This window comes from Synchiropus splendidus, chromosome 8 (genome assembly GCF_027744825.2).
Source record: "Synchiropus splendidus isolate RoL2022-P1 chromosome 8, RoL_Sspl_1.0, whole genome shotgun sequence".
Lineage (NCBI taxonomy): Eukaryota > Metazoa > Chordata > Actinopteri > Syngnathiformes > Callionymidae > Synchiropus > Synchiropus splendidus.
In genome coordinates this window covers 23,495,489-23,633,105 of record NC_071341.1, presented here as the reverse complement: position 1 = coordinate 23,633,105, position 137,617 = coordinate 23,495,489, and the positions used below count along the sequence as shown (strand labels likewise).

The 137,617-nt window shown below is 46.0% G+C and overlaps 6 protein-coding genes across 15 annotated transcripts; 3 read left to right on the top strand and 3 right to left on the bottom strand.

Annotated features, from left to right (window-relative positions):
* Positions 1-11,499: 11,499 nt before the first annotated feature.
* On the bottom strand, positions 11,500-22,850 carry pde9ac (phosphodiesterase 9ac). 2 transcript variants are annotated; one of them, XM_053872616.1, is made up of 19 exons: positions 22,572-22,710; positions 21,341-21,411; positions 19,941-20,018; positions 19,787-19,830; positions 19,665-19,719; positions 19,193-19,263; positions 19,042-19,129; positions 18,884-18,965; positions 18,748-18,822; positions 18,288-18,374; positions 18,111-18,215; positions 17,948-18,030; positions 16,804-16,960; positions 16,557-16,670; positions 15,520-15,624; positions 15,323-15,451; positions 15,170-15,265; positions 14,388-14,474; positions 11,500-12,445 (listed from the first exon to the last, which is right to left on the bottom strand). In XM_053872616.1, exons 1-18 carry the CDS (start codon positions 22,638-22,640, stop codon positions 14,424-14,426), a joined length of 1,560 nt encoding a protein of 519 aa, XP_053728591.1. In that variant the 5' UTR covers positions 22,641-22,710; the 3' UTR covers positions 11,500-12,445; positions 14,388-14,423. The 2 variants fall into 2 exon arrangements, 1 of the variants encoding a protein (XP_053728591.1); XR_008415668.1 differs by having other exon boundaries at positions 12,378-12,445; positions 14,388-15,265; positions 22,572-22,850.
* A 5,485-nt stretch (positions 22,851-28,335) lies between these two features.
* hepacama (hepatic and glial cell adhesion molecule a) lies at positions 28,336-35,806 on the bottom strand. The gene is made up of 8 exons (XM_053872617.1): positions 35,492-35,806; positions 34,529-35,429; positions 32,348-32,695; positions 31,975-32,256; positions 30,478-30,568; positions 28,889-28,956; positions 28,750-28,820; positions 28,336-28,686 (listed from the first exon to the last, which is right to left on the bottom strand). Exons 2-8 carry the CDS (start codon positions 34,623-34,625, stop codon positions 28,342-28,344), a joined length of 1,302 nt encoding a protein of 433 aa, XP_053728592.1. The 5' UTR covers positions 34,626-35,429; positions 35,492-35,806; the 3' UTR covers positions 28,336-28,341.
* A 3,091-nt stretch (positions 35,807-38,897) lies between these two features.
* Positions 38,898-45,916, bottom strand: spa17 (sperm autoantigenic protein 17). Of its 2 annotated transcripts, XM_053873689.1 has the most exons (4): positions 45,355-45,916; positions 44,144-45,278; positions 40,734-40,889; positions 38,898-39,495 (listed from the first exon to the last, which is right to left on the bottom strand). In XM_053873689.1, the coding sequence occupies exons 1-4, from the start codon at positions 45,567-45,569 to the stop codon at positions 39,472-39,474; spliced, it is 1,530 nt and encodes a 509-aa protein (XP_053729664.1). In that variant the 5' UTR covers positions 45,570-45,916; the 3' UTR covers positions 38,898-39,471. The 2 variants fall into 2 exon arrangements, with proteins under 2 accessions (XP_053729664.1, XP_053729665.1); XM_053873690.1 differs by having other exon boundaries at positions 44,144-45,916.
* Positions 45,917-51,053: 5,137 nt separating this feature from the next.
* On the top strand, positions 51,054-53,852 carry LOC128763476 (multiple epidermal growth factor-like domains protein 10). Its single transcript, XM_053872260.1, has 8 exons — positions 51,054-51,075; positions 52,067-52,242; positions 52,308-52,413; positions 52,481-52,717; positions 52,785-52,886; positions 53,243-53,434; positions 53,668-53,778; positions 53,833-53,852. The coding sequence occupies exons 1-8, from the start codon at positions 51,054-51,056 to the stop codon at positions 53,850-53,852; spliced, it is 966 nt and encodes a 321-aa protein (XP_053728235.1).
* Positions 53,853-54,046: 194 nt separating this feature from the next.
* si:ch211-286b4.4 (zonadhesin) lies at positions 54,047-106,581 on the top strand. Of its 6 annotated transcripts, XM_053873846.1 has the most exons (94): positions 54,047-54,148; positions 54,219-54,355; positions 55,284-55,508; positions 55,682-55,823; positions 55,912-56,035; positions 56,254-56,445; positions 56,514-56,651; positions 57,738-57,920; positions 57,979-58,173; positions 58,284-58,432; positions 58,489-58,657; positions 58,729-58,863; positions 58,994-59,146; positions 60,019-60,220; positions 61,115-61,255; positions 61,309-61,494; positions 61,665-61,736; positions 61,803-61,929; positions 61,991-62,124; positions 63,018-63,209; positions 63,286-63,435; positions 64,481-64,660; positions 64,827-64,943; positions 66,079-66,228; positions 66,331-66,483; positions 66,765-66,980; positions 67,049-67,153; positions 67,284-67,428; positions 69,063-69,274; positions 69,335-69,553; positions 69,641-69,750; positions 70,550-70,703; positions 71,610-71,709; positions 71,815-71,978; positions 72,045-72,278; positions 72,380-72,564; positions 72,664-72,784; positions 74,292-74,442; positions 74,556-74,695; positions 74,805-74,951; positions 75,168-75,290; positions 75,568-75,723; positions 78,025-78,141; positions 78,217-78,378; positions 78,467-78,685; positions 78,981-79,142; positions 79,546-79,662; positions 80,581-80,796; positions 81,365-81,543; positions 81,670-81,772; positions 81,842-82,000; positions 82,569-82,731; positions 83,185-83,288; positions 83,354-83,533; positions 83,611-83,832; positions 84,024-84,203; positions 84,703-84,894; positions 86,187-86,336; positions 86,423-86,526; positions 87,232-87,434; positions 88,114-88,334; positions 88,422-88,568; positions 88,724-88,888; positions 90,233-90,384; positions 90,561-90,729; positions 92,528-92,636; positions 93,036-93,172; positions 93,252-93,377; positions 93,632-93,811; positions 94,220-94,444; positions 94,517-94,643; positions 94,754-94,953; positions 95,009-95,221; positions 95,998-96,143; positions 96,219-96,346; positions 96,463-96,607; positions 97,276-97,408; positions 97,500-97,631; positions 97,695-97,821; positions 97,891-98,102; positions 98,441-98,603; positions 98,665-98,765; positions 99,129-99,289; positions 99,386-99,482; positions 100,002-100,171; positions 100,245-100,287; positions 101,082-101,222; positions 101,284-101,610; positions 101,679-101,773; positions 101,845-101,951; positions 102,040-102,119; positions 103,725-103,753; positions 103,820-103,948; positions 104,880-106,581. In XM_053873846.1, exons 1-94 carry the CDS (start codon positions 54,048-54,050, stop codon positions 105,195-105,197), a joined length of 14,616 nt encoding a protein of 4,871 aa, XP_053729821.1. In that variant the 5' UTR covers position 54,047; the 3' UTR covers positions 105,198-106,581. The 6 variants fall into 6 exon arrangements, 5 of the variants coding, with proteins under 5 accessions (XP_053729821.1, XP_053729820.1, XP_053729819.1 ...); XM_053873845.1 differs by having other exon boundaries at positions 98,677-98,765; positions 103,725-103,948; XM_053873844.1 differs by having other exon boundaries at positions 103,725-103,948.
* A 1,802-nt stretch (positions 106,582-108,383) lies between these two features.
* scn3b (sodium channel, voltage-gated, type III, beta) lies at positions 108,384-117,900 on the top strand. Of its 3 annotated transcripts, XM_053873697.1 has the most exons (7): positions 108,384-108,598; positions 108,675-108,872; positions 110,667-110,842; positions 110,929-111,157; positions 113,786-113,924; positions 116,219-116,296; positions 116,475-117,896. In XM_053873697.1, exons 2-6 carry the CDS (start codon positions 108,824-108,826, stop codon positions 116,280-116,282), a joined length of 657 nt encoding a protein of 218 aa, XP_053729672.1. In that variant the 5' UTR covers positions 108,384-108,598; positions 108,675-108,823; the 3' UTR covers positions 116,283-116,296; positions 116,475-117,896. The 3 variants fall into 3 exon arrangements, 2 of the variants coding, with proteins under 2 accessions (XP_053729672.1, XP_053729673.1); XM_053873698.1 differs by lacking the exon at positions 116,219-116,296 and having other exon boundaries at positions 116,475-117,900; XR_008415721.1 differs by lacking the exons at positions 116,219-116,296; positions 116,475-117,896 and having other exon boundaries at positions 110,929-111,541.
* The last annotated feature ends 19,717 nt before the right edge of the window (positions 117,901-137,617 follow it).

Here is a 137,617-nt window from a genome sequence, read left to right as displayed (position 1 = left end):
GTCCTTGGGAGGAAAAACAAATAAATATTGTAACTATTTTAAAAGCACCAGGCAGCGATGTGGCACCTCTGAGTCTGGAAATTGTTCTGTGCATATATTTTTTATTTTCATTTTTTTATGAGGAAAAATGAGCTGACCTACGACTATTCAGTCTACATAGCCAGACTATTTCACTTTCTTTTTTCTTTTTTTATAAGGAATAACAAGCAAACCTATAATAATAACCTTTTCAATCGTATTTTTCAGGACTAAGTCATTATTTTCAGAGGAAAAACAAATAAATACTCTAACTATTTTAAAAGCACCAGGCTGCAAGGTGGCAACACTTTGTCTGGAAATTATTGTACGCATATATTTTGTATTGTCATTTTTTATGAGGAAAAACAAGTTGACCTACTACTATTCACTCTATATAGTCAGACTATTTCACTTTCTTTTATCTTTTTTTTTATAAGGAATAACAAGTAAACCTACAATAATGTCATCAACCTTTACAATCATATTTTTTTCAGAACTAAGTCATTATTTTGGGAGGAAAAAGAAATGAATATTGTAACTATTTTAAAAGCACCAGGCAGCGATGTGGCACCTCTGAGTCTGGCGATAGTTTGGCCACTAGAGGCAGTGCAGTTTCAGCCCCAGCTGTGGCTCCTTCTACTTCTACTTCATTGATTTCCCAAAGGCCGAATGCAATACTAGTATTACTTCAGTGAGGCATCTGCAGTTGTGCACCACATATTTGATGCTCCTCAGCCGTGACTTTATTGTTTCTCTCCAGCGTAATCTTGTTGGCAAACTACGTTATGACGACTGCTTCCATTCCAACAGAGGAATAAATCAGAGGGGTAATTGTTACCTGTGATGGCAACACACAGTCGCAGGAAACACTGGCTCCTGTGTTATTTCATTTTATGATGTCCTCCAGGTAGAGATTGGAGAGCACGAACCTGAGGGAGTGTGTCAGACTTGCCAAAACAGTCTTCACAAGCGTGAGTGTGTGTGGGTGGGCCTCGCCCCGGGCCGGTGACCCCCAAACTGGAGTGCAGCTCATCCACAGAGATGGTCAAGCAAACACCACATCTCGCTCTCTCTTGAGCTAACATTGTCAGCTGGGCCCCAGAAACCAAGACAGGGACTCGGAGCCACAAGTGGACACCATGCTTTGTGCAAATGTTGGCTGTCGCATGCTTCTCCACTATGAACAAAGAAGAGCTGCGTCAGTGTTTCTCCCATTTATTTGTTGCTTTAAAGTGAGGTCCAATAACGGCACAGAAATCCTGCTGACGTTTCAAAATGCACCTTTTGACTAAAGTTACCACAAATTTCCAGTCACAACTGCATCTTCCTCCAACCACGATCCTCCGTAATAAGATCCTCATAAGTTCCTGTTTTGCTCATAACTTTCATTATCACAGTGGGTCTAAGAAAGGCCATCTGATCTAATCTATGATGATGATGAACTCAGACGGACGGACGGACGGGCAGACGGACGGACGGACGGACAGACAGACAGACAGATAGATGATGGATGGATAGATAGATGGATGGATGGATAGATAGATAGATAGATAGATAGATAGATAGATAGATGGACAGACAGACAGACAGGTAGATAGACAGATAGATAGATATACAGACAGACAGACAGACAGACAGACAGATAGATGATGGATGGATAGATAGATGGATGGATGGATAGATAGATAGATAGATAGATAGATAGATAGATAGATAGATAGATAGATGGACAGACAGACAGACAGGTAGATAGACAGATAGATAGATATACAGACAGACAGACAGACAGACAGACAGATAGATGATGGATGGATAGATAGATGGATAGATAGATAGATAGATAGATAGATAGATGGACAGACAGACAGACAGATAGGTAGACAGATAGATAAACAACATCACAAACACATTCACTGAGCAGGTAGCTTCACTTGTCCTTCTTTGTAAAATGGAATCAAGAAGGAAGCAAATTGCCACATGCTGCATCACCTCAACCTTCAAGTGTAAATGTAACAACGACACACCACAAAAAGCAACGTTTTTCAGGTTAAATATTCATGAAGTAGAGATAAGTCCAGCAAGCACAGGTCCTCACAAGCATGCGGAGATCAGCTCTGTCAACACAAGCTGCTCGACAAGATTTAAAGCAGCCTATTCACTGAGTAAGTTGCGGTTACGCTCAGGGCCTGTAATTATTTCCCTTCCCCATTAACATGGCACCATATACTTATCTAAACTCCTCCATATATATATATATCACTTAATGTGGATCTGTGAAAGCAATGAAACATGGCTGGAGTCTTCCCTTCCAACAGGACTGTGCTTGTTGCACTTGCCTCCCACAGGCCAACACACCACAGTTCAAAGTGCAACAGCCCCGGGACCAAGAGTGGCGGCAGAGAGAGGAGAAGAAAAGCAAACGGTGACACAAGCACTGGTGCGCGGGAATGTGTTTATCATTAACCAGACACTGCGCCACCGCATGCTTGCAGGCTCATTGTTTACACACTTGCCCAGCCGATTAGCGGGTGATAGTGGATGAAACCACTGCGATGGGTGGGTAACAGCATCTGAAGCACGGAGCCCCACCTGTTGCACATGCAGCATGTCAGCTCGGGCTTCTACGAAGGAGGCGTCAGACCAGTGGAAGAACAGTGCTGTCGCGCTGATTCTGAAGAACAAGAGAGGCTCACAGCTACAGCCGTTATGGAGGAACCAAGGTGATGAGGCAAGCATGTGAGGGTGGTGAGACAGAGGCGACAGAGGCGTCGCGTCATGCCTGCTGAGGTGCTCTGCAGATGGATCTCATGGACGATGATGTTCGCTGATGATATAGTGATCTGGAGTGGGAGAAAGGAGGAGGACGTGGAGGAGAAGCAGCAGAGGAGGTGTGAGTTGGAGGGAGTAGGAATGAAATCCAGGCAAAGATAGACGGACGGACGGACGGACGGACGGACGGACAGACAGACAGACAGACGTTCTGCGGATGCAAGGGCTCATTTTAAGAGGACCGTATATTGCAGGACCGTCACTGCTTCCTTGAGACTCTCTGGCTGGAACAACACAGCTGCAGCGTCCTTGTGCGATGGTCTTATCTAAACACGGCAACTTGACTTCATCCTTCTGCTGTTTCCCAACTGGGCTGCTTTCATAACTGCTGCCTGGTGACCTTGGGTCCTGTGGTGTGGCACTGCTTTCTCTCCTTCACTTGGATGAGTAACTCACATCACCACCCGACTCTGGAGTGCTGCATTCATGAAACAAAACAAAGTACTTGTTCTGTTGCAACATTGTGATACGTCCACTGGTTACTGTCTTCAGCTTGACCCAACAATCTTCTGTCTTTGGAACTTCAATTCTTGTCAGAACGTTGAGGACGCCACAGTTCAATTCTAGCTATGACAATGAACAAGTGAGAACAGAGCTGGAAGTAATAGGTGGCAGTAAACAGCGTGCACTTCCCTGTAACGGCCTGCTGTGTGCCAGAAGTGATTTTAATACTCTGGAAACAGACTTGGCCTTCAGCACCTGATGCAGCTGGAGAGAAGAGCTTCAGCAATACACTTGGAGCTCGACAAGTCTGGAGACCAGGAGTGGTCTTTAGGGTGTCTTGTAGCTTTGTTTTATGAGCAACATCTGCATATATTTATGCACTTCAAGGATATACATCTCTGCTGTCAAACCCCTGAACAAAATTCCATGTCTTGAAGAAATAGAGGACGAAACAGATATTAATCTACTTTCAAATCTTTCGTCGTGAGACGACTCCAGATGATTTGCTGACATAGAATCTCTGCATGTCAAACTGCAAAACCTCAAACACTATTATCTCTGTGTGCAATGATATGAACAAGTAATGAACTTTTAACTTGACGCTAACTATGCGCTCCAAGAGCCCTGTGGGCCACAAACTATGACTTGGCGGCCCAGATCTGGACCCCAGGCCTTGAGTTTGACACGTGATAAATTTGGTAACACCCATTACAAAATAACAAGAATTCAAAATCACTTTCTGTGATATTCAAGGAAGTCACGGACGCGCGACAACAGTTGCGTTTTCACAGCCACGGAGGCCGACACTGTGGCCCAAAGAACCAAAAAGCTCCTTGTGCAAACAGCGTCTGTGTTTCATCAGTCGTGTCACTTAATAGTCGGGAGCGGGGATTTGAAGCCTTAAATTCCCAAAGCTTTCATCACAGGGATCAGAACTTGAGATAGAGGGAGAAAAATATTTGCATGGGAGAGAGTGAGGGAGGGAGGGGGGTGTTACTGGCATCACATGGGGCTGTTCAGTAAGTCCTCTAATACTCGCTGCTTAGCTATGATATTATCCCGTACAACCGCTTGCTTACACAAGTGGCTATTTCAAAAGTCTGAAATGAGCTCAACAAAAGCGGCTCCTCCTGGAAGGAGGCGGGAGGCTCCTGGTCAGTGGCGGCAGTTTCCCATGGAGGACGGTGGAGTCCGAACACATGGAAGCCAGCACGACAAGTTTGATCTTGTCAGTCCTTCAAGTTTGTCTCGGCTGATAAACTAGTTGGGCGAAAAGATTGGTTTCCTGAGAATGTGGCAGAAGCTGTTCCCAGATTTTCCCCTCCGTTTTCTTCCCTCTGATGATGAACAGCGGCGGCAGCAGCCAGTCGCTCGCTGTGGAGGGATCCACTTACACTGGTGGGACTGTGGGGCCGGAGCAACCGCTCTGGAGCGCAGGCTCACACGGAGGAGGAGGTCAGCACCTCATCATTACGTTCGGCTCAAGCCCTGCAGTTTGATTCCACGGAAATGAGTCGCAGTGCGGCGTCCAGATGTTGCCCTGTTATCACTTGTTCAAAGGAAATTGAGCAATAGTTGGGATCACCTCACCAGCCCGACCTTTCCATGGAAACTGCTGCGTTATGCACAATAACAAAGTGTGTCATGGGTCAGCTGACCGGTCCGCGCACGTTATGGTTTTTCAGGGCGTTCGAGTACTGAATTTTCGTTCAAAATCAGAAGCAAAAATGTCTTTTGTTTGAACACCGATTTGTTCGAATTCCGGGACGTTCGAAAACCGAGGTGCCACTGTATTTTAAATCTTTCATCTTGAGACGTCTTCAGATGATTTGCTGACATAGAATCTCTGCATGTCAAACTGCAAAACCTGAAACACTATTATCTCTGTGTACAATGATATGAACAAGTAATGAACTTTTAACTAGACGCTAACTATGCGCTCTAAGAGCTCTGTGGGCCACAAACTATGACTTGGCGGCCCAGATCTGGACCCCAGGCCTTGAGTTTGACACGTGATAAGTTTGGTAACGCCCATTACATAATAACAAGAATTCAAAATCACTTTCTGTGATATTCAAGGAAGTCACGGACGCGCGACACCAGTTGCGTTTTCACAGCCACGGAGGCCGACAAGCTGTTATCGCTTGTTCAAAGGAAATTGTGCAACAGTCGGGATCACCTCACCAGCCCGACCTTTCCATGGAAACAAGCCCCTCACAATCACTTTTGTTCTGCAACACTTTATCAGGGAAACTCCCACAAACCTAATGACAGAGGGGGAGCAGCAAAACAAGGGGCCTGGACTGGAGACGGGGAAAGGGCTCTTTGAGTGGTGAAAGTAAATAAACAGGTTGAGTATTAAAGCTGGCAGCGGGAAACTTCCCTGGCTCGCTCCCAACACCAGATGAAAGACGCTGAACATGGGAGCGCTCAACCTATCATTTATCTTCCTTCATAGATGCTGTGATCTCACGCATGAGGTGGAGCTGTCAAGCCTGGTTCTTGACAGGAAAAGGAATTTCCAAAGCCTTTGAGTCGCGGCTGGCAGAGCGAATGGCAGAACAGGAATGGTGCTTCTGCTTGACTTTGTATTGCAGAAATTCATTGACGTGGTGAACGTTCATTCGCCAAAGGTTGGTTTCAGAGTCACCAGGAAGAGTCTTAACTCAAGCTCGCATGGGGCCAAAGCTTTAAACTGGGGGGCTCAGACCTTGTGAACAATTCCACTGAATGTCAGTATGAGCCTCTTGGAGATCCATAGAACAGGCTCCATTAAAAAAGACGTCCCACACATGTGGTCTTCATATTTTATTTTCTGTCCTGCATCCGGTTGTTGACAGTCATCGCAATACTATTTGAGTGATTCTGTGGTTTTGCACTTTGCGCTTCCAAGGTAAAGCCTAAATGTCATTGGGAAATTTGGCACCCAGTGGTGGGCCGCACAAATGCATACCGAGGGCCGCCAGTGGCCCGCGGGCCGCAAGTTTGACACAGCTCCTTTAAACACAATCTGCACTGGGAGTAAAAGAAAACATCTGAACACAACAAATACGATTTTTCATACTCTGTTCAGAGTCAAAGCACTTTGAAATGTGGTAAATAACATTGCCTGCCTCAACAGATTTCCATCAATTTTCCTGTTTTTTGGAAGTGGACCACTGAAACGAACATTTTCTTGTAGCACAAAGTCAACCTGTCAGTGAGACAGTCTTCAGTGTGCTTTAACTTGTATGTTGTAACCAAGTCTTCTGAGCTTGGGCGGGCCACGTGAAGAGACTTGGCGGGCCAGATTTGGGCCTCAGACCTTGAGTTTGACACGAGTCGAGCATCTATGTCAGAGCTAGTTAGGATGGTTTAGATTTAAGAGCTGGTTATTAAATTCACTTCTGGCACAGAACAGGATTAAAGATGAACATAGCTTCAAGTGTTGCAGTGCATTATGGGACTTGTCCCTGGTGCGCGATAGGCGATTTAAAAGGGAAGGAACTGTCTTCTCTGCTCCGCTGCTCTGTAGGGACGCAGGAAATGTGGGAATGGCTTGAAGCAAATGGAAGATCCGGGCAGAAATCCAAGCGGCTCCTCTTTGATTTACAGTCATCCTGTATCAGGGACACAGTGGCGGGTCCCGGGCCAAACAGTCTCCACGGCCACCCTCCCCTTCTTCTGATGCAAGTCCTGAGAAAACAAACATCTGAGAGAAAACATCTGGACACGTCATCTTCCTCTTCTGTTGTCGGTTACGCTGAAAGGCAAATGCACCCGAGGAGAAGGTGAAGTTTCCAGGAGCAGCAGTGAGCCGTGTGATGCTGAGGTCCATCACCTGCAGGTTGGTGCAGAGCTGCAGCAAGGGGTTTATGACACATCCAGCTCGCCTATTCTCTGTGGCTCAAGATCAAACTCCAGAAGGTTAAACGTGGAGCCAGTGGAGAGGAAGGCTCTTGCTCTTTGCTCGTTCCTCATCTGCCGTGGTTTCACGCCACGGAGGTGAAGCTGCTCCACAGGGTCTGTACAGGGACACGTCATCATCTCATGCCACCCAGTCCGTAGAGCAAACTAGCTTGACTTCCCTGCTTCACAGCCTCCTCAGTAGTGATGGATAGATGAGGCTTCATGAAACAGTGTCCATATTTTTAGAGCTCAGTAGGTGGCGCTGTTGGTTTCAAAATGAGGAGGAGGAGGTTTCATTGAGATGGTGGTTGAAATCCAAAGGTCTTTGAGCAGAGAGTGCCACCTAGTGGGCGCAGAAAATGGGGACACTGTTTCATGAAGCCTCACCAGCCCATCACTACTCCTCAGCCTCTTGTTTGGACTTGGTTGGTTTCTGAGGTGGCCTCCTGCTGTGGTGAGCCAGGGCAGGATCTCGCTCTTAACATGTGAAAAAAGGGCCCATGGAGCATCAACACGTCCGTCCCTATAGTTGTGGCAGGTCAGCACACCCTCAGCAGACCATGACGCCGACACAGAACTATTCTAACAATGAAACTTTCTGAGGATTAAACACTGGTGTTTATTGCCAGCATGGCTTCAAGGCACGATTCAGAGAGGAGGCTATTAACTGCACTGCTCCTCATGTTCTGCCAGAACACAGTCAGGAGTTTGTCACGCTCCAAACAAAACGTGAGGCGTCCATGTCTCTCTCTCACTCAGCCGCTAAACATTTTCAGTCACCGACATTTTTCTTTTGCTCAAATCAATTTACCACATGTTGAAATAAAGATTCTGTCCGTCTGTCTATCTACCTATATATATATATATATATATATATATATATATATATATATATATATATATATATATATATATATATATATATATATATATACTGACGGACGGACGGACGGACAGACAGACAGATAATAGATATAGATATAGATAATTTTTTGTACAGGTTTGAACTTTGAATTGTATATTATATGGCATTTGCACACAGATTTAGTTTTTCTTTAGTTTGTCCTATGATATATTACATTGTTTTGCAAGAAAATCGGATTGAAAATGATGAATGCAGTTTTAGAGCTCATTCTTTGGTTTCAAAACATTTTCAAATGAAACATTTTCAGACCGATTTTTGATTAAAATGATTTTCTTTTTCAGATTAATGAGAAAGTTTTTGGGGTTTATTCATTATTAGTACTTTTTTATTCTCCTATTTTCCCTCAGTGAAACACAGCCGCTGCAGTGTGGTGCGGCGGTGCTTGCTAAACTACTTCCAACTGAAAATAGTCCCGCTGATCCAAAAGAGCATTGAGCCCTGACGCCCAGTCCCAGCCTGCATGAGGGGCTCAGGGAAGCCAACGTCACCGTGCCGGCATGGAGGAACGTGACACTGGAGGGAGGCGGGATGAGCAGCTCTTTGGAAACAAGATCCCTCAATATTTACACAAGTGGGTATTGATGCGGACAGTAGAGAGCGTTGACCTCAGGGTGACCTGCCTGCATGTGGTGGAACGGACTTCCAGGGTCGTGTCAGTGCAGGTACAAGGCTGCGCGTCGGGTGAAAGTGGATCGACCGGACTGGCAGTTTGGTCGTGTTGGCCACTGATGCTCTCTCTGAAAACACCACGGTGAAACCCGAGAGGCCACTTCAGCTCACAGTTGAGAAAATCTAAGATCCATTACAAAGTGCGGCGTGCGACTGACTGACAGGGCCTCCATCAGGGTGCTGCACAGGTGTCTTCGTGACCCGGGGGCGGCCTGTGTGAGGTCCCGTCTGCTCGTAAAGAAAGCGCAGATAGCAATTTATTGGATGGAATTATTTTTATAAAAAGACCACAAGCATTCGTGGAAATATTTTTATAAGAAGGCTGTGATTTTTACAGCCAGTCGTAAAGGTTGTCGCTGCCGTGAGGAACGACGACTTCACGTCATGTTGCTTCTTACTGACCTCCAAATGAAGTTCCACAACAAAGCAAGCAGGAACATCTGCCTTCATCGCACAAAACTGGCAAAAATGCTACTGACAAGATGGGAAATAGATGTTTCCTGGGCCAGCCAGATCGTGATGGCTCGATGAGGTATCGTGAAACAGTCCTGCAGGGTGGGTCCTAATTCTCAGAGGCCACTTGATGGCGCTCTTGGTTTAGAAATGATGTGAGGTTCCGTTGAATTGGTTGTTCAAGTCCAAACATTTTACCTCTGAAATGAGGACAGTGCTTCATGACACCTCATCGACGCATCACGCCCGTCCTCACTCTCAGACAATCTCAGAACACTATGGAGAACAGAGTGCCATCTCGTGGGCTCTGAAACAGAGGGCAGTGTGTCACGAAGCTTCATGAAAACATCAGCTTAGAAAAGCTGTGACACCTTCACTCAGCCAAGGCGGAACTCACTCCACTCATCTGATCCAGCGGGTCACACTTCCTGGAAACCTGAGAGAAAGAATGGACCAGTTGTGACAGCAGAATTCACAGGTCAACCTTCTCCGCTGACCTTTCCCCTGCAACCTTCTTTACGGCGGCGTAACTGTGCTCATAAATCTCCCTGGTGTCCTCAGTTCAGCTGTAACTCCTGTGAACGCGGGAGTCAGGGCGACGGCTCTGTCCTGATGATTCCGCCACTCACAAGCTCGGCTTTGTCTCCAGCCTGTTGGCTCCTATGGAACAGGTCCGACTGCTCAGCACCCAGCGTGAGTGAGTCATGACATACAACACCGCCGACCCAAAACGCAGCGGGGGAATTCCGCGTTTGTGACAGATTTAAAGAGTGTATCTGCTGGGATTAGCACATCTTCACAGACAGTTTGCTTCCACAGCAGTCGCCCCTCGGTGAGTCCCGCTTGAAGCACCGGCCCTGATGAAGCCATGAATCCGTCACCGGAGTCAGTCAACAAAAGCCAGGCTCAGCCTTAAACCGGCTCTATGGATGGATTTAAAGACCTTTCAACAGATGCAAACCTTGTTGTTTAAAGAGCAATGAACAGTGTGGAATTTTCCCAACTTTTAAGTGTGAACAAGAGATGAGGGCACATTGCACAGGCATCATTAAATGAGACTGTGGACCATAGTGATGGGTCCCGCAACATTGAGCTCACATCGCAGCGTCGGTGCGTGTACCGCTTTAAGACAATCACGTGACTGTGTCGACTCGGCAAAAACACGCTGAACTGGACCTTGACCTTGACAAACATGGCTCTGGCGGGGTTTGACCCTGCTCTCAAGGACTCCTGTGTCCTGGGACAGTTTGATCACCTCCTGATGCAACAGCACCACACGCTCTCGCTCTAGTCCGGTATCAAACTGGGCTGAAGGTTTTCTGACACGATGGTGGGGCGCTTTTGTTTAGGAAGCTCTGTTAAATCTCCCATGAGCTGCCAGCAGCAGTGACACCCAGCCTGCGGGGAACAGTCGGAATAAAGGCTTTGAAAGGATCAGTTCGAGTCTCGACAGATGGAGGCGACGGTTCTGGTTTCCTGGGTGAAAACTTGAGATGCAGCACTGGCAGTACGTAGTAATGGGAGGCAGCAAAGACAGAATCGACAGGTTCAAAGCCCTTTTTTCTGTGTGATCACAAGGGAATCCACATATGAGGTGCAATGTTTTGACTGGTTGGTTTGATGGTCTCACAGTCGGAGCAGTTCTTCACGCCACTGTCGTTCACACCGCCACACTAACCAGGTGAGACGAAGTGTTTGCTGCTTTCACACCATTTTTGTGTGAATGACGTGATAGAAACCTCTCAGATTCAGGTGTTTGTGGTGTGAGTGCTGTTGTCTGCCTCATGGAAGGACAGTGAGAAGAACAAGTCTCGACAACTAAGCGGAAGGAAACACTCGATAGTGACTTCAGAGACATTTACTGACAAAGGTTGTCATTTTATACGTCTCAAAATAGACCAACTCAGAGAAACAGAATCCAACCTCCAACCAGCCGTTGCCCCCCGACTTGTCTGATCTAGAGCCAAGTAAAGTCAACTAGACTTGACTCTATCGGTTCTTCCGAGGAGATACAGAGGCATTCGGAACCAAGAGACATGATCTCCAAGGGTCCGTCCTGGGGTCTCCTCCTACTTGGAAACTCTACCAGAGAGATGTCCCGGACACATACTGGGATCCGCCATTGTTCCTTCCTTCCTTCACTCGTGAAACCCTCCAGCAGGAAGGCTGGAGCCATCCAGGCTAAACATAGTTAAAGAACAGAGTTTTGGACTAGTGGAGGAAATCAGAGCACCTGGAGGAAACAGGCAAAAAAACCCAGTATTGAACTCAACAAATAAGTGGACAAACATTAGCGGATTTGTTTTTGTTTATTGCTTCGGAACATCAATTTACAATTTTGCGGCCAAAACCCACCTCATTTTGAAAGAATTTTTGAAAAACCTTTTGAGCTGATATTTTTGTGGTGACAAAAAAATAAAGTCATACTGGATGTTGGCTGCACAACAAACTGAAAACCATATAGACAACATCTTTGGTGAGTCACACAGTGCGTTACTCGTATTATCGCTACAAGTGTGTGCATGTGTGTGTGTGAGACCAACCATCAAGCTGGACGCAAAATAAACACAATAAAACACCGCAGACTGGCGGGAAGGAGAGCAGCCGGCGCTGAGGGGGGGGGGGGACGGAACTGGGAAACTATTTCTCTACACCATCGAGCCGAGGACACTTGAAGTAGACCAAAGAAACAGGGAGGGAAATTTCACTTCTGAGCGAACCTAGAGTTGAATAACAGATTTGTTCTTCCACCCAGTTCAAGTTTAACCCAAAGGAGCGAGACTCATCTGAAAATGTTTGGGAATTTTTCAAATATTTGTACTTCATGGATATTAACTCAGTTTCTCTGCCTGACTGTCCAAGTCCAGGGGAGTCAAAGCACAATTATTCCAGACAGTATCCACGTGAAGGCACCGTCCAGAACCTGCTTGGAAAACTTGAAATATGAAATACCCTAAACACCTTCAACAAACACCACAAAATGGACTCCATCTTGGATTCTCCTCCAAAGGCTTTCAGCTCTAGTCAATAAATAAAAGACATAAAGACAGAGTGATGTCAACTCCTCTCCTCTTTGGCTACATGCATTCTATCTCACTAAGTGGTGTCTCCATATCTACGTGGAGTTGGATGGAGCCTCACTGCGTCGTCTTCTGGACACCAAGCCTCCAGTCATGTTCTCTTAAAGTCTCTCCTGGTTTTGATCATAAAGGAAGACCCCTGTGATGGAACCAGATAGAGAATCAGAGCGATGGCAGTGGATGGACTTGAAGAGAGAGAGGAGGAAATCTAAAGGTACGTTCACACCAAAGGCAATGAGGCGACACCGAGGCACATCTGAAAGGTGTCCCTTTCCCTGCTCGCGCAAGTCGTATACTCAAAGCTTTAGAATATTCGGAGTCCGTCAGATCCAGTCGTGTCGGGAGTCGTGAATTCAGATCAGCGCCACGATCACTGTCACTTCAATTTCACTTCCTCTTGTTGAGCTATTTTCCCTTGCTTCTAAAATTGGGGCTCTGATGGGTGAATGCTCCACAATGTGTGCCTTTGACCCAACAAATCTCACTGGATATGCTTTGAAGTTACTGGCGACGGTCTCATGAGGCTTCGTGAAACAGTGCCCACATTTTCAGAGCCCACTACATGGTGGTCTCTGCCAAAAATCTTTGGGTTTGAACCACCATTTAAATGAAACCTCACCTCACCAACAGCGCCACCTACTGAGCTGTGAAAACCAGGACACTGTTTCATGAAGCCCCATCAGTCCATTACTAGCTACAACCCTGCTGTCGCCCCAACACCGAGTGTAGCGTGTCTGACGCCTGGATCATGTTTGGTGTGAATGAACCGTGAGAGAAAGACAGGAGGGTTAGACAGTCGTGCTTTCAGCTGCAGAAACCAGACCTGAGCCATGGAACTGACATGAGTCAGCGAAAGGAGTGAGAAGTTGCATCCAGTGCTGAGAGCCCGGGGGAACTCAACATCATTGGAGACCAATATTAGCCCTGGAACTCGGACTGACTGCTGTCTGAGATTCCTCTACTTTCCCTGCTCAACTTAGTAGCGATGACTTTTCATGGCAACAACAAATTCCGTCTGCTACAGTCACTGTTCGGACTGTGTTGGACAGCGATGGGCGGCATTTTTCACTCGCTGCTTTGGCGGGCGAAGCTAGACGGAAGCATCACAATGTGACAAACGTGCTCGGCTTTGGAAGATATGGACATTAAATGTGAACGTTGCGAGAGCCAAGAGTCTCTATAGACGCCATCGCACGACTGATGCTTGAGTCCATGAATGAGCTCAAGGTCGTGAGGGGAAGCAACTTGTCCTTCCAATACGGTGAGCTTCACCTCTCCAGAATTTCTGTCAAACACCAAGTGTTTACCAGCACAGCGGTGACTCTGCTCACCACTTTTTAGCATGATGACAGAGATGCCATACTTTGAGGTACAAATGCGATCTGACATCTGACCTCTAGTGGTGAGCCCAACCGTTTGACCACTGGAAACTATATTTTAGTAGCACTTGTGGATTTACTACAAGGACACTTTGTTCAGGCTGATTCAGATTTTTGGGCCTGAAAAATAGAGTGTGTGAGCGGCACTTGACCTCAGGTGACCCATCCTGTGGTCACCATGGAGATGTGTCCTGCTCAGAAAACACCCCCCTCCACAGGCTTTACCTCACCAACGCTCTGGCTTTTCCCCACAGAAACAGAGATACATGCCAGTCAAATGAGTTTCTCAGGAGTTAGGTGGGCAGAAAGTCACTGACGGAGCTTGATAGCTTCTGTTCCAGGGCTCTCATGGGATGTTTGAGACAGTTTTGAGCTGGAGTGGCTTTGGAAATCTGGTTGTTTAATATTTGGAGTGTCAAATTATCTTCAGCCTAGATGCAACTTTTCACCCTTTTTTCTGATAAACTTGGATATGGAACAGCTCTCGGGGGGGAAAGGCCCAGACCAAGTTGTGGCCATGAACTTGTCACTGCAAAAGAAAACACACCATGAGCATTTTCATCTCTGTGGTCGTCAGCCAACATCGCAACATTCGAACACAGCAAGTCACTTGTCATGGGAAGTGACCCGTGACTACAGGCTGAACACAGAGATGAAGATGCGTCACACTGGAGGAGTGGAGGACCAGTCGCTGTTACTTACACGGACACCAGATACAGCACTCATTCACTGCAGAGCTTACTTCTTCTTCCCGCCTAATGACATATTTTCAGTTTTTTTCTTCTGTGCCTCATTGAACAAAAGACACACCTTTATGTTAGCAAGCTGTTTGATGTGTGTGCGTGGCTGAGAGCATGTGCCACCCCACCCACGCCAAACAGATGACATCAAACGTGACACACTTCCTGTTTGAGTTGATGTGCAGGAGCACTCCTGCAAGTTAGCTTCACAATGTTGGCAAAACACAGGCAATAGCAGACGTCCTGGATCAGACCCATATCTACCCTGGTTACCACCTATTTTACCACTTTATCGTGTTAACAACACGCTTCCCTTTCGCTCTCGAAACCACCCTTCTGCAGTCCCACCCTGCCTGCACTCTCCTCTCCGCCTTCCTTGCTCACTGTGCATTGTTCTGGATGATTCCAAAAAGATTGACTCTTTCATCTTGACTCCCCGTGTCTCACTCTTTTACCATCCTCCCTCCCACAGCACTAAGCACAAGTATCTTCTTACCATCATGCCAGAGACTAACACTGTTTACACTCCATTGCCTGTTTGTGTCATAACACTAGCTTCCCAAGCTGTGGCTCTTGAGGTTCTCCGGAATCATTCACCACTTTTTCTATCAGTAAATTGTAACAGCCACCATAAACAGATGCAGTAGCGTGTTGAGTGGTTTGATTATCAAAGTAAATGAGCGCAACAATATGAGACACAAGAAAAGGCCACGTTAGACACAGGTGGAGACAGAAAGGTTCTACCTCTGTCATGGCATCATCGATTTGCTTCAACTCCTCGTAGTGATCGCGCGAGTCCCTCAGAGGCTGCACCATGATCTCCTCGATTTGAGGGAAAAGCTGAGAGAAAAGTCCATTACTGTGATGGCAAACCTACACACGCAGGAGCAGGTCTACCTTCATGACTGTTTCAAACATGGGAATCAGGACGAACTTGATGAATCCGATCTGAGCCGTGGGTTTCGTGACTTTGTCTCGGTCCATGAAGGGAGCGACGGGAAGACCTTCGGACTTCTCCCTGTCGCTCTGAGAGGCAGCAAGGTTCAGTGAGACAGGTCAGGGGGCAGCAGCGTTCATAAGGTGCCGGGTGTCACCTGCATGAAGTACTCCTCCAGCAGACAATCCACCCATGGCTCAGCCACTTCGGTCGGCCTCACCTCGTTCGAAATGTCACAGCACTTGATTAAGACCATTTTCAGCTGAAACACACACAAGAAAGTAAAAAAATTATGAATTAAAATTCATGTATTTTAAATACTGCATTTGTTTCAGAGCCATGAAGAACATCAATCTCAAATCAAAGTGAGGGCATAACTTCCGTAACACGTAAAGATTTACTTTTTAACAAGGTTCAAGTTGTGGGCTGAAAAAAAAAACGTGACTTGTGGTGCACTGTCTTTTTGGTAAAAACTTCATTAGATTCTCAAACTCTTGTGGGCCACTTAAAATGATAAGTGGGCCAGTTTTGGCCCTCAGGCCTTGAGTTTGACATATTCAGTCAACAGTAGGTGGGTGTAATATTACTCCAGCTGTTTGTATCATGACTTCAGTTTTTTTCTCTGTTCTCTAAGCATCATCAGGGCCTTCCAAAGGACACACAATGACACCGCACATTTGTGATGGGCAGATAGGGTTTCATGAAACACTGTCCCTCTTTTTTTAGCTGGCGCTGTTGGTTTAAAAATGTGGTAAAGTTTCATTGCAACGGTTGGTAAAATCCAACGCTTTTTGAGCAGAGAGTGACATCTAGTGGCCGCAAAAAATAGGGACACTGTTTCATGAAGCCTCACCAGCCCATCACTACTGCACATACACAATATGAACAGAGCTGGAAAGGTCACCGGCAGTGGGATGGAGCAATAAGGTCATATCAGGTAGGCAAAGCATCCACAACCTGAGGCACAAAGGTCACCACTGAAGCTGCATAAAAAGGCATTTTAAAAAAAGAGTAAAAAGATTCCTGAATGTCCTGCATGGAGACATTGTGATTTTCACCGCCCCTCACTTCGGTAGCACTCGGCCTGACTCCATAGACAAAGGTCCGCTTGTGTTAAGGTCAGGTCGAGTGTTCACCACAGAAAGCGGCTGATGCCTAGCAGGGATGCCACGTGACCTTGTTTAATGTACATACACAGGTCACATGCTCCTCATTGGTGAAGTCAAAGTTGTCCACTTTTTGCTTGAAGGAGTCCAGAATCTCTCCGTGCCGAGCCATATCAGTGGCCAGGATCAGGGTGATGATCGCCTGATGTGGAGACAATGAAGTTGAAGGGTGTTTTTGACTAAATGTAGCTGATTTTGTCATGGAATATTGTTTTTTTTTTATTCAGTTATAATTCAAAGAGACATGCAGGTAAATGATCAGTGGCAAACGTCACCTGTCGGATCTGTTTGAAGGCCTCTGGATCCACGTTAGCAAAGACGTTACACTCAGGAAGCGAGAGGATCTGAAAAGCGACGGCACAATGGTGGTTCTCCAGAGGGGAGATGTCGTTGTAGCGCACGGCGAGCTCCGTGCGCGCGTTGATTTGATACCTGGTTAATGACAGAGGAACATGAAGGAATCATCCCACACACTGTCGCAGGCAACGCAGCACCGACTGGCACAGAACCTTGGCTAGAAGAGCACCCAGACAGTGTCTGAGCAAAAAGCAAAAACCCTTTTTCAAAGGTCATTGACATTATCGGTGGTAAAATTCAGTTTAACTGGACAGCAGGGGGCAGTAGCATTTTAACACGACACAAGTTGAGACAAACTATTCTTAATTGTTTTTTTAAATATTTTTTTTAAATACTAGTTTTATCAGCAAATGTAATGAAAACCACACAAACTACAAACAGTTTGACATTAAAAAAACAACAAAACAAATTCAATTTAAAAAGTACAGCAACAGTAGATAACAGACAACATATTAACACTCAACACATGTTGAAAACACTCTCTAGAAACAAAGAAAATAAAGTAAATATGACTCAATCTCCACTCAGCACACTGAGATCGAGTCAGGAAGTGACGTCATGAACCGATGAATCGGTTAGCTTGGTGGCTAAAGCTACAGACAGACACTGTGATCTGCAGCAGAAGCAGTCAAAAACCCCAACCAACGAGTCGATTAGCTGTACAAACCTTCTGTAAAAGCTCACTGCTGCGCTCTATTTCTGACTGGCATATCTCCGCCAGTCAGCTTCAGAACACAGTGACCTCAGGTGCTCAAAGAGGAGAGGTGTAGCCAAGAAATCGAGATCGTCCAGGAATTGTTGAATCATGAATTGAGATCGATTTATCGCCCGATGAAAAGATTTGGATGACCAAAACGTAATCGTCATGTCCCACCAGCAGCCCTCCCTGACGTTAAGTCTGTTTAAGACCGCAACACCTCCTGGCCGGACGTAATTGTTTTCACAGCACCAAAGCTTCCACAGTCCACTGACGTGGTTTGGAAGATGTCAAACACAGCGAGAGTGGTTTCACTTACTGGCTGCTCTACCTGTCAAGACAAGACGCAGAACAATGGCGCTTACGTGTTGTTGTAGCCAGGGTGGTCCAGGTCATGACACACTGCAGCTGTCATGAGAATGCCCATGTCTGTCAGGGTCAGTTTCTCCTGGAAAAACAAAAAAACAAAAGTGTAATTCAGCCAGGAAAAGGTTGGCGACACCGTCCGTAGCAACGTGGCGGCCTCACCTGCAGGTTGCAGAGGTGGATCATGCCGTACATCATCTGGCTGACGCAAAAACAGTGGCGGAAGTTGTGGAAAGGGTTGTTGCGGTAGTTTTCTTGAATTGCCAGCTAAGAGAAATGGATTAAGTCACATCGAAGTAGAAGACGATACTTGTTTTTTTGGCATCCCTGTACAGTTACCAGCCAGCGCTTCAGGGTGATGGGGTTCATGTTAAACTCTTTCACTAGACCCAAGTCATGGTACATGTACTCCAGACAGCTCAGCATCTGAAATGTGAACACGTCATTCATCGAGCGTCATGGTCAATAGCAGAAGGTTCACCCACACCTTTAAAAAAAAAAAAAATCCTGAAACGTATTCCTCAGCTAATGGAAGGGGATGCGTTGACTGTCAGAATGGAGATGGAGGAAGGAAGGTAGCGCTTGCTGACACAAGGAGGACGACAATAACCTCTGCCATAAACATTAACGGGACGCTCTCATCGTCCGTGTAGAAACTGAATTCTGGCCACGGATCCAAGTGCTTGTATGTATTTTATACTACACTACAGAACGTCCTCTTACAGGACAGCAACAACAGGACCTCACAAAACACTGAAACCTAAACTGAATATTAACCAGGGCGAAGATGCCAACCCACCTCATTGTGCTCCCAGTGCCAGACATCAAAGGTGGGCTTCTTCAACGCCTCAATGGTCTCTTGAGAGAGTGTGTACTGAGGACAAACACAGAACCCTGATCAATGTCTGGAGGCCATCAACACCGGCTCTCCTCACCTTCGGATAGTTGGGCACGTCTCGTCTGGGAGTGACCTTCTTCCCATCGTCGGAGAAGTTGTATTTGCACGGGCAGTTTGACCTGAGGAAAAGAGGGAGCAGTTTTTCAGGCTTGACCATGTGCAGGCCACCAAAGCAGCGTATAAACCTCACGTCACCTGCCGCCGCCCCTGGACGTCATCTCATCTCTCAGCTTCTTCAGATCGTTCTTGCACTTCTCGATTTCCACCACCTTCAGTCCCTCCACTGAGCACAGACGCAGGACAGTCAGCTGACATGTTTGTCCGGAGACATTCCCAGAGCTCTTACGTTCCACTCTCTTCTCCAGCATCGCCAGCCTGTTCGTCACCTCAGTCTTCAGTTCATTTATCCGAAAAGCTCTGGGGAGGAAAATAACGGCAGGAACGCTGATTTACTTGGTCCCACAGTCAAGAAGGAAATGACAATTGAATCCTGGAAGAATCTGGAGCTGGTTAAGTCCAAACTGTTGAAACCTGAACCATGAAAGTGCACTGATGAATCAGAGTCCTATGAGTTCATATTGTAATAAAATTTAAAATAAACAGAAGATTTTCATATGAGCAGAAAGCAGCAGTGGCGTTGCCACAATAAGTGCTAATGCAACAGGTGACATGTTCTCTTGTATGGGTTGAAATATAACAAAAGAAATGCTTGAGCCGCTTATTCTTCAGAATCAAGGTGTTGGGAAAGCGAGTGTGTGTGTGGGGCATGTGTGCGGTTAAGGGCAGCCAAAGCCAAACATAAAGACGGAAGGTGTCACCTGCTGAACTGATCAGCCACCTGGGACAACACGTTCTGGAACATGTCTTCCTTCTCTGTGAGACAGGAAACGGGTGAGAATAACGCGACCTCAAAGCCCTGTTTGATGCAGCGAGGTCTTACCTCCAAGTTGGCCAGTAGACAGCGGGACCACTTTGTACAGTGAGCTGTAAGTGAAATCATGATTATTTCCTCTCGCTCTGACCTTCATGCGCACGTTCAAGTCACCAGCTTAAAACAAGCAGCACAGATCTACAGTGCATGTTACTCAGCTCACCTTGGAGTGTTGGTGGGCATCGTGGGATCTATGGAGACTAAAGCACCTTCTGGATCCACCATCATGATGGCAGTGTGCCTAGACAAAAAAATACAGGTGAGCCACCGCTCACTTAAGCCATCTCACTTATTTTGTTTTAGTTAGAATCAGGGATGCTCCGATCGATTGGTCACTGTTCATGATCGGCCGATTTATTTCAATCTGTCATGTAAAGTTAGCATCCTGCAGCACATGCGCGGGAAAATGCTGCGCAGGGAAGCGCCTTCAAATGAAACACGCCAGCACTTGATGGAGCGTGGAGAGTTTTCTGGGCTCATGAAAGTGAGAGCGCGGATTCCTCAGCAGATGTTAGCGCAGCTGACGCTTAGCAACACCCGCGTGACATTCGGAATGATAAGAAATAATCATTCATTTCATCGAGCAGGATGAGCAGCCTTTCTCAGGTGTCGTTCATGTGGAGACGGAAACTGAAACAGACGGATCCGTCGCCGTTTTGGAGTCAAGTGCAGCGTTTGTGAGCCACCTGAATCTGAAACTTTCGAAAACAGTGGAAACTTTCATAAATGCAGTGCTCTCTGTCTCAAAGTCCTGCTACAGTATGTCAATACTTCACAGACACAGCACAGTTTCTAGAGATTCACCTGCGACGTCTCACATCGATTTAAATGTTTTCCAATCGTCCCTTTGACAGAATAGTTGCTGCATTCAGCAAGGTTTTTCTATTTTTGCCTCCTTAAAGAGGTATATAAAAATGTGTGTGAATCAAAATGATTTAAAGTTCATGTTTTCATATCATGTACACAGAAGGTCTCATCATTTAGATTACAAATTCATTGTCAATCCATGTGATCGGTATCAGTGATCAGAGCCTCCCTAGTTACAATTCATTTTATCAATGGTGCTAAACACCAGGAATAAACATATAAATAAATAAGCTTTTTCCTTATTCAGATCTGCACCCTCACTTGTGCCTGAGTGAACCTCTGCAGTTCAAACACTGAAAGCCAGAGCAGGTCTTGACTGATATTCTCCAGGACTAATGGTGTCAGAAGTGGGCTGTTCGTATGAGAAGGACCAGCAGGAATAATGGTGTGAGAGACTGGAAAGAGACTGTGACAGTGGCGTTCAGACAGGGTGGTGTGAATACTGAGTCTGTGAGTGAAGCTTATCGGGAAGGAAAAAGGAAACTTGAGGTCGAATATTTTCATTACGTTGAACGTAACTGACGTGCCAGTAACACACCAGATTTGCCAGGATTTGACCAACAAAAACTACTTTCATTGGTCTTGAGAAGAGACTTAAAGATGCTGCCCTGGAGGATGAAAAACTAATAAACGTCATCCGTCGCCAGTCGTGTACATTCATAAAACCCCACTTGGAATAAAGGACGAGGTGCAAACCTGGGGATGTTTGAAGAGGAACATAAAAGCTCCTTGATGTCACAAGGACTACAGTGTCGACTGAAAACCACCTGCAACACACAGAAAAAGAGATTCACCTATGCTAGTCAGACCATGATGATGACGATGATGATGATGTGGTGCTGCATCTTTAAACCAGCAGGTGTGAGGGACAAACAGAGCCTAAGGCTGCGGCAGGCTCTTGACCAGACATGTGTCATCAGCAGCACCTACTTAAACCTCTCCAGATGAGAGGACCAGTGGGCGTTGTATTCATCAGAAGCAGCCAACACATTTGTGGCAACCATGAGCCCTTCTGCCCCTTGTGTCTATGAACACATACGAACACGGTGCAGGGACGGAGGCCACTCCGTATTAACCTGCCTCCTTTAACTGCACTTCACCGACGAGGAAGGTGTGAGCAACAGGTGCTTGGTTGTGTCAGAAACACCTGAATGACAGACGCCTCATCGTGAGCTAATTTTAGCTTCACCTCAGGAGAAACGCGTCCTCTGAGAATTCCTGCTGTGTCACCAAAAAAAGGGGAGAAATTATTTGGATATTTTATTGGTTTTACTTTACAAGTGTCAATGAATGAACTCAAAAGGTCTGTGAAGCCAAGGATTAAAAGCGTCGCACTTGTTTCTCCAACCTTTTGTCCTTTCATTTGAATCTTCAGAGGTGGCAACCTTGATCTGTTGACTTCACCATTGTACTTTATCGGAGAAGCTGTTGCAAAAACAACTTGTCCTACAAGTTGACAGCTTGAAACAGTCATTATTATTATTAGTAGTAGTAGTAGTTGCAGCAACATTTGTCCGATTTATGTGCCATTAAAAACCTAACTCAAAAGTGAAATGATTTCAAATTTTGAATATCACAATTCCTATTTTTCCCTAGCATTAACACAGCCCTGAAAGGCATCCTAAGAAGTAAAGCCTAACTGGGTTTTAAAGCACATCATTTCAACTCTAATGTTTAGCTTCGCAGTCCTCTTTTGGCACTTCATTTAAGTAGATTATAAATGTCTTTTTAATTCAATTTTCCCGTTCCTTATTATGGTACTTTTAATGAGTTTCAACTCAATTAAACCACTTTATTTCACGTGTCGTCCCATAATCTTTGTAGGCTAAGAAGGAACTTTTTAACCTCTGCGTCCATCACACCCAGATCAAACAGGACGTCAGAGAACAAATACGACTGAGATCATTTGGTCTGGAGTCAGACTCACCTTTTGCACTTTGCCATCCACATCCAGATAGATGGACTTGGGCGCATAGGAGGAGGAGCTGGAGCCCATGTTGACCTCCCTCTCCTCTCTTACACACCCCAACTGATGCCAAAACAGCAACACGGATGCAGTGAAGTTACAAGCACAGTGTCACGTCCCAGCTGATCCACTGCATCCAAAACTGAGTAGAAAATGCTCCGAAGGATTTATCTGAGGAGCAAATCAGACAAGAGAGCATTCACTGTCAAGATTGTCTTCTTGAGTAGACTAGAAAATATTGTATTTTACCCCAAAACCCGACGGAGCGCAGTCACACAAAAGCAACTCACGATGCCAGCAACTCAGTTCCCTCTGGAAGGTGATGTCCTGGGTGCTGAGGAGGCAGCTGACTCACATGCAAACATAAAGACACAGCAAAGAAGGCGGCAGAGCAGCATCTAGCAGAGGCTGCGTGTGACAGAAGACCAGGAAGGTGATGTGCAGAGGAGCAGGAGGGGTATTGGAGTACTATGATTATAACGGGCACTCTTACAGGTTGCCAGGGGACCGTTACTATGGTGAAAAAATAAGACAACCCAAATGTCTTAAGCGGAGCCTTGTTACCCCCCCTTGATCACACACTCACACATCAATGGCAAAAAAAAAAAGAAGAAATTTATGCAACAGACTTTGTATTTCAGGTCAAAATAAAGTGTCACCAGAAGAGCAGAAACCAGACCATCACTTCACATAAAAGCAGCATCAGGTGGTGCTTCATAACAATGGAAACAACTTACTCATCTAATAATTCATTGCTACAAACAGGTTATCAACACTCATCAGGAAAAAAAAGTGTTTGTTAGCTAGATATTTGAAGTAAAAAATGGAAAGTTTCATACAAATACCCCTGCACACACATCACATTCTGGGGTACTAGTTAACCTATTTATCACTTTATGGTACTTCATTGGCATATTATATTTTATTTAGCAACTTATAACTAACTCAGCAATAGAGATGAAAAAACTCTAAACTCTATTGTTAGAAAAAGAAAGAAAGCAATTTGATATTTCTCCTGCAAGTACGTTTTTGTGAGGCTCAAGTTTCTTGTTAGGCGCATGTGTTTGTGTTATAGTAACACTCAGCCACTCCTGGCTAAGAAGAGGTTGCACAGATGGTTTTGGCAGAGAAGTTGAGCACTTGACAAGAACGTGGGTATATTTTTAGGAACATATATTGACAGGGACACAGCGAGCTTGGCTGGAATATGATAATGAGGCGCTGCAATTGATCGTGTTTTCCTTCATGTTAACGTTTTTCATTAAAAAAAAAAAAAAAAAACATTGGAGTCTCTGTTATAAACTTAGATGCAAAACAATAGCAGCATGTTAGTAGCAAACTGTAAATTATTCAATAAAGAAATGAACGCTTGATGCCAAACAGAACATCATTTTATGATTACGACTTCAGCACAGAGCAGCTCTCTAGTTTCCCATTAGAGAAGAGACGCCTCGTGTTTCTCACTTGCTGCGTTTACATGGATCAGATGGTAATAAGTGTCCGATCTGAATGGTAATATAGAGACGTACTTTGGAAATAAATGACCTGATTTGATTCCTTCCCAGATAAACTTTGCTCAGAAATGCCGACCGTGGATGACGTACACACCTGATCGCATTGCTCCTCCTGACTTTTGTGCATGATGACCCCGCGTGACACAGTAAATTTGTGAGTCCAACAGACGTACTATACGTAATTTTGATGCGCTGCCACTTGATCCAGCTCAGGCAGGGCCACATCAAATGACTTGCTGGGCCTTGAGTTTGACACCTGTCATTTGGGACGGGGTTCCGCGGATGACATATGAATCCTACGACCGTTTCAGTCTTCTTCTCACCCTTCCCTTTCACATCCACCCTGCCAGTGTTCTCTCCAGGGAAGCAGCAATTACCTTCCAGAATATTCCAGAACTCCTCCACTTCAAAAGAGCAGCAGACAGTGTAGTACCAGGAGGACTGGATCAGACATTTGTTAAACACGCACAAACAAGTTCTCATGATACGTGACAAATGGCAAACGTGGAGGAGTTCAGTCTCAACCGTGAACCTTTGAACTGATTCTCTGACCAGCTGTCGTCTGGAATTACCCGTGACTCATGCAGTCAGGCCTGGAATTGCTAACTGCTTGATCAGAGTTTTCCGACAAGTCACCTTCCACTCCTGGGATTTTCATGTTAACAGCTTGGTGCGCACGACGACGTCCGTAAAAAGGGGGAAGTCATTAATTACAGATGGAGCCGGATACATCTCCATTTTACTCACATAATCCACACACACACACACGCACGCACACGCACACGCACGCACACACACTCCTCTGGTCCCAAGAGGCCAATTATCCGCCCCCGCACAACCTTTTCCTTTAAGCTGCAGAAGATGTCCAACATTTTTCACCATATTTTATGGTAGTATTCTGGACAGAGAAAGGTAATTCTTCCAGGACTCGCTGTTCTCAACTCTCAGTTTGAGATGAGGAACACGGGCGCTCACGTCCTGGTATCTTTCCGCCTGTTCATTAATGCATGCACAAAGGCTCCACGCAGGGAATGGGACGGAACAAAGCCATGATCAAAACCATGCTGATGGCTCATTCAGCCACGGGACTCATCGCACCTTCAGCTCTGATTGAAATCTGTTTGATTTGAATGATAAAAGATTTGCAGCTGGACATCTGAAGGCCAAATCGCAGCGTCCAATCTAGCAATGGGTGGGTGACCTCCTTCAGCAGAGACGTGAGAACAGCTCGGACCATCAGATGAAAGTGAGGAGCTCCAGGGCGCTGGGATGTGCGACTGAAGTCAAGAGAGTTTCACATTTGATGGTGAAAAATAAGTTGCCAAAAGAAAAAGCATTAACTCAGCATTAAATGAGTCAACAACATAAGGTGTTCACGAACCTGAATGCATTATTGACATGTCCGTGTTGGTGGTGTCTGTAGCTGCATCGATGCCAAACACCATGCGAAGACTCAAAACACGGCCTCGGTTGGTTGGTGCCTGAGAGGGTCACCAGGTCGGAGCTTTGTCCACTTCGTGCTTGTGCCGTATGAGCTGCACGCATTTGTATTACATAGGAAGTGACATTTGCCATCTGTCCTCCAGAGGTCACCGTAGTTTGGAGATGTGGAAACTTGAGCAGACAAATCAGAAACATGATTAACAGTGTTTTTAAGTCACATCTTGAACAACTTTAGTCGTCTTTATTTAATGAGGAAAAATGTTTCATGTTACTTGTAAAAAACTACGGAGCCCTGGACGTGAAATGCATGTTTTTTATTTTTTTATTTTTTATTTGACATGCATGACTTTATTTTTTTAATTTATCCTGAGATAACAGTTCTCTCCAGATAAATGTTATTTCAAGATACAATGGGAAATGTCAGCGCATGCGTAACTGCGTCTCTGGCACATCCACTTGTCACCACTACGTCTCTCATGGCTGTGCAATCACTGTCTGCAGGTCAGAGTATAAATATATAATATAATATAATAACATAAAATATAAGAGGCTTCTATTCAAAACAATACCATATGTGGCTAAGCGATATAGACACCCAGTATGAGTCATAGCTAAATGAAAAAAAAGCTGATCGACTGCTCTCGGTCCATGGCGCTTGTCCTCCCACAACTGACTGATCGTATATAGAGATTTATTCACAAAATCTGATGATCACGAGATAAAAATGATCTTGAGATACTAATTATCACAAGATAAAAATGGTCTCGAGACTAAATTTATCATGAGATAAAACAAAACTAAAATTAAATAAAAATAAAGTCATGGGCTCTGTAAAAAAATGGAGTAGTTTCACTACAAAAAATGAGCTACAAGATAAATGAATTAACTGACTGACCAAAAAATGTCAAGCGTTTTCAATCTATGTGCTGCAACATCAACCAGTCAATGCAGTACATGATGGAAAAAAAAGCATTTCATTTGAAACCAAACCTGTTGAGGAAGTCTCAGGCCACATCATTAACCAAGGTGTGAAAAAGTGCAGGAGCATCAGCAAAACCAAACAACACCCATGCAAGTGCTCTGTGTCATGGTCATTACCTGTGTTGTACAGCAGGACGGCGTTAAACAGATATACACCACTGACACCACAAGTCGGACGAGTGAATACATAACAACAAGAAGAGCTGCTTTTATTTATAGCCAGGCGGCCATTTGATTGAAAAGAGCACTTTAAATAAAGAAAGTCAGAACATTATTTTATTGAATCCACGAGGCTGTGATTAATCTGCATTGCCCTATTCATAATCAGCCTTTTTCGTGGTCAGAATGATTGAAGTGGAACACTCATTTCTGAAGCATCTGTTGACTCACATCATTATTATTATTGTTCCTATTTTGTTTCCCAGAAGGACAGCGGCACTTGAGGATATCTCTTTGTTTCATTGAAACAGGTTCGGAGACAGTTTCAGAACTCACATGTACTGAAAAACCTGTCCTCGCTGTTGCTGTAACTTGGATCTTTGGTGCCTCAGCATCCACGGAAAAAAATAAAATACAACCATCCTCACATTTTTGAGTTAGATATGGACTTCTGAAAGCTGAGAGAAATAGGATGTGCAAGGAGGACTCTATTGTCCTTTGCAAACTGTCGGAGAACATACATTTATAACCCATTTTTATGGACATCATTTCGAATATATGGAGTACTATTTATGATACAGAGCCATTACCACTTCAAAACATTACAGTGGGATCTTATAAGCAGCCACACTGCTCATGTCATAGGTTTGATAAACAGTATAGATGCACAGAAAAAGGTTCTGCTCTCTTTTGTCGATCTCAGAGATCCATAAATAATAAACCACATTATGTATTAGCATTATCAACCCGTCTAACTTTTATTATTATGTTTTTAATGAAGTACTAAAATGACAAAAGAGAGGAAACTGCCTCTAGAAGTTGGACCAAACAGGTTGGTGTTGGTTGAAATGCCTCATTTCAGACATTCTGTGGAGTGAAATGTCCTGTTAAACAACACGATGTCAGGTGAATAAAAATAAATCACACTCCAATACACACCGAAATTCATTCTTTTTCTGCCGTTTTACATCTACATTGTAACATACAGTTCCCAAACCTAAACAAGTTTAAACTATTTAGAGTAAAGCGTTCACATGTTTGATAAAATCGACGAGACAAACATTTACTTACCGACAAACTCCGTAGTTTAGAAACACGTTCAACTACTTCGTGGCCAATATAATGTGTACAAACGGCGTGGGGGACCTCTAGTGGTCACAGCAGGTACCTGCATCGATTTCAAATAGGAAAAACGGCTTGTTCGATACAAGCAAAGCTTCGCTCATCGAAAACAGTGTTTTGACTTAAAAGGCCAGGACATTAATATATTCTTTTGATTTTAGAATTTTAAAAAGCGCTCTGTGAGTGTTTATAATTATGTATTGTATATTTGTTGGAGGGAGTGTCACTGTTTTGCGGTACATATTAAACTCGACCATAAAAAAATGGAAAGGATAAAAGCATAAAAGTAACACAAGCCACAAACGTGAATAAAAATCCCAACTTTAAATAAACGAAACATGAAAGTGTGGATCTGAAAAGTGCTCTTTATCTGAGTTTTAAAATGATTCTACAACACATCGGTGAACAAGATTTTTATATTTAAAAACCTACCAAAATATAGTGCATAGCTGTGAGATAGATTACAACAATATAGATGAGTGGATCTTCTATCTTCGGGCACCCCGCTGTCGTCACTGTGCCGGGGTCTGATCGACGGGGCCTTCGGGCTCCACGGGCAGGTGGCTGGTCGGGATCCCTGCTGGAGGCCGGATCTTTCTCACTGGACTGAAGCCGCGTGGGGACGAACAAGGAGAGTGAGATGGGGACCGGACGGACAGCACAGATGAGCCGGTGGAAATCTGGGGCAGGGACTGGGCCAGTGGAGAGGAGCTGCGAGGATAGCGGCGCGGGGGGGACCAGATAGGCCGATCAGTTCTGTTGGTGGCGGGCGGCAGCACCGGGGCGTAGGCAGCCGGCAGAGTCTCTGAATGGCTGAAGGTGTTGTCTGAAGACTCCTCCAGATGCTCCAGAGTCTCCTGGAATGAGACGTCATGACTGACGGCTCAGCGCTTTCAGGAGGGAAATGCTTCTCCACTTACATCTTCAGTGAGGACGTACAGAGGCATGGGGCTCCTCCGGCCGAGGGTGGATGGTTTGGGAACGACATCAACTGCAGAAAGACAAAGCCTGATGTAGCAGCATGAGTGGCAGCGTGGTGCTTGGCTGCGTGGCTCTTACCGTCGCGTCCATTTTCACTCTGCTCCACGTAGATGGGAGCTCTTTGGGGGACGGGCTTGTGCTTTTTTCTGCATCAGAGAAACACACAGGACAAGGCTGTTCCTGAACCTCCAGTGACTCATGGAGTCATTGTCAACTCAGTCCAGTGCAGGAGCTGAGGTGTCAGGAGGTGAGGGGACAACAGCATTCCATTCTCCCAAGGCTGAAGGTGCTCCATTCTTCTGGATGACCTCAGCAGTGTGTATGAAGTGCTTTGGAAAGAACTCGGAAGCTCGGCCATTGAGAACAGGCACCCAGCAACCGCTCCTCCACCTGAAGAGTTGCTCATTAAAAATGCCTTTTGAAGGGCTACTATCTGAGCAGTCGCACTTGTCTGACTGGAGAAGGCTCCAGGGCAGACCTTGGACACAGACCTGGTTGACCTGGGAACAACTCAGTCTTCAGCAGACAGGGAGGAAAGACGGAGCCTCGTTGCTTGGATGGATGGAAACAGTCTGAAGTAGTGATGGGCTGGTGAGGCTTCATGAAACATGAATCATGTCTCCATTTTCTGAGCTCACTAGTTGGCGCTCTCTGCTCAAACATCTTTGGATTTGAATAACCATTTCAATGAAACCTGCTCCTCATTTGTAAACCAACAGCGCCTCCTACTGAGCTCTAAAAATAAGGACACTGTTTCATGAAGCCTCATCTTCCCACCGCAAGTCTGAAGAGTCATTTACCTCCGACTCTGCATTCTTCCATGGCGTTCTCCTGTCATGTCATGTATTATATACTGCACTGATACACTGTGTACTTCAAATGCGTGAATAGGTTTCAGAGTATTTTATAAGCAAGACTCTACTTCAGAGAAGATTCTGAAATGGTTGACTGTTTTGAAGAAGCTCAAAAGGAGCACAGGTACTGAAACAAAGAGCAGCCTCAGATGAGCAGTGGATGCTGATCCATAGGGGGCGCTGGGGCACTGCCCCACCCCTGCTGCAGTGAAGCATGTAGAAAGTATTGATAACTTTGGATGAGTCATCAGTAAGCATTACTATTTCAAACTGGCGAGTGCTGAGAGTGCACCACAGCATGTCACCAGTAGAATATAAACACTGGTGTTTTGGAGGAATCGGCTTCCTGTTCAGCACATATTGCTTGTTTGGCATGGTCACATGGCTTCATTCATCCAATCCAGACCCTGCAATTGAGCGGCAGTGCCCCAAGTTTTCTGAGTAAAAACTCCCCATACATTTAGCTACATCTCTTCTTCTGCTTTCAATAACTAATTGTCATGGTTTTTGACAGTTTAATAGAGCATTGCACTTGTGTCACTTGTGTCGAATTTTCTATTGAAAAGAGCCACCGCCTGCCACTGACAAACTGAAGCAAACGTAATGATCATATAAATACAGTTGTGCTGCAATGATAGAACTAGAAATGCGGTGTAATAATCTAACATAACTGTTATTTTAACTTGCACTAATAGATTTATTTGTCAGTAAAGCAGCGCGGAACTTCCTCGAGTGTCCATTTTTGGAAGGGGTTTTCATGTAGTCACGACTAGCAGTCAGACAGAGACGTTGAAAACCAAAAGCAGCTCTCACTTGGAGGGTTTCCAACAAGCACAGACCGTCACCAAGGTGATGAGGAGGAATATGCCCCCGGTGGACAGGATGATGTACAGCGAGCTGCGTCCTAAACCGGAGACAGAAGAGCAAATGAAAGAGGGAAATAAAGAGTGAATGTTTTGTTCAGCAACTCCATCGATGACACTTGAATACTTGAAAACAAGGGCGTTCCATGCAATCACCATAAAAGCGATTCGGGATATAGACTGTTCTAAAAAGCCGTGTGTTGGAGCTGCAGCGCCGCAGGCAGCCGGGATAAGCAGAGTGGATTTGCTGGGCTGCAGTTGTCTCCTCAGGCTGCACATCACAGCGCAGCAATAATGAAGTCAGGATGGCTGAGGTCCACTGAGGCAAAGAGCCCCCCCCCCCACCTGCTCTCTTCCTCAGCTCCCTCCTAATAAATCACAGCTCATTCATTGGACGGGACGGCCTCTCCCACTGTCCCCGCCTGACGTGTGGCCCCACACTGGCACCGCTCTGGGCCAACTCTGCTGCGCTCACTCTCACTCTGTGCTTGGTGTAAACAAGGTTGTTAAAGGGACAGACACGGCGGTGAGATGAGAGTCACACAGGCGGAACCTCCGATGGAATCCGAGCCTTCGCTATCACCTGTGGACTCGTCTAGAGTATGTGGGCGACGGCACGGGTGTCAAGCTTCCTCACATGAGGGGCCGACACCTCAAACGCAACTCAAGTTGTGCGCTGAAAATAATATGACGTTTATTACAGGAAATGTAAGTAATTATTAGTGATGGGCTGGTGAGGCTTCATGAAACAGAGTCTTGGTTGTCTCTCTGCTCAAAAATCTTTGGATTTGAACAACCATTGCAATGAAAACGCACTCATTTTTAAACCAACAGCGCCACCTACTGAGCTCTAAACACAAGGACATTGTTTCATGAAGCCTCAGCAGCCCATCACCAGTAATTATTAAGGGGCTAATTTTAGAGTGCAACACGAATGTATTTCACGAGTGACAAGTAACTAACATGTTGGTTTTTCTACTGGTGTCCCATCTTTCATCCAACTCTTTGGAGATTCCAGATGACTAGAATATAACTGCAAAGCCTCTTAGAGCACTGGGATCTGGGCTCCTCAAAACAACATCACACAACAGAGGCCATGTAGTTTTATACCGGATGTAATTTTGGGTGAAAGGCTTCGTGGGCCACATAAAATGACTTGGTGGACCGCATCTGGCCGCCAGGCCCTGCGTTTGACACGTGATTCATTTCAGTGAAACCTTATTTGAGGAAGGTTTTGTGTAAACAAATTAAGTCCTCATTTTTGGATGAGTAAATAAACGTTTTTGAACAGAAAAAGAGTGTTTCAGCAACAGCAGGGGATCCAGAATGCGGAGCAGTGATAGTTGAATCTCTCACTGGCTCCCGCCCGTCTGTCTCAGAACGTTCTGGAGCAGCAGGTTCTAATTCGGCAGTTGAGTTTTGCTTCCTTCGTGACAGTGCCACCTACTGTAGACAGTGAGCCGTACAGGCATGCTCTTCATGCTGCTGATGGGATTCTCCACCGTGCAGGTGAAGACGTCATCATCTGACATCAGCACGCGGGCGATGGTCAGCACCTTCTGGTCGTGCGACAGCAGGAGGCGGGAGTCGTTGGTCATCGCCTTGCCGCCCTTCTGCCAACCGTAGAGGGGTTTGGTGCCGTTGTCGTGGGAGCAGTGCAGGTGGAAGTGTTCGCTGTACTCCAGGACGGATGAAGCCACCATCTGGATGTAGGGTTTGGAAACAGGAACTACGGGGGAGACAGGGAGGTGAGGTGGAGCTCATTCATCAGGTAAGCATCTGTGAAAGCAGTTTGTTTTGAGCTTCTCATACTGTCGTACCATCCACACTGAGGTCGATGCTGTGCTCTCCAGTGAAGGTGTCGTCCGTGATGGAGATCTCCACCTCGTACGAGCCTTCATCCGTCAGCTGGAGATTGTGAAGCAGAAGCGAGCCGTTCTCAAAGACCAGGATTCGGCTTCTGTACTCGGGCCGGAGGTTCCCGATGACGTCGGTTCCGATGGACTGCACTACGGTGATTGATTTCTCTTTGACCCGCTTCAGCTGCCACTTGATCACCGGCTTGTCGGAGCTGCTGCTGGAGTAGCTGACTGACAACAAGGCCTCTCGTCCCACCGTGCCCCGCACCAGCTGAGTCTGACTGGTGATGTTGACGGCCGACACTTCACCTGCGTGAACAGCAAGGCCACAGGGACGTGAGCCGCAGGTGGAAGGTGAGAACACAGATCCTGGGCGTGATGCTTCGCTCTTGGTTGTGGGTTTCGTGTTACGAGTTAAGGATTGATTTTCTAGCTGGGATTTAGACAGACGGACAAGCAGGCAGAGAAATAGAGAGACAGAGGAAAGACAGAAGGACTGACAAAAAAAAGGTAGATAGCAGGCAGGTGGCTGAAAAGATAGATAATATATGATGGATAGATGGACGGACAGACAGACTGATGGAGAGAAATCGGCGGAGGGACATGTGGATAGACAGACATGGAAAAAACAGGGTGGGAACAGAAACAGACAGACAGCAGGGAAGGCAGAAGCACAGACAACTACAGCAGTGATTCTTAACCATAGGGCTGGGGTCCATGGTTGGACCGTGAGCGCCTCCTAGAGCTCAGATTAAATACATGAGCCACGTATGGTGGAAGTAGTGTGTCACTGAACTGACTTGACAGCTGCAGATCTGTGATAGTGACCAACTATGGAGAAGTTCTTGAGAAGAAAAAAATGATGAAGAAAGTGATGGCACCTCTACAAGAGTAAAAACTGTTCATGAAAGCACCTGTTGAAGCAGTTTTGAAATGGTGACATTTTTATTTCCATTTCACTTTGGAGTTTAAATATATTATTTTTATTTTATGATCTCTACAAATGGTTTTAATACATTTATTTTATTCTGAATTTTATTCTGTTTTTCCAATTTTCTCAATAGTTTGCATCAAGTGTATTTTTTCCTTTGTTCTTGAGTAAATTTGATGAAGATGACTTGCACCTGGTTCTGCTGCTGGATGGACTTTTCCATGACAAATATCTTTGCAATGATCACTTGGTTTCATGTCATTTCACAAGGTTTTGGTTTGTTTATGTGTAAGTAGATTAAATGGTTGTTGATCACGAATGTACTCAAGAGTCATGAATCAGTTCTATGACTTGAATGGGCCCCGGGGCCATTTGCTCTGGGAAATGTGGGCCCCGAGATGAAAAAGGTTCAGAAGCCCTGGTCTGGAGGAGGGACGGGGGGCGCGACATCCACTTCACATGATCTCCACCTTTATGAGCTCCAGCAGTGAACAAATCTCCAGCAACTGTGATTTGTCCTCCCCAGGTCATAAAGGTGGAGTCACATTTCACCCTGTGTGAACGGTCCTAGGAACAAAGCACAGCGAAGCTCTGATCTACACAGAGGAGACCCCTGTATCTGGAACAGAGGGAGGTCCGAACAGAGGCGCTGGCTCAGTGATGGAGGGAGAGAGGAGAGGGGTGTGAGGGGGGCAGTTCGCACTGTTCACCACTTCTCGCAGGACGTCGCCTCATCGCCATGGCAACCATTTGGCCGGCCTGACAAGGGTTGCCAGGGCGATAAGACAAAGGGCACGATTGTTCAAACTAGTTTCCTCCCCTGAAAAGAGAGAGGGACGGCACCGAAGAGAGAACCGCTCTTTGTCAGTGGTGAAGTTGGAGATAGGCACACGATTGAGTGATCACAACTGAAATAATGCACAGTGTTTATTGACCAACAAGTGCTATGTGACGATTCACTCAGATTTCATGCCCCGTCAAACTTTTTCTCTCCACTCTCCACCGCTAAATCCACCAGAACAAGACGGACGACAAACTCTGCAACTGGAAAACCTTCAGATCACTGGTCATTCACGCCATGTCTCTCAAAGCCAGAGCAGAAATATGTAGATAACAGCACCATAGTTGTCCATTCCTCTCCTGTTTGTCACCACACGTTCTTCAGAGAACTTTGCTTTCAATGAGGATCACGGCAGAGAAGGAACACTCACCTGTGAGGAGCAGAAGGAGGAATCCAATGAGAGTGAGCCGTGGGGAAATGTCAGTGAATCTGGGGCCTGAAGAGGAGCTCTTGCTCTCCACCTTCATCTTGTGTCCTGGGCAGAGTTTTTCTCCCACTTAGTGCGCATGGTTTATCCACCCCGGGCTCGTCGCTGCCTGCCTGCAACTCTGGCCTCTGTGGCGGCACTGAGCCCCTCACTCCTCACCGCACCCCAGTCACAGCCAACAGCAGCACTCTGTGTGTGTGTGTGTGTGTGTCAGTGTGTGTGTCTGTGTGTGTGTGCGGACGGACAATCGGCGCGGCTTAATCACCCACCGACAGACAGAAATGTTTGCTGAATTAAGCTGGGTTTTATTGGTGTGAAGGATCCCTGCGGTTATCCCACACTGAATGGAGACCTTGAAGTTTTGGACAAAAATCAAATTTCAGCCTGAAAAATCAAAACACAATTTGTATCCCGAGCAACTGTAAAACCCTGGTGAGTCATAATTGAGCCAAAGAAAGAGGCCGCAGGGCAGAGCGTTTCTCAGCAGCATGAGAGAAGAGGAGCAGATGCAGTACCGTTGTTCGCCTCTAGATATCGCCAAAGGGACGAATGGGAACTTCAGTGACACATCAGTGTATCACTTCAGATTTGACTTCAATAGGTCACACAACAAAGACTGAAGCCAGAAGCGATTTGTTTAAGATAGAAAGTGTCAATAAACATCTTTAACAGGGTGAAAACAAAACAATCACACTCTCCAAAATAATTCATACCCTGTTTCAATACTCGTATTCGCACGTATCAGCTGGAATTTTGGACCATTCCTCCTTTGCAAATGTTTCCAGATCTTTGAGTTGGAGGGCTTCTGTGCTGCCTCACGTCTCTTGAGCTCCATCCAAAGGTCCTGATGGGGTTTAAATCAAGACTTTGACTTGGCCACTTCCATATAACATCAGTATCACTGACCTGGAACCATTTCTTCACCACCTTCACCAGCTTCAGATCACTGTCCTGCTGACAGGTCCAATGCTCCTCCAGGTCCAGGTTCTCTGCTGCCTGCTAGAGGTTTTCTTGATGTGCTGCTCTTTCCTCATGATTCCTTCCACTTTAACCAAGCTGCCAGGTCCATTGGCAGAAAAGCAGCCCCACAGCATTATACTTCCACCTGCATGTTTAACAGTAGGGAGGGTGTTCTTCACCCTTCTTTCTCCAGATGAAAGCCACATCTCTGTGCCCAAAAAGCTCCATCTTGGTTTCATCTGACCACCGAACACCAGAGGCTTTGATCTTTCTTTACATGTGTCTTTGCAAAGGTCAGACGAGCTTTATATATATATATATATATATATATATATGTTTATATATATATATATATATATATATATATATATATATATATACTGCTATATTCCCAGTATCCAGTACAACCTGTGCTGTCTTAAGAACATCCGTGGAACAGCATGCTAATCATCATTAAAGCCACATAAAATGACTTGTGCTGGCTGTCGCCCCAAGGCCTACAGATCGATGCGTTTGACTGAAGGTAAAGACTGAACAATGCAGGTATCGATTTGTCATAGGTGGACTTGACTGTTGGCTGCTACTTGACCATCTTGTGAACACAGAATGAACTAACTCTCGTACAAGTTTGTACGAGTCGTCTCTAGAATAAAGTCTGCCAAGCCTGTAGTGTGGTTGAGCTTTTTATAGTGATGGGCAGATGAGGCTTCGTGAAACAGTGTCCTTATTTTTACAACTCAGTATGTAATGCTGTGGGTAGAAAAATGAGGGGAGGTTTCATTGAAATGGCTGTTCAGGTCCAAAGATTTTTTTAAGCAGAGAGTGCCACCTAGTGGCTCAGAGAATGAGCACACTGTTTCATGAAGCCTCACCAGCCCATCACTAACTTTTCATGAGTGCGGCATCTGTGTATGTGTGTGTGTATGGTTGTCAATGCTTAATCGGGTCTTTATCTCTTGAAATTACTTAAAATAAATAAACAAGACTGGCCTGAAACGGAATCCTGAGCACTCGACAATTTTATTTATTATATTTATTTTGTTGACAACACTTTATTCCTGAGCACTGGATCCCCACTGACCATGGCAATAAAGTTGATAGTGATCCTGACATTGTACGATGACGGACAAATGAGTGGAATAGCGCCTTGTCGGCAGCGTTAGATGTGATGTGACCACAGACAACATGGTGAAGGAATGTGGGACGGACAGCTACATATTTCTGCTCCCACACAGTCAGCACTGAGACCTGCTGGCTGCACTTGAGCCCTTCACCTCTGCTCCTGTAACCACCTCTTCTCAAGGGGACACTTGTCGTCCAGCGGAGACCCGACTGGCGCGGATCACTTGCTGGCGTTGACACCAGGAACAAGTGCGTCCTCGCGCACGTCGCCTGAAGACCTCAGCTCTCTGACAGTCAATAATGAAGCAGCAGCCGTTCCCTACTCAAAACAGGTTACATAACTCTATGAAAAAGTGATGTCTATCTTGCAGGATGCTGACGCCAGTGAGGCCACAGGTATCTGGATGAGGGCGCCCCCTGCTGCGGCTGCTCTAATTAACACCCAGAAGGTCCCTCCTCACCTCAGCCAGCAGCAGCTGCTCTCAAAATAGCACCAGGTGGACCTGCACTCCACTGGTTGGGCGTATATTCTAGTGAAGAGCGCCGCAGCCGACAATCACTCAAGACTTTCTTCGTCATCTTGTGGATGGCTGCGGCGCATATCTGCAGAACAAAGTGGGAGTTTGGAGGTGTGGAGTATTGATGGTTCACCCACAGTCATTGGAGAGACAGGAGAATATGGCCCTGGCCCCCGAGGGACGGAGTGAGGATCAGAAATAGAACAGCTCTGGATCATACTCTTTTCATTTCCTCAGCAGAAGGTGCTGAAGGAGCCTCTGGAGGACGCTGAAGTCAAAGGCTGACATTCTTGCTGCTCCTAGCATCTTGGAATCTGATGACAAGACAGTGGTGCGTGCAGCAGAGCCAGGATGTGCACCGGGAGATTAGATCTGCGCGCTCGAATGTGGCTGGTGTTTTTCCTGTGTGAGGATGCACGAGTGCTTGTGCTGTGGCTCAGATGCGTGTGGGTGGGCTGAGTGGGCGCGCAGGGAGACAGAAGATGCTGCAGCCTCATCCTCCTCGATTCAACAAGACTGCCTTGGCAACCTGGGCAAAACTCTAACACGCTCACTTTGCAACTCACGGACAGACGGGGCGAGGCCTCGTGGGAAACACGGCATTATGACACTGTCATGCTGTGGACGAGACAAGAGATTCCTCTGTTGTTGTTAATTCATAAATAAATAATACTTTTCTTTTTTAGAATGAGTCTGACAGTAACAAAGAATATTTAAGACTAGAATGTGTTATAAAATGATCTCTAGCAATAAATAAATGTTATAGAAAAATAAGATACAAAACAAAATAACAAACACAAAGTTGAAAATAGTTCACATGCAAGTTCATGCATTTGCAGTTACTGTTCAGTAGATCAGTGTTCACTTTAAATTCAGAGTCCAAACATCGGTGCCTTGGTCTGAACCCTTAAGAAAATCCATTTTACAAGAGTGTTTTTTATTTCAAAAGCTTTGATGTCAAGGAACTTTGAACAGATGCTTCTGTTGTGGTGCAAAACTGCACCTTCCATAATGTGAGTTGGACAGGAAAGAATCAAGTTCTCTGTGTGACGGCGTTTAGTTTTCCCTTCTATCGCTGAGCATCACATGTCACAGGCTTAACAAAAAATAAAGGGATTAAAAAATATGTATTCTGGTAAGACAGTTGCAATATCACCCCTGATACCACTGCAGACCAGTGGTGGGCGGGTGAGGCTTCATGAAGCAGTGTCCTCATTTTTATCAGCCACCAGATGGCACCGCTCCAAAATTATTGGATTTGAACCACTATTTCAATGAAACCTCACTACATTTTCAAACCAACAGCACCACCTACTGAGCTCTGAAAATAAGGACACTGTTTCATGAAGCCTCATCAACCCACGAGTGATTCCCACCATAGGAATCGTACATTGGCAGCATCCATTAATGACCTGATCTTGAGGGGACAACATTTCCAACAGAAGTCAAGTGAACTGTTCACACATTTCACCATATATTTAAACTGGAATTTATTATTGCAGTCCCTGACACCAATGTATAAGCACAAGCTTGACAGCTGCAGAATATAAGAAGAGTATTTCACACATCTAGTTGGTCAAACACAACAATGCACAAGGTCTGAGTCCGACTGCTTTAAATGAGTGTGGGTAAAAGTCCTGCATGTATTTGCTGTGCTGGAAGATCGGATTGAGAAACGCGGGAGGTGGACAAAAATGAACTCACACGTCACGTGAGGAACATTGACACACTTGTTATGTTTAATAAATACAACGTCCAGAGATACTTCGGTCCTAATCGTTTGTCTATGCATTCAAATGAAGGATTATGAGCAGCCGGTCATTGCAAAGATACGAGGCAGTCGGGGAACAAAAAAAAAAGAATCACAGCCACTTGTAATGCAGAGTGAAATACTGATGCAGTCACACAGCAAAACAGAATCCATTCATAATAAGTCTGTTAAGCCATTAGAGGAGATTCATTTCACATTCACAGATCGTCGTCTAAAAACTAGCACACAAGCAGAAGTTTCACAAGTACATGCGCTGAGTTGCAAATTCTGGGTCAAAGACATCCATACTCATGAGGCAGCTGGAGAAGCTAAAGACGTACATGGAAGAAAAAAAAAAAAACATCACTCCCGTAAAACTCTTGCTCTCTACTGCTAACGTGTCTCGGAAACAAAAGGACTCCGGGGGTGAAGAGGTGTCCATGTAAAGCAGCCCCGGCAGTTCGTGCCAGCCATCTTTCTTTCGCTACCTTGATTCCATCCAGGTCAGGACAGAGGCGCCGGCGCTCTGGCACAGATTACTGCCCCCGATCCTCCTGCCTCTGAAAACAGACGCAGCAGAGGTGAGAGTCCAAGACATGTCACCGCCACACCGTGGCCCGATTCTAATGGGAAATGAGCCTGAAAACTCATGTCCGCCTGTGGATGTGCTCAGTCAATGAAAATGTCCTCAGAAATATGTCCAGTTGGGATGTTTTGATGGAGTTGAAAGACAACAATAAGGTGTGTGGGTGGGTGTCGGCCTGCCAAGGAGACCAGTCGTGTGACGACACGATACACACTTCACTTGTTTCATGAGTGGGCTTCACTGTCCAGAAACATGAAAGAAAAGTCGAACATTTACAATACAACAAGCACAAACGTCAATTCTATGTCAACAAGTGATCCATTACTTACACTAAACTACTGAGAACCATGTCACTTATGTATATTGAAGACCACTCCAGGTCCATTTCCCTTCTTTTTTTCAGCTGTTCAGTGTCAGTTACAATGGCTCCTTGTACTTTCAGGGGTGGGGCTTGATCTGTGGTTCCACGCTCTCTACTGGCCTCCACTGGTTCATCCAGATGGTCATCTCAGTCTTTATTTTTCATCTGATATTTTGGAACTATTCCTCCTCTTTTCTTCATCGTCCTGTTTCTGTCTTGTTTCTCAGAGCACTGGTGCCAAGCTCAGAGCACACTGCACCACTTTGACTCAGTTAGAACATCAGTACTACATATATTTTTTTAATTTAATGCCCTTCTTTTCCCCCGAATGGTTTCACCTAAGCTGTGACACAATAAAAACGGTGTCCAGATCCATCACTTGATGTAGGGTTTCACGGTGTTTTTATTCAAACTCACTTTATTAACCCCAAAAAGGGGTCCAGCTGGACAGGTCCATTCACTGGACGCCACTCTGCTTATATATGGAGTCACCTGATGCACCTGATGGCATGACAACACGAAGCCTCCAGCTGGGTGAAAGACCCTGAACATGAGGGAGCGAGCGCTTCTCCTTCATCTGCCAGAGCGAGTCGTCGCTCACGCCTCATCTGGGGAATGTGGAAGTCACGGCTGCCTCACTCAGAGGTGATTAAAGAACGTACGAGCAGATTGATTAACAACCCAATTACCACGACGCCCGGCCCTCAGCTCCTGCAGAACTGACGGGATAATTAAAGCAGCCGGTTGCTGGTGTGTCCTATTAAGTGGCTGTAATTATGCTGGCGAGCGCGGTTGTTGACAGAGCTGTGATTCTCGTGCTCCAGGTGGGACTGGAGCCCACGTCTGCTCACCTCCTCCACTTCGGCCTTGTCCTCCGGCTTCATCTTCTTGCGGGTCATGTGACCACGGAACCCCGCCTGGATCTTGGCCGCCGCCCGGTTGGCCTCCGGGTCGTCCAGAGGGATGTCCATGATGTCCTCCTCCTCCTGGGGCCGGGTGCATTCCTCCTGCCGAGGTGAGGCAACAATGAACAGAGATCATCTCGATCCTTCCTACTTGACTGGAAGTGCTGCCAGATTTGGTCTCGTTGGGTTTAAGTCTGAGTCTTTTCTTTCACGCAGACGGCGAGCTGCTCTTTGAGACATACACCGCAATAAAGACCTCACCTGACCTGGAAACAAATTCAACACTTCACAAGCTAGTAATGTTTAAGACTGCAGCCGGGGGCTCCGGCACATTTCAAGGAGTTTCCAGCCCCAAATTCAAGGAGAATAAAATGATGAAGCAGCACATAAAACCTGCTGCTGCTGCAGCTCATTCAGCCACTGAAAGTACAGTTCCCAACGTCCCCAAGGAAACCCAGGGTGGGCGGGAAGAGACATTCTGGCTTGTCAGTGGAGTAGCATCAAGGCTGTCAACAAGTTATGTAAACACCAATTTGGTTTCAGCTACACCTATGTTCTGCCTATAGACAAACACAGATGGAGCGTTCGGTACAGAGCCACCATCATCGCTGCTCGGCGAAACATCATGTCTCCAGCGAAGCCCCTCTCATGTGGGAGTGATGCCACCCACCTGTTTAGCCAGCGCTTATTAGCCTCTTTGTCTGACTAGTCGCTCAGAACACGGCAGATCTGGCTGCAGAATCACCCCCTTTGCTGCCTCGACGCAACTGGAGCAATTATTTTGCACAGGCTGTCAAGTGAGGCTCGCAACAACCCCAGTTGAGAAGTATCGACGCAATTTAAAAGTAGCCGAGGAGCTTGTAAACAACCTAAACACTGAATTTCCTCAAACTGCTTCCTCACAGGATGAGAGACGAGATGATAAAAAGTTGAGTCTCCAACTTGTACTTACATTGCGACAGTCCATGTTTGTCTCGAGCTGATAGCAACGGCTCCTGACTCCCAGCTCTCGTCCAGTACAGATGTCTGACTGGCTCCTACTTACAATCACTGTATGTTCACTAACATCCGCTCACGCATCGTGTGAGAGAGAAAGACGGAGAGAAAGAGAGACCTAGACTCAGACGGACGGAGAGAGAGAGAGGGAGGGAGAAAAATAAAGGAGGCAAGAGAGAGACCTCCTACAAACATGACAGCATGTGTTCCATCTTTTCACTCTCATTAAGGTTGCTTCCCTGCTGAGCTCACATTACTGTGCATTCCTTCCGCAGACCGCTTCACACGGCGAAAAGTACAAGTACGCTCGGGTAGATATGGCTAAAAACGAGCTCTCACTCTCAAAACACAACCCGTTTGGAGCGTCCAAATCTTCCCCAGCTGAAGTGTTACACCAGTGACAGAAACAGATCAGCAACGTTGAGCTCGTGTATAAGAGCCGCTCGCCGCCATTGAGGAATAACTGCTGACTTTAAAGTTGCACGGCGAGTGTGAAAAGGAAAGAGTGGAAGCATCTTGGGCTGTTTTACACGAGGAGGTGTGATACATTTATTAGAGGCAAAGTGAGCTCACAGCCCTCTCCATCCCTCTGATCCCAGCTGGTACGGCCGCCCACACGCCTCTGCCAGCCTCGCAGACAAGACGGGGAGGCAGAGAAACAGACCACATCCATTAATCTGAGTTACCCAGGCTGAGCCCTTCCTCAGCTCCGCCGGCCCAGTCCTCACCACTCCTCATCAACCAGCTTGGCCGACGAAGGTGAGCAGGCTCTTGAACTGGCCGTCAGTCCAAGCGCCTCCTTCATGGGACTGAACGTTTAAAAGCTCTGCTCAGCAGCGGGCCGGACGTGAATCTGCTTCTATTCAGCCTTTGTTATTACCTGCTTGAGCAGGCACCTGGCAACAATCAACACCACTATCTCCTATTAAATCCATGACGACAACAAGTGCAAGCTGGATGGTGAGGGTTACCATGGCAACTCCCTGGCTAACTCTTCCTACACTCCCTCCCAAGTTGTTCCAAGCCTCGCTGGAGCAGACAAATCAGAAAGGATGTTGCTGCTCGCCAGGCGAGTCAATCTTTCATGATGATACATGGCTGAGTAATGATCCGGTGGGCTACAGCGCTCGCGGACGGGGGACCTGCAGCGCGCAAAACACACTATATTATAATTTAATGACGGCGCAGCAGAGGAGCGTAAACCATCTCCAACTCTCCGCAGCTGGGACTGTGATATTAACAATGCCATGTATTACTACACAAAGAACTCACAAGTATCCTCCTGGGATTCTTGTCCCCTGACGTAAACACCTCAAAAATCCTCACCTGAAGCCACTTCCAGCTCTTTTTTGTCTGTTCCCTTTGAGCGCAATGATAAATATTCATATACAGAAGTGTCAGCTTTGTGAATATATATATCAGGAAAAAAAGTAACATGGTGCTAAAAGGCAACAATGTAAGCTCCACACATGTGGATGGGCGGACCTCAGAAGACATGAAAATGAGCAGTTTGGCAGAGGTCTGCACTCTCCTCAGCACTTTTCTAGCATCACATTCACATTTTCATGTCTCAGTGTATAATAATTTACAGTAAAATGAATGATATTGCAACATATAACAGTATGCTGGACTCCTTGTTCAACAGAGAATTTAAGAAAGAGCCCATTTCCAACGTACTTTCCACGGACAGTGTGCTTCCACACACATTGCGGGGGGCTTTTACATAATGCAGGTGCCTAACTTTTGTGTCAAGCACGATTATGTAAACTCTCGATTTCTGCAAGGCGCCTCCGAGTACGTGTGTGAGAGAAAGGTGAAGCCATAAGAGCTCAGAAGATTTTCTTTCACTCCAAACTTGTGAAACTGCTGATGCTTCATGTCCCCGTCTTTTTTTAAACGATATACTCCATTATGTCCCTAAGAGGAATTCCATCGTGACCCAAGGGGATTTGTCCCTCATTCCGTTCTATAAACATTGCCTCTGATATTGCTGATCATTTATCCTGACTAAAATGTCAACTTATCTCCATTTTATTTACTTTACTGTTACATATCGACGTAGTAATTTCAACACATTCACTTACATCTTTAAGAATTGATGTAGTGCCTATTGCTGTGTGTTTATTTTGCTATTGTACTTGTAGTTTCTTATTTGCATAGAAATATATACAGCATTAACTTCCTTCTATTTTTCCACTGTGGTCCATTCTCATGAGCTACCAAGGACCTTTCATAGTGAAAAGTCAGTATATTTGAGAACAGTTGCCAGAGCTCCTTGTGCATTTGAAAAGGGGACCATCTTCAACCAAAATCCATCACAACATATGACACACACACACAGTGTGAGACTTTGGCCTTACCTGCTCAGACTGCACTGGTTTGTCAGTGACCTCGGGCGTGAGACCCTGGCTGCCTTGCTGACTTGCTCTCTCACTTTCCTCCTCATCACCCGACTCATCATCATTGGTATCAAAGTCTTGGGCCAAGAGAATTTCCCTCAATCTATCGGAGGCTTCCTCTTCATCTGCCAGCTCCTCATGCCAACTCACGTCCTCCGTCTCCATTTCCACATCAAGTTCATTAGGATCCTGATCATTGTTCATCACTTCACCACCATCACTGGAATCTTCCTGTTTCTGCGTCGGTGATCTAACGGAGAGCGAGACTTCAGAGGCCTCCATTTCTGATGGTTCACCTTCATACTGAGCAACCTGCCGAGCTTCTGGAAGGTCATCAAAGCTGCTTTCAAGCGAACCTCCTTCTGCCTCTCGTACATGACTGCCGTGCATTTCGCCCTCGACATGTGCAAAAATATCTGTTTTCTGGGAAGATGCTCGTGTCTCAGCTCTGTCTTCCGCCTCGTTCTTTTCTGCCTGGATGTGAGCTTGCAGTGGTGTAGCTGAGCTACCAGGTTGCCCTGATGGTGACTGGAGCTTTCTTGCCTCAAAGTCTCGTTCATCCACACAACTGTTATCACGCTGTTCCACCGTCTCTTCCCCACTAGTTAGGCCAAGCTCTGAAGCACAAATGTTCGCATCAACAAAGTCAGGAATCATATTCTCTGCGGTGCTCTTTCCTCCCACAGGTCCGGTTGAGTCAATCGTTACTTCTTCATTTGTTTCAACTTCTAAATCAGAACTTTGCGGCCCCCGTGTACAATCACGGACAGACAGATCCTCCGTCTGCTTTAATTCAGACAGCAAATCATGCGCCGGTGAGGAGGCGTTATCTTTTTCATTAGCGGCCCTGTCAACTTGATTGAACACACTTGTTGGATCTTTATCTTTCTCACTTGGCTCAGCCAAGAGTTCATGTGAGCCTGGGAGGTTTGTGATGGATTCTTCCAGCGAAAATCCCTTTTCTTCTGAAATCATTTTTTCCTCTCTTCCTCTGGTGGAGTCAACCTCCCCAGAGATGATCAGTGGAGTGGAGGACCTATCAGTGTCCTCCTCTGACCCACTGGATTCTTCTTCACTCTGGGTTTTGGGAATTTCTCTGAAGTAGAGAGAGAACAAGAATAAGTTCAAGGTGTTTCGCAGGCAAACAATGTTTTAATGACTTCATACTAAACCTGGGACACGGGCTGAAGCTAGCGACTTCTCTCCTCTGTCTGCCACTTCTACATGCATTTATTTTTCTTTGACCTGTCTGGATATCTGACTCAGGATGTTGACATGTTTGACAGCACTGCACATTGTTGTTTGTTAAAGATTTATTCTCCATGATACAAATGCAATTCATCTGGTCAGATAAGAAAATAAATAAATAGCAGTTCTGTGGCAACATGACTTTTCTTTTAATTTAAGGTGTGAATATTATATTTAACATTAAAAATAACTATTTTTAGAAATTAAAATGAAAGAATAAAAGAAAAAAATATGAACATGCCACAAAGTCTATAAAAGAAAGCAGGCGCAACATTTTTCAATCTGAATGAATTACAAAATCTTTCTCTGTGTAATGGTGCAATTATAAAACAACACTGTCATGAACATATTTTGGGAAGAAGAACAACTGACCTCTGACAAGATAAAAAAGAAATGTAAGTATGGATTGACTGCTTGCAACTGTCCTCTCCTTCCCTGTCTCTCCTCAACTCTTCCTCACTGCTGTCACACCAACACCGTCAGACTCACTTGGAGACAGGACCCAGTTGTGAGAGTTTCTTTCTGGGAGTGAACTTCAAAACAGACAACAAAAACACATACATTATTGGTCTTATTGAAAAACAAAAATATAAACTTAAAATATAAGCGTACCTCCTGAAATGCATCGTTATTGTAAAACCTTTCTTCCAGTTTAGTGGACCACTCAACTGGGTCGATGCCTTTGTCTGTGCACAAAACAAAACAAAACAAGACAAAACAAAACAAAACAAAACAAAACAAAACAAAACAAAACAAAACAAAACAAAACAAAACAAAACAAAACAAAACAAAACAAAGCAAAGCAAAACAAAACAAAACATTCAATATCAAATAATAACAACATATAAAAGGTGTGTTAAATTGCCGGCATAAACCGAGAGAGCTCACCTTCTCTTGTCTTCAGGAGAGACTTGAAGTAGTGAGCAGCGTAGGTGGGGATGTCATCGGGCTGATCCCGTAAAACCTCTCTGGTCAGACCCTCCAGGAGGGTCCCAAATCCACGAGGGATCCTCAGGTGGGTGTTGGAGAAAGGCACCGACATTCTGTAAACTGTCCCTCAGACAGCCAGGACATAAATTCAGGTCCGTGAGCGACTGCACAACAAAAGCTATGGTTCAGTAGCGACTGTAATTGCGACGTAGATGTTCTATAAATCGATTGTCTCCACGCTACTTATAACGCAAGCAACTTTTAAATAGCTTTTATCTTCAAGGGACACAACTACAGCCGCAAACGCTGCGTTATACGTCACACATGATGTAACATAGAAACTGTACTCACCCGGCTACTTGAGCTAATGAGCTAGCTGTGTTTAGAGCCCCAAAGTCGTTGCCTAGCAACCGCTACGGAATCCGACCAGGCTCAAAATTGCATGACGGAATAAATCGAAGGTATGCACAAAATATAGCGTCTCTACAAGTACAAAGTTGATTTACAAACACCGTACTACGCCGCTAAAATGTAGCAGTTCAATTCCAATACAGTCCATTGGAAAACATCAACACAGCAAACTTTATACCAGACAGAGGTCCAACATATGAATATACATTCAAAAAGCTTCTATTAGCTTCTATAAAATCATCCACAGTCATTACTACTAAATTATACTTAAAATAAATGAAGGGCAACAATGTAATGCACTTCAACATGGATATCTTTTGTCACTAAGCCTCAGTTATGTGTTCCAAAAATATGCTGTAATTTATCATTTCATTTAATTATTTAGTTATTTTGTTGTCACCAGCAGAAGTATTTCAATAAATCCCATCAAAAGGAATAACTGCGGACATTTTCTTTGCTTCCGAAGACACGTGTCAACTACCGGCTCAACTTCCATAACAAAGTGTGTTTGGAAAAAGAATAGATGGAACCACACTAACATGCATGTCTGTGTACATAGTATATGATTCCGCAGGCCACTTTGGTTCATAATTAAAGAAAAAAAATGAAATACCGTTTATTTGCTGTCTCACTGATCATTTCACTAGTAGATAAGTTGTGTAATTGTTGCATTTTCTCCATGAAATATGAGACGTGGAACATGTGTATCTTGTCGATGTGACTAAATGCAAAGTTAAAGAAAGACATTGTTGAAAATCGGTTTTATTCTATGAAGCATGTATCAAATTGAAGAAAAAACCAAGACATCCACACTGCTATGAGCCATCAAAATGAAAACAGTAAGAGGGACTGGCTCAAGAGGATTCACAGACACCACTGTCCCTCAAGCATAAGTTATGATGGCGTATTCAGAAGTGGAGCTCATTTTACGGCTGATCTCTCTGGGCTGGGGCAGATACAGTCGGTCAGCTGATCTGGAGGGTTGGAGCAGAGACCGCTGCTGAAAAATTGACCCAAAACATTCATGAAAAAGTACTCTTTAGCACCATCACTAAACGTTTCATGCTCTTCCCTTCCAACACACACTGTAGTTGCAGTTGTTCTTACCCAGCTTGGCTTCTCAGGAGTCACGTATCCAACTTGGGTGAGCTCGGGTGTACTCACACCTCGGATGGTGATCATGATGTCAGCATATGGAACATCCTTGTCACTGCCGGTGTCTGGACCACAACAAACTTTACCACAAAATGATGATCCGTGTGTTTCAGAGAGTATTTTACCTGATTCAGAGAGTGTGACCGGCGTCCTCTCAGTGTGGGACTGCAACGTAACCGCCGGCTGCCTTGACCTGAATATTTGATCAGTTGATGTACAAATGCAACGCGGCGCTAATGGCAACATTAAACAGGTCACTTACTCTGGCGGTTGAGCTGTTGGACTGACTGAGGAAACATAAAGGCCACGGCGTTATACACAGATATGAAAGGAAAACGCTAAAGAAGTGATGCTGTGTGGTCACCATTGGCTTCACTTCTCCTTCCGGTCAGGCGTAAGAACATGGAGAGGGCAGCGAGAACCATCCCCACGCAGGCGACTGCTACCACCACAAGCTTCATTTCAGCCACTACCTCTGTTGAGTTTGATGCCCTGAGTGATTCTCATGAGCGTCGTGGAGACAATTAAAATCCACTTTACCTTCACTTCCATCCGTGGGCACAGGAGACGCTGACGCTGAAAGTGCTGTGTAGAGAACACTTCTTAAAGACTGTTATGCTCCTGTGACGCCTCGGTGCTTACCATTTACTGTTCCAGTGTTTGGCATAGTTGTTGTTGTTTGAGCTGCAAAGTCACAAAATCTAGGTCAGATAAAATAGCAACACATATCCACAGCCATTTCCAGTACCATGAAGATGCAGTGATACAACTTTGACTAATCTGCGTTCTAGCCGAGGGTCGTCCGTTTGTTGCGTGTGGCAGGAGTAGTTGAGTCTCAGGTCGTCGGCGGACACGTTGACAAGATGGTAAACAACTGTGCAGTTTTTAGTTACTGCCCCCAAACAAAAGGAACTTGCCCCCTCTTTGCTCCAACAGCCGCGAACAAACGGAGAGCAATTGTAGGCGCACTGGAGTGTAAGAGAGCTCCCGAGTGTGACACCAACATTGTCATAAGGCATCTTTCCACTCTCACCACTCACGGAACCTGCAAAGAGGAAAGCATATTTACATCATTAAGCAGGGTGTAAGTCGACGTATTCATCATTTATGAGAGTTACCTTCAATCATAGGACCAGAGAGGAGCAGCAAGAGGAGTAAAAGCCTCATCCTTTCTTTTATTTATTACAATTTCTGCCTCGCAATTGAAACCTGCTTCTTTCTCTTGCAGCTGCTCCAACGTACAGGATGTGGCAAAACTGCTAAAATAACTTTTTTTTTTTCTGTCTCAGGTTGGCAGCGTATCAGGGAACAGCGTTTTGGCACAAGAGCACGGTCTTTAATATGTGGGTGTGATTTAAAATAACATTTTTTTTTCTTGTCAAAACTGTCACGACATCCTTGACAGTGGAAAATTCCAAGCAGCGAAGATAAAATCAGATAAGTGTTTCAGTGAAAGATGTAATTTTGGCTGCAGCATCTTTCACATCTTAACAAGCCAATAAGAATCTGGGTGCGATTATTATGGATATTACTTCCAAGGCAGGTGTGAGAAGGCTTCGAAACACAGCATTTGGTGTTTTGAAAAACATCTCTTCATAAGAAATTCTCCACTGAGGTTTGTAACACGCTCCGTGTTGCTCTTATGAATAATGAAATAAATCAGCTTCTGCACACTCACATTGTTCTTTGAGCACAGTCCAGGCGGGGACTAAAGACGGACACGTGAATGCTTCTTGACTTGATCTTGTGATATTGGCTGGATAGCAACTTTGGGCACGGAGCAGAGTCAAAAACATCGGAAGCGTTTCCATGAAATTTTCAGGAAATTTTCATGTCCAGTAACAAATGATTCCATGCTTTGTCTCAGAGTTGTTTTAATCTTCATAAAACTCATTACGATTGAAAGCATTTCATCGCTCCAGTCAGAAGACCTTGGTGACACGCGTAGAGCTCTATGTTCCCACAAGCCACTAAAAATAAACTGCTACCTTTAATTATTAATAACAAACTGGTCAATTATTTTGCAGCTTATACAATTACATACATTACCAATAGACATGTAGGGAGTTGCTGTCAAGAGGCGCAGCATGTTCATGGCTATTTTTAACTAGAAAAAGCACTCGGAGGGCGCATGTCTCCACCAAGGAGCTCAATAAAAACAACTTCTCTGATTCAAGATTCAAGAAAATCCCAGGCTGGAAATCAAACCACAGCTGTGAAAGCACCAAATTATAACCATGAAACTTAGCGCTCACACAAGCTGTCAAGCCTTTAAGAATTTCTTTAGTGACCATAAAAACCGTAAGCAGAGCAGTACCTCCAAAAACATGGGGGGCAGTGTTGCTGTTACTACCCAATATGTAGCTCTAATGAGACACGAAGAAGACGTAACAATGGCGGAAATTCTCCGACAATATATTTACCGTCCTCACCGACCACTGCCTCCTACAACGCTGCCTCCGTTTCCTCTTCTGTGCAAGACCTACATGATCAATGCTTCTTCCACAGTCACCACGTTGATTTTGGAGTTTGTTGTTTTCATAAACTTGTGACTCTGTGCTGCTCCCCCTGGTGGACATATTGGTGAACAGCAATACCAACATAAAGAACACATGGAAGCTTGTGATCAGTGATGGTAACAACTTTTGAAACAGGTACATTTTGGCACTTAAAGGAAGCATAATGGGCCTTTAGGAGTGAGAATGTGCTGGGACATGAGTAAAGAGAACAATCTTATGTTTTCCAACGTCGTATGGAAGCACAGATGAGAGCGACATATTCCTCTCCATCTAACCTCCAACAGCATTGTTCAGGCCATTTAAATAATTGAATTCCGTCACAGACAGATATTTCTAGGTTAGCTGCAGCACGTACTCATGCATTATGAAAGTGAAAGGTTCGGTTACAGAACATCAGTGAACCATTATGAGCCAAAGCAATCACCTGGGAATCGCATTTCGTGTTCTTGTTTCACTTTCCCCCGACGGAGGCTTCTCCATTACACGCCTTGAATCTGTCATGTGGGTTCTGGCGCGCGGATCACTTGAGTTGTGTGGAACTGAAATTGCGTGTCTGGAGAATAATGCTGACTTTGTGGTCTTTATTTTTGTGGGGGTGTCTTCATTTGATGCGCTCGGCGCTCGGCGCAGGTGAGTAAGGGCAATAATGTTTGATCGATGCGTGAGATTAAAGTCCACATCTTCAAAGGGATGGTAGATTCGCTTGACGTCGCCGAAGGAAGCGCCGATCTTCCTGAAGCATCAGACCTTGGGCTCTGTCCAGCGGGAACATACTTCTCTCACCAGCTGTGTTTGGAGTGTCCAGCCGGGCATTTGTAAGTCGACAACCCATTTTAAAAACAGTCACTCGCTGATACATAATGTTCATCATCACGTGTCTTTAGCTGCTCTGGAAATGTCTCTGCACCTCAGAGATGCCCAACTGGAACATTCAATCCCGACACACGCAGAAGCACAATCCGTGACTGCCAGGTGAAACACCGCCGTGATGTTGTCCCACAATGACTCTGCATTGTTTTAAGATGTTTTTGAAGGGAGACTTTTCGATGGCTCAAACGAAGTACAACTAACTTGCCCAGAGTTCAATATTTAGAACTGAAAACCACATTATGGACATAAATATTCACCTGTTTTGCTTTTGAATAAGTTTGAAAAACACCAAAAAAATGGACAAATATACTCTCCATACATTTAATAATATATACATAAATATACTGTATATAAGAGCAACAACAACAACAGTAATAAGTTGGAAAAACATGAAAACACAAAAAGAAAACAACAATAATATTAATAATGCGGAGAAAAACATGGACAAATTATCGTTAAATACTATTATAAATATGAAGTTGCAGTTTAAAAGGCATAAACAAACGTAACACTAAATATAGCACAATATAAGAGGTACTACATAAAAAGTTAATCCTCGAACAATGAATAATAATTTCGAGATATGAACAGTTTACTTTGGCTAGTGTCCCCCGCTATGCATAACATACACTATACACTACATTCACTACTGACTGGATATAAGATTGATTTGTGTCCAAACTGATATCAATAATATTTCAATGACAAACGTTCTTTTTCATGGCTTCTTGGCCTCAGCTGTGTTTTCCAGGTCTCATCAGTTCAGAGGACAAAGTCCAGTGCAGGCTGTGTCCGGCGGGTTTCTCCTGCCAGCCAGACACTGGCAGTCTCTCTCTGTGCCCTCCTGGCAAACACTCCCCTGAAGGAATCCTTCAGTGTCTCACCTGCCCCGTCGACTCGGTCTGCACCTCTGGATTTGCCCACAAGGTGACGGTGAAAGCCAACTCCCTTGAACCCAGCCCACAACTAACCACTGTGCTGTTCGCCTGCAGTGTGGTCCTGGTAAGGAGCCCAACTCAGACCAAACTGTTTGTCAGGACTGTGGCCCGGGCTTCTACTCTTCTGGTTGCAGTGTTCAGTGTCTTCCGTGTCCAGCAGGTGGGGCGATTGAATCCATGTGCGTTATACAAGGTTTTCATCTGATGGTCTCTGATCTGCTCTGCAGGAGGTTACTGTCCACAGAATGGCATGTCAGAGCCAGTCTTGTGTCCTCCAGGCTGGACGTCCTCACCTGGCCAGACGTACTGCACCGGCTGTAATGACTCTTCAGTGCAGTGTGGCGGAGCGTCCACTCCCCGCTGGAGCCTCCCAGGCCGAAGGTCCAGTCCTGTGTTGTGCAGAGCGGGTACATACAGACCCTGGTCAGCAGGGGAAGAGTCGGCCTGCGCCATTTGCCCAGTCGGTGGGTGACTCTCTGGACGATGTGGTAGCCTTCGATGAGCTGAACACTTCACTGGTCACTCTTACAGGTCACTATTGTGTGGGCGGAATCACTGTCCCTTGTCCTGCAGGGACTTACGGCGCTCAGGAAGGTCTGCAGAAGCTGACTGACTGTACCATATGTCCTGCAGGTAAAGGAAGTATTGCACAGGTGCCACTCAGAATGTGACGTTATTCCCCTTTTAACCACTGGATCAACAGGCCTTGAACTTCAAACGTCCGGTTTGGAGGCCATTTGTGGCAGACTGCCTGTAATTCAAGATTCTGTTGAGATTTATATCATCGTTATTATTGTTATTATTTGCAGGAAATTGAATTGACCCCACTGTTTACTTTTGTGCTGGTATTTATATGAATTTTATGTGGCGGAGATCTTTTTATGTTCTGCTGTTTTGTTTTAGACGGAGCAATGCAGCTCAGGAGAAAACTATAAACACACTCATGTCGTGTCCTCTCAGTGGTCTCGTCCTGAACCATCTATTTCCAGGGTTTTATTGTCTGGAGAGCAGCTCGGAGAAACCTGGCTCCCAGTTCTTGTGTCCTCTGGGCTCCTATTGTGAGGAGGGCACAGCCACCATGCACGGGTCACCTTGTCCTCCTGGTACAGCTGGGGAGCAACTGGGTCAGACAAGTAGAGCATCCTGCAGGCGTTGCAGAGAAGGACGCTTCTGTCCTGCAGGTGAATCATCAGTCATCACCGTGCCATTCAGGATCCAAGGAATGTGAAAGCATTTGCCCCTCCATTGGACTAACGTGATTTAGCAGGTGGCGTTCATACATTGCGGTTCACATGCGGTAAAAACCATCTGTTTTCTCTGCTTGGAAGTAATGTGGGTCATGTCTCCTGGCACACTGACACTGCCATGTGAACCAAGTGACGTCTACCTCTGTGTTCTGTGTTGCACCCCACAGGCTCTACAGGCCCAGGCCTGCCCTGTGCCCGGGGGAGATACTGTCCTGCTGGAACAACAGAGGAAGTGACATGTCCACAAGGGACGTTCACCCCTCACCAGGGAGCAATAGGTGCGTTACAACTCCGAAATAATGAAATCACAGTCATTTCCGCTGACATTTCAGTTGCTTCAAAGATCTATTAGCCTACTGACCCCATAGAAGACTATATTACTCCTCATTCCCATGATGCATTGCAGTGGTTAATTCAATGGCACTTTGTAAGAGCTAAAGGTTTTTCCATGGTAGGTATCAAGGACTGCCTGAAATGCCCAGCTGGTTTCTATTGCCCAGAAGGGACCAGCGATCCTGTGCCCTGTCCTCCTGGCTCCTACAATCCCATGGAGGGTCAGGATGAGCTGTCAGACTGCAGGGAGTGCCACGCAGGGAAGGCCTGCACACAGGTGGCTCTGAAAGCTCCGGATGTGGACTGCATGCAGGGGTAGGTTGCGTCATCGGACGGAGGGTATTCCTTCACCTTTGAAGGGATCTCAGTGGCTTTTACTTCCCAGGTTCGTGTGTCCACTTGGCTCAACCAAGCCTAATTTGCCGACAAACGCTTGTCCAGCGGGGACGCAGAGCAATCGCACGGACCTCACCCACCGCTCACAATGTCAGATGTGTCCGGCCAGATACGCCTGTCTTCGAGGTGCATTCGCCGAATCAGACACACACAGCTGCTTGGACAGTGTTTCTCCTAAAAAGATGATGGTAAACAGAAGCAAGCAGGGTTGCCCAGTTTACACTGAAGGCCTGTTCATGCACCGTCACTGGTCACATGCTTCCACGCCTTTATTACCTTGGTATTGCTGTTCACCAATATATCCACCAGGGGGAGCAGCTCAGAGACGCAACTTTATGACAACAACAAACTCCAAAACCTATGGAAGCTCTGAACTGCCATGGTAAGTTAGAGAAAAAAACACATAGGTTGGATGTGGGATGACCAGAGACCACCGAGCTGATGCTCCCACAGCACCTGCTTCTCGGTGGACTGAACATTTAAATGCCGGACTGTCCGGCCAACAGGCCAAATCACATGAAACCTGACATGCGTTTCAGACTTTGTCATCCTGGAGCTTCTTAATATGGTCTTCTGACAGTCCGCAGCTTCTCAAGGAGCTGCACAGAGTACCACCGTACCATAACAGCAACACTGCCCCCCATGGTTTCCACTGGTACTGCTCCGTTTGGTCCATATTCGTAAGCTTTGTGTAAGGGTGCAGGAATACAGAGGAAATGAAGTCTGAGCACAGACAGAAGGCTCTGTCCGTATCCTGATATGTACGTAACGTTGAGCATAAATGGGCCTTTAGTGTCTGCATTGTTATCCTTGGGCTTGAACCTGGATTTGCTTCCCTTTATCATGACCCAGTTTTATAGCCATAGGCGATAATGGGAGCATCATTGTCCTCGATAAAAAGAAAAGGATTTGTCTAAAGACTCTCATAGTAAAGACTGTAATGATATTGTTATCCTTTGTGTATCTACCATTCTCTGCTCAAGCTCATATCCCACCACAGTCTCAGAAAGGAAGGAATTTCTCGGAGCTGAGTGAAGTGATTGGTTTCTAACAGGTACAGGCGGACCTCAGAGACCACCTCTCTCCTGCTTCGCGGGACATTATTGTCCACCTGGGTCGAAATTCCCCTCGCAGTTCAAGTGTCCAATGGGCACCTGGAGTGGTCACAGCGGTTTGGAATCTGAAAGCGAGTGCCAGCCGTGCCCAGCGGGCTGGTACTGCCTGGCGGGGTCGGGATCTCCATCCGGGCGATGCAGCTCAGGCCACTACTGTCCAGCAGGTGCGGTCAGCTTTCAGAGCTGTGACTTAAAACTACCTTTAAATAAGTTGCATTTCTTTCCTGCAAGATGCTGTGTGTGTTGATGGAATCGATACGCAAGACTTGTCCTCGCTGTAAGGTGAGGCCTGTGAGTCATCCATGTGGATATATAACTGCGGATGTTGGGCCAACAGGGACGGCGTACGGCACTCAGTTTCCATGCCCTGCAGGCACCTTCAGCATCCACATGGGCAGCAGGCAGAAAGAAGATTGTCTGATCTGTCCTGATGGCTCCTTCTGCAGAGAAGGCACATCGAAGCCGTCGCCCTGTCCACCGTGAGCTTCATTCAGCGCAATCTTCACCGTGGTTTCCAAGATGAGACGTCTTATTTAGCAGCAGCAACTCTGTTCTGTCTTTGACCAGCTCCACTTTTCGCCGGCAGAAAGGAGGCCAGACGCCAGAGGACTGCTCGGCTTGTCCTGCAGGCTATTTTTGTTCCCGTTCAGCCACTGTCAACCCCCGAGTGTGCGGAGCTGGGAGCTTCTCTGTGAGGCCTACTTCACTCTGCAACCTTTTTATCCTCGTCCTTGAATATGAGCATTGGATTGTGCTACTATTAGCAGTCAGTCTTGTCATGAACATGCACATAGGCTCATGTAAATCAATCAGCCCATCATGTTAGAGCCGCTGCCCTCATGTACGTGGAAGCCGCTCCCCTCCTCCATCTCACTCCGTCTTCCATCTTTCCTGTCCTCGCCTGCGTAGGACGAAGGCTCTGTGGAGTGTTCCCCATGTCTCCCGGGCTACTACTGCAGTAATGAGACCACAAGTGAGGAGGCAATGCGAAGCATCATGGTCTGCCCTGCAGGCTTTCTCTGCTCGCAGGGTTTATCCAGAGACCCCCAGCGCTCAGCAACCCTCTGTCCCGTTGGATTTTTCTGCCCTGGAGGAGGCATTGTGAGTCATTTATTAATGGCATCCCGATTGGTGTTCTAATGGACTTCACTTTGGCTGTGTCTTGGTAGGATCCTAACCCAGTACCTTGCCCCAATGGTACGTACGGTGAAAGCCCTGGTTTGCAAAACGTAGCGCAGTGTCGCCCATGTCCTGCTGGGATGTACTGTTACGCTGAGCGGCCGCTGGAGCAACCGATAACAAGACCTGTAAGACTTCCTTGAGTCCAGTCTGTGTGGCCCATCTGGGTGTGCAGCGCAGCAAGCAAGAGTGATGGTGCAAACGCTGAGAGAGAACCACAGAGCCCCCCCTAGAGGTTGGGGGGAGTGAAGGCACCGTTATGCTCCCGTTACGTACGAAATTGTACCCGTTTGATGCCAAAGTTCTTACCGTCACTGATCACATGCTTACATGTGTTCTTCATGTTGGTCAGAAGTTTAAGACAACAAACTCCAAAACCAACATGGCGACTGTGGAAGAAGCATTGATCAGGTAGCAAGCCATGGGCAAATGAGGCTTCATGAAACAGTGCCCTTATTTTGACAGCTCAGTAATGTGGAGCTGTTGGTATAAAAAAGACATGACATTTCATTGAAATGGTTGGTCAAATCCAAAGATTTTTGAGCAGAGACTGCCACCTAGTGGGCTCAGAAAATGAGGACACTGTTTCATGAGGCCTCACCAGCCCTTCACTACATGTAGCTCTTGCACAGAAGAGGAAACAGAGACAGCGTTACAGGAGGCGGTGGTTGGTGAGGCCGTTAAATATATCACCACTGGAGGATGGAGAGTTTCCAACGTTGTGTCTCATTACAGCTACGTATCGGGGAGTAACAGCAACACTGCCCCCGATGGTTTGGGGTGGAACTGCTCCATTTGGTCCGTTTCAGTAAGATTTGTGGAGACGTATCCAGATCTGTACGGAACGTTGAGCATAACAGGGCTAAAACTCAGGTGGTCACCAGAGTGGACGAATAGCACAAATGCCGATTATTCCTCTGGGTGTATATCAGAGGAATCCAACAACAAATGTGTGGCTGACTGCTGAAGCCTGTTAGGTAACTCATGCTGCCAACTATAACAAACTGTCCCCTTATATGACACTCCTGTCTGTTCTATCCACGGCCTGGTGAGTTTGCTGATCTTAAAGGAACAGGACTGGTTGCATCTGAGGAGAGAGTTTTGCTGTGCAGCCTTGCTCTTCTACCCACATACTCTACCTTTCTGCTGTGATGCTGAGCGTCTCCTCAGCGATGCAGCTGACACACTTTCCTCTCTTGGTCTTGAATCTCCAGACTGGCGTGTGTCCAGACGGACACTACTGCCCATCAGGCACAGGATACCCACAGACTTACCCGTGTCAAGCAGGATTCTACAGCAGTATCAGTGTCGGCCACAGCGGGAAGGAGTGTGTTTCATGTCCAGCACAGCACTACTGTGGGAGACCGGGCGTTCACACTCCCGCTCGCTGCCCTCAGGTGGGACTCCTGTGTGAGACCCCTTCATTCGTCCCCCTCATTCTCTCTGAATTGTCAGGGCTTTTTCTGTCCTGTGGGAACTTCAAGACCACATCCGTGTCCTGAAGGGACGTATGGCTCCCGTCCCGCTCTCAGTGACCAGTCAGAATGCACCCCCTGTGGAGGAGGCCGGTACTGCTCAGGTGTGGGACTCACTGGACCATCGGGAGACTGTCAGCAGCGCTTCTACTGCAGAGAGGGAGCCACGTCAGCTGTAAGAAATGATTTGCCGCTTGAGTCGCCACGTGTAATGCGTCGTCTAATTGATGCTCCTGACTGAGTGTATATGACCAACATCTCTCATTGGTCTGCTCCGGCTCGCAGACTCCCATCGATGGCTCGACTGGAGGTTTGTGTCCTGCGGGAAGCTACTGTCCTCCAGCCTCCTCCGCTCCATTTCCGTGCCCTCCCGGCTCCTTCAGCAACAACACGGGCCTCACACAGCCACAGGACTGCACCCCGTGTCCACCTGGGTGCGTTTACACCGTCCCTCAATGAGGTGATGAATCCTGACATGTTTCTCTTCCAGCTTCTACTGTTTAGGGTCAGGTAACACGGCACCCTCAGGTCCGTGCTCTCCTGGGTTCTACTGCTCAGGTGGGGCGTCTTCTCCGGTTCAGTTTGAGGCAGGCGAAGGTCATTATTCTCTGGGTGGAGCCGTCAGAGCCGAACCATGTCCACTTGGCACCTTCCAATCAGTAGGTTTCACATGTTGTGACATTGCATCGGACTGCAGAGATGTTCATGGGGCGCCTTTTTCTCCACATAGAGTCGGGGTACACAGTCTTGCGTGGGGTGCCTCAGAGGCAGACTGTGCAACAGGACCGGCTGGTCTCTCCCACCGCTCTGCCCACCTGGACATTACTGTCCTCCCGGGACTTCTGTGGCTCACCCTTGTCCTCCGGTCAGTATCGTAGGTTTGGTTTCACAAAGACGTGTCCAGAAAGTAGGCGCCCCCAAAACTCCAACATGTTTCGGGTGTCAGGTTGCTTGTCCTGATTTTGAGATTCTGACCGAGGCATGTCCACGTCTAGGGCTCGTACCTCGACCAGTCAGGTGGGGACGATGTGCAACGTTGCAGACAGTGTGAGGCGGGATGGTTCTGCAACGGAGCGGGACTTTCCGCACCTCAAGGCTTGTGTGAGGCGGGACACTACTGCACTGCTGGGGCGTCTACTCCCACCCCAGTAAGATGCTCATCACTTTTCTGTCAATGATTTACTTGTTTTCTAACTCTCTGTCGAGAGTTTGATTCTAAACTGCTTTTCACTTTTTATTTTTGATTCCTCAATATATCCCAAATCAGGATTCAAGGACTCACGGCTCAAATATTTAGAGGAAAAAAAGGATGCGTTAAAAGGTTGTATAAAATTATCAGGAGGTAGAGGGAGCGTTTCACGGGGCTGAGGACATGTTGTCCAGCAGATGGGTTTGTCTGTGTGACAAAATGGTGCGACACATGTTCTACAGCCATTATACGAAGTGAGAGTACACGTTAATGTAATACTAGCAGAGTCTCACCAGAGCACACGCTTCACACAGAGACGAATGAGAGTCACTCAGAAGATCAGAACGCAGAACATTTTCACGACACATTTTCAAAATTTGTTCCATGTCACCTACTCAACATTTCCTGAAAGTTTTACTCAAATATGTCAATTTTTCATTCATTCAACAGACACATTAAAGCCGGCCATCACAAAACTTCTATGGTAATTGTGGTGTGCAATGAAAACTGGCCGCATGAAAAGTAAATAAATAAAAATCCAATATGGCAACACATATTTATATTTCACAAAAAGCAGGAAATAACATGCGATTGGCCGTCGCAACAGTCCTTTAGCATCTCCAGTCATTCTCATATCTCTTTGATGTTTCACCCCAATGTTCTTTGAAATGGTTCAAGCTGGTTACCAGCTAAAATAAAAAAGTTTTTCCAGTGAAAAGCGTAGTTTTTGTGGCTTGGTTGTTTGCTGTGTGTCCCTGTGAGTGTGTGTGTCAGATACGTGACAGCTGAAACCCTAACTGACATATCGTGATGAGCTCCATATGTCCACAGGTGGATGTGGCCTCTGGTGGTGTCTGCCCCGCAGGATATGTTTGCCCAAGAGGGACCAAGTTTCCCCATCAGCACCCGTGCCCCCCGGGGACCTGGAGCGGCACTGCTGGAGCGCACAACCTGACCTACTGCCAGAAGTGCCCGCCTGGACGCTACTGCAGCGGCGCCGGACTCACTGGACCCTCTGGTGTATGTGATGCAGGTGGGAACATGAAGATGATGAAGCCTGGATCTGCTCTCTGATTCCACTTGTGCCTGGTTGACAGGGAGCCATGACTGTGGAAAGGGAGGCAGCAAGCAGCACAGCCATTAGAATGTTTGGGCTGGTGCTGATGTAGAGACAAACATCCAGCAGAAGCTGTAGTTTTCTGTCCATTATTGAAAAGACAAAACTGTATCGGACTCATACTCATTGCACAATAGGGTGTGTTTTAAGGTTGAAAACTGTTGAAGTTTGAAGAGCTAAATTGCATTGAAAAACATAGATCCTACACTTTGAATTTGAAGTGATTATTTGAACCGTCTGGTTGTCAGACTTAGTAGATCTGGACCTTACCACCTCATAATACACAATAGAAAGGGAAAACCGTTGTTTTCTTCTTCCCAACTTAAAGGTAAAGTGACGGGAATCGCCTCGGTTTTTAAATCAGTTTACCTTAAGAGGAACAGGCAGCGAAAAAACACTTTTCTCTTGCTTCATACTTCATGACCAAAACAATTTTTACAACATGCTACTGCCTCGTTGAGTGTCATAAGCAGAGGTAAATAAATATGCTCGATTACACTGAGAAGAGTGTTTGTCTGAAATATGTAAACAAAACGTTCATTTCTACCATCATTTTACAGACATTGTTTTAAAGAAATGTCTAGGTTATGTCACAAATGTTTAGACATATTGGTCACAGACAATGCGAGTGTCTTATTGGCTTCTCTTTGATGGCTTTCAAACAAACTGCAGAGTTGAAATGGCACTGCTTTTATTCAGTGAGTCTTGAGCAGAACTTGAAGGTTTTCAGTCTTCAATACTTCTCAGAAATAACTGGTTGATCGTCCTTGAGTTACAAACATTTATTGAAAATTCTGTCTTTTTCTTCAGGGTTTTTCTGTATCCAAGGCGCCAGAACTCCGACTCCCTCAGATGGTGTGGCGGGGAATATTTGTCCTGTTGGACATTACTGTTCAAAGGGCTCCTCCTCCCCGAGAGTTTGTCCCGATGGCACTTTCTCCAACTCGACTGGTGAGTTTTCCTCTGCACAACAGGACAGTAGGTTCTGATCTCTCCATCTACAGGGGCGGAGGCGTGCGCTGACTGCCCCCCGGGAACCTACTGTTTGTCCGGAGAGGGGGTCAGACCCTGCCCCGCCGGGCACTTCTGTCTCGGAGGGGGTGTTGAGGCCATCCTACCGTGTCCTCCTGGAACATACAGCCCTCAGATAGGGCTGAGTCAGGTGGAGCAATGCCTCATGTGTCCAGCAGGTGAGAGCATTGTCAAAGGTTGGCCTGTCGTGACAGGTCTCCTGTGAGTTTACGCAGACTGTATGCTGGTATATATGGAGTTAACATCATAAATAAACACATCTCATATCAGCAAATCTGAGCAGGGTTGGTAGAATTACACCATCAAGTGTGTTGCTGTTCTCCACCAGGTTTCTACTGTGAGGACTGGGGTCTCTTCGAGCCCACAGGACCTTGTCAAGCTGGCTACTACTGCACAGCAGGTTCTCCAGCGGCACACGACCAACAATATCATCACGCCCACATTGGTGACCTTCTGACTTCCCTAGGTGTGAACTTTCTGCGTCCAGACGGAAACTTCAGCACAGGAGTTGGAGGAGCGTGTCCGAGAGGAAAGTACTGTCCGGAGGGAACAGGTCTCCCCGTTCCTTGTCCCCCGGGGACGTCCTCACACAGGTGGGCGGAGAGGATCCCCATCATTCACATTCCTACGCAGCCTGACTGGATTCTTGTTCAGCCTTCATCTCACAGATTCATCAGGTTGCAGCTCGTGCCCCGGTGGGATGTTCTGCAGTGGGTGGGGCTTAACCTCCCCCACTGGAACGTGTGTGGCGGGATTCTACTGCCCGGGTGGAGACTCCTCAGCAACAGGTAACACGCCTTCATAGACCTCAGTTGCAAAAGCACGAGCGGGGTCTATTAAAGACGGAGCAACTTGCATGGATCATAAATAGTGATGGGCTGATGAGGCTTCATGAAACAGTGTTCCCATTTTCTGCACCCATTAGGTTAAAACATCTTTGGATTTGAACAAGCATTTCAGTGAAACCTTTTTCAACCACAGCGCCACCTACTGAGCTCTAACACAAAGGACACTGTTTCATGAAGCCTCACCTGTCCATCACTAGTCGCAAATTGAGTGCCTTTAACCAATCGATACTCAACTGTCAGTCAACAGTCTCAGCAAGTCATGGCTTAATATTAGAATTTTCATATCATTCTTGAAAAATATGCTTCATATTGCGTTTAAAAAAAACAAACCAAAAGAAAAACAACACCATACTTCATATGTCACCTAGATGCTGTCAATATAAACATGAAGGATTCACCCTCACTGCTCCAAACAGCAGGCCAAAGGAACCTTCATGTCCTGGGAGGCTCACTTATTTTCAGAAGAAACAGTTGGTCTGGAAAGAAGTCTTGTGCCGTGAGTTTGATGTCCCTGACCGGACAAGATCATTCAAGATGGCGCGTGATCATAAATAGAGTGTTATCCATGGTTAATCCATATACATGTGGAAGATCTCAAGCCTACAGGGGAACTGGCATGGTACATATGCCTGTAAATATGCAGACTCTGAACAGATGCCAGCTTGGTCGATAAGAAATTTTAAGCTCTTCTTTCAAGCAGATATTGTCGAGAAGAGTTGAGAACGTATATATTGGCGACATGAGCGACGACTCATGAACATTTTTGTTTCACGACAACTCAATCAAATTGGCTGGATTGCAACTCTTGGTGAGTGACATCATCTATTCTTCAGGTTCTGACGTCTGCCCGCCTGCTCACTACTGCCCGGAAGGCACTTTAAGTCCAATTCCCTGCCCAGCTGGTTCCTTCGCCAACCGCACAGGCCACGCCGTGTGTCAGCGCTGCCCTGCTGGGTACTACTGTCCAGAGAAAACACAGAGTTTCATGGAGTTTCCCTGCCCACCGGGATTCTATTGCCCTGATGGCAAGGAATATTTTCCACGGCTTTTAATCCTTCGGTCTTCAGCTCTGTTTAACCCAGCTATGTGTCACCGTCTCAGGTACTCGGCACGCCTCCCAGTATCCCTGTCCTCGAGGCTACTACAACCCCGAGCCCATGACTCAAAGTCTAGACAGCTGCCTGCCATGTCCTCCGGGCCACTACTGTGAGAAGGAGAGGCTGACTAGAGCGTCTGGCAAATGCAAGGGCGGTCAGTGGAAGTGTGCTTGTTTACTGCAGCGTACCATACCATCACAACCACCACTAGTCATTTCTCACTGTCAGAACTTTTCGCTGCCTGACAGTCTATTTGTCTCCTGGGGCCTGGAAATGGTAGCAGAGTGGTCTGGAAGAATTTGTCCGGAGCACTTTCAAATCACGTCATATTTATTCTTTACAGATGACAAGGAGCTTAACAGCTCAAGGTCAGCGTCTCCAGTGGTAGCGTCCCGCGCCACACAGGGCTGGGTATGGACGATTGGAGCCATGATGAGGACAGGCAGTAGATGTTTTGGACCAGCCTCAAATAACTCACAGCTTTTTTCAGTGTTCATTTTTGCTGCCATTTTAAACAGGTTTTATCTCACCAGATTATTTTTTTTCAAAACGTGGTTCATAATCTTGACAGGTAGTGAGGAGGTGTCTCTCTGTCAAGATGAACCAAAGCTCCGAAGCAAATTTACAATGCTGCGCTCGACAGCACTGTCACAGCCGTCCTCTTTCCTGCGCAACACATTGAATATAAATATAGACAAGCAGTCACTCAAATGAAGACTTCTTCTGCTTACCCGACATTCTGCTGACGCATGACTCATTTCTACTTTGAGGCTGTCAGTAAAATTCATCTCCATTTCTCCTGCTTTTTTTTTTGACAAATCTATGTGGTCGCGCTGCAGGCATCAGCTCTGCTGCACTTTTAGTGTGAGTGACTTTAGAGCTGCTGAGCAATTCTCTTTCTAGATTCAGACAAATGTGGTCCTTTAAAGGTTCTGTCAGACGACTGAAGCGGAGGAGGAGAGGGAGGAGGAGGAGGAGGAGGAGGAGGGGGAGTGGTTTACTTTATGTTGCTGTACCTCATCGAGTCACACGGCTCATCCAAACAAACAAATATATATATTTCTATGGCAGAGTGGGCGAGTAACTCTCTCAACTTTAATCCATCATGGAGTGAATTTATATTGCATTTTTCTTCATTCAAATTGTTTTCTTTTTTTAATCATCTGATCTTTGAATCTTTCTCCACGGCTCCCTCTCAGGTTGGTTCTGCGTTTCTGCTGCATGGAACTCGCAGCCCTTCGACCTGGACAACTACACAAATGCCAACTGTCTATGCCCAGCTACTTCCACCGGAGGGCGCTGTCAAGCTGGTTTCTACTGCCCATCAGGCAGCTCTGAGCCCCTTCCATGTCCCCCTGGAGCCTTCTGTAACATCTCAGGTAGATTCTCACGTGTCAACAAGGGATGCAGGTCAATTGTCAATGAGAATTTTCCTGCCTATTTTGGTGCCAAAAAACCCTAAAATACACAAAAATGGTTGTTAAAACTGTGCAAACAACTAATAAATCATGCTAATTATTAAAAGCCTGGACCTTCTTCACCCAGGTTTGGCTTTGCCCACGGGTCCCTGCTCCGCCGGCTTCTACTGCGCAGGTGGAGCCACCGACGCCAGACCCACTGACGGTGACACGGGAAACATCTGCCCACCTGGAACATTCTGTGGTGAGACACAGAAGTCTGTTCATACATGACAGTTCGCCAGGCCACACCGTCGGCATGTGAACGCTGATGTTCGGATAGACAATACTTTGGTTCCCTCGGTCTCCCCACCCCACTCCCCCGCAGGTGTCACCTCATTGACATTCAGAGCTTTGGCAATGACACTGAGTTGCTATTTTTATGGTGCGGCAGAGGAGGCCAGGTTCACTCTGTCTTGAACCTCTTCATTTTCAAGTTGATAGTGACATAAAACGGTTTGTCTCTGTTTCAAATCATCCTAAAATAAAAGTCTTCCGTCTCGGGTGCGGCACACCTTTGAAATTCAAACTTTAATTCCCCAGATTGATCCTTGAAGGTGGGCTGGCAAAGTTGTTTTTTATGGTGATGCTTAAAATCGTCCAAGTATCTCACATTAGGACTGAGAACATTGTCAATTGTGACCCGTTCAAAGTGACTTTGGCTGGTAACTGTCACTCAGCTACTACTTGTTTTATTTCCAATACAGTTTGAGCCAATCTGGAGATTGTTTTCTTACATATCTGGTTTAAATATCTCTTTGGAAATGCAACACAAGTCCAGCATAACCCTGAAACCTTTCACACCGTGGCGTGTGGCAACAACAATGGAGCGTAAATGTGTGTACACCAGGAACAAGTGTGAGGGCACAAGGTTAGAGCCCTGGTTGAGAGCGCGAGTCTTCTGGCCTAACTGTCATGTATGATGTCGGCGTGAACAGCCTCCCTTGTTGTGTACTGTATTCGACGTTACCAAGCTGGACTCAAGGGCTGCAGCCACAGATGAAATTTAATTTGTCTAATTTCCGTTTGGGCGGTTCTTTTAACCGCCACAGAAATGAAATGGAGCGACAGCTATTCTCTTCCTCCGGCCTATGTAAATGAGTCAGGCCAGAGAAAAGGTGCTCTTCTGACTAAGAAGCAGCGGCTACCTTCAATTGCCCATGGGCTTGGTAGTGACTCACTGTGCATCTATTTGTGTTAGTCTGCCGATATTCCCTGACCTGCGTGGGAGGGGGCGGGGGCACACCTCACTCGGCGCTGCCTTAAAGCAGCAGAATCCCTCTCCTCTGGGGTATGAGCAATAAATAACTGAATGAAGGTCTTCCCACTCATCCCAACAGTTGAAGGCTCCGGGGAGCCTGAGCTGTGTCCAGCAGGAACCTTTTCCCCGGTGGCAGGTCTCACCGGTGAGGCTGGCTGTCGACGGTGTACGGCGGGGTTCTACTGTGGAGAGCCGGGACTCAGGGCCCCGACTGGCCCCTGCAGTGTTGGTCAGTGCGCTTCCATAATGTGATGAATCATTCCTGCTTTATGTTTGTTATTTTCCTCGCACCATGCTTATTTATAGCGGAGTGAATCATATCGTTCTCCAGGATACTGGTGCCCCTCGGGTCAGTCATTAGCTACAGCTTTACCTTGTCCGGTCGGGCATTTCTGCCCGCAGGGTGCTTCCTCTCCGAGGCCTTGTCCACCAGGGACTTACCAGGACAGAGAACGTCAAGAATCCTGCTCCCTCTGCTGGGCAGGTGAGGAACTTCCTCATGCTGTTTCATAGTGATGAGACTTCATGAAACAGTGTCGCCATTTTCAGAGCCCACTAGATGGCACTGTCTGCTCAAAGCTCTTTGGATTAGACAAACCATTTCAATGAAACCTCCCCTCATTTTTAAACCAACAGTGCCTCCTACTGAGCTCTGAGAATGACGACACTGTTTCATGAAGCCTCATCAGCCCGTCACTACTATTTTGTCAACATGCTGTGATGCTTCATCTTATTGAAGAGGTGTTTTTGTGTCTTATTTTTCAGGCTTTTCCTGCGATTCGATGACGAGTCAGAGCAATGTCTCTCTGCCGAAGCCGTGCCCCTCTGGACACTACTGTCCGCTCGGCACATCGGCACCAAAACTGCACCCCTGCCCTAAAGGCACGTTCAACCCGCTAGAGGGATCAGAGAGCATGGCCGACTGCTTGCTGTGCTCCAGGGGAGAGTTCTGTCCTTCTGCAGGGCTCACGCAGCCAGCAGGTCAGAAAACGTCGTGATACTCAACTCTGTTATTTACGCCACTGTGATGCCGCTCTTCCACCCAACAGGGGCATGTCATGCCGGATACTGGTGCCGAACTGGTTCATCCTCTCCCACGCCACTGGATGAGATCACAGGGTCACTGTGTCCGGCGGGACATTTTTGCCCCACAGGTTCTTCCTCTTCTTCTTTCCATGGTTTCCACAGCCTCCTCCACCTGATCCTTCACAGCAGAATCAGCCCTCTGTTTTCAACGTTGCCATGTTTGTTGAAATCTAATTGTAATTTTCTCTCTTCTCAAAGGAGCCCTGGCTCCTGAGGCCTGTCCTGAGGGAAGCTGGTCCAACAGCTCCGGCCTGCGTGGTGAAGAGCAGTGTAAACCCTGTCCGGGGGGACACTTCTGTGACTCTCGTGGCTCAGCTTCGCCGACCGGCCCCTGTCATGGAGGGTGAATGCCTCTTTCGTAGCCTTCCAAAGTATCGTCATCTACCGTAATGTCCGGACTATAAGATGCTACTTTTTTCTTGTGGTCTGAGCCCTGCGGCTTATAGAACAGTGGGCTAATATATGGATTGTTACAGGCTGAAATCAGATGAAATCAGTGGCTTTTTATTGACCCTTAAAGCACTCAAAATGTGCTGTTTTCGCCCTCCAGTCCGTAGCTCCATCAACAGAGTCGATCTCCTCGAGGTCTGGAATCGAGAAGCAGCCACTGAGACTGGCAGTGGTGTCGGAACTTTGGGCACTTTGAGGCTTTTAATGTGCATGAAAGATGTGAGACGCTGTCTCAAAACAAAGTGCCTTGGCCGCAGACTTGATCCCGACTGGAGAGCTGCACCTTGTCTCGGGAAACTCTCCACAGGAGTGAGCTTCTCGCCCCGGCATTTAACATGGAGGGAGCAACTCTGAAGGCCTCACTTCTGGACAAAACAAAACAAATTGTCGAAGATTAATATCTGAATTAACCTTATTTTGCCAGCCAGTGTGCTGTGAAGGACTTGCCAACTATCTTTATCAGTCAAATGAGGACTGAAGATAAAATGAAAAACAAATTATCGTGACCCTCACACCACGGCTCGCCTTAGATAAACGTCCTATTTATTGATGTGACCCACCCAGAGAAGCACTTTGCAACCGCTGCCATATCACATAATTACTTTTTCATGTGTAGATGTACACGATAATTACAAATTGAATGCAAAATATATCTTCATCTTTTACGCGTCGTTGCCTCATAATTGTGTAGCAGATGGCATTATGCTTTAACACATTATCACTTTTGCATGTTTAACAATGTTGACTCACACAAGCATGTAGTTTTATTATCTACTGTATATCTTGTATATACTACGCTTTAGTAGTAATTGGTCATTTACTATAACACATGTAGTATTAATATCATGAATAAAAAAATAATATGACGGATGGTATAGTATATATCATATTTATTAAATTCTGTTTCTGTTTATTTTAGATCATTAAATTGAAAGCACGTCTGGGTTGCTCGATTAGTGATTATTTATTTACATGAATATTTATTAACTTTCCATTCTGTGTCTGTCACTACCTCACCAGGAGCAAATGTTTTCACCTGTGTTCAAAATAACTTGGAAAGTTATGGACAGATTTGGAGTCATGGAATGGGACAAGGAACAAATGATTGAATTTTAGGAGTGACCTGACTCACCATCTGCATCCAGGATTGTTTTCTTCCTGTGTGTCACTCGGTGTTGATGTACAGTAGCTAGCGTGTGTGCGCTGAAATAGGTCAGTTGGGAAGATCAAAAGTGCCCTGTTTTCCAGCAGCTACGGGATAAAATGATTCCATTTTTCAGCCCAATTTCATTCAGAAATGTGTGTCATGTCTCATTCTTCCCTGCGGGATACGGTGGTATGTTATACTTTCATTAGAAGGCGAGGATTTCGCCTTTTTTATTGTCAATCATCTGGTAAACAACAAAAAATAAAACCAAAAATGAACTCAACAAAACTCATATTGTTAACTCTTAAAATAAATGAAAAAGAAAATAGTGAAAAAGTGATGTGAACAAAACACTCAACTTTCTGTTTTTGCGTACCCAGATACTACTGTCTAAGTGGGGCTTCATCTTCGACCCCAACTGATGGAGTGACTGGAGGACCCTGCCCTGAGGGTCACTACTGCCCTGAAGGAAGTGTTGAGCCACTGCCGTGCCAGCCGGGGACGTACACGGTCGTGACACATGCCACCCGGTGTGAGCCCTGCATGGCCGGCTGGCACTGCCGGAGCAGATCCTTCTACCTGTGTCCTGCAGGTGTGTGGATGCTTCTCAACAATCACAAACCCTTCTTCATTTCCATCTGTTTCCACGCAGGGTTCTTCTGTCCTGAAGGCACTGGGCTGGACCCCAAAAGCTGTCCGGAGGGAACTTATGGGCCTGACCGCGGGTACTCCTCTGTCTCGGAGTGCAGGCGCTGTGACGGCGGCCATTACTGCTCTTCCAGAAATGCCACAGCCGTCACTGGACCATGCCAGGCAGGATATTACTGCTCAGGTGGAAACTCTTCGCCACGTCCACAGGCTGTGGCAGCAGGTGAGGGACGACACTTCCATGATGAGTCATGTTGATCCATGACGGAGCTATGACACAAACCTTTTGTTTGTTTGTTTCGTCTCTCAGCAGAGCAGGGAGGACCATGTCCTGCTGGTCATTATTGTCCCGAGGCCACGGCCCATCCCTTACCTTGTCCTCGCGGAACGTTCTCCAATCTCACCAAATTAGCCTCAAAGGTTAGCTTCACTCAGAAGTACTTGTTTGTGCACATGTTCTGAGTAAAGCAGCCATTTTACTGAACAAGTGTGGTGCAAATGACGGGATATTCATCTGCAGAAAGGTGCCTCAGACATGGGAACCTGTTTGAACGATGATAAAAACTGTGCAATGATCAAGGGAGTCTTTCATGTAGCAAGAAGGGATTTGCCTCCATTGGCTTGTTTACCCTCAATTAATATGCAACACCTGGTGATTCTCCAAGTTTCTACATGCAGAGTCGTGCTTTTAATAAGAGCAAACACGTACCATCAGTTTTTGTGTCCCCCTGCCCCCCCATTGGTCTTGGTCATGACTAGCTCTTGAAGTCTTGCACTTGGTCTCAGGTTTGGAGGTCTCAACACTAGTGCTGACCTTGTCCCAGTGACTAATGTTGCAGTGAGGATAGAAGACTGGCTGAAGTCTGTTTGTTAAAGTCATGTGATGAGGGCGAAATTTCTGGGCGGCCTGAAAAATGAAGTAGCTTTCCTAAATCTGGAAAAAAAATGCAGACATATTATCAAACAGCAGCTGAAAGCTTCTTTTTTGGGTTCAATTTCTCCCATTTTGATGACTAAGGATACATCGGTGCAGTCAGTGTGCCAGGTGGTTCCATGGGCTTGTCTCCAACAACTGCTAAACTGCATGTCTCTTTGGATTTGCACCACAGTGGAGCTTGTTTCTCTCCGCCTGTTAACAACAGCATCAGTATTTCCACGCCACATACAGGCTCGTCTCGTGTGCCACATTCTCTCAGTCTCTTCTCATGTTTACTTCCAGGACCAATGCCAGCCATGTTTCCCTGGTTACTATTGTGATGCAGTGGCCCTTCTGGCGCCGACGGGGAAGTGCAGGGCAGGTTTCTTCTGTCTGGAGGGTGCAAGCCGCCCCGATCCTCCCGGAGAAGACGGTCATGGAGGACCATGTCCCAAAGGTGTGGACAGCATTCTGTTACGCACCCGGATCGTCACCGGGACGTTGTTGTGTTTAAATACATGCCTCTCCAATATGGAACAAACACAGGCTAAGTCAAGTTGTCGTCCGCAAACAACAAAACATTGTGACATCTTTTCAGAGAAATATCATAAATATACAGGTCCCACAAGAAATTCTCAAGCAACACAGTGGATCCTCCACCGCGTGTGATGATGTAACTTAGCCATCAGCGCGCCACCGCTACTTACAGAAGTTTGATATTCACACATACTGTCCCAACGGCCAAGCTCCCCGCTTCACTGACCCCCTCCATCCATCACTCACAAACCGACTGCTTACCTGCATTACGGAACAAACACAGACTAAGTCAAGTTGTCGTCCACAGTCGGTGCAGCCACTTTGCTGACATTTTTTTATCTGGCTCAAAGCAACCCACACTGTCGCCTCCCCCCTGTGGCGGACCTGTGCACTTGCACCTCACTGCCTTGTCCCTGCTTGTCCCCCAGACCCACAACGCTGCTCTTCTTCCTACTCCCTGAAATCAAGTGCATGAACATAAACCACAACAAAGAAAACATATGTATGCACATATACATATACATACACTCTTACACACACACACACCTATATAGGAGGGTGCCCTTTACACAATGAATATCTCGAATAATTTCGACCACACAAAAGACAGACACTCCAGTGAATCGATGGACCACTTAAGGAACCTTCTCAGCCATTTTTAAAGTAAACAAATAAGCAGAAGGAGGCGTTTCAAAGCCGAGAGGCAGCTGTTAATCAAGGTCAGGATTCAGATGAACGACTGGAGAGGTAAACAAAAGCAGGATTAAACATGAGCAGATGCGGTGCTAATCCCGGCCGAGTGTCACTGTGATCTTCCCGTGACTAGGTCATTACTGTCCAGAAGCTTCCCCGGCTCCTCAGCCGTGTCCCGCGGGAGCCGTCAGCGCGCAGGCTGGCCAGCCGAGCTGCAGCACCTGTCCCCCGGGGTAAAGACGCTCAGCACATCCTCCTCTTCATTTTCACACCGAAAGTCTTACAATGCAGCGGGAAACAGCCCAAACTAAATGATGCCGTTCATTCTGTCCGGACAGATTTTACTGTCCTGGTGGTGTTAATGGCTCACTTGACGAGTGTCCAGTGGGTCATTACTGTCCGGCCGGAACCAGGTCCAAACACCAGCATCCGTGTCCAGCTGGATTCATCAACCCCGGCACTCAGAAGGCGACGCCTCTGGACTGTTTACGCTGCCCGCCAGGTGACGCCATCGCCGACGGGCTGTGACATGTGCATATATATATATTTATTAGTTTTCCCTCCTCAGGTTTATTCTGCGCGTCCCCTGGGCTGAGTGCTGCTTCAGGAGCGTGCGGCGCTGGTTATTACTGCCTCTCTGGGGCCTGGTCGCCCACACCCAGTGACGGGGAGACAGGTGACAGTTGTCCTGAAGGTCACTACTGTCCCCAGGGCTCTTCCTCTCCACTGCCGTGCCCCGAAGGGTATTACAGCAACACCACAGGAAACAGCATTCCCTCCGATTGCCTCCCATGCCCCCCAGGTCAGCACTCATTCACATGCTACTGCGACTCATATGAAAATAAAGCTTCAGTTAGATCTACTGTTGCGAGGGAAACCATGCTTTTTGTTGTCTGGTTTCAGGACACTTGTGTTTCAGTAGAGGGCTCCCTTTCCCTTCTCAAGTCTGCCCAGCTGGCTCTTTCTGTCCCGGTGGTGGTGATGGAAGCACTGCTTCAGTAGCCTGCTCAGCTGGAAATATGTGTCCCGCTGGATCATCCCAGCAGGTGCCCTGCCCACCGGGGACCTACCAGAACTCACCGGGCCAGGTACAACGTATTACATAAACATATGTACAAAACATCAGGTTATCTGGACGTCTTACTTTCAATAGTACCACAGATATATCTGTTATCACCCCTCTATAGGAAGAGTGTCTCCGCTGCCCTGCAGGGTTTTACTGCGACGGGTCAGCTGGCTCGGACACCAGCCGTCTGTCTGGAACTCAGCAGCCCACGCTGTGTCCCAAAGGCCACTACTGCCCACCAGGTAGGGCAGGTCTCACACTTGAATAAATCTACAGTCATATTACATTCATCCAACAAGGGGGAAATGACTGGGGTTTTGCACCCATGGTTGTCAAATCTGAGCTCATTGTTTTCGTTCTATAGCAGGTGATTTACCTATTTAACCCAATAGCCAGTCCATGACAAACTGCAAGGAAACAGTCTCTTCCGCGTTCAGTTATGAATGTTTATTTCAATCCTCTGATAAATTACAAACATGTTCCAGGACTAGTTTTTGTAACTATTGGATTCTTAATAGATAGATTGCATACAATCCTGTCAATATTTCTTTAGGATTTAATAGTTCCTCCAGGGTGTCAGTGAAAGGGCCACCTGTCTGAAAATTGATGGGTAAATATAATGAAGAGAGCGGATGAGAAAGTCAACTCATTTCTAAATATGAGCATTACAGTATGCAACACAGATTGACAGGACCTAGGAAGTCAATCAAAAATGCCAACTTTCAAGCAAGAGTACGAGTCCAGAGAGTGTCACCGAACCGGGAGAGTCAGACAAACTTAAATCTGTAAACAGAGAGACAAATACACAATGAACAGAAATAGTAAAATCACAGAACAAACCAGGAAACACGCGGCAACAGAGGAAGGAACTAAACTCTAACTCAGGCACCAGGGTTTCAGAGAGTGTAGTCAAAATGAGCAAACTAGAGCACAGACAGAGAACAAACAAGAAGAACCAATTTACCACAGGGAACAAAGGAGACGATCTGGCACACGTTGCTAGACTCCAGGTGCTCTTAAAAAGCAAAACAGGACTCAAGGGACCAAAATAAAAGCGGAATCATGACACTTTAATTTATTTATTTTTCTTCTAGTTGGAGTCACACACACCTTCAGACGGCTCTCACGAGGACTAATACAGACAATTGATCAGTGACTTGTCAAATCGTAAAATGTCAGTCGTCCTCCTCCCTCTTGTCTTCAGAAGACTCAGCAAATGACAGGCCACCCAGGGATTCTGTTCAGGTTTCTGCCTGAAAATAACTTCTGCTGCTTGTTATTGTGGGCCATTGCTCCCTGGTTCCAGATACTATGAACACTCTCTGTTTCATGTCCATTGAAAATATATATTTTTGTTTCCACTGGGCTTTTGTCCGCCTCTAAAGTCGTCAGACGGATTTGCTGTCATTACATTTAAGCCACACCTCCCAGTGAACAGTTTCAATGAAGCTTGTGAGTATGTTTTTGTGTGCAATATTCAATTGAAGCATTTTGTAGGAGGAGAGCAAACAAACACTTCAATTACGGTGTGTTTGTTGTAAATGGAGGTTCATTACTTTCTGCAAACAACATCGAAACCCTGTGTCGTTGTCTTTGTGCTGCCAACCAAGTTGTTGTGTGAATAAATTGATTTTCACTGCTGCAAATGAGCGTTACAGAGTGTCATCATAAAGCTGAGTGTCTTTACAAAGCGCTGTCTAATGTTGCCTCCCTGACCATCTGCGTGCATCGCATGCTATTGGTTCGCAGGAGCAGAGTCTGCTGTGGCTTTTCCGTGCCCAGCTGGCACCTTCAGTGGGCAGATGGGGTTATCCAGCATCTCAGGGTGCGAACCGTGTCCCCCGGGCAGCTACTGCGCCTCATTTGGACTGGCTGCTCCAACTGGAGCCTGCTCTCCTGGGTAAACTGACCAGTACTTCAAAGTGTTTGCGTCACAAACAAATTGTGCCTAAATCTCCCTCCCTGCTTTGCCCCCGACCCCCTCCTCATCCGACCCCTCCCGCTCTGCTTTAGTTACCTTTGCCTCCTCAGGTCGTTGTCCTCACAACCTGGAGACGGAGCAACCGGAGGCAGATGTGCTGCAGGATGGTACTGTCCCCAGGGTACCAGCTACATGGTCCCCTGCCCCGCTGGCACCTTCAGCTCCGTCGCTGGTGACTCATCTTTCATATTCCGACTCAGTGACTGGAGCAATTGGCCGCTCAGATGATGAAATAGAAGGATGTTAATGTGGTTTATGCTTCACTGATGTGTGTTTTTCAGGTGCTGTGAATTTAGAGGCTTGTCAGCTTTGTTTACCTGGTCATTATTGTGCTGAGGATGGCCTGTCCTCACCATCTGGACCCTGCAAGCCTGGCTTTTTCTGCACTGTTGGCTCCCCAACAGCCACTCCGTTATGGAATATCTCAGGTAGAGAAGTCAGACTTCAGCCTGAGGTTGCATCCTGCACTGAGGGTTTCCAGATCTCCATCTTATCAGTCTCATAAATAAAAAAAAAGAAAATTGAGCTGCATCCTGGATACACTTGCCATTGAAAATCACCTTCTTTCAAGGGGTTGTTTGTCATTTAAATGTCTGTGTGTGTTTTTTATCAGACAAAAAGGAACTTAAAAGTCTCTGTTTCAGTTGACGGCACTTGTCCATCTTCCAACTCTGGTGTTCCTACCCTGGGTCGCTATCATGGCGACGTCTGTCCTGCAGGCCACTTTTGCCCTGGAGGGAGTGAAAAGCCGAGCCCTTGTCCTCCAGGTACCAAACAGCATCGGCTGTGGGGCGTCAGAGACAAATGAAAATGAATGTGCACGCCTCCGTTTTCCCTGAAGAATTGAAGGGTGACACTTATAGCGTTTTAGAGGCAAGGCATCATGACATAATGCTGTAAAATGTGTTAGCAGCCCAATAACCTTGTCAGGTCCGTCAGATTGGAAATCAAATTAATGGTGCGTTCCGGATGAATACGGTTTGTTTGTCTCCGTGGCAGGAATACGGGCGTGACACTTAAGCTTTGTTTGTTTCTCTTGTCGAGGCACATTTCAGGGGAAGCAGGGAGCTGAGTCAGAGGAGGATTGTAGACCTTGTTACCCAGGTTTCTACTGTCCCTCCTGGGCTCAGACGTCTGTCGACCACCTCTGTCCCGCCGGGTGGTTCTGTGGACAGGGGTCAGCATCTGGACGTCAGCCAGGTACAGAGGATGAACTGCTCTTTCACTCCACACTTTCCCCTTAATGTTAGGCATTTAACACGCCGCAGCATGACATGGTTCAGAGCAGGGCCCTCGAAGACCCGCAGTGAGTGAAAGCTTTCGCTCCAGCGAATCAGGAGAAGCCTTTTCACCAATAAGAAATGATGGACTGATAAGGCTTCATGAAACAGTGTCCTCATTCTCTGGCAAATCTTTGGATTTGAACCACCACGTCAATGAAATCTGCTCCTCATTTTCAAACCAACAGCTCCACCTACTGAGCTCGAAAGATAAGTTTCATGAAGCCTCATCTGTAAGTTAGTGATGGGCAGATGAGGCTTCATGAAACAGTGTCCTCATTCTCAGACAAATATTTGGATTTGAACCATCACTTCAATGGAAGCTGCTCCTCATTTTCAAACCAACAGCTTCACCTACTGAGCTCGAAAGATAAGTTTCATGAAGCCTCATTTGTAAGTTAGTGATGGGCAGATGAGGCTTCATGAAACAGTGACCTTACTTTTAGAGCTCAGTAGGTGGTGCTGCTGGTCAGGTTTCATTGAAATGGTTGTTCAAGACCTTTGAGCACAGAGCGCCTCCCAGCGCAGAAAAAAAAGGGACACTGTTTCATGAATCACTACTGTAAGCATAATAAAACAAGTCAATAATTGTGGCAAATAATATATTAATCACATATAAACTCTTTAAATTAAATTTGGACATTTGGGGATCACATATTAAAATGTGATCAATTGCGATTGAATTCAAAATCATTAGATTGAAACAAAAAAAAATCATGTTCTAACTTCTATTTTTAACAATATTACAAAAAAAAGAGAAACTGTATTTAGAAGCTGAAATACATCTAAAACTCTGCACACAAGGAAACATCTACGATGACAGGGAGACAGAATCGTGTCTGTAATGTTGCCCATGTTTTTACAGTAGTATTGGACCCCAGAATAATACAAGTACCAGCCACAGATTTTACTGGATTACTGGAAACTGGGTTGAAAGGATGTAGGAGTTTAGGCAGAGGACAGAGGCTGGGTGAGTTTGGAGCAGGTGAGGAGAGGAGAGAGGAGACGAGAATCACTATCAGGAGTCTGACAGGAGTCAAGTTCAATGATTGGATGTGCGGAAAGTGGCTCCAACAGTCAGAAGTGAGGACTTGTGCGGTTATTAGCGGCAGGATGATGGATCAGGGTGATGGAGCAGAGGACGGAGCTCAGGAAATGCCCACTGCTGTTGTCATGAATATCAAAATCACAAAAACGTAAAATTAAAATCATAATACAAACATTAATCCCCAGGGAAATTACGTTGTTAACATGCTCTGTGTACGACAGCAACATGAAATATAAAAAATGCAGAATAGAAAAATGGTAAATACTCCTTTAAAAGATGCAGGAGAGTACGGGAGCTGGCTATGTACAATGTGCAAAACTAAAGCAGGTTAAAAACAGAATGAGATGAAGCAAATGAATATGCCAAAACAATCTTCCACTGAACGTTTACAGGGATGAATTGCACAGTTTTATTGCCACAGGAAGCAAGGAGCTACGGCGGCGCTCAGTCTTTGAGCTGGGTGGTCTCAGTCTGGCTGCAGAGTGGCGTTAACAAGCCTGTTGTGAGTGCTCATTCATAAAACCCTGCTGGCATTAGATGGAGCCTAAGCGCCTGCTCTGACAGCTCATGATGTCCAACTTGGCGCACTGGCGACTCCCATCACCAAGTGTGCTGCGAGACTCCATGACTGGGTCAGTCATCTCCGTTCAGATCACCAGACCTCTGTTCCTCTTCAGTGGTTCCCTGGCTTCGTCGGTGTCACTGTGGTACTGGAACAAGTCCATGAACGGCAATTAAATGTAACATTGCAACAAAAAAAAAAGACTTTCATAACCAATTAAATGTACTTTTTATGGGGGCATCGTTTCAGCAAACGGTCTCAAGACATGCTATGCTGATGACACACTGCCTTATCTGTCCCAGTCGTCCTGCAGGATAAAGACTGGTATTTGTGTCCCCTTTTCAACTTTTAGAAAAAATCGGGAGGTTTAGCTAACTATAGCCAGAAGTGGCCCAAAAGCCGTAAATAGACAGCGGCTCATCGCCTTCGGTGCCGGGGCACCTGCTGCTGAGCCTGCCTTCTCTTCACTTTACCTCCCAGAGGATTCCTGAACAGAAGCCCTCCATTCACAGTTGTTTTCCTCCTCATTGCTTCAGTAACATGTTGCTGGAAGAGGTTGACTGCAACATGTTCGGACAGGGAATATGCTTCATACTCCATATCTGCCGCAGGATTCCGGTGTGATCCCGGATATGCCTGCCCCTCGGGCAGCGCTGAGCCCGTCATCTGTCGCCCTGGAACCTTTCAGTCGTCCTTCGGTGAAGCCACCTGTGGCACATGTCCAGCAGGTATTTTGAGTACATTTGAGCACTTGAATGTTTCGTGTCCAGTTTGGAGAGTAAGATCAAGGTCACATCACGCAGGTTTTTACTGCACAGAAGGAGCAGCTGCACCGTGTCCCTGCCCAGTGGGAACCTTCAGTCCATTAACTGGCAGCGCATCCCTCAGTGATTGCGTTCTCTGCACTTCTGGCTTCTTCTGTAACGCCAGCGCCATAACAGAGCCGTCAGGACCGTGCGGCCGAGGTCTGACAGGCCGTCACCGGATGACAAAATTCTGTTTTTAATCCGCCTCCTGAACCGTGTCCGCTTCTCTGTAACACGTCTGGCGCAGGACATTTTTGTGCCCTGGGGTCCACTGAGTCGAATCCTATCGCTCGACCTCACGGAGATGTTTGTCCTGTCGGGCACTTCTGCCCTCTCGGTAGCGGCTCCCCAAAGCCCTGCCCTGTTGGCAGCTTCCTTTCAGCGACTGGTGCTTTCTCGCCGCATCACTGCCAACCATGTCCACCGGGGCGATACTGCCTCAGTCTTGGAGCTGCACGGCCCACAGGTGGGTTGCCAATTAGTCTTGCAACACCGAGTGTGACGTATTCTCGAGGGTCTCCCGCCGAAAACATGACACCGATGACAGGATTCTTCCATTTTGCTTTCCACAGTAGAAGCACTGCTGGTGTAGCTCGAGAGCGTAGCTCACTTGTGCTCATCAAATCCTTTGCAAAGTCCTTGAATCTTCAGAATGAATTCGCAGCATATCAACTGTTGACATTGGATTCTAAAATTCCCTGCTTCACTGCCTTATTTCAATGACCGTCTTTGACATGCTAAAGTGTCCTTTTCTCTGTTAGGTCCATGTGCGGCCGGCTTCTTCTGCTCCACAGGCTCTGATAGCTCCACACCCAGCACTGGCCCTGCTCTCTTCCACTGTCTCCATGAAGTACTGAGGGTCTACAGCTCCACAGACGACATACTCTCAACACTCAATAGCTCCAGTCCAAGTCCTGACAATGGTTTGTTACAACACAATCAATACTTCACATCAGTTCCTCATAATCTTCAGTTACAGTTAGTGATGAGGCTTCAGGAAACAGTGGCCTTATTTTTAGAGCTCAGTAGATGGTGCTGTTGTTTGAACAATGAGGTGAGGTTTCACTGAAATGGTTGTTCAAATCCAAAGATTTTTGAGCAGAGAGCGCCATCTAGTGGGCTCTGAAAATGGCGACACTGTTTCATGAAGCCTCATCAACCCATCACTAGTTACAGTACAATAGTTTTTCTAAAGAATATGGGGTTCAGCCGTCACCGTATGACAAAGAATAAAAAAGCCTTGGATTATGTTGTCGAGCGCTGAGTGAAGGAAGTTTCCTGTCTATTGTCCTGACTATTAACTTCGACATCTCTCTCTTGCTTCAGGCGCCACCTGGGCGGAGAGGGAGAGGGAGCCAGCAACCTACTCTGACCACAGCGAGACACGTGTTGTGACTTCACAATATGGATGTAACGCCTACAAAGGAGATATTTGCCCCAGGGGTAGGTCTCCCATTCCTCTTCCCCACTCAGATTCCCACCCAGTTTTCCAAATATTTCAAGAGAATTTGAGTGGAGCCACCCTTCACCAGCATAAATGATTTTTCCGCTTTTTACAGTCTGGATTACAAATGAATTTCCTTTCTTTTATGCTAAATTTAAAATATTAACTTTCTAGTGGTTTTGATGTCGCAACACAAAGTAATGGCATAGGATTCATTATTTAACTGGAAAGGCCAGTGTGTTTCATGAGTCAGTCTCCATGCTGGAGCCCGTTAGTTACAAGTGTTTACAAGTGATCCTCATGCGTTTTTAAGCCTCTCTACGGCTCAGACAGCACCACTGCACCCGCGGCTTATAGACGGCTGCGGCTCATGGATGACAACATCTGTTTTCCTTCTTTTATTTAGTGGGTGGTGCTCTTTTGTCTAGAATTTATGGACCTTAGAGCACAACTGACATTAGATTGGTACCATTTCAACAATCTTACCGAGCAACTCTGAAACACGCTGTGTGTATAGCTTCCTCTACAGTACCTACTACAGAATCAGAGTACAGAATAAAGTGCTGACAAAAAAAAACAAAAACAAAAAAACAACAAGGCTGTTCATGAATTGAACAGTCTGACGGCTGAGGGGAAGAAGCTGTTCCTGTGACGGGAGGTTCTGGTCTGGATGGACCGTAGCCTCCTGCCAGAGGGAAGAGGAACAAACAGTCCATGTCCAGGATGAGAAGGGTCAGCTCTGATCCGACCTCCACGTCTCTGGGTCCTAGAGGCAAACAGGTCCTGAAGAGGTGGCAGGTTGCAACCGATCACCTTCTCAGCAGAACGTACGATGCGCTGCAGTCTGCTCTTGTCCCTGGAGGTGGCGCTCCAGTACAGTACAGGTACACATTCTGTTTTTTTTTACTCTTGTGTAGGTTTCTACTGCCCTCTTGGCTCTGCATACCCTGTCCTGTGTGAGGCTGGCTTCCACTGCAACCAGTCTGGTTTGGAGCGACCGGCAGGACCATGTGATGCTGGGTTCTACTGTCCAACAGGATCTTTGAATCCCACTGCTCAGCCTTGCCCAGCGGGACATTACTGCCCCTCGGGAGCTCCTCTTCCTGTGCCTTGCCCGCTTGGTACAATCCAACGTAAGTTGGAAAACAACAAATTCCAACCCATGCTTTAATAAAATATAATCCACCACCAAAATGAAATGTCTAATCCTCTTTGTTGCAGCAATAGCCTTCTGTATGGTAATGACATTTTTTCGAGCTGGTATCTTCCTTTGCTGCCCAGTGATGCAGAAAAATATGAATATTTCCAATGGATCTCTTTTGTCTCCCTGGGGCACCGATGCATACTCCCAATTACAGAGCGCTTTAATCAGGCCTCTGTCCTCTTGTCTCACAACATACATCACAAAAGCCCATTTTACAAACGCATGGCTACGACAAGATACACATGAAACGCCCTGAACTTTTTTGTTTCATCTTCAACATGAGAAAAGGCAGGGTACTTCATCCACATGAAGACAGCGCTATAACTGGCTCCTGAAGACGTTGTGGACTGAAAAGAGCTTTTTCTTTAAACCAAACCATCACTTTGGTTGGTGGCCCCTTAACAACTATTGATGTTACACCCCACAACCATGCTGATTTGAGGATGTCTTCATGTGACAGGTTTTAATATCTATTAATAAGTATTTACTTTGATCAGGCTCTGTTGGAGGTTCAGCAGCTGAAGACTGCCTGCCATGTCCACCAGGTCGGTACTGCAACCACAGGGCTTCACTCGAGCCGGGAGGTCAGTGCTCCGAGGGCTTCTACTGTCCTGGAGGCCAAAGTAGTGAGCAACCGCTGGAGCATCTATGCTCACCCGGCCATTACTGTGCAAAGGTCAGAGCTCCTTCTTTAAGATATTCCTGCGGACAACTTATTGTTTGGGGCACTCGGCCGACATGCTTTTGCATTCTGTCCACGTTGACTTGAGGAACATTTACTCATATTTACTGGTTGCCTCAGGGCAGCGTCGCACCGTCAGCCTGTCCTCCAGGCAGCTACCAGCCCAGAGCAGGACAGGCCAGCTGTGAGCCGTGCCCCGCTGGATTCCTTTGCCAGGATGCAGGTAAGGTTGCTGCGCTGAATTAATCAAACAAATGTGTCGTGCTTGTTGTTGGTCTCACAATTGCTTCAGGTACAACACTGCCACGTCGCTGCGCGGAAGGCTTTTACTGTCCCAGCGAGTCGGCCGTCCAGCATCCATGTCCATCGGGACGCTACGGCAACATGACTGGGTTGTTCGCGGAACACCAGTGTTTATTGTGCGATCCTGGGATGTTCTGCAGTGGAACAGGTAAGATTAACTTGCAGAGGAACCGTGCAGCAGAGCGGAACCCGAGGGCATGTGGTGAACGCGCAGCAGTCAGACACACACTTCTGTTTGCATCTTTATGAAACAAAAAAATCTACAACAGAAAGGAGAACTGAGAAGGGAACTGAACCAGGAGAGAAACACACTGATGGAACTGAGAAGTTACAGAGAAAACTGAAGAAACAGAAGCTAAAGTCCTAAAGTGTGGTCTGTTGCTCACTGATGGGCCAGTGAGGCTTCATGAAACACTGTCCTCATCTTTAGAGCTCACTCGGTGTGCGGTTGGTTTAAAAATGAGGCGAGGTTTCACTGAAATGGTTGTTCAAATCCAAAGATTTTTGAGCAGTGAATGGTGAGCATGGAATTATTGTCGCAAACAGAGAGGTCTGTGTCTGAAAATATCCAGCTACGTCTCAATGTAGAGACACAGAAGTATGGTAACAGGACGTAGACATAACCGGAATAAAAACATCCTTTCAAATAAAAATACCTGCAATTTTACCGACAGTTTTAGCTTGAGTCTTGGTGTGTCCAATAACATGTTTGACAGGAAAAACTGGCCCAAGTGGACAGTGTGCTGCAGGATTCGTTTGTGTCGGTGGAGCCTCTGAACCTTCACCATCAGATGGACGGACTGGACTCCCATGTCCCCCTGGATTCTTCTGCTCCGCAGGGACCTTTGTGCCACAGCCGTGTCCAAAAGGAACTTTTAGGTCTTTGTTAGTTTACTCCACCACGTCACACCATATCCATATCCACCTCATTTTCACAAGCTAACAGTTTGATTCAAATTCTTAGATTAGATGGACAGGATTATATATTTTGTTCAAAATATATTTCAGTATCATAGTGTCTTTACGTACAACGGTATTGTTGAGGTCCTACATATGTAAACATTATGAAGCAGCAGTATGTTATTTATGCAGGTGCAGCAGTCCAAATGTATGTTGAACAAGATTCAAAAACAATACGGAAAAAAGTGTTGTAATAACGAATAGTGAAGCAGTCTATTTTCCTTTTATTTTGCTTAGTCATCTCATCTTTATATGCTATACTATACTTTTTATATACTATTTTTATATAGTATGAACATATACTGTATATTTTTTAAATCCATCAAAGATTCTTACTTGAAATAAACGCGATTTTGCAAATGTTTTAAACAGCGAGAAGAGTGGGCTCACAGATGAGTCTCAGTGTCAAAGCTGCAGGCCGGGATTTTACTGTGCGGAGACCGGACTCTCTGCCGTCTCTGGTCCATGTGTGGCAGGTGAGAAACAAGACACAGATTTATCACTGCGGGGGAAACACCGAGAAAATGATGTGGCTTTTTAGGTTTTTATTGCCTTGAAGGATCTCACACGGCTGCACCGGGGTCCGGTCCGTCTGGACGTCTGTGTCCAATTGGCCATTACTGTGCCCAGGGAAGCAGCGTAGCATCACCCTGCCCACCTGGATCCTACCAGAATGAGACTGGCGGAAAAGCTGAGGCAGACTGCAAGCCGTGTCCTCTCGGTGAATGAAGGATTCGGGGGTTTTAACTTTCCCCATTTGAGCTGGTTCTCTCTCACTGCTCTCGCTCGTGTTATCAGGCTTCTTCCAGGAGTTATCTGGACAGAGAGAGTGTAATCCCTGCCCCCCTGGATTCCACTGCCTTCCACAAAGCTCCAGCCCCTCGAGGGTGGCCTCTACTGGACTGTCAAGCCCGCTTCCTTGCCCTGCTGGCTACGTCTGCCCAAGGACGGGTCCAGAGAGTCGACCAGTGCCCTGCCCAAAAGGCACATACAGTCCAGCCCTGGGTTTAAGCTCCTCAGGTGAGCCATCGTTCCACGTGTACAGATAAAAACACAAAAGGAATAGGCCGACAAAAGATGTATGTACAGCCGCTGAATAAAATAAGTGGCAAGTCATGTTGTCTCAGAGTGGTATCGATTGAGCTCCTCCTCCAGGCAGCTTGTTCCTCTGTAAAACGGCTCCTCCAAGCTGTCAACTCCTGTGTTCACAGGCGAGTGCCTTCTGTGTCCAGCCGGTAGCTTCTGCGGGTCAGAAGGATTGGCTCAGCCCTCTGGTGCCTGCGTCCCTGGATTTATCTGTCTGGCCGGCGCCACGGTGCCTAACCCCAATGACACTGCGACTGGGTCTCTCTGTCCGCCGGGTTTGTTCTGCAAACTTGGACATGTCGCAGGTAGATTCTTATTGTTTCAGAGGTTCACACTAGAGCAGCGTCCTTTGTTTTCTTTATACATTGAAAGCCAGCGCGACAGAGACGCGGGGAAAAGCCTGGTCGCAAGAAAAGCTCGTCACTCTATTCTATTATAAGGATATAAAATACCATCTATTCCTGTTAAATAAGCAATTAGAATTCTGATTTGGACGAGATTAATCTGTAAGTGATTTCACATCTCAGCACATATGAGGCCGCTATGTCTTTATTTCCCATGAGTCTCCTCACCTTCACGATATAAAGTAAATAAATTACGCGATACCCTTGTGATATTTAAACTCCACGCTGAAGCAGTGAACGTGGCTGGGGTGTGGGATGAGTCGTGAAGCTGTGTTGTGTTGAGGGGGGCAGCTTTTGTTTCACGCTGCTGTGAGGCTTTGAATGGCGACCACAGATAAAGTGCTGCAGGCCTGACTCTGGTGGACGGATCAATGTCGTCTTCTTTCGATTCCTCCCCTAGGTGACTGCTGGGCTGGGCATTATTGCAACCGGGGCTCCAGTCGACCAGACCAGGCCCTCTGTCCTGCTGGTTTCTTTTGTCCTGTTGGGACGCCGGCCCCCGTTCCATGTCCTGCAGGAACCTTCAGCTCTGTAGCAGGCAACACCCGTGAGGAGAACTGCACCGCCTGTTCCCCTGGATTCTATTGTCCAGGTGAGGAGCAGTTCCTCTATAGTTTCATCTGATGAAAGTACATAGCACAGCATTGTTAATATAGACCTACACTACACTTTATTGGATTTTAGCTTTGTTATATGGCACTCATTTGCTGTGTCATTGTCAAGTCCAATTCCTTCCTTAGTCCTCAACCTGAGGAAAGTACCTTCCTTAGTTTTGAGATTTGCCGCCATCTACTTCAGGATTAAACACCCACATCACCCAGAATGCTTTGTGTATTTTCAGCCAATAAAAAAGTGGAGAATAAAGTGAGCTACAAAAAGTATTCTTTGTTAATGGAGATATAAACATTACGAAAACCCTTGAATTATCTTCACTCATTCAATGCATTATTTACCTCATTGCTGTTTTTTTTACGACCTTTTGTCAGTCTTGTTCTTCTTGTACTGAATCGACAGAAGAACATCAAGTTTGTGAAACCGAGCCCCCCACACAGTCTGAGGACGCAGCTGCATTTAAAGCGGGTCTCATTTCTAAGTCAAACATAGTCCACAACTGAAGGCGCCAGAGTCAAAACACAAACCGGGAAATACAGAGGGACTAGGGAAAAATCTGTAACAAAAGAGAGGTGAATTAGATTGAACCATCAAAACTAGGGAGAACACAAAAACGCTCAGATACAAACTCACGAGGTCCAGGTCAACTCAAAGCACGACGTGGAGGAGAAACACTCAAACTCACACGCAGGAAAAATCTAGAACAATCGTTAAATGAAAAGGCGAGTATAATAAGACTCACACGCGGACTGATTATTCAGTTTGGAAAAGCAGAACTAAAGCGGAGTGAATAGGAGAAAACGGAACTAAGAAAGCGGCTGAAGAGAAATTCAAGTGCGCAGAAAAATCTAGAAAGCTCAGGAGAACAACAAGGAATAGAAGTCTTGGGAGATTTCCCGAATGACAGGAAGTGACCATCTAGCAGCCAGCAGCCTGGAGCTCGCCAGGTGATATCCACAGGAGACGCCATGAGCTCCAGCTGCGCTGCCATTAAGCTGGATGAGAGGAAGGAAAAGGAAACTACAGGGGTTAACAAAATAAAAGCGCAGGAAAGCCACGGAACAGACAAAACACAGTGAAAACATGACACAACACTTGTTTTTGAGGCCTAAAATTGAGGGTTAAGATTGAGGATTGACCTTGGGGTTGAAGTACTGAGGATTAAAGGAGCAATTGGACTCCACCTGTTGTTGGATGCACAAGCCTCCTCCGACTCCCAAAAACTTTTATTGAGGCCTCAGAGCTATTGCAGTAATGTTTTTGTTCACTCAGTTAAAGGAACCATTGAGGCCAGCCTGTGTCCTGCTGGTCATTACTGTCCCCCTGGACTTGTGACGGGAAACAGGTTTCCATGTCCAGCTGGAACCATGAATCCACATTTGGGAGCTTCCAGCCCTGACGCCTGCGAGCCGTGTCCCTCTGGTGGGTGGATCATGTGAGACCTTCATCTAACCACACATTGTGAACCTCACATCTCTTTGTCTGCTTCTGTGCTGGGCTTCCAACAGGGATGTTCTGCTCACAGCCTGGTCAGTCGCAGCCCACTGGACCATGTGAGGCAGGGTTCTACTGTCCCGCTGGATCGTCACGCTCTAACTCCACTGAGCATCAGGTTATTTCATCCCCAATAATACCAACCACTCTCATTGATCCGGTGGTGACATCCTCATTTTGTGTGTACGTTTTGAAAGTAGGGATGGTTTATCGGCGTCTGACTGGATGGGATATCAGATTTTTTTCAAGAAGCCATTTTGCACTTTTGTTGATGCGACTGTAATAAAGCCAATAAAGCAGCAGTAGTCACTAGTGATGGGCTGGTGAGGCTTCATGAAACAGTGTCCCCATTTTTTGAACCCACTAGATGGCACTCTTCACTCAAAAATCTTTGGATTTGATCAAGCACTGCAATGAAGCTCCACCAATTTTCGAACCAACATCGCCGCCTACTGAGCTCTAAAAATAAGGACACTGTTTCATGAAGCTTCATCCGCCCACAACTGCCAGTGAGTATTCAGCAGTTCATTGTAAGGCTAAAACTAGTGATGAGGTTTCATGACAAAGTATTGAAGGGTTAGTGAGGTTTCATAAAACAGTGTTTCATGATGCCTCAATTGCCCCGCACTACTGAAACCTCACATCACGTCTAAACCAAGAGCGCCATTTAGTGTCCTCTGAAAATTAGGCCACTGTTTCCTCACCAGCTGAAACTTATAAGATGCAGCTTTAAAGAGTGGTTTACTGTTTAAGGCACCAATAAAGATGAAGTAGGCATATGATGCATTGTACAAATGTACATTTTGGTGTCTCTCTCCTGCAGGATAATTCAAGCCAAACTCATGTTTGCCCCCCTGGCCACTATTGCCCCCAGGGAACTGGCTTCCCTCTCCCCTGCCCTGCAGGATCCCTGTCCAGCTCCAGAGGGCTGAGAAGACGGGACGAGTGCCTCTCGTGCCCCTCTGGCAGGTTCTGTCGTCAGCCTGGAATGGTGGCTCTCTCTGAGGCGCCACCGTGTGATGCTGGGTAAACTGTTTCATCCTCAAGATGGTCTTACAACATCCTCTTTCAAGTGGGGGGTATTGTGTAGAGCTCATTGAGGCACTTGACCATTCACTCAAGACTGTGTTCTCAGCCAGAAGAGCAGGCGAGGGACAACATGGCTTTGAAATGCCATCAAAGACGGCTTCTGTTTCGAGCACTTGATGTATAAAGGTTCTCAGATTCTGCTGTTTTCAGTGAGGAATGACGGGTTCTGGTGCTAGTGATCAGTCTGTGATTCCACATTAGGTGATATTTGATCTATTACTTAGTGTCTTGTTCCAGGTTTTGACCTGCAATATTATCGTCAAGCTTTTCCAAATCCTCTTCCATCATTGGCAAAAGTACAGTAAAGTCCTTCCTGTACAACATGTTTTGTCAAGCAGGAGCTCTGTCGTCAGATCCTGAGTAGAACCACAATGCTGTCAAATTCATGCATTTTCTTGCACTATTTTGCAAGTTTTCTGCTGTCTGAATTTTGCACGATCGCTCAATGAAGGAAAGAAAGAAAGAAGTCAGTTGTTTCTTTTCCTTTCTTGCATTGCCTTGTCAGTCAAATTCAGGGTCAAAAAGCAAAGGTTTACCTGCTTTCAGCTCTTCTTGTTTGTCAATTGGACACACTTCTTCAGTGGTGCAGGGCTTCAGATTTGCCTGTTGCCCACAGATACGTCTGCCTGAGTGGAAGTCCCAGTCCCACCCCATCAGACGGCTCCCATGGCTACCTCTGCCCTGCAGGCCACCGCTGTCCCGCTGGCTCAGCCACTGAGCTGCCCTGTGAGCCTGGCACTTACAGCCTGGCACCAGGAGCAGCTGAGTGCCGCGCGTGTCCCAGTGGGACGGTGTGTTCTTCCTTTGCCACTCGAGAGCCCGCGACCTGCCCTGCTGGTGAGGAAAATATCTCTGGCACAACGGCACAAAATGAAGGAGCTTCACAGCTCGCAACACAGGACGTCCCCTGTGCTTCATCTGCAGGTCACTACTGCCCAGCAGGAGCAGCTCTGCCACTGCCCTGCCCTTTAGGGACCCTGAGCAATGGAACAGGGGCCAACACTCTCACTGCCTGCACTGCCTGCCCCGCGGGGGCCTTCTGCAACACGTTGGGAGCCTCGACACCACAGGGTACCAAAACACACATGAAAGCCGTCTTGTCGCTCAGATGATGCTATGAACATGGGCAGCCATAAGAGCGGGGGCGTCACTTGCTAAGCTGAAGGCGTGATGAACATTTAAGATGCTGTTTGAAGGTTGCTTACTTCTGGTGTGTGTTGGTCCAGGTAAGTGTTTGCAGGGCTACTTCTGCCAAGGTGGGGCCCAAGCACCGGCGCCACACAGTTCCGACAGCTTCCCCCTTAACGGAGCGTGCCCTGTTGGCCACTATTGCCCCGAGGGATGCCTCGCCCCGGTTCCCTGTCCCTTTGGAAGTGTCCGGAACACCACCGGTAATCACTTCGTACATCTACAACTTTTTCTGTTTGCTTGTTTTGAAATGGTCCTCCTCCACCATCGATGCCACTGCGTGTGGCGCCTCTTCAAACATCGACCCATTTTCCTCACATTCTCTCTCATCTCTTTGATTGTGGACACTTGTTATCTTGGCTTGCTAGAGAAGAGCCTGTCACGATATCAACATGAATTTGAAGTCACCTAGTTGTCATATAACCTCCTGCAGGGACCATAAAAAATGCTGGCTTTTGGCATATGTGGTATTATTTGCCGTACTAGAATGAAGTGTAATGACACATCCACTCAAGTCTTTTGTGTTACAGACAAAAACAAAAGCGTTAGAGTTATTCTTTATTGTAAGTTGATATATTTTTTTCTTTACTTTAATGTTAACAAAGATACAGGTGTACTCATTTTTTTCATATATTTTATTGATGCATTTTTATATTCGACAGACATACAAAGAGCTCTAGGCCCAAACCAGAACAACAACAGAAAAAAATAAAATAAAAATAAATTAAACAAAGAATAAATAAATAGAAAGCGATGGAACATTCAGTTTGTAGATGAAAAGTCCAAGGAAGGGCCACTTCATTCTTAATGTTCACAAAATAGGCAGAGTCCAAAATGGCAATTTTGCAGAATTTATGAGTCTCTTCCAATGTACTTGATAAAAGGATCCCAGGTCCGATGATATTTTTCCATATTGACAGCTATAGAGAACCTGATCCCCTCCAGAAAAAGGCATGAAGCCATGTCGTTCATCCAGATGTTAAAGGATGGAGGTGAAACTGACTTCCAGTCCCGCAAGATGACTCTCTTGGCTACAACCAGAGCAAAGTCCAGAGCCAGCGGGATTGTATTGGGATCAGTAGAACAACTCAGGATGACCAGAGCCCCGTCTGGTCCAAGACCCTGATGATACGCCACACAGAGAGTATGAAAGACATCGGACCAGAAGGTTTAAAGATTTACAGAGGCGGCGGGGAGTTGGGGGGCGTGAAACGCTTACTTCTTCCTCGGAGGGGGGCACAACAGAAAATAACTGAGAAGCACTGCCCTAATGTGATATTTCAAATGCAAGACCAGTCCACTGGCTTATCCAGGAACTTACTCGACTTGAAACAATTCCATGGAAATGTGTCCAATTCACATGAAAAATCTTCAAAGATCTGGTGTCCTTCTCCCTCAGTGATCCCTCTGCTGATGCCGTGTAGGTATCAAAGTACCAACCCGCACACCCCGACCTCTTTTCACGGAGCTTTGATGTGAATCACTCTCTCTACCAGCCCGGCGTCTGATGTCTGGCGAGGCGATTTAACCTGTAAATCCTGTCACAGGTGGAGTGTCGGTGGAGAGCTGCCTGAACTGCCCTGCAGGCCACTACTGTTCTTCAGAGGGTCTTGTCAACCCGAATGGACCGTGTGCCGCGGGTTTCTTCTGCCCCTTTGACTTCTCTTCGACGACACCATACGCTTTTCTCTGCCTCAAGGTTTGAACAAACACCCCTTTACTCATTAGCATTTGCCCACCTAAATCCTTGCACACTGCCATTCATTTCTATTATCGCGCGCCCCGCAGTGTTTCTTCCACAATGAAGCGGGGTTGAATACTCTGCGTCATTCCCAGCCGCTCCTTTCATGCGCCTTTGTTTACTGATTTCTATAGGGTCACTACTGCCCGACAGGCTCTCCCATGGCACTGCCATGTCCCACAGGAGAGTACCAGCCAAATCCTGGCTCAGACAGATGCATCCCCTGTCGCCCGGGATTCTACTGTGAGGAGGCCGTTGCTGGAGACCCCCACTTGTGCCCACCTCACTCCTTCTGCCCGGCAGGTACACGGAGGCGTCTAACCCGATGCAGTTGCTTTCTTTATTACAAAATCAAGCTCTCTAAACAAACCGATATTCATGACCATTATCTGGGTTAGTCTCCAAATCCAAGTGAAAATGAATGAAATAGTTAAGAAAATGTGTTCAGTTTATGTGTGCCATCTTGAGTTACCCATTTCCTTATCGTGTGGAATCTCTTCCAAGGAGGCCATGTGACTTTGTTTGTACCGTAGGTCTGTGAGCAAAATAGCTCATGAACTGACTTCCGTGACGTTTTCAGTCGATCTTGCTCTTTGGACAAGGAAGAGTTGATTTAATTTCTGTGGCGTTTTGGTGAAATCCTTCTTTTGACGGTTCCCTAACTCTGGTGGACAGCGAGCTGCGACCATGAGCGCCGCTTCCACGCGACTAGTTTCGGAACACTGCTGCCCCCTACTGTCCCATTGAGCTCGTGGTTGTCAGCAATATTTCAAATGTTACAATTATAGGATAAATCTGTGTTAATAAGTTTATAAGTGTGTCGTCTAAGTAGTTTACTAGCCATAGTTTGTTTGGTACAACTCGATGCGCTGTGTTGGTGAAAATAATTGCAAAAAGTGTCCATGAGATTTGGGCCTGCTCCGTGTCATAATGTCTCCGGGAATTACAGTCTGCAGGTCTGACCTCACCACCAGAACTGGTCAAACCTTACCACAGTGCTCTCGACATACTGCCCAGAACCTGCAGTCAGTAATGAGGACACTGGAGGAAATCGTAAAATACATAGAAAAAGAGTCTGTTAAAAGCAAAAAAGAAAATCAGATATGTACAGAACACTGAAAAAAAGCAAGCTACCGGATAGAAGTTTTAACATTACCGTATTTTCCAGATTATAAGTCGCTCTGGAGTATAGGTCGCACCAGCCATAAGATGCATAATAAAGTCGAAAAAGTAATTTTTTACTCGCACTGGAGTATAAGTTGCATTTTTGGGGGAAATTTACTTGAAAAAATCCAACACCAAGAACAGACATGTCATCCTGAAAGGCAATTTAAAGTAAAAATAGAACAGCGAACAACAGGCTGAATAAGTGTACGGTACGCTGACGTGACATGAAGCATAAACAATGAACTGAGAACGTGCCTGGTCTCTTCACGTAACATACTGAGAGTTCTTCAGATAACTACAACATAAAGAACAAGCTAACAAGTTACTAACTAAATACAATGAAATCTTCATCCTGTGTGTCACTTTTAAACAAGTCCAACTCTGAAGGTAGAAGATGCAGCGCTTCCTCTTCCGACTCATCATCAGTTGCAGTTCCAATGATTCCAGCCTTTTTGAATGTGAATCCTAGCTGTGGCTTTTAGCCCGCAATTAGCTTTTCTTCATTTCAGTAAAGAGTAACCTCCACTTTTCACCAGTCCCTTACAAGTTTCTCGCCAACTTCAAACTTTCATCCTGCTGCTTGGGTACTGTTTTCGGCTGCGTATTTCACTACATGAATATGATTTTCTTTTCGGTGCCATTTTTGTTCTGCCCTTCTCAGTTGTTTTTATAAGTTACCGCCAATGTTGAAATGGTCGACACAGGCCTACGACGCCCTCTTGCAGTTTAGTGTGAAAATATCATGTGGAATGATATAATGATGTGTTCATAATTTCACACTTAAGTTGCTCCAGAGCATAAATCGCACCCCTGACAGAACTACAGAACTGATACTTATGATCCGGAGAATACGGTAGATTAGCAGTACACTGGCTGTTCGAGTGAGCAGTATGATGAGAGCAGTTTATTTTACTTTGGTTGTGTGTCTGCTCAGGCACGATGGTGCCGCGTCCCTGTCCAGATGGAACCTACACGCCTCCTAACAAGACAGGGCTGCTGGATGAAAGAGAGTGCTGCCCCTGCCCTCCAGGAAAGTTCTGCAGGTAGTGTATAGCAGCAAAGTGCTCCTATAAACAAGCTCCCAAATGGGCAGTGGACCGTGTCCCATTCAAATGAAGCCCGCACGCACTCACACGCAACACAGGCCCAGATACAACCAAAAGGACGACCGTCGTCTTCTGACTCACAGACAAACCAACTTTGTCGGCTTGATGACTTTTTCAGTTAGTTGAATGAAGTGCTGTGAATTATGTGCCATTGTGTGGAGTCTCAGTTCACCGCACGGCTGAATGGATGCCTTTATGTGCATCGCTGTACTAGACTCATTAGCAAAAAGGTTACTGGAATGACCACTTGAAATGTTTCACCGACACGTCGAGCATTTGTTTGCATGCATTTGTTTTCAGGATGGTATGTGACAGGGTCTGTGTTTACGCTCACAGAGCCGGGAGGATTCAGGGTGTGTGTGCTGCAGGGCATCTCTGCCTGTCAGGCAGCGCCGAGTTCACACCACCGGGACCAATTCCCAACGTCTCCCAGTGTCAGTGGGGCGTGGCATGTGCCGGACCATGTCCACCAGGTGGAATGGAGCCAAACAACAATTCACCCGTGTCACGTTTACAATTATTTCAGTGCCCCATATATCTTTAATATTGCAGGTTTTTACTGTCCAGAGGGCACAGAAGGGCCTCAGATATGTCCTGAAAACACCTTTCGGGGCTTCCCGGGAGCAGCCAATTTACTGGATTGCCTGGCTTGTCCGCCAACACACTGGTGTAAACAAGGTGTGTCAATGTTGCTCTCCTGCAATTTTCCAAATCGTATTTAATGAACGCAATAATCGACACTGCTAATTCAATTTCCAGCAAACATCCGTCCTCATTTCTCATAGCGATCCGCTATCAATTTGATGCAACACGATTCATTTCGCTGCATGTGCACTGCGTACATGACAAATAAAGCACCATGGCGACATGCACAATGTTGGGAAGCAGATATCTGGGGGATCTGTCATGACTGCGATGCTATGGGTTTGCAGGGGACCCATTTCTTCATCTCTGCCCGGCCGGCCATTACTGCGATGCCTTGCCTGGCAGTGATTTTCATGGAGTGACGGGTCCGAAAGCTTGTCCGCTGCACAGCTATCGAGCCTCCCCCGGAGCAGGCAGCAGGGCTGAGTGCCTCCCTTGCCCGCCGGGCTTCCACTGCAACAACACAGGTCTGACACTTTGCATCTCATTTCAGTGACATCTCCTTATTGAGGCATCACGCACCGCAATGACATTTCAGTTGAAATGATTTACTCTCTCTGAGAAGGAAAAGTTGGGATTGTAATTTCACGGTGTGTAATGGAGATGAGAAGGATAATGTGATTCAAAGGCGGCGATTTTTCTTGCCTGTCACTGGCTTCTTGATGAATGGTCCTTTGAAATTGTTCTGAAATGTAACACCTTTGTTTAAAAATGAGGACTGTTGTGTGTGTTTTTTTCATCTTGAAACAACACCTCTAATGTACCTGCAGCTGCTGTGATGCAAATGAGCGTTGAATAGGACATGATGTCTTCTCAAAGATGATTTCATAAGTCGGATTATTCTTCACATTGCTGAGTAAAACCTTCTTGACCAGGTCTGTCCGACTACACCAGCAGCCCATGCCCACCCGGCTACTGGTGCTCTGGCGTTGGATCCCCAGTGCTCTGCCCTGCCGGCACTAAGCGGTCCACTCCAGGTGCAGGCTCGCCCCGTCAGTGTGAGCCTTGTGGAGGAGGAACCTTCTGCCCAGATCCGACTGCCACTGGAAAACCTAACGTGGATGGGACCCCCTGCAGGGCGTCTTATGAATGTCCGACAGGTCGTGCTCATCCCCGGCTCGTACACTGCATGTGCCGTCTGTCAGCAGCCTGTGTCTGTCCTCCTGCTACAGGTGCCGCGTCAGAAAGGTTATGCAGAGCTGGCTCGTACTGTGGACCGCAGACTGCTGAGCCTCAGACGTGTCCTGAAGGTTACATTTGTCCCGAGGGATCAGATTCTTACGATTCGCCCAAACAACTGTGAGCGCTGCAGGATCACATTTGCTGTCTGTGCTTATTTTGATGCCTGAAACCAGACGCTGAAGTTGCTAACCCTTTGGCTGGTGTTCCTTGCTTCTCTGGCCGTGCAGCTGTCCATTCCCCTACTACTGCCCGGCAAACAGCTCCGCCATGAAGTCCTGCCATGAAGGAACCATGCCCGTTCATGTTAGTGGGCCAAGAGGTTCCAGAAGTAGCAGCTGCGCTCTGTGTGAGGGCGGGACCTACCGTCCTTATCGCTCCCCAAACCTGCAATGCCTCCACTGTCCAGCGGGATATTTCTGCCCTGCAGGTATCTCAGTTAAACAATATGACTCTGTTCATTCGTAATGAAAACAATTCAACAGGAACCGGCGACTACAGAAGCAGCCCATGTCCTTTTGGGTACGTTTGTCCGGTTGGATCGGACCGACCCACTCCCTGCCCACCTGGCTCCTTTGGAAACATCACACAGGCTGAAAGTAGCAATGACTGCCACGCATGTCCCACCAACACCTTCAACCATCTCCCAGGACGGAAGGCATGCTTCCCTTGTGGGAGTTCCTCCACGTCTCCACCAGGTGACCACAGTCTGGTTGCAAGTTTCACACCATGTACCTCTCAAACCTTTGGATGTTGCTTTCACATCTTATAGGTGTGGAAGTTGTCCTTTCGCTTTGTACAGTAATCGAAACTGCGGAGGGGGTCAAGCATTTCATTTGTTGACATTTTGGGAAGCCCTTGGTTTATCAATACGTGTTGATGTTCTCCAGTACAGTTCAGTGGTCCCTGCTTTGTTTTTCAGGCGAGAGTTTGCCAACTGTAATTGAGGTGTCCTCCTGAAACATTCTACCATAGAAACCTCTTGAGGGAAAACGGTGGTCATTCCTGAAGCATGTCCTCTACCGACACCTAGAACACTAATCCATGATGTCAAGATGCACAACTCTTTTTTTCTCCCATTGAAGAAGGCTTTGCTTTTAGTTTCCTCCAGGTGAAAGACTCTGCAACACAGGGCTTTAGGAGAACCCAGGCATCCTTCTGGAGAATCATATTTTTGGGGGCTGTCCTTTCCCAAGCTCCCAGTTAAGCGATGAGGAAATTCCAGAATATGCTTCTCAAAGCACATGTCACACACACAAACATACTTGTGCAACTCCATAACTGCAATGGTGACTCTCTGCTCAGAAATCTTCAGACTGGAACAGCCATCTCAATGAAACCTCACCTAACCTAACCACAAAACAAGGACACTGTTTCATGAAGCCTCATCCGCCCATCACTAGTGATGGCTGTTAAGTCTTGCGTCATGTAGAAATCCTCCCTGTCTGAAATGTGACTGGATACATTTGTCTAGGTTCCACCTCATGTTCCTGTTTGGGTAAGAACCGAGCGTTCCATCCTTCTGACGGCCTCTGCCTGTGCCGGACTGGGTTCATATACTACAACCTACTGGATTTTAAAAGTTCGGCGTCTGACAGTGAATTGGACTGTCAACCTGAGGTCAGTTTGTTTTCCTGTTTCATGTCTTTTCCACCAGTGTCATGACGATTTTAGGTTGGGTGTTTATCTACGTAGATGAACCGACGATGCGCCACAGGTGAGGTCAGGCTGGCAGCGTCCAGAGAGTGTGTCTCGCCATCACGTCACTCCTGCAATAGAACCTGTGGTCCTCATGGAGGATCTCTGAACGCAGAGATGGGCATGTAAATCTCTCTTTTGTTACCTTTCATGCTCATTCTGCCGCGCTCCAGTCCATCGATGAAAGTCAAGATGAGCTTGAAGTGCCTCTTGTCTAACCTGCCGATTTCTGTCCTCCTAGCTGCCAGTGTGCCAAGTACGTTTCTTCCGAGGAGCTGTGCAACACTTCATGCCTCTCCAGATTAGCACAGCTCTCTGCCCAGCCCAGCCCTGATGGAAGCCTGCTGCTTAGCATCGGAGATAGAGGAGCTGCCGTCTGGTCAAGGGTGAGGAGAAGTGCCAAGACCTTTTCTTTCCCTATATACCATTTGCATTTAAATACCGGAATTACACGTCGCACGCGTGTGAGAGAGAGACGACTTTAAGGTCATTACTATTAACTTGACTCGGTCGCGCTGCTCCCCTCTCAGTATGTCATCTCTTAAGCTCCATTCTCATGAGCCACACCTGAGGACTGGGGCTCCGACTAGATCACCAACAAGCATGTTGATGCTGTGAACTACAGGAGCACTGTGACCTTCGATAGGGTCACGAGTGGAGATTTAAAATGTCGAGATGAATCTGGAAATTTTCCTTCAAACTGATCCAGTAAAAAGAGAATCTGATAGAACGATGGGAAAGTGGATGGATGTTTGTGCTTCTAGATGGAAAGCAGACTGTCTCCAGTGCTGAATCCTAAACCTGATCCTAATCTGACTCAAGCCAGAGAGACTCCTAATACTGAAGTCGAAAACCAATCCATCAATAATTGAGCATTATTATTCTCTTCCACCAAGATACAATTCATCAAACTTTACAATAAATATGAATTTTACTGAGTCAAAATTTGGTGGTTAAGACACCATAGTTAAACGCAGTTCATATGTGAGTGTTGAGATCATTACAGAAGTCATGTGTGAAAATGTTCGGAGAATCTTTTTTTTTTCATTTTCAGACAGTTAAAAATGTTCTTGGGCCTGATGTTCATGCCAAGAATATTTGGACAGCCCATCTGGTCCAGTTTGATTCAGAAGGAATTTTCGGGTGGATTCCAGCACGTGAAGGAGCCGTTGACCGGTTTCTCTCAGGTACTGAACTGTTGCGTCCCACACTGGTGTCAGACAAATGATTCTCTATATCCAGGAAACCTTATTAAAACATGCACATCTAATCCCACAGAGGGATCAAATTCCAGACAGAGGAGAGACGTCGAACATACAGAAGGCGATGGACTCCCTCGTATTCCCAATCCGATTGTGTGTGTCTCTGTAGACGACATGCTGCTTTTCCATCTCACCATCAATCACGCAGGTACATGGTTTCATCAAACACACGTTTGTTCTTTCTTGTTGTGATTTTGATCTCCTCCCGTAGATCGACATCTGAGCCACTTCCCCGTCTACTATAAAGACCACCTGTTTAACAGCAACCCCGGCTGGGACTCTGGTGTCTTCAGACAGCTGGAGACACTCATCACACAGAGCAGCTTCAACTCCACAATGTAAGAACGGAGCCTTTGTCCTCTCCAGAACAGCTCTGCTGCGTTCATGGACTCTGCTGTGCTTCTCAGGTTTGCTCACGTGTTTTCAGAAAGAGGGAAGTATGTTTTCTTGGACGCTTCCGTCCCAGACTGGAGTCTAGTGGTGGTGGTGAGTGAGGAGGGGACTGAATGTGACCCTCGAAACACAGCCTTCCAGCCCATGACCCCATCGCAGCTGCTGCGCTACGGAGTCGTCAAACAGCATGGACTAAATCTTCTGCCAAACTGGGACGTCATAACAGGTTTGACTGATGCGAGTGGAGAGTGATGGCGCATGAATGGCTGCGTGAGCAGTTTGGCAACTGAAGTGTGGTGGACTACTGCTCCTTCTCAAGCTACATGTGAGGGCTACTGACCCAGACCCGACTTCAGTCCGTGGTTAGAACACTGACTCTGACATCCATCCACGCAACAACCAAACATATGTAGCCCTGAAAACATTTTTCTTCCATCAAATGTTCACATACCCGTCATTCTCTGTGGGGCCACTTCTGTTGCGACGCTGCACTCGCATGACGTCCACTGTTGACGGGTCTATTAAGTATACTATTAAATGACACTGTTCAATTGGACTGTTTAGGGGTCCTGTGTCTTCTGCTGGTGCTTGTTGTGGTTCTGACCACCATGGTGTTGGTTTTACGGCCCAGCAAAGTCGCACTAGTCACCCAGTGGAGGTCGAGGCCCAAGTGGAGGAGCCTCGGGGAACCGATTGGACCCGTGGAGTGTGTTTGCAGCAGAGAGAGGTTGGGTCTTATTGCAGGATAGATGAATCACTGACAGTAAACTGTCTGACCTATAACACAGTCGTGCTTCCAGCTGGGCGGCGCCAAGCCTGGGCAGCCCCCTGACCAGCCGGGGTGTTGGAGAAGGAGCGGAAGCTGAGGAGCATTCTGTTTCAAGGGGAGGTGAGATGAAAAATACCATAACAGCCGTGAATAAAAATGCTTTTTTTACCTTGCTTATTTAGCCTGTTTTCTATTTCCTTATTTGAATTTATCTTTTATAAACTTTTAATAGAATGCAATGTATTTGGATCAACTGCAGGATTGGAAATGTAAAGTGTCTCCTGCATCATTGAAGCCGTCTGTTGGGCTCCATTGCTCTTAATAATTAGATTCACATTTGATTTATGTTGAATTAAAAAAAACAAACCTAAAGCTAATGACTTATATGACAGTCTCATGACCTGTGCCGACTTCTCTGCTCGGTCTGAGCAATTTTATGGAGGGTGTTTAGATTAATCGCTGGCATTTACTGCTCCTGACCAGGAAGTGTGTTGAAGTTCAGCAACTTGGAGGGATTCAATGTGAAGACTCTGTACGACAAACTTGAAGATCAGAATCTCCACATCGCAGCACAACTGGCCCGCCATCGCAAAGACACGCAGGAGTTTTACAGCAACATTTGCCAGCAGGTGGAAACCCTTCAGGTGTGACGCGTTTCTGCTTGTTTCAATTCACAATACATGAATAACTCAGCATGAAATATTCACAAAACAGCTGCCGCACTGTGGGCTTTGTTTCAGAATTTCTTTGAGAAGATGGATCATAAAAAATTGGGTCTTCTCAAGGAGTTGCTTGTCCATAACGCCATGATGGACAAACCAAAGGCAGATGACCAAGGTGAATATTCATGAAAGATATATTGATGCTTGACTGAGATATTCACTTTGTAGTTACACGAATCTGTTATCACAGATGGTGCTTTGAGTTTGGTGGACACTTTTCATTGTTTTGATCCTTGGGTTTCAATAAGAACCTTGGTTTTACTGCTCCTTCCTGCACGTTCAGCCTGTTTGCTCTTGTTACCACATGAATAGCGCCGTAATAGTGACTCAAATAATGCGTGTGGATTATTGTCAACGCTACCGAAAACTTTCACTTGAAATTTACTTTTTTCTGACGGTTGTCTTTTGTTAAATATTTCCATGTCATGTCTTCAGGAAGCTGAGCCATTCAATCACGTCCATCTCCCAGTCAAGTATTAATCCGCTCCCTTAGCCTGTTTGCATGAGTCGGTGTTGTCGGACAGATGTTTCCCCTCAAATCCAAAATGCGTGGTTATCTCGGTCTTTTAGAGCCAAAGAAAGCAAAGGGCAAGTGGCGCCGTTGTCATTTGTTTTTCTCATCCTTGACACGCAGCGGAAGCATCTGCTGCGCTCCTGGAAGCTGTTCTCCGATCTGTTGAGGTGCTCTTGTGCAGACTGTCTTTGGAGACGGAGCTGAGCGTCGCCTCTCACGCTCAGGCTGGTGTGGTCCATGGCAGGGAGCCACAGAATCCATCAGCTGAGCCCCACATGTCTGACCCACAGGTACAGTTCTCTCTTCTTCTGTGTGTGTTTTGTTTTTAAGTTGACTTCATCGCCGTCCATAAATCATCCCCAGCGTTCATCTGTGACCAAGACAGACGCTCTCCCTCAGGAGCACAGTAAGGAGCTCTGTTTCTCTCATATGCTTGGTTCATGAAAGACGACTGACTTCTCAGTCTTGCTTATAAACGTCATTGTCTCGAATTGCTAACTTGTGGTGTCGCTCCAGCCCCTGCAGGTGGCACTACAAACATCTAAAGCAGGGGTCTCACACCGGTCCTCAAAGGGCCGCAGTGGCTGCAAAATACCCGCTCCCACTGTGGTCCTTTTGAGGACGGCTTTGAGACCCCTGAGCTAAAGTTTGGTCTTGATGAGTCTGAATAACAGCTGAATGAAAAGCTAATAAATATAGTTTTATGCAAAACAAAACAGTCTGGATTGACATTTTTGAATTTGGTGAAACTCTCGGAGCAAACCTGCGTCATTTCTGTGGCGCTTGTGTGATTTTGAAACGCTTGCTATACTCAGGGTTCAGCTTGGACCTGTTTTTTATTCATCTGTTTCTCCCCAACTGAAGATGTGATGCTGTAAGCTTGAGCTTAACTCTGAGGGCGTTGGATGTGTGACAAGTTAAAGAGCAGCTCCTTAATCTTTCTCAAACCTGATGAAATCCTTTCTCCAAAAGGACTTGAGCAGCTTCCCTCCAGGACAGGCTCTAGTATCCAGAGGTCTTATTAAAGAATCAGAGGCTAATGATAACAAACTAACGTGACAAGCAAAGGATAAATCATTTTTGATCGCAGCATTCTGTATGGACTGATGAAAAACAAAGCAATAAATAACTGGAGTTTGACACACCTCCCAGTTAAAGTGAACTTTCAGATTTCATGTTTTCTTTCTTCTCACTTCAAAGACTTTCCGAAGCCGTCTGGTCTCAGTGATCCAGATCTCTCGAAGTTAGTCAGTGCATCGCCTCTGTACAAGACACTGCTGGAGATCCAGGACTATCTGAAGAACGTGTCGGCATCAGATCCATTCCAACTCCCCTGCGATGGTGGGTGCGGGCCTCAGAAAGTGTCCTCAGATTCTAACTGTGCTGCTTTATATATTTATAGGACCAACCGTGGAGGAAGACCTTCCCACTGAGCTTGTCCCCACAGCTCTTGACAAGCTCTCACCCCAACACTCAGCCATTTTCCTGTTTGGTTGCCAGGTGATGGAGCTGCTGTCCAGCTGCGCCCAGTTCCCTTCTGTGCTTCTCTTACTGGCTAAGTCAATCCCAGTTTCATCAGCGCTCTCTAATAAAGGTCTCCTGGCTCATTGCTCCGGGGACTGTTATTTTGATGCCACCAATCAGATTCTGTACTTGTTAGAGGCCCAGCTTCAGAGTGCAGGTCACTTCATCGCAGCTCTGGTGCAGTCCATGGCCTACATTGCATCAGGTAAGCAGAGTTGAAGGTCCAGTCGCTGGGTGTGAAATGGACAAGTTGTCTTTGAATATTGACCCCAGGATTCCAAACAAGTGGATACTTGCTCAGTCTCCATGAAGCCATCGCCGCGTTGAGCCTTCAACTCTTCTTCTCCTCCAAATGGAGCTCAACGGAGGTGTGCATTTGAATAATGTCCCGATTCATCTTCACACTTCACACGTCACCGTTGATGTCTCCTTTCTGAAGTGCAAATCCGGCGCCACATCTTGGTCGTGTGGCGATGTGGTTGAGGAATTGCTCAACATTACAGTTCCCACTGAAGAACACTTCACTGAACAACTGATGGCTGCAAGGTCGCACTGAAAGCTGCAAAAGTTTGTTCTGACGAGTCTTTGTCTTTGCCAATACTTTCTCTCTTTGTGCTCCCGAATCCCATTTTAGACTGGAGAAATACAAGTATTTTACTCTGGAGCAGCTTATATCAAACTTCAAAGAGAGTTCAACCGAGGACGGGCAGAAAGGTAGTTTTCTTTTTTCTTTTATTTTCTCATAGCATTTGTTTTGATAGAATCGTTCTGAATCTGTGTTGTCTTATAACATATGTGTGATGCCACAGAATCAACGGGGAATCCTGCGTAGATTTCTGAACCACTTCCTTCTCCGATTCTACTGGTCGTATGTTGCACCAGTAAACCAAAAGCTTTGCTTTCTTTTCATTGCAACATGACATTCAATTGAGTGGTCACTACGAGACTTTCTTCAATACTAGTTGACCTTCTGAGTGCAGAGACACACTTCCAAACTGGCCAGGACGTTGGAAGGCCCACTTGTTCGGTACGGATGTTATGTACGGATACAGAGGCTTCTGTCCGTGCCCTCCGTTCATGTTATCCGAATTTCCGCACAGTTCTACAAAGCCAAACGGGGCAGTACCATCGGGCGCCATGGGGGGCAGTGTTGTAGTTACAACCTGATACGTAGCTCTAATGAGACAGGAAGAAGAAACAACAAAGGTGGAAACTCTCGACCCTGCACTTGCGATATATCTGCGAGGTACATTATAATACTTCTTCCACAGTCGGCATGTTTATTTTGGAGTTTGGAGGGCTGCGCCCCCTGGTGGATATATTGGTAAACAGAAAAACAAACACATGGAAGCATGTGATCAGTGACAGTAACATTTGAAACAGAGGGGTACAATTACGTACATAAAGGGGGAGCATATATGGGCCGTGACTCCTTTCATCCTGAGAACCACAGTCTCAGACCTAAGGAAGATGATCCCCTTCACAACCAAACCTTTTTGCTTGGCCACATCCTGTCCCTGAGTGACTGCCTGTCCTTGATAGATCCGACAGGATGACATCATCTGAGGACAGCGGCAGGAGAAGGACAACAAGATGCAATAAGAATTGACAGGGTTTCATTATGACTAAAGTGCATTGAACATGTCGAAGTGACCTGCCAGAGCAGAATGGATCACTGGACACAGCAATGTCCAGCCAACAACCAGCCAAAACAGTCTGGTGACGACTGGAGTCAGACGATCACAAAAACAACTTCCTGTTTCATGTGAAGCCAAGAGAACAACAGCCGAGGCTCCCAGCCGGCCGCCTCGCCCACATGTTCTCAACTGCGATGTTCAGTTGAACTCTTGGCCCTAAAATAGAAAGATCTTTATCAGACTAATCTGACCAGAGCCAGCTGTCCCATCTGTGTTTCCTGGCTGAGGTCGACTGTGGGGCAGAGAAAAACACATTCTCTCAGTGGAAATTTTTAAATGTATTTTTTATACGTGCGTTCAGTTCGAGTTACACGGCTTGAAAACTTCCTGGAGTCTTGGCTGGAGGGTAACTTGTACTCGAAACTGTTGAATTGCAAATATCAATGGAGGCAGTCTCAGTGGATCTACCTGTTTCGAACACTGTTGTCTGGGAGAGAATGAGAAAGTGGAGTCGGTTTTCACCCGCTGTATCACACAGAAAGGTTCTGGTCCACAAGCGCAGGCTTCAATCACTGTGTTCAATCACTCCACTGCATGGCAGAGCTTCCCTGAGGAATGAAAGAGCAGCTGGACTGCTCCTTTCCTTGGTCAGTAAGGAGTTTTCTCTGCACCACTCCCGCAGGACGGACACCAAGAGGGACGCCGCTGCAGGTAGCACCTACTCAGATTCACCTGGAGAATCTTTTCATCACCCAACAAGTGCCAAACCATCTGCAGACGTCCTGCATCGAGGAGGAAATAGACCGCATGAATGAATCCTTTGTGAGGCTCAGCATGGAGCTTCAGCAGAGAAGGCATTTGAAAGTGAAGCAGAACGAAGAGGCGGAGGATTCAAGCCATTGGACGGTAATTAGCTGCAGGACAACTCTTCAGTCGCCACTGTTTGGTGGTTAGTGTGGTTGGGAATAGAGAGCTACACAGTCATGAAGCTAGTGCCAGGCTACTGTTGGGTTACTGAGCAAACCTAGTCACTCTAGGGTGGAGATAAAAACAAACATACATTTATTTTCAAGAGAGAAAAAAAATAAATAAATTAAAAAAAAAAATGCCAAAAAAAAAAAAAAAAAAAAAAAAAAAATATATATATATATATATATATATATATATATTTTTTAGTGGTGGTACTTTAGGAACAACAACAACAAATAATTTAATGTAATTTAATATTATAAAATTGAAATTCTTATGTAAATATTTTCATGACATGAAAAGAGCTTTAGTTTTAATAACGTGATATAAAAACTGGAATATATGATGCTGACATGTTATACATATTAATGGACACATTTCAACGGAAAAAAAAATGTGGCCAGACAGAAAAACAAACATTAATAATAATAAGCAACTTTTATAAAAAGAAACTTTCAAAATAAAAACTTTCAGAAACAAACCAATCTATGTATTTACACAACGCTCGAAAGGGTGCCAAAATTTGACTCAGTTTTTGGAAGTAATAATAAAGACAACAGTATTAATTGTGGAAACTGCCAATTCGAAGGTTTTTTTATTATAATTTCTTTTAGTTTCTTCGAAAGCTCCTGTCTGCATCCAAAACTATACCTCTGTGGACCAACTTATCCCCAAAAGTAAGGAAAACAAAGCGAGCCCCTGGGAAAAGAAGTCATGAATATAGTATTTTCAACAAGCTAATGTGTATATTTGATGACCTTGTGTCTTCCTTCATTTCACGTTTCATCTATGGCATCATTCCATGTTCTTCCCTTAGGAGGAATTCATTGATACATCCACGTCACATCAGTGATGTTTGGTTTTGCAGGGGGCGACAGCAGTCAGCACACCACGCTGGAGTCGTGATGGAACGGCCCTGCTGGAACTCAAGAGACGCTACATATCACAGCGCCTCACTGAGCTCCAGCTCACGCTGAGCCAGCACCGAGACGGCGAGTCAGAGGAGATGAGCGACGGTGTGCAGACGGGCGGCGCGGAGAGGGAACGGCTGCCTGGCGTGGATGGGTGCTGGCGTTCGACCGACCCGTGCCAGGGTGATATTTCAGGACGGGAGAGTCAGAGCCAGAGAGGAGGTCCCGGTAACTTGAGTGGAGACTGTAGCCCAACTCCTGACCACCTCAGATGATCAGAAATGTTACAGAGTCTTCACGTTTCCGGTGCATGACATCAGCCTCATCAGAGCTGAGCGAGCTGCTGCCGAGCAAAAAGCACCGTTCTGCTGCTGACCGTAATCGTCTGTGATGCTCAGCAGAAATTATTTATAGCAACACATGTCTTGTCCAAATAGTTTCCCGGTCAGGAGCTAACACAGACTCCTCTGACCGGCGCTTCATTAGCATATTCTAACTAAGGCAATAAACTCCATCCCAACAAAGACAAGGTGACACTTGTTCTGGCTTTGGTTTCCACTCACAGCAGCGTCTCCCCTGTGTGAAGGTGATGGTCGGCACCTTTCCATGAATAATTCATTCCACTCAACTCTTGTTTCTCTCGCTTCCTGCTGCACACAACTTTGACTGTTTTGTTGTTTTTTGTTTCTCCGACTCCTGTTGGAACTGGAGTGAGTTTTTGACAGCGCCTTTGTTTCATAATGCACGCCGGGTATTTTGGGCTCGGGAGTGAGGCCTATTGAGAAGGTCAGATTGAACAAGTTTTCACCGGCTACCAGCGATAGCTCAGAGGTCCCCGCGGGTTGAAACTGGCACTGCCTCTGTTTGTGTGTGTGAGTGTGAGTGTGTGGTGAAGTTGTTGGGAAAGATTGCAGGCTTTATCAATGAGATTAGCCGCCATGCCTGGCTGACTCCACGCCTGCTACACTGTTGCATCACGGCCCTCCTGGCCCTGCTGCTGTGGGTCTGTGTGAGGAAATCTGCGCATGATGATTTGCAGTGGCAACATTACTGCTGCTCCAGTGGCTCAGATGAACAGGCTATTTTTAGGAAAGCCTGTGTCTGCCTCATGTTTGAGATGCCATGTGATTGTTGCTGTGGGGATTGCGGGTCTTTTTTAGGCCTGTATTGTGTTGCGTGTTCAATGTGATAAATGGTATATATTCAAAGTATCCGCTGCCTCACTCAATGCACATTAACAGTGAGGCCATAACTATGCAGATTCTCTTTTTCCCAATGCTAAATGGCTTTTAAAAAACTATGTAATCCTCTATTTTATCATCTCTTTTTTATCAGTGACAGCATTTGAGCTACTCTACAATTTAGCAACTGAATCCATTGCACAGTCCAAGGCATTGGACGGTTATTAGTTGCAGGACTCTTCAGTCGCCACTGTTTGGTGGTTAGTGTTTGGAATACAAAGCTACACAGTCATGAAGCTAGTACTGTGTGTGTGTGTGTGCTGACAACAACAAAAAAAATGTGGCCCAAATATTTGCAAAGGAACAGCTGAAAAAAACAATGTTAATAATGAACAACTTTTATAACAATAAACTTTGAAAAAACAAAAACAATAATAATAATAATAATAAAAAACAGTCTATGTATTTACACAACACTCGAAAGGGTGTCAAAATGTGGCTGAGTTTTTGGAAATAATAATAAAGATAACAAATAAAGGCCTTTCTTGTTATAGTTTTGTTTTGTTTATTTCAAAAGCTACTGTCTGTACCCAAAAATATACCTCTGTGGACCAGCTTATCCCCCAAAAATAAGGAAAAAAAGAGCAAACAAGCTGCCAGGAGGAAGAGCCCCTGGGAAAAGAGAAGTCATATAGTTTGAGCAACTGAATCACTGCAGATGGTTTTACAACAAACAAAATTCCAATATGCAGATTCAATAAATCGTAATTCTAAAAAAAAAAGTGCGGTGCGTGACCCCAGTTTCTCCAGTTGGGTGGATGATCTCAACCAATGAAACAACGCCGACGGAGAGCCTGACAGCACTGGCCAGTCCTCCAAATCCCAGATTACAGTTCACAGGACATTCCTAGCGAGTCCAGCTCGGGATTGACATCTCCATTTACACCGCCTTTCATCCACAGAGAATGCATGATACGATCTTGAAATCCTTCCAAATCCCTGGAAATCAGCTGTCTCATCCTAGAAGTACTCAGGCCTCCGCATAAAAGCCATCAAATCTCCCCTGCATTTATTTATAGAAACGCCCCTTTATCCTCTTTGTGACATGAGATTTTTTTTTTTATCACACTGGTGCAGCGATTCGTGGGCCCTTGAACACAACATCCACTGTAGCTGCTCAGTTGCAGCTCTTGTCGTCTAGCGGAGCCCACATCCTGTCCCTAAGCAGGGCTCACCAAGTCACCATGGCGCTGCTGTTCTGTTGCTATGGTTTCCTTATCTGCAGGATGTGCCACCAGCAGGTCTGCCATATTCAGTCTGCTTGCTGGTATTATCTACGCCGTCGGTTCCCGAAGAGAGGACCCTGTTTGTAGTACAGAGCATCTCAATTTACATCTGTTTTTGTGCCTCACTCTCATATTCACAATCAATAGAATAACAAGGAAAGGCTCATCGATTGTTCTCCAGAAGTGATTTTAACTGGAAAATGCTCAGTCACAAACTAATGTTCGACATCGATAATAACAATAATAACTCCATTGTCCATGATTGTCAACCATAGTGTGTTTTAATTTTTCATTAATCTATTTAAAAATGTGTCTTGACAAGGATTGGATTCACTAGAATAGACTCACATCTTTAACACCATAAGAAAGAAGGAACTTCAAGTGTTTGAATTGGCTAACGTTCCTGCAGAGCCTGCGTTGCTGTGATTGACAGGAAGCCAATAGCAGTCTCTTCTTGACCGGACAGATGAACCCTTCCATCTACTCTTAAAATACGCGGTGATTTTGGGGCAGTAAAAAAGTTTGTTGGGGAAAGTTTCATTGGTGAGATTTTATTTTATTTTATTTTAAATGAATCATTACATGTTTAATGTGCCTTAACTTTCACGTTATTCATGTGTCATGACGTTATTCATGTGTAATGACATCATAATTATAAACAGCTCTGAGGCATGTGTCCAGTCCGTTCAGTGTTCGTTTCTGGTTTGGGACATGTAAAACTGGACTAGATGATCATGCAGGACAATCGTGAACATCTTCGCGTTGTGAGGAGAATGAATGTCAGATGACTAGTTCTCTGTATTGCATTGTATCATGACTCTTTAAAACACATTTGAATCTCAGGCAAACTAGTCAGCAGACACTCCTCCACATCTGTTCGGGTCATGTGTCCAAACTCTAAATGGAGCCAACATGTCTCGCGTGATGATCAAATGTGATCATGCACTTCACAGTGTAGGAGGGGAGCTTGGCAGAGCGCATGCGCACCGAGCGCTCTGCCAAGTCCAAAACAAAGGAGGCTCGCCGGACAGATTTGCTGGTAATACCCGGCTTTTACTCGCAACCGCGCAGAGCGAGTGCTTGATAAGGGTTTCGTAGAGCCACTGTTCTCCTGTGTCCGTGGATCTGCCTTCTTGTGAGGACTCCCCGCGTGTTGCAGAAGCCACAGGTCCCTGCTCGGCTGTGACTCAGCAACCGGCGCGCGCGCGGGTGAGCAAATTAAACAAGCCGTGTTGATCAATCGGTAGAGAGGTGTGTTTGATTCTGCCATCATTTCTGTCAACAGTGGTCGCCGGAGGAAGCCGTCGCTGCTGGCAGCAGTTTCAAGAGCGGATTGAAATTCCGGCTGTGACGCGGAGGAAAGTTTCCCGGAGGAGAGGCGCTGTCCTCGGTGCTGAAAAGGAGTCGGCGTGAGGAGGGCGTTGGGCAGCGACGATGCCAACCCGAGTCCAGCTGCAAACTTTTCTACTCATGCTTTGTGCTGGTGAGTACGTCCCGCTCATCTCTCCAGACCAACGCACCAATCGAGCCTGGTCGACTCTCGCGATGAGGAGGGCGTGTGACCCTCACAGTAGCTAAGGAAGCCATGACCCACTGTTTTGTTTTGTCCCACTGACGGTGCTGCGTTCACGCACCGAAAAGAAGGAGGCTCCCCTTTGGTTTCACTCATCCAAGTGCTGGTTTGAGAGCAGGAGAAGTGGAATCAGTGATGTCACCGCCGACCCATGGGGGCTGTCAGTTACATAAGAGGAAGGATGACACAAACGCAAGCATGTGGCGAGCTGGTTGAGATTACTGCTCCACTTTAAAGATCACTATCCGTCTAATCCCACGCATTCTTCCCACTCATCCGCTTCCTGCCGTGCTCTTAATGTTCCAGCTCTCGCTGTTGCCATTATCTTTCCATGCGTTCATCAATATTCATGTGCCTCTGTCTGCCGTCAATAGAACGTGCACCAAACCTGCTTCATGGCTGTTTGTTTTCTGTCTTGTTTGACTGGCGTCGTCGAAAACAAAGAACATGCCTTTCGAAGGGTTTCATTTTTGTGTGGGTGATGTAGTAGACCATCTGATTGTTGTAGTTACCAGGAGTAACCCAGTGTTAGAGAGGCTTCCAAAATCGTACGACAAAAGACAAAAAACAAAGACCATTAAAAAACAAAACAATAAAAACACTAGGTTACGGCCAAGCCAAGTCGGAGACACATATAAATTGACAATAAATGATTCGATTCGGTGAGAGATGACAAAAATAAGAAGTTAAGAAATGCTCTTGACAGGGCCAGACGTGGGCGCTCAATACAGTGATACAATTGTTCTTGATAAAAAATATTTATGCTGACACAGTTTGGCAATAAACAGTTTTACTTAGGTATCCCATGCAGAAATATAATGGATACACACACACACACACACACACACACACACACACACACACACACACACACACACACACACACACACACACACACACACACACACACACACACACACACACACACAAATATGAAACATATACTTTTGAAATATTACAGAAAAGTGCCATATATTTCCCTGTAGATCTCATACATCAACAGGAACTATATACATGTATATGACGTACTTTTCAAAGATACATTTACATATGCACATATTTTTCATATAGAATAGTTTTCATGCAATGATTGAATCTAATGAGTTTTTTATACATGGAGCATATTTTAATAGGATCTGCTCAATGAGTTTTTCAGTGAACCAAAGAAGCCTGTTTTCCTGGCCATTAAGTGCTGTCATCCATGAGTGGTGAGCAGAGCAGCCCGGTGGAGTGTCCCTGCCGTAGATCAGCTACGTGTCACTGTCAAGCAGTGGACAAAAAAAGCAGAGCAGAATCAGACCTTCAGGAAAATACTACTGCTTAAATAAATAAAAATTAAAAAACAAAACATGCATTGAATTAAGTTATCATCCACAAACAGACAAAATTGCATATTTTTAAAATTGTATATGCGAAATAAGATGGACTTGGTTCTTCAACACCTAGATGTTTAGTCGTACCTGCAAGTGCATAATGCTTTTCACCTTCACACGAGAACAACTTCCGTTTTATTCCTCCCATATCTTTTCCTTTGTGGAAACCAAGACAGCCTCCTGCCTGCAACCCTTCCGTTGTGCACCATAAAAACACCACATACTGGGGGTCTGTGGACGTTTTATGTCCACTTTGGGATCTCTTTTATATCCACTCTTATTTTGCAGAATGTCATGAGGTGGAAGTTTCATCTGTAATTTTCTTTTACAGGCTCCATCCAGCTTGTATGTGTGGACGTCCCTTCAGGCACAGAAGCTGTCCTCGGGAAAGACATGAAGTTAACCTGTATCTCCTGCATGAAGAGAGAGGAGGTCAAAGCCAAGACACTGGTGCATTGGTACTATGTTCTGAAAACAGAACGTGGTTCCACAGTGAACAAAAGCCTTGTAGGTCACAGTGCCATGTACTGCATGAATGTCCAGGGCCTGCATGAGTCACCCACCCATCTCTCCCTCCCTCCCCTCTCCATCAGATATACAAGTTTGAGGTAGACAGCCCGGTGCCGGTGCCAAGTCCCTTCATGGGTCGTTTGTTGTGGAACGGGAGCCAGGATTTGCAGGACTTATCCATCAGTATTCGTAACGTCACCTACGACGACAGCGGTGTTTACGAGTGCCACGTATTTCGGCAGTTTGAGTTTGACTTCTTCTCACCCTCCATCTCCATCGTCAAAAACATCTCGCTGAAGGTGATAGAAGAAGGTGAGCCCCGACTCGATTCTGCGTCGTTGCCTTCTGTTCCCGAATGACCCAAATGGTTTGTGCGCTCGAGTGCAGATAGCAACACGGAACCATGTTCTTAAGGGCAATTTGACTCGGTAACAGCATGTGCTGGCAATGTCTTGGCTTCAGGCTTCTTTTAAAGTTACTGCATAATTATTTGTGGTCAAGACCAAGTATAGCTTTGTACTTTCACTGTATTCTGTTATTGACGTACCGTATTTATGATACTCTTCAAGAAGCATTTGATCTGGCGTCACCGCTTGGTTAGAAATAACTGTCTGTTTTGTTCTGTCTGCCAAGCTTTCTACTGTTGTCAGTGAGGGGGTTTGTACAAAGCCACTTCTGTGCTTTCTCTTATGAGGGGTAATGTATCCTGCTGCTGGAATGCTTGGCTTGCTGAATGCCTCACCGTCGATGAAATGCACAGCATAAGTTTTAAGTCTGTATTTTACTTTGCACGCATGGAGGTGCGACTCGAAAAATAAAACCCTCTCGAGACTATATGACTTCTAAAGGACGGTTCCAAAGAAACCTGAAGGCGATGTTGGACGTGCACTGACAGAACGCTGACGTGCGAGAGCCACCTTTACTTCTCCTCTCACCTGTAGCCGTGTGAAAAAAGTGCCTTCAGGATGAGGCATGTTGACGGACTCTAACCCACTTTAGTAACACTAGAAGATGATGGGCCTTGTGGTCTTTATCTCAACATAGTCTTTTGGAAGTCATGTCATGTTCGAGATGCTAAGGCGCCACTGTTTGTAAAAAAAAACAATCATGAGTATTCTCAAACAAAAAAAAGGGAAAAAAAACCCTCCATGTTTACTGACAGTGGCCCGAAAACCTCAGAATCTTGCTGCGTATTTGTTTTAAATGCGCCGCTTGACAATGAAATCACAGTTTACAGTTAAAAAAAACAAGTGTTTTTCACCTCTCATTCTCTGGTGGTCTCATATTCCACATAGCCTTCAGCCGGCTGCTACTGTACATTATTGTGGGCTATCACTTTACAGTGCTGATGTTCACAGTGGTAGAAGGGACTAGCTCATGCTAAATGTCTCTGCACTCCCCATGCATGGGCTTAGATTTCACTAATAGCATCTATTTGCAGACGTGCAGCGAGTGCAGATTCAAATCCGTTGAAGCCGTCGGCTGAGGCTATCTGGAATTGGGTTTTGCACACGGAAAGTGGCTCACATTTTCTCATCCTGTATATAAACGATGGGATCTATTTATTTCTTATCACTGTTATTATGTTTATCCACTGTTATGAACTATGTATTTGTGTGGCAAAGAGCGGTTGCCATTTACAGTGTGATGTGTCACACCGACTGATGTCACCTGCCTGTACATCATGTTTAAAGGGATTCTACAGAGGTTCTTTAGAACCGTTTAGTGGGCTTTCATTTAATAAGAGTGATGGTGATGGACAGGTTGACAGATGAGGTTAGACAAGAAGCCCCTTGGACCATGATGTTCGCTGATGACATTGTGATCAGTGGTGAGAGCAGGTGGAAGATCAGCTAGAGAGGTGGAGGTTTGCCTTAGAAAGGAGAGGTCAGACGGAATCCATGTGTGTGAATGAGAGGGAGCCAAGTGGACAGGTGAAGTTACAGGATGCAGAGATAAAGAAGGTGGGAGGTTTGAAGTACTGAGGCTCAACTGTCCAGGGCCATGGAGAGTGTGAGAAAGAGGTGAAGAAGCGGCTGCAGGCAGGATGGAATCATTGGAGAAAAGTGATGTGTGACAGAAGGATGAAGGAGAAAGTGTCCAAAAGGGTGGTGAGGCCAGCAACGTTGCATGGTTTGGAAACAGTGGCACTGAGGAGAAGACAGGAGGCAGAGCTGGAGGTAGCAGAGATGAAGATGCTGAGCTTCTCTCTGGGAGTGAGCAGGATGATGATAGGATCAGAGGGACAGCACATGTGCTCAGGTGTTTAGGAGACCAAGTCAGAGAGGCTCGATGGAGATGGTTTGGACATGTACAGAGGAGAGAAAGAGAGAGCCAGTACATTGGTAGATGGAGATGTTGAGATGTTGGAACTGCCAGGCAGAAGGTGGAGAGGAAGGCCACAGAGGAGATTGATGGAGGTGGTGAAGGAGGACATGAGGTCTGCAGGTTTGAGAGAAGAGGAAGCAGAGGACAGGGTGAGATGCAGGAGGATGATCCACTGTGGCCACCACTGAAGGGAGAAGCCGAAGGAGGAAGAACATTTATTGAGACAAAATGACTGACATATTCTGTAGCCATTGCAAATGTAGATCATGATTTCAGCAAACCAACCCCATGAGAGTCGATAGTGCCATCTAGCTTAGTGAACGTGACACAACATGAGGCTGAAATGATTTTGTCCTGCTCTGAGTTTTTGTACCTGTTGACAACTACCATGTTGAAGCGGGAGGTTCATGCCCTTCATGCTGATGTGAAGTGGAACCCTTCTTGATAATGAATGACATGTGAGGGTGAGTCAGCAGTGTTGCACTGGAGCCACACATTCCATCTTAGCATGCCTCCATATTCCTGTGAATAAACAACCCCTCAGAAAAACAGACAACTGCAGCCGACTCGCTGAATAATACATGTTCCTGACTCTTGCTTTGTGCTCCACAGCCAGCGTAGACACCGCAGCCATCTACTCCGAGATCATGATGTATGTGCTGCTGGTGTTCCTGACGTTCTGGCTGCTTGTTGAGATGGTCTACTGCTACCGGAAGATCTCCAGGTCTGATAAGCAGGCGCAGGACACAGCGTGAGTCTGACACACACACACCAGTACACAGATACTGTGAGGGCACATGGAGGTGTGTGTGTGTGTGTGTGTGGAGAGAGAGATTTTGGAGGGAATGTGGCAGGTAGAATTCATAGTACAATAGCTTGAACTTGTTTCCTTTGTGCCTGAGAAGCTTCAAAATCTGACCTTCTCACCTCCATTAAATATATATATTTATATTCATCCACACCTCTGTGTCATTTATGGAGAAAGGTGATTCCAAAATAAGACCACATGATCATAGTAAGCAGTAATTATTGCTTATTGAAATTCAATTTGGTTCAGCTTGAACAGCAGCACTGTGGAGTCATGGACACTGCCGAGTGGTTTCTGGGCCAAAAACAACCACCTCGAGCACGGTGTGCAGTCCCATTAAAGTTTGACATTTGAATCACGCCGTCAGCACTTCCAAGCACCCACAGCACCACCAGTCAATCTTGGATGCCGGCACTCAACCTGGAAATCTTTGTCAAAAAATGCTGACCTCTTATGTCCTGACTGAGGTTGCTGTGCATGGTCATAACACACTCTTTTGTTCAGGGCACTGTGGAGAATAGAGTTTACAAAAATCATTGTTGATCGAGGAGAAATGTATTCCCAAGTCCTTGGATGCCTGTATTTTGCCACTCAGTTTTATGCCCCTCATTTCATGTCAAACTGCAGCCTTAAAAAAAACCCTGCTGTTTTAAGTGGTGATGGGCAGATGAGGCTTCATGAAACAGTGTCCTTACTTTTAGAGCGCAGTCGGTGGCGCTGTTGGTTTAACAATGAGGTGAGGTTTCATTGACATGATTGTTCAAATCCAAAGACTTTTGAGCAGTGAGCGCCACCTATTGGGCGCAGAAAATGGGGACACTGTTTCATGAAGCCTCAGACACCCAAGTAAGCATGTGGTTCTGCAGTTAACTGGCAAACAAACGTGTGGAAATTGAACAAGTAGAAATGTGTTGTCCAGATGTGTGTCTCCAAAGACTTTTGTATATCATTTAAACCTGTGGTTTCATTGGGGTAGCTTATTCGGGTTGGATAAATCAGTTATTATTGTGTGAAAGTAGCATATTTTTAGTCTGTAATGATCATTACAGTCACCTGGCAACACACAATTTAAGTAGCTGTTATTGCAATAAACTGCCAAGAAAATTTGTGGGTCATTGGCTTCCATTATGGCGATAAACAAGCCAAACAACGCTGGATAACAATGGGATGGGACCAGATGCAATGGTTCATCATAGCAGGAGGAGGAGAAGCAGACCTCCATCTTTCATTCTGTCTTTGAAAAATAAAGTCTCAAACCATTTCTAATGGAATTTAAAGTTCGAAAACAAACTCTAGCTGTGTTTGAACTAAGCACCACTGAAGTCGTGCAGGTGGTAGAGTGATTGAAATCCATGGTCTTATTGGATTGACTTGTTTTGTCAGAGCATCATTAGTTAAAAAGTACATTTCAGTCATGCAAGTGAAGCATGCGAGTTCGAAGTTACAGCCTGACTGATGTTCCCTTGACCTGAAGTCAATGTTTGCCGCTCCACCGAGTCAGGAGATCACTTTAGTCAGCATTAAGTGATCGAATGTGTATCACTCTGCAAACTTCCATCCGTGACTGCTGCTGAAAGAGTTAATAGCTTATGGCAGCTGCATGGTCCGTATTGACCGGTGTGAGCAGGCGGCTTTCTGTTGGATGTTCACCGCTTCAGTCCGCAGACACTCATAGGTCCATCGTAATGAGCTTTTGGTCAGATATCCATAGCAAGATAGTCTTAATAGTCAAGTTTGTTTATTATAAACTCCCTTTTCTGAGTCGACAGTTGAATGTGTTCCTGGTCCATGAAGTGCACGACCTACACAGTGCTGGTGGAAATCCTGCTTCACCACCCTAATGGTTTTTGAGGATGAGTGCTGTCAGAGGGGAGAGTGACATAAATCTCCCTGTCACCTTCAGAAAATGGCTTGGTGGGGTTGTTCTGGTCGGAGGAAACATGGCTGTTTTTGTGCGACAAATAAACCAGCAGCAACTATGTACGATCACAGGGTTTTCCTCCAACTCTGCTTGTTTTATTTCATATAAGTGGTGTTATTATGGGGGGGGGGGATCGGGGACAGTCAAAGTGATGTCATGCAGTCTTTTCTGACAACTCCAAACATGCTTGCTGGTCTCCTGTTTCATGAGCTGCCACGCGCAGAATCCCAATCCTGCATTAGAATGTGTGTTGTGAGGCCTGTCTATCTGTCAGCAGGTGATAAACACTGTCTTTCTTCTACCAATCCACCCGCAGGACAAACTATCTAGCCGTTCCCTCCGGGCACAAAGAAAATCCAACAGCGCCAATTTCTGAATAGAAAAGTCGGAAACGGTATTTTACATGTCGAGTTTGGTCCTTCACCAGTCACAGTGGACATTTTTCATTTTTTTTGTTTTGAGCTTTGTCATTCATCCTGTCCCTCATTCTGTGTTCCCTGTGCAAACATCCACGTGAAAATGTGAAGCATTTTCTCTGTAACATTTAACACCTCCTTTACTTTACTTTTTAGGTATTGACCAATCATGAAGGGACTTGGAGGTCATGTGATGTCTGCAAGTGCAGCGTTTGCCACGCTACGAGCTGACTCCACTCGTGGACAACATGCTATTGTGGCAGAGAATTCAGGTTCCTGAACAATGGTGTGACTGCTTCACTGCGACGTGCAAAGCTTTGTACGCTCAACTGCCTAGCCTACTTTGTTAATATTTGATACGTGAAATGGATTTCTGGTCACGATTTTATCAGTGTTGGCCGATACTTTTTTGGTGTTTTTTTGGCAATAGAATTGCATTGCTTTTATACCCTTTGGATGTGCGTTCATACCAATTCGTACTGTGGTTGGCAACTTCTTTTTTTTAAATGAATTTTGCAAGATTTTATGCAAGGAAATGAACTGAGTAATAATCGTCGGAAGAAATGAACTTACATTGTTGATGAGATTTCATGAGGCTTAATCAAATTTCAAGATGGATGCTGAGAAGTTTTCCCATGTTTCACCTTCTGCGTTGCCAAATATCCTTGGTGTGAAGTTTGAGACTCACTTGTGTTCATGTTACTCATGTATAACCAGATAATTCATCATAAACAAAGTAATATTCAGAAGTTAGAAATGCTTATTTTGCTGGGAAAACATGAAACATGCCAATTAAACTCACTGTGGTATGAATGAAGTTTGCATAGTTGGCAAGTAAGTTGGCGTATTTATCCACCACGCGCTGTGTTTTTGCATTTTCTTTTTCATCAATTGGTAGTGATGGGCAGATGAGGCTTCATGAAACAGTGTCCTTATTTTTACAGCTGGTTTGGTTTAAAAACGATGAGCAAGTTTCAATAAAATGGTTGTTCCAATCTAAGGATTTCTCAGCAGAGAGCGCCATCTAGTGGGCTCTGAAAATGGGGACACTGTTCCGTGAAGCCTCATCAGCCCATCACTGTCAATTGGTGATAAGTTTCACCAGAGCTTTGTGGCTGCCGTTGGACCATAGCATTTCAATCTGAATTGGTGCCTATTCCTGTGGTGCAACGTTGTGTGACTCAGTTATACAGCACTTTTTGTGTGTATCATGTTGGAGTTCTTGTGTGAATGAGCCAATTTTGGACAATTAAACCAATTCAATTCAGCGCTGCCTTGTTCCTCTGCTCTCTGAAATATTTCTTTTTCAAAGGATTGTACCGTGTGTGTATGATGGAAGCATGCAGTGTTGAACGTGACTAATGGTCTTCAGCTCTTCATCATCATCATCGTCATCAGGGGCGGCTGTGTGGGGTTCAAAGACGTGGCCTCAGAACCGACCACAATAGGCAAGTGCGCTTTTCTAGCGCTCATTAACGCTGCAGAATGGCACCTAGCTAAGAGACCTGTGATGTGCTTCCACTTCAAGTCAACACGGGTTTTTTAATTGCCCGTCCCCTGCCGACTTCAGTCCAACTATCCTGAGCGTTTTTCCTTCAGAAGGTGGTTCAGCCGTGCGAGAAGAGACGAGCCAACCTGGCAAGCAGCTGAGCAAACGCACGTGACGAGTCAGAGAACGGGACGCAAGTGACAGTAAGAGATTGATGTTGTGTGTCTTTTAGCGGGCGGTGACCCACTGCTGCGACAGATATAGCAACAGCTGTTGTTATAGCAACCAAGGCTTCAGTGGAAGGCAGGTTGCTCCCCGTGCTGGTGGAGGTGCTTCCTTATATGCAAAGTCTGATCCTGGATTATGGCTTTGACCGTGTTCTGGTCTATAGAGCTGTGATCTAAAACTATATACTTCAATTCAACATGAGTTACACAACATAAAAGGGTAATAAACATGTCAGTGGGTTAAAAGAAGAAACGATTTAGGCTTGAATGTGGTTAGAATGTCTAGAGACGATACTGTTATTTTATTGAAATAATAAAAAGTACATGTAAAAATAAAGACGGAGATTCAGACAAAAAGCTCTGGCTACATTATATAGACAAATACATTTATTTATTTTGTATATTGTTTAAACAAAATTACAACGTTCTACATTGTCAAAACCAAACTGTAGAATGTTTTCAAAACTGAATAGAGCTTCAAATACATCTTCAGCAGTCCTGCCAGTAGAATGCATTAGGTGTCCAAAAACTTTTTTCTTTCTCCACCACTATAGTTGTGTTGTATCGCCAGTCAAAGACTTCCAGGGCTCACTGGATATTTTCTCACACTGGTGTCTTTGACGGAAGAGTCTTAGCTCTCAGCACAGACTCAGTACTTCCAGCAGTAGCATGAATAACAGTGAACACTGTTGATTTTAGAAAAAAACCCGGAGAACATTGGGGTCCAGGTCTTTCCAGTGGCGTCCTTCACTGGAGGCTGGGCTGTATCTGGGGCAGCCTCCGCCTCTCCGTCTATCTTGGCTGTGAATCTAACCAGTAAAAGGACAACAGGACCAAAGAGGGATCTGTATATCAGGATCATTTTTAAGGGAGGAGCCGCCGCGGGACTAAATGCCAGCGTCACGCATGGCATTTCATTTGAAACATGGAATTATGGCATCATCTACCAGGAGACACTTGGTCACGGCGGCAGCTGCGGTGGAGGATTATCGACGCTAATGGCTAGCATCGCAAATACGAGGAGAGAAATCGTGGCTAATGTGTGAAATGAGGTGCTGAGGCTTGTGAGGCCTTCGGTCCATCTGTATTCTCCGCTGCAAACGCTGGAGTCACTCTCCTGTAACTGAATAAATGTCTTCACAATCACACCAAGGTCAGGTATGGCACCGGAATGGAGAACAGGTAGCACAACCGCAGCCTTTATCCATCCATCAAGTTCACATAAATTGGTTATTGATTGTGCCACATCCCATAAACTCCGCAACACTACGTCATTATGGATGTGAAATGCATTGTTACAGTGCAATTCCGAGCGCGCGCTGCTCTCCATCTTCCACCCGCTGCTCCTGTTACAATGGGCCTCCCAGAGGATAAAGCCCAGTAAAATGGCCCACATTTCCAAAATACGTTGCTATTACGACTCCAAGCTCAAGCTGTTGAGCTGCTGCTTGGAATGAAGTTCGTGAGCTCCGTTTGTGATGGAAAATAATGGCGGACTTTGATGGACAGTGGAGATGAAAGCAAAGCAGCCTTGCTGTTGCTTTTCTCTCATGAGTCACATCAGCTTTTCCATTCATCAAAGGTCTTTGTCTCCCTCTAGTGAAATGTGCATCATGTCGATAAACATTGACAGGAAACCAAATCAAGAATTTTTCAGACGTGTTGCTCATGTCACTGAAGATACTGGAGGCGCGGATGGTGACACCGCTCCAAATTGTCTTGGATGTTTGAGGGAGTGTAAAAAAAAAATCCAGATGCCACTGTGCTGCTCATGAGTAACATTGACCCTCATTCAAAGTTTACAAAGAGAAGAAGCAACTGGAGCTGGTCTCCTCAGGATTGAACTTGGATGAAGCGCATTATAGGAACTCAAAGTTAGCTAGGGACAAATGCAGACAGTTGTTAGCCTGCGTCAACATGAGAAGGTCAATGTTGACTGCCTCCGTTTCAGGAAAAAAGCACAGAGAATCAAAGGACAAAGGTCCATCTGTTGCTTTACATTAAATCCAAGTGTGTTTAAAGCGTCCACGCATGTGTATATTCCTCCATCCACACAGATGCATATATTAGAGTTCAAAGCTGTTTAAACAGTCATGTTACATACACACATACATCTGACACGGAGCAAATATTGGGAGACTCCAAGGTGCCAAGGAGCTTGATGACATCACCCCAGGGATCTGGGACTTCCTCCATTGATGGCCAAAATACATGCACTGGCTGCCAAGTGAACTCTATTAAACATGTATGAAGCCACTGATGGGGGGATGGGAGAAGAACTGACTGGTTCTCTTCCAGAGATCATCTCCACTGCACTGTCAAACTCCAGCTTGTTTTTCCAGGGCAGCAGTTGGTCTACCTGGGAACTGAAAGAGCCACGCTCCATGGTCGGAGCAATGGAGAGAAGGAAGGAATGAGGTTGAGATGATGTGACGATAATGCAGGAAGTCAAGTGCTGGACCATGTTACGACCCCATTGTAGGTCTGTATGTTCTCCCTGTGTTGTTCAGTCACTCCCCTTTGGCAAACTCTGGTTTGAAGCCGTGTGCTGCAGCTGTCAAGTTCTTTTTTTCCTGGGGATGTTTGCTCTTCTGCTTCTTTCACTCTCATTCTCTTGACTCAGAACAGAGGGATTTTTGTGGTTATGCTAGTGATGGGCAGATGAGGCTTCATGAAACAGTGTCCTTTGTGTTAGAGCTCAGTAGGTGGCGCTACTGGTTTGAAAATGAGGTGAAGCTTCATTGCAATGTTTGTTCAAATCCAACAATTTGAGCAGAGAGTGCCATCTAGTGGGATCAAAAAAATAGACGCTGTTTCATGAAGCCTCACCAGCCCATCCCTAGGTTATTCATACCTGAATAACAGAGTGTTACAACAAATAGAGTTTCCATCCTGGAGAGAGAGAGTGATGAACAAAGGTGACAGTGATGTGTTGGTGAGGTTTCTTGAAGCAGGAAAGTTTGACTCAATATTTCTGTGAAAATAGAAGTTGGACACAAGCGAGTGGCCTGGGTTCCACCACACTGATGCGGGTGGTGACAGAATGCAGATATACGTTGTAGCCATTTTTTGAAAAACCGGTTGCTGACGGAGAAATTCTTTCATTCCCAATTATCAGTGACACCTGAACTCACTGACCCTGCGACTCTGCTGAGCAGCACTAAACATGCCGGAACAAAAAACGCAGCGCCTGTTGCCAGAGATTGTTTGAAATCCAGCCGGTTGCCTATTGATGAAATGGCATGCCTCCAGACATCGCAGTCACCCAGAAACACATTTCATTGATCGCTGATCAATAGTCACTTTTCCGGAAAGTGAGCGCTTTCTCTTTTAGCATGAACCAGTTATGATAGACAAGATGGCATCGATCAAATGCAGAATGGCTCATTACGGTTCCGTGTTTTCCTCACGCTAGACAAGTGGACTCATCTGCACCTGAGGACGTCTGCCCGCTCCGATCGTCTCCGACCGTCACGCTTGTGTTTTACACCTGTGGGGACATCGTGAGATAAATGCACACATTTGGTCTGGAACTGACTCACTTGTTCCACTGATGCATTTCAAGCCTCACTCCCGCTTTGAAAGCGCATCACATCTCCCGCTGTTTACACAGAAGCGAGACAGGCTGAAACACCATTCACCTGCGCGCTGCTTCAGGCCTCCTGCCCGAGAAGGTGCTGGTATTTCTGGATTGTAAATAAGCTCAGTCAATGAACCTGAATACAGATTCAAAGCCAGAGCTGATGATGAATCAGTGCAGATGTGACTGGCTCGTCCGACACAAATGAGAAAGCAATATTGGTTATCAGACAATTTGGATTGGTAAGAGAGAGATCATTGCACTGCGCATCAATAACTCATTTGACGGGGAGATTTCCAAACCAAAATGGAATATCATTTTTGAAAGGTTTTAATGTCGTAGTCAGGACGACTGCATTAAAGTACTGACTCTGAACATAACACCGGAAGCTGTCTTCCTCTTTGAACCTTGGTCCGAATTCAATTCATTTCAATTTTCATTATGGATTTTTTTCCCCCCATCTCAAGAAATAAAATTAAAAATAGTATTGGTGGGACTTTAACATGTTCATTACGATTAATTACAACATTATTATGATCAATTAATTTCAACAAAAAAAAATAAAAATAATTCAATGGAACAGTGTGCTCTCCAGACCACAGGGAACCTTTGTCAGTGCAGGAGTTCCTGCTCCACTGATCACAGTGATGCACAAGACATGTGGCAGCTAGGATGAGAACAACAACAACAAACATGGAGGAATCCCTGAACAAAAGCATCTGTTTGCTTTGGTTCAGGGAGGTTTTTCACAACACAATGACCAGGGTTTCCACTGCTCTGAATGGACTTGAAATTCTTATCAAATTGGAATTCTTATACAAATATTTTCAAGACCCTAAAAGAGTTTTAGTATAAATCAGGTGATATAAAAACTTGAATATGGCCACCATGGTGGTTTATTGTGCTACTGTCAAACTGATACAAAATAATGTTTTGTTGTTGAAATTTATGTATGGCTCCATCATTTGATTGCGTCATAATTTATTCAAATTGAAAAATGTGGCTTCTTGTGGCAAATATTCTTAACCATTAAACTGCAATTAATTCATCACAAATTCTCTAACTAGATTCATTTTTTAATGGAATCCCACCCCTAAAAAACACCAACTGATCTACCATTCATTTTTTCCCCCGATTCATCGCAAGGTCCTGAGAGGCGGGATGCACTGGCCAGTGGGAGGAAACCAGAGTACTGGAAGAAGCCCATGCAAAAGCAGGGAGGAAATACAAACTCAAAGAAGATCCAAGGAAAGACGCAGGAAGATGAAGCTTTGATGGCAGTCGCGTGAGCCATCGCCAACCTTTCCTCACTTGAGGACAGCAAAAAAGTTTCCATCCATTCGTCACCTTGGAGATAAATGGCTCGGACCTGCGACAGGTCAAGGACGCAGATGGCGTTTTCAAGGAGCAGCATCGGACGTGTCCCAGGTTCCTCAGCGGGGCGCTGTGTGTACTCGCCGTGGTTCCTGTTGACAACTGAGAGAAGCTTCTCTTTGCTCAGTGATGAGGAAGCTCATTTGCTGCCTCTGATTTTCCTTATTGGATGTGTGTTGACACGGATCCATGCGTCTCCTCTAAAGCTTGAGCAGGAGCCCCTCAGCCTGCAGGAAGTCATTCATCATGCGCCTTCCTTCACGTGAATCCGCCGTCAGAGGAGGAGAGTTCGCACTCACACCTCAGCTCAGTGAAGGAAGTTTGAAGTGACCCGACGCGACTCCTGACCGCACAACTTCAGTTCATCAATATTCGATTAGAGGTTTACCTTTCCCTTCTGACTCGTACGTTCTTGAAAGTCGATGCTTATTTTTGCAACAGAATAATGCTGGCACAGCACTTTTCCAGAGCAGTGTCCTCACGAGTCCCCAAATTTCTTTACAACGCTTCAGGGGGGCCTTTAAACTTGAGCATAATCTGACATTGACAAGTTACAGCGACCCCATGAATAATTCCTCAGTGGGATGATGATCAATTGAGGCTGTTGTCTCCACCCTCCAGTCTGGCACGTCTGCTCTGAATGCATCTCTGCTGTCATAGCATTTCTCCACTTCTTTGCTGCTGCCGCCATCATTCATTGCAGTGATGGTCTCATGAGGCTTCATGAAACAGTGTTCTTATTTTTCAGAGCCCTCGAGATGGCACTCTCTGCTCTAAAATCCTTGGATCTGAACCACCATTTCAATAAAACCTGCACCTCATTTTTTATACCAACAGCGCCACTTACTGAGGACACTGTTTCATGAAGCCTCATTGACCCATCACAAATCAATTGTGATGCAACTCAAGTGTGATACTATTCAGTCATAACTCCAAGCATCACAGTTGAATATCAATGACAGTTTTGTTCAGTGGGCGTGGACCTGATGAAGAGCTATAGTCGAACCACCCACACTGGACCAGATTCAGGTGGGGGGGGGGGAGGACCAGTCAAGATGATCCAGCACCACAGACCAGGTCTCTGAGCCAGTGCAGCCCCATGGTAAATTTCCCCTTGGACCAATATATCTCACTTCTGAGGCGTTAAACTCATAGGTCGACGTCTGAGCGTTGTAGAAGTGAGTCGACTGCGTGGCATGTTGATGCGATGGGTTTACATGACACAAGTTTCACCCTCTGCTCTGTTTCCTGGCACCGAGGCAGTGCCTACAGGTTCAGCCATTGGGTTGCGCTCCTTTTACTCTGCATATTTATTGGTGTATATACCATCCATCTGTGTGTCTGCTTCTGTCTTTCACCAGATCTGAAAAGAAGATGGTGGATGGACAGACAGACAGACCCATCACTGATTTGAACAGCAGGTGGCAGCAACATTCCAGAACTTCCTTCAGCAGCACATAAACCAGCTGCACTCTCCCCACAGCTCCAGCCACAGTGCAGAATTCCTCACAACAGTTTGGGGGTCCAGACGGTGGATCACCACCAAACCTCTCCTCCCCCTCCCATTATCAACATGTCGTGGACTTATTGTTTGAGGATAAAAGCGCATTGCACACAATTGAAGTCCTCAGCAACTGTTAGTCACTCACTCCATCCTGGTGAAAATGCCCATTCATCATCCTGTTCCCGTTGTGTGGCTTGTTTACCACCACTGGTGTGTTTCCAGCACGATCACGGAGTCAATCACCTTTGGCTTGTTTGTTTGGAGATAAGGTTTGTTACCGAGGCGCCGCCTATCTGAAAGCCCAGCTGTTTTTAAACTCCTAATTAAAATGGGGAATAAACAAGAACCCTCCAGCGTAACCTTCCCCTCGCCTCCACTTTCCTCCCGTCCATCATCCGATCCTGCCTTTTATTCGCCGGCCTTCTCAGACAAGAGGCGTCTTTGATTAGCCAGACAAAAGCTGTGCCTTAAATAAGAACAGCATTTACAAGTCAGACCAGGAAGCCGAGCGGAGCTGCGCGTCCCTCCCTCCAGATGCTGATGAGAAGACGCTGGCGTTACAGCTCTATTGTTAGTGAAATGAACACCTGGCTGCCGTGGCGCTGCTCAATCACAGCTGCCTGTTGAGATACACCTGAGCCTCCTCACACACACACACACAATGTCTCCACAAACAAGGCGGGTTTAGCTGAGTGAGGAGCCAGGAGGAGTTTTACGTCTCGTCCTTGTAAACAGCTCTGCTGAAAGTGTTGCTTCATTAACTGCCAGCCAAGAAGACGTGTGGCTATGCAGGTGGAACGTGAGAGATGACGGTGAGAACGGTGCAAGGTTCTTCACCAGAAATGTCGCAAACTTTCTCCTGTGCAGCAGCCAGAGGGAGGGAAAACGTCAGCGTTGAGAGTTGCCCTCACATAGCAGACACCTGTTATGGCCATACCATAATCTCTGCTGGTCCACCAAATATGAGTCCAAACAAGATGTTTTGATTCAATACCAGCAACTGTTCTTTGAGCGCTTCCCATCAGGGGTTGCCAGACCAGTCAGCCGTCGTCCTCCTTCACATCCATGGACCTCAATAGCGCCTTTTCTTCTTCCGCTTCCTGGTATCAGATTTTATTATTGTCTAATCGAATGAAACAGCCAACTGTTCATTCATCTTCATGTCCTCCATTATTGGCGATCAGAGAAGCGAGGCTCGTGGAAATGCTTTCAGTGATATTACTGGAAAGTCTTGCGTGATGAATCCAAATATGCAGCGTTGAATTGTTAGGCACTCAAGTTCCACTCCCACCACTCAGAGTCCAATTTCATGTTCACGTCGTGACGTGCCACCGAAAAATTTTGAGTCAAAGAACCCTCTAAAATATAAAATAGTGGCAGGCTTTTTTCTACGTACGAAACTGGCTGTTTCACCGAATCACATGGCGATAGTGTCAATAAGCTCCATTGGTTACATCATAGAACTGAATCTCTGTGGACAAACTGCATGGTTGACAGCCACACAGCGATCTGCAGGAGAGTAGAAGCGCTTTCGCAGCATTTGGCAAACATATTTCCTTGAACATATGTCCCATAAAAACCATCCCACACGTGTTTGTACTGTGAGGTCCACCTCCAGGACAGGAGGTGGCGCTGTGCCAAAAAGGAAGTGAATTTCATCTTTGATTTGTGGTCATTTTATAGTTTAAAAAAGTTTGATCTCTCATCAAATAATATGGGTAAATTTCTCATGATTTTAATATTTTTGACTAGTTTTAGAAAGATAATCAATGGAACAAAAAACAGATTAATGTGAACTTTTTTTCAGTTCTTTTTTTTTTCACCGACTCCAGGTTCACCACATGATTGAATGTCATGTCATCACCAAAACATCCATGTGCTCATTGACAGTATATTCAAGTCCTTCAGGAGAGAAGCACAAAAAAAAGTGCACGTTTCCACAAAGCTCCCAGATACGGACCACATGGAGCAGTACCACTGGAAACCATGGGGGGCAGTGTTGTTGTTATGACCTGATCCGTAGCTCTAGTGTGACACGAAGAAGACATAACAATGGTGGGAATTCTTCGTCTCAAGTTTGTTAAAATATGCAAAAGTGACAAATATTAACACTTGATCATTCAGCACAGCTCAGTATTAAAGTAACAAAAGTCCAAACTCTGCGAAGGAGAGAAATCCAGGTCAGACCTGCCGTCTGCTAATCCTGGGGGATCAATTAACACTCGGAGAACGGCGAGCGATTGCAGGCAAAACTTGGCTCCCTGGGCTTTAACGGCAGATCATTTCTGAGTCGGAGCGGTTTGCGTTGCTCACAACTCGACCTGAGCACTTTGATAGGGCCTTGAGTTTCCCTGGCAGAGATGAATGCAGCGTTCTCACTGACTTAACTGATGATTTGGAGCTGCCACTAATGAACACAATGAATCAATAGCAAAACCACCCTGCATAGCCAGTTATTGAAGTGAGCCTCTTACATCTCTGCTGCAGCCGGCGACCGGTGGGAGCAGATGACCTTATTTGCCTCGGCACGGGTCAAAGGCCTGGAATCATGAGCAACTCTGAGCCACAATACGAAAGTGGTCGCACATCCTGTTTGTTCATATATATATCTCCTCTCAGAGCAGAGCGTGGCTTTCTCTGATGTCTTGCAGGAAACAAACGTGTTGTTGAGTTCACAAGGGAAATAATATTCAGAAAGTCTATTTGGTTCTCTTCATGCTGAACATTTTATATTCAGCTTCGGAGCCAAGATTGAATTACAACCCGGCTCCTCAGCCCACTGCCTTGCAGCAGGTGAGAGCCATGAGCAAAGGGTTAACACAGATTTTATAGAGGGAAATGAACAACAGCACGGATGCTATTAAGGAAGAAACAAACACAATAGCAGGCGGCGTGACGCAGCGAAAACAAAGCTCTGGATGAGACCCGGGAGAAGAGAACAAACATATTTCTCATATGGGGTGAACCACTGGCAGATGCCGGTCTCCCTCCAGTGAAGGACGGGTCAGCTGCTGGAAGACTGGCCTTTATTAACCCCAAAGACAAAGCTCCAGTCGTCGAGTTTCTGCCGTTTAATAGAAGGATCAACTTCCCTCTCCAGTGAAATCTTCCATACTCCAAGGGCATGTCGAATATTTGCTCAAATGAACGACGTGTCAACAGCATCCCGGTCAGAGAAAATTCTCTGGTTGGATGAATTTGCTTTTGAATGGTGCTCGATACCTTTTGACATCTGATAAACTCCTGTCAGTCAGAGAGTCAGGTCCCACTGTGCTCACACCGTAATAGTCATCCTCAGCCTGGTGCCACTCCGCCTCTGCAGAAAAAGACTAGGACACATGTGCATCCCTTGGCTGCGTAGTGACCAAGTATTTCATGAGCATTTGGTGGTACATTGACTCAGGGTTGTCTTGTTCTGGGCGGAATAAATGCAAAAGCAGGTCTCCAGAAAGTCTATTTTCCGCTGCGTTGCTAAGGTAGTTGATGACATATCTTAATCAGATCTTCGTTCACTCATCACATCGCACATTTCCAACGATAAGGAAAGGTGATGCAGAAAGTCAGAAAATGAATTGATTCTTAATACTTCATTAAGGCTGCTGGATTGTGTTCAAAACTTGTGCCTTAACATTCTTTTGGACTTGAATAACTGAATTTTTTGGTTATTTATCTTTTCAATAGGAAGGTACTTCAGTACAGAGTTTGTATGTTTCTCCGTACAAATAGGTTCAGACGTTTAAGTGAGATAGAAACAAAAACAAAAAACAAAACCGACACTGAGACGGAGGGCAGGACTGTCTCTGGTGCGTGTCAATAAAACACCTGAGAATTGGTGATGGGCAGATGATCCATCTTCTGAGCCCACTAGGTGGCCCTCTCTGCTCTAAAATCCTTGGATTTGATCAACCATTTTGATGAAGCCTCACCTCATTTTTAAACCAACAGCACCACCTGCTGAGCTCTAAACATAAGGACACTGTTTCATGAAGCCTCATCTTCCCACCACTGTGATAGTTTGTGCCAATAACAAAAGTGCTCAGGTACCCATAAAGCGGGTTATTGAAAGGTGTTTCTGAAGGATCACTGACTCACTCAACCTTCTTGAGGTGCAACTGACTTTACTAGCATTAGCAGTGATGTGAAAACGAAAACGGTGTTGCTGTATTTCACACACTCCCAGTCTGTCAATCGGGGACGGGTTCAAAGTCCTCCAGGCTCCGCGGCTGGATAGAATGGCTCAGCTCATCAGAAATCGGGTCAGAAGTCAGGTAGCGTTTTCTTATTCCCATGTCACAAGGCAAGGTGCCCATGAGCAATGCATCTAGCTTGAAGCCAGAAGGAATCATTTTTGATGTTTTATTTCAACCGAGGCATGAACGTACGAACAGGAAATCCCAGGGAGGCGAGTGGAAGGAGCTTGTTTCTGTTGACACAGTGGAACATTTCAGGCTAAACCCACCGGAGGAAAGGCTTGCATTTCTGTCATCTGGAGAACGTGACATTCATTTTGAAAATGGACGGTAGCAGAGCAAGGTTGGCTGCATTGCTCCTGTTAAATGATCTTTTGGGTTTGTTTTTCACGAGACAGGATGATATGCAGAGGTGAGGGGCTCGGTGTACGAGCTTCCTTTCCTATTAGTTTTCCATATGCGACAGGATATGTGTGAACTCTTGACGTCGCGATTCGTGGCTCATGAGATCTGAAAAATGATTTGACTGGCGTTGCTGTCTGTGCTTTAAAGCTTGAATTGATCAATGGCTGTGGTTCTTTAATTTCTGCTCCTGCAGTTGCAGACTGCTTTCGAGCGAAAACAGCCATTTTCCCATCTTCATGCTGCTAAAGTGCACCTGCTCAAGTACATGGATTTAATTATTATTTGTTTAAAAAGGGCTTGTTTATCGTGTCTAACTAAAATGTTCAGCTCTCAAGTGCATGGCGTCGCACACGGTCCTTCTCAGGGTGAAACATTCCCCGCAGCAACCGTGCGTGCAGGACACGTAGCGCTGCATGTCATTGGTTTCCACTTGAAAAAACGAAAGTGGGTTGTTGTTTGAGGCCTGTTTTAAAAACTGTCGCGTTGTGAAGGTTCCATCCAGGACAGGGACAAACTCCATGGGATCAGAGCATTCAGCACAGTTACATGGCCACCTTTTTTCCACCGTCTAAATGAACATCTTTCGTTTTGCAGGTTAAATCTTCCCTCTTTACGCGACATGAAAAGATACTATCCGATTCAAGTGTGTGCTGACCTTGCTGGCGTTAAATCTGACCTGCACATAACCCTGAATGCAGCCAGAAGACTAGAAGAAGAGACTCTTCCACCGCACTACTCCCCATATCCGTCTCTAAACAAGGCCACCACTTCCCAGTAAAGAATTCTACATTATTCAGAATTAACCTGCTGCTCCGAGTGGTTTTGGTCCTGCTGCTTTCTTTGTCAAAGTCTACAGCTGCACATATGCAGCATAAACCACTGCGTTTCATTCCTCAAAATAATCACAAAGACGTGTTTGCATGACGCATTGTCATTCATATCAAAGCTTTAAGTCTTGACTTCACTGTTCCTTCTTATTCAGGGCTTGTTCCAGCTAATGTCTCTCCCTTGTTTAGCGCAGCATCTTACATGAACTCTGTATCCTATTTTTTTTTTTTTTCTTTTTTACCTCACTTGTTTCAGATTTGTATTTAAGTGGTGATTTTGTGAACTTGCAGATGCACATGTTCACTGACGAAATGAGTAAATGAAAGAGAAACTCATCCTTGTGTGGGCATTCTTCTGTATAAGCTTCCTCTATCATTGTCTCGATTCATAGGTCAAAGATAGGGCTTTCAATAGAAAAGAAAAGTCAACAGAAGCAACATTTTAATCTCAATTAATCGGACTGAAACGTGTTAACTCACGATTAATGGCAAATAAATTAAACATATTGTCTCAGTTCAAAACGTAACTTAAAGGAATGTTTAACCATTCAAGAGAAACAATTAGTGCTCACAATATTACACTTAATATTGTACTATATTATACTCAGCATGTTTTTTAACCTTGACAGCGCCGCTGAGGTGATTCTACAGAATGTTCCTGACGGTGTGTGCGATGTTGGGTTGTTGTGGTATTTGTGGTTAAATAGTATTTGTGGTCAAAGCACTAATGGCCACAGTTTTTGAGAACATCCTCCTTTAATTTTCATTGAGAAGAGAACGTAGCGAATGTGAGTTAACTCAGCTTAACTCATGATCTATTGTCAGCGCGAGTGAAGAACCTTTCTCTCATGCAGCTACAACTTGAAAATGGAATTTTGATCTGATTGATGTCAAGGAAAATAACCTTGGAAAGTCTCTGTGAAGTATTTGTTAAATGACTGACTCAATGAATCAGTATCGTGAACTCAAGTTGGTTCAAGTACAAAGTGCTCAGATGAAAGTACATCCTTCACTTGTGTTGCCCTGGTTACACCAGGCGCTCACAGTTTCCTGGTTTGGAGTGGAGACGTCGTCTCTTTGTCTGGTCTTGCTGTTCCGTCTCTGCTGGACGTGTCAGGCAGACATCGTCGTCCTTGGCGAGAGACTATGGAGACTCACCTCTGACCCTGAAATCGTTTCCTTTCATGGTAACAGAGGGACTTTTTCCCCAAGCTTGAGCCTTAAAATGGAATAAATCTTCAGCTTCTTGACTGTTTTCGATCGAGTGTTCAGGTGAAGCTTCAGCTTTTGGGAGTGGGACGGCCATGGTTCCAGTGAGAGGCAGAGACGGTGGTCAACGGTTCACCTGCAGACCTTATTGCAGATGGCGTGTCCTTGGAAGAACCATGACTTTCTTTCTGTCTCTTGTTCCATCGACAGTGCCGCGATATTAAGAGTCATGAGTGCATATGTTCTCCCGGCGCTTCCTGCTCCCTCAGATGACGCTTACTTCCACTGATAGTCTTTCATTTGTTTCCCTGTACGGTGGGTCTCATTAACTCCCTCTGCTTATCGGCCCTAATGTGAAACTGCGAGAGGATTATTGTGGTCATATCAATGGTGCCCTTGAAATCTAACTCCACTGGCTGTTCACTTCTTCTCTGTGGTGATAAGAGAGGACTGGATGATGAAGGTTGTGGAGGAGTCCACATGCTCAGCATGGCCACTGGTGTCTGTCATTGACGTGTCAATCAAACCACTCCAGCGCTGGTGCTGTCACTCCGGAGTCCTTGAGCCACGCGATGAAACCATAAATGTTAATGCTGAATAGATTTTAATATGTAAAGTTCTTGCACTGAAGATGAAAAATGAGGGTCCAGCTCGTGGCTACAGTTTAAAACTCCTCAAAGTAAAGGTCGAACCAACTTCTAAGGTGCAGCGCACATATAAGCTGAGCCAAAAGGCAAAGCTCTCTCTCAGTCTTCGTCCAGACCTTCACCTGCGGTCATGAGCTGTGGGTTACGACTGAAAGAACCAGATCCTGGATCCAAACGGCTGAAACGAGTTTTCTCCGACGGGTGGCAGGCGTCTCCCTTGGAGATAAGATGTCAGTCGGGAGAGTCTCAGTGTAGAGCCGCTGCTTCTTCTGGGTGAGATCAGCCAGATGATGTGGCTCAGGCATCTCTGGAGGTCTGGAGGTCTGACTTTGGAGGTGCTCCAGCCATGGACAGCTGGGAGGAGACCGAGTGGTCGACCCAGCACCTGGCGAAGGGATGAGATCTACTCACTGGCCTGGGAGCGTCTCAGGATCCCCCAGTCAGAGTCTGCTGCCCTGTGACCCAGTCAGGATGGATGGATTTATGAATGGATGAAAAAGCTCATCCACTCCCAACACGTTGCTTAAGAGACATAAAACGGTAAGAATTTGTTCAGACTGTGTCCGTCCACTTACTGCGCCTCCAACTCAAGAGCCGCGGCTTAAACTGGCAACTAAATTCAAAGTTCCATCACATGTTTTTGTTCAATAAATCTCAAATTATCCACAGAAGTAATGGGCCCTTTTCACCCCGTAACACGCCTGCTCTGCTGAGATTGGTCAGGGCTTCAGCACGTCGCATATCTATCCCAGTGAGGTCCACACTCCATTGTGGGGTCATTTTGCTGAACCCCACGAGATTAACCCTTGTGAGGGTGAGGGTAAAAAATCTGATCAGTCACATGTCAAACCTCAATTAGATTTCTTTTTTATTTATTTATTTATTTTTGGTCCAAACTCTAAAGGTTGTAAATTCTATAGCGACGTGGAATGAATGAGTTCTTCAGTGTGTAGAAGCACATTTAGGGAACAGACCGCACAAATCCGGATCAAACTGGAACTCGCCAGCGCTGCTTATGCTTCGTGCTTGGAAAGGACAAGACGCAGATGGAGCCCCTGTAACACGCCTCTGCCTCGAAGCCTTTCAAAGCAGCTTCCATCACAAGCATGTTCACAGACAGAAAAACGGATGCAACAAGGAGGCACTGTGTAAACAGGTTGGAACGCAGAGAAACAATCAGCCGCCCCAAAAATCCAACTGATGCTGTGTTCTCTTTGCCTCATGTCGTCTGTTGAACATTTATTCACTCCCTTATAAACCAAATTCCACTGCTTCAATGTTATTTTTCACGTTGTTTACAACTTGGAAATGTCACTATTCACCTTCACTCCAGATAAACTCAGAAGTGAATTTCACGCAACTTTTTGCCTCTGTGTGTTGGAAAAGGTAAACGTCCATCACAGCTCCACGACGCTTCCAAAAATACAAAAATATATTGAATAAAAAAAAGCTCATCTGCTGTGATGAAATGTTGATGAGGCTTGGATGCTCCCACTGGTTCCGCCTGATGAATTAAAGCGAACGCATGCGTGAACGAAACTGCATGTTCCAAACTTCATGGCCATCAGCTTTGTAGACAGCGGGAGACTTCTGATGTTCCCTTTGTGCTGCCGTTCCCCATTATTCATGGCCTCCCCCAGCCTCTTCTCGATCCCCCCTTCGCCTGCGGAGCATTCACCCTGGCTTCTTCCCTTCATCCCTGATCCCCTCGCTGCGTCTTCCCCCTACTGTACGTACGCGTGCGCTCACGTTTGCTGCTGCGGAGCGCCTCGCCCAGCGCCACACACTCATGCTCCGACATCACGTTCCGTTCAGGTCACCAGCGGTTTAGCGAAAATCACAAGTTGAACAGCTCTTAATGGGCTGCTCCAAGTCTCCCCGGTGGGACTGATGTTGAAATTAGAAAAAAGAAACGCTGACAAGCTTAAAAGAAAGGAGGCAGCGAGTGCTGGGAAAAGGCTGTTAAGAAGGCGAGAGACACAAAAAGGTGACTTTGAGACGGAAAATGACCGCGACTCAGGATGTGCGGCACGATGGCGTGAGACGGGGAGGAGAGATCAGATGGAGGGAAGAGGAGTGGAGAAGAAAGGGGCCGACCTGATGACAGCCTTCAAGTTGACAGGCTGCGGACAAACACAGGCAGGTGGCCTCAGGATGTCAACAGAGCTGCAGCTCCCAGGGCAAGGAGAATCCTCCGACTGATGGAACTCAAGATCACCGCTCGCCAGTGATTCCCAACCATCACTGTGTTGACGGTGAAAACACGCTTCACCCACCAGGAGCCACCACGGACGACGGGTGCTGACCACGTCAGAGGCAGGCTGGGCTTGACGTGTTGTAATGTAAGCAGGTAGGTGAAAGCCAGCAGCCAGTACGCTCTCATGGCGATCGATGCGCGGCCTCTGACACCCAGCCTCCACGCTCCACTTCCAGCGCTGTGAAGTCGGCGGAACGCCGGCCCAGCTGCCTCGCTGGGCGACCGTGTTTTAGCCACGGTTCATTTCCCCGGCTCTCTTGCGTCTGTTGTTTGCTGACACCTTCACAGAGGTCTCTGCTCTTTGGATTGTTTTTCCTCATAAATGATTGTTTCCCTCTCTCTCGGAGCGCAGGAGTGGCGTCACGCTCGGTCACCCTGCCTGGCTCCCGTAATGACTTATAGAATTAGACGGAAAAGAAAACATCAAGTTCCAAACAAAAGCGCTGACCTTTCATGTCGAATTAAATATTAAGCTGCAGCTCTGGATTTCACTTTAATTACGGGTCACAATATCACGTTCCATGGTTATGTCACGGCGAGAGGTCCATGTGAGCAACGTTGCTTTCATTTCATGGTCGTAAATGAAGAAGTAAAGATGGTTTTTCAAATGTGTACAAAATGGCTGTATTCATCAAACATGACTAATGACAGAGGAGACTTTCTGAGACAATATTGGGCTGAGCTCACTGTGACCCCAGCGGGTCATCAGGTCCAAACTCTGCAGAGCGACGGTGCCGCACTGTCACCATCGTAGAGTGGTTGAAGCAGCGGCCAGTTCTGACTCGACATGAAGTGGGAGGACGTAGAGGAGCCGGAGCCCACTGGTGTGTGCAGAAGAACAGGGAGTTCTCCAGGTAGCCAGCGTGGCTAGTTCTTTGGTGTCCACATGGAACGCCGCCTCCGCCTGGTCTGCTTGGTCTTGGTGTGGTCTGAATGATGCTGGAGGAACTGTTCATCCACTGCCAGACCTTATCAGTGGAAGGAGCTGCATCCCCGACTGCTGCAGGCTCGTCCCATGTGTCAGCAGTGTAGTGTCAGCAGTCGGTTTCACTGTGTCTTCCTTTATACTGTAACCCCTTTACTCTTTTGCTGTTTCAACACAATGTGTCCACTCAGGTTTGCAGATTTCTTTACTGGGCAACTGGACAAAAGACAAGACCAAGTCACACTGGGTTGGGGTCTCTATCAACGCCACCGCTGCTCACCCACTGACAGAGTCCAGCGGAAAGTAGTGATCGTAGAGTGTATTATGAAACCCTCAGGACATCTTTTAAAATAAGCAGTGGACATTCAGGGACTAAATACACACAGGCTCTTTCATTCACACTTACAAATCACATACCTGGACAAAAGGAAAGACAAAGTCCAGCGAAAAAGAGAGCAAACTGCTGCGAGCACAGAACGCTACCCTTCAAAATAAAAGTCCACGAACAAAATCCAATAGAGCCTAGAGCATAAACATAAAGTAGTAGCTCCCCAAAATAAAAACAGAAAAGCATTTCTTACATTTCTTACTGAGTCCACCATTTGCCTCCATGCATTTCTGAATCCATTTAAAATTCCAGAGTGAGGGGAAACATGTCACTCCAAATGAGGAAATGAATGAGATGGAAGATAATCTGATTTGACAGACGCATCCATCTTCAATAATTGCTGTTTCTAAAATGATTGATGCCAGACTCATCGTAAACATTTCTACATAAAAAGGTGTTTATTCCGCGAACAGAATGTGTAACGTCCTTGGCAGCAGACACCGTTTCTGAGCCATAACTCCAGTCAAAGACGCCCGAAAAACAAGGCGATCCCCTTCAGTGCCTGTGATTTTTAACAACCACCAGGCTGCTGGGTTTATCAGCAACACTGGCCCCATTTCTCCCTTTGCCTTTTACAGGAGAGGCCAGGCCAGATGCTCCCCACAGCTCTTTCTGACACAGATGAATTGTAGCAGTCCACATTTAGCCCTCATATCTCGGCTGTCGGAGCGTCAGTGGTTGAACATCACATTATTCCTGGTGCTCGCTTGTCAAGTCCAAGTGCGTCCTGCAGCTCTTCGCGCCCATCTTTCTGCAGGATCGGGCCGTTTCTCCACACTTGGGCTAATGATGACACACCAGACTCCCTCACCAAGCCCCTAATTATAGAGCACAATTCCCAACCCCTGTCTTGCCTTCGCTGCCTTCATACGCGGCTGTGTTTTCCACATGACAACGGGTGAAGCGATCACAGTTTCATGTGTGAAATGTGGTCAAATATTTTGTTACATCTGTGTTTGTACTGCAGTGACCGTCACCCATGTACAGGAAAAACACACTGAGGACTGTTGTTCAAGTAGCAGACAATACGTATGTGGAAAAGAAAAATGTCAAAGTGATTTAATGTGTAACGGTACTCGGTATCAGTATCGGTGAGTACTCAAATGCAAGTACTTGTTTGTTGCATCACTAGTTACTGTGAAATTGATGTAGCCAACGTTCCCTCGGAGCTGTGCACGTGTGCAATTGCGCACAGCTGATAACATCTCAACGCGCAAAAACATCTACGCTGCGCAAAAGAAAAATTACTCCTGAATTGAATATAAATTACCGCCGTTTCCAGACTGCAGACTTCTTGCCGTCCAGGCATAAAGCCTTGTGACATTAGACCAGTAAAATGAAGCGCTCACAGCACTGTTCAACCGCGTGTGTCCTTAACTGGCACTTTCCAGAGGTCCTCCGGTGCATCATACATACACAATGGAAGGAACGGCAACTAGAAGAGCTGCCAGTTGAAGTGAACTATTGGAGCTGGCGCATGTTTCAGAGATGATTTCTCCTGAAGTCACTGGTGGTTGGTCAAAATGTACACATTCACCGAGCCAACTGGGGGGTGGACTTACGCACAGGTGAGAGAGAAACAAGAGAGAGAGAGAATGGTTGCAGTGCAGGTTTCAGACTACAATACACAGAGAGTAGACGCGAGTCAGGTGAGGAAATGAAGTGTGGAGTCACTGAAATAAGTTGCTCACAGAATACGGTGGCCTCAAGTGGACAAAACTCAGTCTCACATCAGACGGATTCGCGAGACTTAAGGATTAATGTTTGTAAAAGTTGCTTGAAGTTCTTTGATATCCAGCACCCTCACTGGTGTCATGTGACTTCAATGACTAGAGTTAGTTTACTTATTGTTTTGGAAAATTCTTGACATATATATATATCGTGAATATATTACATTATGATTCTGTTGAACAAATATGTTAAGAATCTGTACAGTTCAAAGACAATTGAAAACTTTCATTTTTTATTTTAAATTTCACACGTTCCATTTCTCAATGTGGATTATGCAAACTGTAAATGCTTTTTTAAAACTCCATGCCATTATAAACTGTTACAGCAGTCACCACACCCAGCAACCACAGGTGGCTCACAGAGGTCCAGGTGAGTTTGTGTGTTTGACCACACACTTGAAAAATGAGAGGGAACATTGGATGTAGGGCAATAATAACAGGGAGGAAATGAGTGGAATTGAGTCTTTTTTTGACTCAGTTATACGTGGCTTTGCCTCAACAAGCATGCCTCTCATGTCTTCGTCCTTTCCAGCGTGTGTGATGACAA

Bases quoted from the DNA above. Each gene is read 5' to 3' on its own strand.
- spa17 (XM_053873689.1), bottom strand. From the start codon at position 45,569: ATGTTGCCACAGAACTGCTATTTATTTATTTTCTTATCTGACCAGATG. The intron at 45,279-45,354 runs GTTTAGTATGAA...TCTCTACTTCAG, and splicing joins AGCTTCAGCCCGTGTCCCAG to AGAAATTCCCAAAACCCAGA. The intron at 39,496-40,733 runs GTGAGCAGACGT...GTCTGTTTTCAG, and splicing joins ACAAGGCCGAAGTGGAGGAG to AGGCAGGAGGATCGGGGGCA.
- LOC128763476 (XM_053872260.1), top strand. From the start codon at position 51,054: ATGCGCTCGGCGCTCGGCGCAG. The intron at 52,718-52,784 runs GTGGGTGACTCT...TCACTCTTACAG, and splicing joins CTGCGCCATTTGCCCAGTCG to GTCACTATTGTGTGGGCGGA. The intron at 53,779-53,832 runs GTGCGTTACAAC...CTGACATTTCAG, and splicing joins CCCTCACCAGGGAGCAATAG to TTGCTTCAAAGATCTATTAG.
- scn3b (XM_053873697.1), top strand. From the start codon at position 108,824: ATGCCAACCCGAGTCCAGCTGCAAACTTTTCTACTCATGCTTTGTGCT. The intron at 110,843-110,928 runs GTAGGTCACAGT...CCTCTCCATCAG, and splicing joins CCACAGTGAACAAAAGCCTT to ATATACAAGTTTGAGGTAGA. The intron at 113,925-116,218 runs GTGAGTCTGACA...ATCCACCCGCAG, and splicing joins AAGCAGGCGCAGGACACAGC to GACAAACTATCTAGCCGTTC.
- pde9ac (XM_053872616.1), bottom strand. From the start codon at position 22,640: ATGGGCTCCAGCTCCTCCTCCTATGCGCCCAAGTCCATCTATCTGGAT. The intron at 15,452-15,519 runs GTGACACCCGGC...GCTGCCTCTCAG, and splicing joins TGGAGGAGTACTTCATGCAG to AGCGACAGGGAGAAGTCCGA. The intron at 14,475-15,169 runs GTAGAACCTTTC...TTGTTCAATGAG, and splicing joins TCGATGATGCCATGACAGAG to GCACAGAAGAAAAAAACTGA.
- hepacama (XM_053872617.1), bottom strand. From the start codon at position 34,625: ATGAAGGTGGAGAGCAAGAGCTCCTCTTCAGGCCCCAGATTCACTGAC. The intron at 32,696-34,528 runs GTGAGTGTTCCT...CTGTTCACGCAG, and splicing joins CCTCCTTCTGCTCCTCACAG to GTGAAGTGTCGGCCGTCAAC. The intron at 28,821-28,888 runs GTAAGAGCCACG...GTCTTTCTGCAG, and splicing joins GAGTGAAAATGGACGCGACG to TTGATGTCGTTCCCAAACCA.
- si:ch211-286b4.4 (XM_053873844.1), top strand. From the start codon at position 54,048: ATGGAGGGTCAGGATGAGCTGTCAGACTGCAGGGAGTGCCACGCAGGG. The intron at 67,429-69,062 runs GTGAATGCCTCT...TTGCGTACCCAG, and splicing joins ACCGGCCCCTGTCATGGAGG to ATACTACTGTCTAAGTGGGG. The intron at 101,952-102,039 runs GTCGCACTGAAA...ATCCCATTTTAG, and splicing joins GAACAACTGATGGCTGCAAG to ACTGGAGAAATACAAGTATT.